Here is a 144,179-nt window from a genome sequence, read left to right as displayed (position 1 = left end):
AGATCCCTCTAAGCAAAAGTGTGGCACACCCTCTATACATACTTGTTGGGAAACATCAGCATAAAATACAATAGGCAGTAATGTGAGATACTTACAACACAATAGACCAAGCTTAAGAAAAACCACACAAAGCACAAATATATGGTATTTGCCTATGGTTTGTACCATTTGTATTACTGTATTATGTTGGTAAGAGTTATATAGCATGATGTCAAGAATTACAAATATCTTAAGTGAAAATAAGTTTGAAATTTTTTTCTATTTCAAATCTTTTTCCTTTTATAGAAGCATCATGAGTTTAGAGTCCTAAAATAATTATATTTTATTACAATTTGCAAGTTTTAAAAATAATAATAATAATAATAATAATAATAGTAGCTAATTATTAAATTGTCATTAGTATATCTGATTCATTAGTATACAACTCCCTCAGAGAAAAATAGCATATTCTATATCAAACCTCATAAGCAAATGCCACGGTCTCGCCTATAATATCCACTACATTGCATCTGCCAGGGACAGGGGAGATCCAATGTACCATCCCTTGCAACAGCACCATGGAGAAAGGTGTTGCCATCCTTCATCTTGGAGGCTCTGCAATCCTCTCTTATATTAGCTCTCATGATGGTAATATATGACTTTATGGGGAATATTATCTTAGAGTCTATGAATGTTATTTGAGAATAAACTGCAGTAAAAATAAACTTCATCTAGTACTGCACTCTATACATACATATATATATATATATATATACTGTATATTGACATACTGCTGTTAAATCGCTGCAGGCCTTGCCTGCCTTAAATATCCAATTAGAGCCAGGTAAACAGAGACCTAACATGATCTACACGAGAGTATATGTTGAATGGGAGAGCGACAGTTCATTTGCTCAAAATCAATTCCTCCGCTTTTCCCTCCCTCATCCCCAACAACAATGATTTTTCTCTAATTACATGAAATGGAGCAGTCCTGGCTAGTCGTTTTTACTGACAGATCTTCCTCCCTGCCAATCAGCTTGAGGAGCACAGTACATCAAAGTGACGTTCTATTCATACTGCGCCAATCTCTCTTCACATTACCCGTGAGCCTTGACCAGTTTGATTTCCCAATAGACTTAAACCAGCTTCTCAGCTCTTTATCAGCAATACTGTGGGTCTCAGCTTAACAAGACTGGTGTGTCTGGTACTGCTGGGTCTCCGGTTACATTTCAAGAAATATGAATAATCTCTCCCAAGCTTCCCATGGCACCATACATATAAGCGTCTGTACAGATATATATATATATATTTTAAAATGACCTGAAATCCTATTAAGGTGTTTTTATTAACGTGTCCTTAGTCCTTTATTAACGTGTCCTTAGTCCTTACTATTGCTCTATTTTAAAAAAGTTTTAGTAATAATTCTTACAGTGCACACTTTTGGTACTGCGCAATGCCATTTTCTCTATACTGTATTCCAAGTTTTCAATTTCAGTATAATTGTCTTAATTTAAGGAGACAAATTTATATTTATTATTTTTTATTTTTGTGGCGACATGTTTCCGCAACGAACAGTGGCCCTGATTCAGAGCCGGACGCTCTGACAGAGCGCTCGCTCTGAGTCGGGGCCGGGCTATTTTTTTTTTGAACGGCCTCCTGGCCACTCGCATAGCTGTGGGTGACCACCCACAGCTATAGCGAGCGGCCAGGAAGATGGTCGCGATGGTCAAGACCATCGCGACCATCGAGCTTGCGACGAGATCCTTGTGGTAGTGTCTCATTGCCGCAAGCCCCAGAGAGATTTCAGCTCTCACAGAGTTTACATGTTTTTGCATATGCCCTTCCTATTCTGAGTCAGACGGGACTTGGCCGGATCAAGCATTTCAGGGCAGGAACTGGGCGGTGACAATGGGATCACATGCAACCATCCTGAGTTGTGGGGGTGTCATCAGAGTGTTGTGGCTGTGTAACAAAATCTCTGTGCGCTTCTGATTTATGCGCACGGAGAAGGGTAGCCTGTTTCTGATGGATCTCTTGCACATGGCATGGGGCTGGTGCACGTGCAGATACTAATGATAGTTGCAACAGCTGGTGTAAATCAATGGGTGGCACGGCTTTTGACTTGCAGATACACAAACTTCTACATTAGCCCCACGGATTCCCGCATGAGCATAAGGTAGTATCAGGCTTCCGCGGCTGCCCGTAACTGCCGCTACTTTGCATGCGACTCTTACATAAGGCCCTATAGTCACTTTTTATTGGCTGATTGCTTTTTGACCTCCCGATCTGGTATACATACAACATTTCCATTTAAATTACTACATAGGGAAAAAAAAATCACATTTGATTACTTACTTGTGTTTTGAATATGTGTTTTCATTTATTTACATGTTATATTGTAAATGATAATTTTGCATTTAATAATAACACTGTTCAGGCACTATTCTCTCTCATGTATGTGAAATTTTATTAGAGATGTGCGCCGACCCTCATGTTTTGATCTTGGTTTTGGATCTAGATCCCCCCTGGTTTTGGATATGTATTGGTTTTGCCAAAACCTCACCTCCGTGTTTTGGTTTTGGATCTAGATTTTTTCTTAAAAAATCATAAAAACAGCTAAAATCATATAAAATGGGCCTGTTTTTGTTCCTACAGTATAATTAACCTCAATAACATTTATTTCCAGTAATTTCCAATCAATTTTGATCACCTCACAATATTATTTGCTTCATCTAGTTAAGGCCAAAAGGTTGCATCCAGCTAGTTGGCTGACTAAGCTAAGTGACACAGTGGGTGGCACTAACATGTGGCAGTTCAGTTTCTAATATCCAACATGGATACAGTGTGGGTTGGATACACCAATAGTGCACTTACTGTGACAGCAGTGTCGGCAGAGCGGGGTTGCTGACGGTGTCCTCAGTACATGGAATGGCAGTGCTGCGGTGCTGGCAGTGTTCTCAGTGAAGTGTACCGGCGGTGTCAGCAGAGTGGGGGTGCCAGCGGTGTGCTCAGTGCAGGTTTGCTGACTGTGTCGGCAGTGTGGGGGTTGCTGGCAGTGTCCTCAGTACATGGAATGGCAGTGCTGCGGTGCTGGCAGTGTTCTCAGTGAAGTGTACCGGCGGTGTCAGCAGAGTGGGGGTGCCAGCGGTGTGCTCAGTGCAGGTTTGCTGACTATGTCGACAGTGCAGGGGTGTTCTCAATGCAGGGTGCCGGTGGGGTCGGCAGTGCAGGGGTGCCAGTGGTGTCCTCAGTGTGGGAGTGTCGGCAGTGTGGGGGTCGCTGACAGTGTCCTCAGTACGTGGAGCAGCAGTGCAGGGGTGCCGGCAGTGTCGGCAGCAGTGGGGTCGGCAGCGGGGGATGCTGCCAGTGGGGGTGCCGGCGGTGTCAGGGTCGGGGGATGGCAGGCACCATCCTCTTTTTCTTCTGTGTGCATTTTCAATGGGCTTAACGCTGATTGGCTGAGAGCCATGACAGGCAATCAGCGTTAAGCCCACTCAATACAAAACCTCGCGACCCGACAGCAGGGTCGCGAGGTTTTGCCTCAGGTGAGGGATCCGGGGCAGGCAGGGAGATACGAGCTTAGCTCGTATCGCCCCAGATCCCCGAAATTTTGGTGGGTTTGGATCTCTGAGATCCGAACCTGCTCATCTCTAAATTTTATCATATAATTGTTTTGTGTACCAATAGGGTAATATGACTTTAGCATTTATTAACACTGTCAAGCCATATATCTACTGTATCTCTACACTATTGTTGTGTATAAGGGGTATATTTACTAGGTCCTGGTTTAAAGAAGTGGAGATGTTGCTTATAGCAACCAATCAGATTTTAGGTATTATCTTCTAGAAGGTGCTAGATTAGGGGTGGGCAATAAGTGGCCCCCCCAGCTGTTGTAGAACTACACATGCCAGCATGCCCTGCTACAGTTTAGCTATTTGGCCATGCTAAAACTGTTGCAAGGCATGCTGGGATGTGTAGTTCAACAACAGCTGGAGGGCCGCTTATTACCCACCCCTGTGCTAGATAAATGTTAAGTAGAATCTGATTGGTTGCTATGGGCAACATCTCCACTTCTAAACCCCCAACACTTTATTAAATATTCTCCTAAGTATACACACAGGGCCTGATTCAGACCCGGTCGCTAATCTGCGCTCGCTCGCTGCCAAAAGGGGCCTGATCTGCAAATCCCATGATCGCACTGTCTGGCTTAAGGACGCCCTCTATTTCTTTGAGGACGACGGCAGTGAGCGTACGCATGAGTATAAAGCCGCCGACCTTTCTCACGTCATCTCCAGGAAGTGTGTGATTAATCGGTAACATCGAGACCCATCGGAAATGCTCGCAGCACTTGAGGTAGCCCTTTCCCCACTGCAAGCACTGCGATCAGTTCAGGCTAAAATACAGCCAAGTGACGTGTACAATGACACTACTTTGCTAATTATGCACACCCATAAAAATCCATTTTGACACTCAGGCACACCTGCGTTCGCACCACCACTCCCCCGTTCACCTTCTCCTGTCACCACCCACAAATGGCGCTGTCACTCAAATTAGCGTCCAGTCTTTGTACTACGAGCGCACGATTCTCGGCCGCAGTGACTGGTTCGCACATGCGTACTTTGATGCATACGCATGCAGATGTGCGATAATCGCCCCTAGCAAGCGTTCGCAGGTTAGCGACTGAGTCTGAATCAGGCCCACTGTTCACAGAAGTATAGACACTTATGCTATTGTTTTTAAGCTGAATGTTACTGGAGATGCGTCCGACTCATCATATGCCTGTAAATACGCTTATTTCTCTATGTACATTGGGAGGGCATATGCATCCACCATGAAATGAGCCCCATAATGCACAATTAGACATTGCCATTTTATTTGTTATTTATGCTAAATGCTGTTTGCAGTATCTGCAACTGTTCTGTATTCTGTACTTAAAACTGTAATTAAACGGGAAATAAATGTATTACAATGATGTCCAATGGTCATGTCACTGGACATTGTATTCAAATGTGACACTGAAACTTTACACTATAGTATAATTAACTCAGCTAAGATAAGCTTGCCTCACTACCGTAGCCGCCCTGATGTCTTTAAAACACCATGAAGTATGGATTGTCTAATTACCAAACCCAGCTTAACTGTAATTATCTCTTAATTTATTCTCCTATCTTCGTAGTAACATATTTATTGGTAAGTAGTATATACTGGGATGCAATAGATAGAGAGCAACTGAAGAACATCTAAGCCATTTGAGTGGGAAGGAATGCTGCGTCATGGCGAGACACAGGGCAAGATTCAGAGGTGGGCGCTAATGCCAGCGCGACTGTGACTTTTAACGCATCGTTGTCGTGGCTTTATGCTAATGGCGCAGCCGATTAAATTCGTACAGAGATGCTCACTGACTGCCATGCTAATCCTTCACTTTGCTTAAACAGACACACCATCGCACCAGCACCATGGAGGCGCAGAATGTCCTTCTGAACTTGGCCGCCGATATCCGTGCAACTGCGGAAAAAGTCAGTCGCGGACCGTAACACAGCAGCATCTTCTTTGCCACCTCCCTGTTACCACCCACTGAAATTCCACCTCTACGTACAAAATCACTTTGTATCCCCCGGCGGTAACCATCGGGGCACAATTGCAGACAGAAAACACCATCCGTTGGTGTCCGATGCAACAACAGCTTCCACCTCTGAATCATGCCTCCATTGTGCAGGGTGGTTAGAATAATAAACAATTGTTATATTAAGAATTACATTAAATGAGTGGTAACAGGACTATTGACTTAAGGTGCGTACATGCTACACGATATGCTCCCTGAGCGATATCGAGTAGTGTGTCCCCGGCAGGCTGTGCTCAATGTTGTTCATGACATTGAGCACAGCCGCTGAACGATATCATTAACGATATCGTTCAGCGCCGGGCTCTCTTCCCCCATTCCCGAACATGCAGCAACCTGACGACATCGTCAGATTGTGCTGCATGTTCAAGCGATGGACAATGTCGGAAACGACCAGCGGGAGTGCGCATCGCTGGTCGTTTCCGACATAAGTGTGCACGATTTGTGCATGATTACTGAGCGATTGCACGATTACGATGTCGTAATCGTGCAGTTGCTCAGTAATATCGCCCAGTGTGTACCCACCATTAAGCTGCATACACACACAACGATTTTGTTACCAACGATTTTATGAACGATTTTATGAACGATTTTATGTCAGATTATCTGTAAGATTATTTAAAGTGTAATGAACGATTTTTTTGAACTACAAACGATTTTTGCATATTCCCTTAATGAAAATCGTTGAGTTGACAAGTCTGACTGAACTACAAACATGAATGCGCATGAACGAAAATCGTTTATCGTTTGACTCAGAAAGTGAACGATTTTTTTCAAACAATTATCGTTAAACGATATCGATTAACGATAATCGTTCAAAAAAATCGTTGTGTGTGTATGCAGCTTATGGGGTCTATTTACTAAGTGTTAGGAGACAGAGTGAAAAGTGATAAGGTGCCAGCCAATCAGCTCACAACTGTTATCTCACAGGCTGTGTTTGAAAAATGACAGTTGGGAGCTGATTGGCTGGCACCTTATCACTTTTCACTCTGTCTCCTAACACTGCTTAGTATCTAGACCAGGGGTTCCCAACCACGGTCCTCAAGGCACACTAACAGTCCAGGTTTTAGCGAAGCCATACTTGAGCACAAGTGACTTAATTAGTGACTCGGTTATTTTGATTTAACCATCTGTGCACAATCATGGATATCACTAAAACCAGGACTGTTAGTGTCCTTGAGGACCGAGGTTGGGAATCACTGATCTAGACCCCTTAGTCTTCATTCCAGCACCCTGCACCTGTCACAACCCATGCAGTTCCTCTTTCCTGCCTGTGTGTCGCTCTCTGCTCTGGTGCTTCTAGCACACTTGGCCTGATTCAGTATGGATTGCAACTACGAAAGCAATATCGATTACGCACGCAGTCTCACGAACATATGCTAATCCTCTGCGATCGCTATGCCACACAATCGCAACCTCACGCACACTTGCACAAGCTCTAACCTTACTCAGTAATTGCTAACCCCGTCGCACGCAGTGACTACATAAGCTACGTATGGTATCACAGGGCCCATGCAACAGCGTTAAAACGCACTGGCACACCTGTGCTTCGCCGACCACCCCTGTCACCACTCCAAAATGGTACTTCCTGTCAATCACTGTGCGATGGGTCTGCGTAGTGATCACAGTGGAGTGTTCGCGCACGCATACTGCGATGCATACGCAAGCACAGAACGCAACAATCGGCAGATTGCGTAATCACAGTTACGATCCTTGCTGAATCAGGCCCTCTGATCTGTATCTCAGCAGTTTGTTGCAGCAGCTGAGTGTGCTAGAAGCACCAGAGCAGAGAGCAACACCCCAGGCAGTAAAGAGGTTGGGTTGTGACAGGTGCAGAATGCTAGAATGAACACTAGATGTAGATGTAAACCATTATAACCAGTTGCCCCATCTAGCCTGATCATTGTAATGCCTAGATTGTATTATTTATTTTGTTGGGGTTTTTTTAGATTTTATTTTTTCTTCTTAATTTAGTTTTTTCCTCCTACCATTTATTATAGTACAGTATGTGTGCGTTGCCTCACAATAAATAGCATAGACATTTTAAGATTAATGCTGGGTACACACTTGCCAATATATTGTTTGTTCTATCAAAGAGCAATATATAGCGAGTGCATGGGCGGGGGTGTACACCCGATATGTCCGTGAACAACAGTATTGACTGAGCCAATAAGGACCTCATTGTTTTAGAATTACATTTATGTACTGTAGGAAGAATAATGGTTAAATGGTATAGGGTGACTAGAATAGTGCAAATAAAACAACAGCTTAGTTTAACAGAACACACCCAGGCAGTTTCAATATATCCACTGTCTATACTATCCATTACTCTCCTTTCTTCCCTCCTCTCGTTAATCACACAATTACCAGCACACACCATTACTGCAGACTTTGCCGGGCCCCACTGCATTGCAACCAATCCATAAATTGTGCCTAATATCATTAGGTCAAAATAAATTATTTCTTTACTCCAACAACGACAATCAGATTTTCCCTGGATCAATAATGTTACTAAAATGTATATTATATATTTGATATATCTCCCTAACTACCCTTTCCTTCTAAAATTATATATCATTTTAAAAGAAAAAAACAACCTATACATATATAGTATGTATCACATAGTTACCTACTCTCAAGGATTAGCCAGTAGACTCCCTAATTGCGCGGAGAATTCGCAGATACCTGTGAACGCAGACAATTCTTAGTGGGACTTAACTGCTGGAAGGTTGTCAAGGATTTGGTCCCGATAATTATAATTTCTTATTGCTGCAATAAGAAATTAAGTACAGTATCGTCAGGATTTAACATTAATCACATCCAGCTCCCCCACCTGATGTGACCCACAAAGCCCCGCCCTCTGACTGTGATTGGTCTGCTGCCCTTTGAGCCAGAGAGCAGGGATGACCATCAGTGGTTGAAACCATTGATGGTTTCCCATCAATGGTTTCATAACTCAAAGTTAGCCACCAATGGTACCATCGATGGTGACTATTGATGGTTAACCTACCGATGGCAATCCCTACCAGTGTGTCATCCCATCACCACCAATATATTGCATAATCCATATATAACAAATTATAAATCGAAAACATCAATGTTTTACTTTTTTTTTTTCCCCCTTCTAATAGCTTAGGGCCTGATTCACTACCATACACAACTGCGATTACGAATTAGCCATTGCGATCAGGACTGCAATCGCAATGACTACACAGACCCATAGCAGAGCGATTGACAGGAAGTGCCATTTGTGGGTGGTGACGGGGGGGGGGTGGACGGGCAAACGCAGGCATACCAGTGCGTTTGAACGCCGTTGCAGGGGCGTGCCTAAATTATTCACTGCAATGGCCTACGCAGCCTGAGGCCTAAGAGCGTACGTGGAAGTTAGCAATTTCTGAGTAAGGTCAGGGCTTGTGCAAGTGTTCGTGAGGCTGCATTGGTACTCGATTGTACCGATGGTTTTGCAGTCTTGCAAAACATTATGGATGTGTAAGGTAAGGTGGGCGTCTTTATGTAGTGCTGCATATGGCATTGCAATCACAATGAATTAGCATACTATTGCAGTTGAACTGCGTGCGTAATCACTATTGCATTCACAGTTGCGTTCCATAGTGAATCAGGCCCTTACTTATATTAATTTGTCTGCCCCTGCGATATAACGTTCACTGATCTGCACTCATATCAGAATAGCAGCCCCAGGACTTCCTGTAGACTATAACCGTGCAAGTGTCTTAGTAAATACTGATGTTTATAAAAAAAAGATATATGTATATACTATATATACAGTATATTGTTTTTTTCATGTATCATTTTCATTTTGTCCATTCCATCAATAATATCAATATGGAACTACAGATTAGGGATGGCCAAATGGCGGTCCCATATCGATATTTAGATATTCTTGACCTGTACGGAATCACCATAATCAAAATGATACATAAAATATAAAAATATTAATATTGATATTTATTAGAATCAATATTTATCACTACACTTGCACAGTTGTAGTGTACAGGAGTTCCAGGGGCCCCTGTTTCTCTGATATGAGTGCCGGTCAGTGAAATACATATCACAGGGGCAGAATTGTGATATATCTAACTAATGGATACTACTAAATATTGAAGTTACTATACAATGGAAATATTGATGTTCATCCTTATTGCTGATTGCCCATTCCTAGTCCCAATATCTGCCCCCACCCCCACAGATCATATGGTGCCCCTTCAAGTGTGCCCTGCTCATACCTACACACTATCTCCTCCTCTATCTCTTCCCAGCAACAGTGGTGGGCAATCCTATGAGGATTGTCCATCACCTGCTGCTGCTGCTGCTGGCTTATTTTCTCACAGGGCTGTGAGTCTCGGGACAGTGTAGCTGAGGAGAGACACAGCAGTGATTGAGATAAGTGATACAATTACTTATTACAGTGCCTGACACAATTATTATAAAAAGTTATAACACTTTCTAAACTATATCAGCATAGACTGTGATCATCGAATTAAAATACCAGAAGCCATATTTTGGTGAAAGCCATTATACATTTATTATCTATCCTGAGAGAGTTGTGATGTCGTCCATCAGCGATATGAATTCGGATTCTGGAAGTGACATGTATTCCAGTGATGAAGATGAAATGGTTTTGGATGCCACCCAGGAAGAGGAAGATTTTGAGGAGGTGCACCAATTTTGCTCACTAGGGCCTGATTCAGTATAGGACAGAATTGGAAAGCTGCACGCAAGCAGCTTTACAATTCCATCCTTGCAATTATGAAGCAGGAGGCATCAGGATGTGTATGGGATGTCGGCATTCGGGATTCCGACAGTCAGAATCCTGACACCGGTGCCTAACCCTAACCTCCCCCCCTAGTGCCTAACCCTAACCTCCCCCCTAGTGCCTAACCCTAACCTCCCCCCCTAGTGCCTAAACCTAACCTCCCCCTTCCTGCACCCTAAACCTAACCCTCCCCCCTTAGTGCCTAACCCTAACCTGTAACCCCCTTAGTGTCTAACCCGAACGCTAACCCTCTTCCTATCCTCGCTACTTACCTTCGGGATTTCAGGGGTCGGGATGCTGGCACCAGGATTCTGTCAGGTGTCGGGATTCTGGCGCCGGCATTCTGACCACCAGAATCACCTCCGTTCATATTTCAGAATTGGATAATCTGCAATAACTTCCGCCCGCTGAGTGACTCATGGAGCCAACGGAAACTGTGGGCTCTTCCCTCCCCCCCCCAATGGCAGCGACATGCATCCATTTTGGGAAACGGAGGCCGTCGTTGCCCCCTCCCCAGCCACAAACAGCAGCACGCAGGATCCACACTGCACATTCGCAGTACGGGTCTGGTGCCTGCACAGATTCTGACCATTGGGAATCTGCGTTCAGCAGTGCACTAACATGCTGAATAAGGCCTTAGATGCACAAAACTGTGGTATAACACCTCTGCGTTTTCCCTTTATGGGTGAACCACATGTGAAAGTGGAATTCTGGGCTACTTCAAGTTGTTCTTTGACCGCCAATTGGTACAATGAATTACTGCTAAGACAAATCGGAATGCTGAACAGAGCATCCACAATACAACTCCACGCCAGTTTTCAAGGAGCAATGATTGGGTCCCAATGACTGCTAAAATACTGGTATTCATCTCCCTGCTAGTACTGCAAGGCCTGGCACAAAAACCTCTGCTGTGGAGGTACTGGTCTAAGAGGAATGCCCTTATAATGCCATATTTTGCATCAGTTATGTCCCACAGATGGTTAATCTTGTTAAAAAAATTCCTACATTTATCAGATAACCAGGCTGAAGAGGATGCCCACCCCTATCCCAAAATCTAGAAAATATGGCATCTTTATTCATACTTGACCAAGCTTTTCCCCGAAATTCTGACCCCAGAATGAGATGTCTCCATTGACGAAAGTCTGCTGCTGTACAAAAACAGACTAGGGTGGAAGCAGTATATACTAACCAAAAGATCCAGGTTTGGAATAAAAATGTAAATGTTATGTGAAGCAAAATCTTGTTATATATGGTTCATCACTATATATGTACAGGCAAAGGGACTGTACTTGACGCAGAATACCAAGAATTACCATTATTTGCACAAATAGTCATGACGCTGATGAAGCCCTTACTCAATTAGGGATATTGCCTCACAACACACAATTTTTATGCATCCCCTCAACTGGCCGATATAGTGTTGAACCATCAGACTGACACCGATGGGACCCTGAGGATGACCCGGAACTATGTCCCTGAAGCACTAAAGAAAAAAACAGATTTATTTTACATAGACAAGTATACAAACCGCAGATTTACTAACCATCGGTTTGCATACCTCCCAACATGACCCTCTCCAGTTGGGACACAATGCTCTGGTCCTGGACTTCCCTGGTAAGAGGGGTGGGGCTGCAGCACAGTTCAAAATTCAAACAGGGGAGTCACACCAACTGCCAGTGAGTCCCAGCCAGTGATGTTCGGCAGTGTGTGAAATGACAGTTGGTGTGGTTCCCCTATTTGAATTTTGAACTGCGCTGCAGCCCCACCTCTTACTAAGGAAGTCCAGGACCAGAGCATTGTGTCCCTCGTGGAGAGGGTCATGTTGGGAGGTATGGGTTTGCAAACCGACCACAAAACAACGGCCAACCTGGCCAAATAATAGCATACCAACTGACATGTGTGTTTGAGTTTCCTTTGTGTTTTGTTATTGAGAAACTAAAAATACAGTAAGGATACCTCCTATAGGATAGGTGCATAATGGATGTTTACACTGGCAACAATTGTTTAATTGAAATATTTGTAAAAATAGGCTTTACGCTGCCTGCTAAAATATATTGTTTAAAACATTGGACAAAACCAGTATACCACATTTGGTGTACCTTTACAAAATATATTGTTTGTCGTGTTATTTTTTTTTCACAGAACCAATAAATAAATAAACATTTTAATTTTAAGTATGCTCAAATATAAACTTAATGTCATCAAATTGTAACCCTTTTTCTTACTGGGTCAATAAAATGTGCCTCCACCCAAGCTTTATTTTATAATGATTCTCAAAGGGATGGCTTGGGTCGTCCCCCACCAACACATTAAGTAATAAGACACTTTCTTATAATGTTAGGACAACTCACAAAAGAAATATTATGACTAAAAGAAATAATAGTTTATTTGTCTGGAACACTTCTTCTCTGCGATTTACCTAGGATTAATAATGGTATCATGCAATACAAGGTTATTGAATAGTACAACAACAATAATTCAGATACTTTAACTAAATTAATATAGTTATTCCCCTCTAGTTTTCATCCTACACGGCCACACCTATAAATCTACATTGGTGAACTTTATATTAATTAGGCTTTACAACTCCTGATAGGATCCTTTGATCCCCTTAGTGTCTTACTTAGTTATATGATACCCTTCATCTCTTAATAGAAACCTCCCCTTGTACCTGCTGAGTATACAATTTACTCCCGTATGCTAATTGACTCAAACTAATTAATCACGCCACACAGCCCTTCCTAATAACTATACATATAACTCTATTAATATTTCAATACCAAGGTATTGTGATATTGCTTTAAATATAATAGTAGAAGTCTAATATCAGTCTCCACTAGCTTTTGGAATTGGTTTATGGACCCCCTTCAGTAGAATTGACTTGAAAGGTGCACACCAGGTTTGGAAGGGATGGTCGTTAGAAAATGTCCTGTGTCCAAAGTGAAGTTCTCACTGCTCCTCGGATGTAGGTTGGAATGGATATACTGTAGTATATATAGGTGGATATTAAAGTGTTCACAAGAAGATATACTTATCAATAGGTGTGAAGTCTATGTCTTTCTCCTTTATAGCATAGGTGCCACAGCCGTAATAGCAGTTTAGTGATAATTTTTCCACGGTGCATTCCTTAGTATGTGAAGGTACAGTATAGGAGGTTCCCTTATTATAGCTATAATCAGGCAGAGCTCTGTATGGGCTCAGTATGTGAAGGTACAGTATAGGAGGTTCCCTTGTTATAGCTGTAATCAGGCAGAGCTCTGTATGGGCTCAGTATGTGAAGGCACAGTATAGGAGGTTCCCTTGTTATAGCTGTAATCAGGCAGAGCTCTGTATGGGCTCAGTATGTGAAGGCACAGTATAGGAGGTTCCCTTATTATAGCTGTAATCAGGCAGAGCTCTGTATGGGCTCAGTATGTGAAGGCACAGTATAGGAGGTTCCCTTATTATAGCTGTAATCAGGCAGAGCTCTGTATGGGCTCAGTATGTGAAGGCACAGTATAGGAGGTTCCCTTATTATAGCTGTAATCAGGCAGAGCTCTGTATGGGCTCAGTATGTGAAGGCACAGTATAGGAGGTTCCCTTATTATAGCTGTAATCAGGCAGAGCTCTGTATGGGCTCAGTATGTGAAGGCACAGTATAGGAGGTTCCCTTATTATAGCTGTAATCAGGCAGAGCTCTGTATGGGCTCAGTATGTGAAGGCACAGTATAGGAGGTTCCCTTATTATAGCTGTAATCAGGCAGAGCTCTGTATGGGCTCAGTATGTGAAGGCACAGTATAGGAGGTTCCCTTATTATAGCTGTAATCAGGCAGAGCTCTGTATGGGCTCAGTATGTGAAGGTACAGTATAGGAGGTTCCCTTATTATAGCTGTAATCAGGCAGAGCTCTGTATGGGCTCAGTATGTGAAGGCACAGTATAGGAGGTTATTTTATTATAGCTGTAATCAGGCAGAGCTCTGTATGGGCTCAGTATGTAAAGGTACAGTATAAGAGGTTCCCTTATTATAGCTGTAATCAGGCAGAGCTCTGTATGGGCTCAGTATGTGAAGGTACAGTATAGGAGGTTCCCTTATTATAGCTGTAATCAGGCAGAGCTCTGTATGGGCTCAGTATGTGAAGGTACAGTATAGGAGGTTCCCTTATTATAGCTGTAATCAGGCAGAGCTCTGTATGGGCTCAGTATGTGAAGGCACAGTATAGGAGGTTCCCTTATTATAGCTGTAATCAGGCAGAGCTCTGTATGGGCTCAGTATGTGAAGGCACAGTATAGGAGGTTCCCTTATTATAGCTGTAATCAGGCAGAGCTCTGTATGGGCTCAGTATGTGAAGGCACAGTATAGGAGGTTCCCTTATTATAGCTGTAATCAGGCAGAGCTCTGTATGGGCTCAGTATGTGAAGGTACAGTATAAGAGGTTCCCTTATTATAGCTGTAATCACGCAGAGCTCTGTATGGGCTCAGTATGTGAAGGTACAGTATAGGAGGTTCCCTTATTATAGCTGTAATCAGTGGCGTAAGTTCATCCCAGACGCCCGGAGGCAAGTTATAATTTGGTGCCCCCCCCCCCGGTCACAGCCGCTGACACTGTAATGTAGCAATATGCATGTAGACAGGCTATAGATAGACGAAAGCGGCAGCTGATGGTCTGACATGGAGCTCTCCACTAGTGTATGATGGCTTCTCAGGTGCTGTGAAGGGGTGCCATGTATTGGGCGGACGTGACGGTACACTCTGGGTACATAGTTACAGCCCCAAGTGGGATGAATATGTTGTGAACAATGGAGGAGGTGCCCCTTCAGAGCTGGAGCCCGGCAGCAGGCGCCTCCATTGTCTCCCATAGTTCTGCCCTTGGCTGTAATCAGGCAGAGCTCTGTATGGGCTCAGTATGTGAAGGTACAGTATAGGAGGTTCCCTTATTATAGCTGTAATCAGGCAGAGCTCTGTATGGGCTCAGTATGTGAAGGTACAGTATAGGAGGTTCCCTTATTATAGCTGTAATCAGGCAGAGCTCTGTATGGGCTCAGTATGTGAAGGTACAGTATAGGAGGTTCCCTTATTATAGCTGTAATCAGGCAGAGCTCTGTATGGGCTCAGTATGTGAAGGCACAGTATAGGAGGTTATTTTATTATAGCTGTAATCAGGCAGAGCTCTGTATGGGCTCAGTATGTGAAGGCACAGTATAGGAGGTTCCCTTATTATAGCTGTAATCAGGCAGAGCTCTGTATGGGCTCAGTATGTGAAGGTACAGTATAGGAGCTTCCCTTATTATAGCTGTAATCAGGCAGAGCTCTGTATGGGCTCAGTATGTGAAGGTACAGTATAGGAGGTTCCCTTATTATAGCTGTAATCAGGCAGAGCTCTGTATGGGCTCAGTATGTGAAGGTACAGTATAGGAGGTTCCCTTATTATAGCTGTAATCAGGCAGAGCTCTGTATGGGCTCAGTATGTGAAGGTACAGTATAAGAGGTTCCCTTATTATAGCTGTAATCAGGCAGAGCTCTGTATGGGCTCAGTATGTGAAGGTACAGTATAGGAGGTTCCCTTATTATAGCTGTAATCAGGCAGAGCTCTGTATGGGCTCAGTATGTGAAGGTACAGTATAGGAGGTTCCCTTATTATAGCTGTAATCAGGCAGAGCTCTGTATGGGCTCAGTATGTGAAGGCACAGTATAGGAGGTTCCCTTATTATAGCTGTAATCAGGCAGAGCTCTGTATGGGCTCAGTATGTGAAAGCACAGTATAGGAGGTTCCCTTATTATAGCTGTAATCAGGCAGAGCTCTGTATGGGCTCAGTATGTGAAGGCACAGTATAGGAGGTTCCCTTATTATAGCTGTAATCAGGCAGAGCTCTGTATGGGCTCAGGATGTGAAGGTACAGTATAAGAGGTTCCCTTATTATAGCTGTAATCACGCAGAGCTCTGTATGGGCTCAGTATGTGAAGGTACAGTATAGGAGGTTCCCTTATTATAGCTGTAATCAGTGGCGTAAGTTCATCCCAGACGCCCGGAGGCAAGTTATAATTTGGTGCCCCCCCCGGTCACAGCCGCTGACACTGTAATGTAGCAATATGCATGTAGACAGGCTATAGATAGACGAAAGCGGCAGCTGATGGTCTGACATGGAGCTCTCCACTAGTGTATGATGGCTTCTCAGGTGCTGGGAAGGGGTGCCATGTATTGGGCGGACGTGACGGTACACTCTGGGTACATAGTTACAGCCCCAAGTGGGATGAATATGTTGTGAACAATGGAGGAGGTGCCCCTTCAGAGCTGGAGCCCGGCAGCAGGCGCCTCCATTGTCTCCCATAGTTCTGCTCTTGGCTGTAATCAGGCAGAGCTCTGTATGGGCTCAGTATGTGAAGGTACAGTATAGGAGGTTCCCTTATTATAGCTGTAATCAGGCAGAGCTCTGTATGGGCTCAGTATGTGAAGGTACAGTATAGGAGGTTCCCTTATTATAGCTGTAATCAGGCAGAGCTCTGTATGGGCTCAGTATGTGAAGGTACAGTATAGGAGGTTCCCTTATTATAGCTGTAATCAGGCAGAGCTCTGTATGGGCTCAGTATGTGAAGGTACAGTATAGGAGGTTCCCTTATTATAGCTGTAATCAGGCAGAGCTCTGTATGGGCTCAGTATGTGAAGGCACAGTATAGGAGGTTCTTTTATTATAGCTGTAATCAGGCAGAGCTCTGTATGGGCTCAGTATGTGAAGGCACAGTATAGGAGGTTCCCTTATTATAGCTGTAATCAGGCAGAGCTCTGTATGGGCTCAGTATGTGAAGGTACAGTATAGGAGCTTCCCTTATTATAGCTGTAATCAGGCAGAGCTCTGTATGGGCTCAGTATGTGAAGGTACAGTATAGGAGGTTCCCTTATTATAGCTGTAATCAGGCAGAGCTCTGTATGGGCTCAGTATGTGAAGGTACAGTATAGGAGGTTCCCTTATTATAGCTGTAATCAGGCAGAGCTCTGTATGGGCTCAGTATGTGAAGGTACAGTATAAGAGGTTCCCTTGTTATAGCTGTAATCAGGCAGAGCTCTGTATGGGCTCAGTATGTGAAGGTACAGTATAGGAGGTTCCCTTGTTATAGCTGTAATCAGGCAGAGCTCTGTATGGGCTCAGTATGTGAAGGCACAGTATAGGAGCTTCCCTTATTATAGCTGTAATCAGGCAGAGCTCTGTATGGGCTCAGTATGTGAAGGCACAGTATAGGAGCTTCCCTTATTATAGCTGTAATCAGGCAGAGCTCTGTATGGGCTCAGTATGTGAAGGTACAGTATAGGAGGTTCCCTTATTATAGCTGTAATCAGGCAGAGCTCTGTATGGGCTCAGTATGTGAAGGTACAGTATAGGAGGTTCCCTTATTATAGCTGTAATCAGGCAGAGCTCTGTATGGGCTCAGTATGTGAAGGTACAGTATAAGAGGTTCCCTTATTATAGCTGTAATCAGGCAGAGCTCTGTATGGGCTCAGTATGTGAAGGTACAGTGTAGGAGGTTCCCTTATTATAGCTGTAATCAGTGGCGTAAGGTCATCCCAGACGCCCGGAGGCAAGTTATAATTTGGTGCCCCCCCCCGGTCACAGCCGCTGACACTGTAATGTAGCAATATGCATGTAGACAGGCTATAGATAGACGAAGGCGGCAGCTGATGGTCTGACATGGAGCTCTCCACTAGTGTATGATGGCTTCTCAGGTGCCGGGAAGGGGTGCCATGTATTGGGCGGCCGTGACGGTACACTCTGGGTACATAGTTACAGCCCCAAGTGGGATGAATATGTTGTGAACAATGGAGGAGGTGCCCCTTCAGAGCTGGAGCCCGGCAGCAGGCGCCTCCATTGAATCCCATAGTTCTGCCCTTGGCTGTAATCAGGCAGAGCTCTGTATGGGCTCAGTATGTGAAGGTACAGTACAGGAGGTTCCCTTATTATAGCTGTAATAAGGCAGAGCTCTGTATGGGCTCAGTATGTGAAGGTACAGTATAGGAGGTTCCCTTATTATAGCTGTAATCACGCAGAGCTCTGTATGGGCTCAGTATGTGAAGGTACAGTATAAGAGGTTCCCTTATTATAGCTGTAATCAGGCAGAGCTCTGTATGGGCTCAGTATGTGAAGGCACAGTATAGGAGGTTCCCTTATTATAGCTGTAATCAGGCAGAGCTCTGTATGGGCTCAGTATGTGAAGGTACAGTATAGGAGGTTCCCTTATTATAGCTGTAATCAGGCAGAGCTCTGTATGGGCTCAGTATGTGAAGGTACAGTATAGGAGGTTCCCTTATTATAGCTGTAATCAGGCAGAGCTCTGTATGGGCTCAGTATGTGAAGGTACAGTATAAGAGGTTCCCTTATTATAGCTGTAATCACGCAGAGCTCTGTATGGACTCAGCATGTGAAGGTACAGTATAGGAGGTTCCCTTATCATAGCTGTAATCAGTGGCGTAAGTTCATCCCAGATGCCCGGAGGCAAGTTATAATTTGGTGCCCCCCCCCCCCGGTCACAGCCGCTGACACTGTAATGTAGCAATATGCATGTAGACAGGCTATAGATAGACGAAGGCGGCAGATGATGGTCTGACATGGAGCTCTCCACTAGTGTATGATGGCTTCTCAGGTGCCGGGAAGGGGTGCCATGTATTGGGCGGCCGTGACGGTACACTCTGGGTACATAGTTACAGCCCCAAGTGGGATGAATATGTTGTGAACAATGGAGGAGGTGCCCCTTCAGAGCTGGAGCCCGGCAGCAGGCGCCTCCATTGAATCCCATAGTTCTGCCCTTGGCTGTAATCAGGCAGAGCTCTGTATGGGCTCAGTATGTGAAGGTACAGTATAGGTGGTTCCCTTATTATAGCTGTAATCAGGCAGAGCTCTGTATGGGCTCAGTATGTGAAGGTACAGTATAGGAGGTTCCCTTATTATAGCTGTAATCACGCAGAGCTCTGTATGGGCTCAGTATGTGAAGGTACAGTAGAAGAGGTTCCCTTATTATAGCTGTAATCAGGCAGAGCTCTGTATGGGCTCAGTATGTGAAGGCACAGTATAGGAGGTTCCCTTATTATAGCTGTAATCAGGCAGAGCTCTGTATGGGCTCAGTATGTGAAGGTACAGTATAGGAGGTTCCCTTATTATAGCTGTAATCAGGCAGAGCTCTGTATGGGCTCAGTATGTGAAGGTACAGTATAGGAGGTTCCCTTATTATAGCTGTAATCAGGCAGAGCTCTGTATGGGCTCAGTATGTGAAGGTACAGTATAAGAGGTTCCCTTATTATAGCTGTAATCACGCAGAGCTCTGTATGGACTCAGCATGTGAAGGTACAGTATAGGAGGTTCCCTTATCATAGCTGTAATCAGTGGCGTAAGTTCATCCCAGATGCCCGGAGGCAAGTTATAATTTGGTGCCCCCCCCCCCCCGGTCACAGCCGCTGACACTGTAATGTAGCAATATGCATGTAGACAGGCTATAGATAGACGAAGGCGGCAGATGATGGTCTGACATGGAGCTCTCCACTAGTGTATGATGGCTTCTCAGGTGCCGGGAAGGGGTGCCATGTATTGGGCGGCCGTGACGGTACACTCTGGGTACATAGTTACAGCCCCAAGTGGGATGAATATGTTGTGAACAATGGAGGAGGTGCCCCTTCAGAGCTGGAGCCCGGCAGCAGGCGCCTCCATTGAATCCCATAGTTCTGCCCTTGGCTGTAATCAGGCAGAGCTCTGTATGGGCTCAGTATGTGAAGGTACAGTATAGGTGGTTCCCTTATTATAGCTGTAATCAGGCAGAGCTCTGTATGGGCTCAGTATGTGAAGGTACAGTATAGGAGGTTCCCTTATTATAGCTGTAATCACGCAGAGCTCTGTATGGGCTCAGTATGTGAAGGTACAGTAGAAGAGGTTCCCTTATTATAGCTGTAATCAGGCAGAGCTCTGTATGGGCTCAGTATGTGAAGGCACAGTATAGGAGGTTCCCTTATTATAGCTGTAATCAGGCAGAGCTCTGTATGGGCTCAGTATGTGAAGGTACAGTATAGGAGGTTCCCTTATTATAGCTGTAATCAGGCAGAGCTCTGTATGGGCTCAGTATGTGAAGGTACAGTATAGGAGGTTCCCTTATTATAGCTGTAATCAGGCAGAGCTCTGTATGGGCTCAGTATGTGAAGGTACAGTATAAGAGGTTCCCTTATTATAGCTGTAATCACGCAGAGCTCTGTATGGGCTCAGTATGTGAAGGTACAGTATAGGAGGTTCCCTTATCATAGCTGTAATCAGTGGCGCAAGTTCATCCCAGACGCCCGGAGGCAAGTTATAATTTGGTGCCCTCCCCCGGTCACAGCCGCTGACCCTGTAATGTAGAAATATGCATGTAGACAGGCTATAGATAGACGAAGGCGGCAGATGATGGTCTGACATGGAGCTCTCCACTAGTGTATGATGGCTTCTCAGGTGCCGGGAAGGGGTGCCATGTATTGGGCGGCCGTGACGGTACACTCTGGGTACATAGTTACAGCCCCAAGTGGGATGAATATGTTGTGAACAATGGAGGAGGTGCCCCTTCAGAGCTGGAGCCCGGCAGCAGGCGCCTCCATTGTCTCCCATAGTTCTGCCCTTGGCTGTAATCAGGCAGAGCTCTGTATGGGCTCAGTATGTGAAGGTACAGTATAGGAGGTTCCCTTATTATAGCTGTAATCAGGCAGAGCTCTGTATGGGCTCAGTATCTGAAGGCACAGTATAGGAGGTTCCCTTATTATAGCTGTAATCAGGCAGAGCTCTGTATGGGCTCAGTATGTGAAGGTACAGTATAGGAGGTTCCCTTATTATAGCTGTAATCAGGCAGAGCTCTGTATGGGCTCAGTATGTGAAGGCACAGTATAGGAGGTTCCCTTATTATAGCTGTAATCAGGCAGAGCTCTGTATGGGCTCAGTATGTGAAGGCACAGTATAGGAGGTTCCCTTATTATAGCTGTAATCAGGCAGAGCTCTGTATGGGCTCAGTATGTGAAGGTACAGTATAGGAGGTTCCCTTATTATAGCTGTAATCAGGCAGGGCCCTGTATGGGCTCAGTATGTGAAGGTACAGTATAGGAGGTTCCCTTATTATAGCTGTAATCAGGCAGAGCTCTGTATGGGCTCAGTATGTGAAGGTACAGTATAAGAGGTTCCCTTATTATAGCTGTAATCACGCAGAGCTCTGTATGGGCTCAGTATGTGAAGGTACAGTATAGGAGGTTCCCTTATTATAGCTGTAATCAGTGGCGTAAGTTCATCCCAGACGCCCGGAGGCAAGTTATAATTTGGTGCCCCCCCCCGGTCACAGCCGCTGACACTGTAATGTAGCAATATGCATGTAGACAGGCTATAGAAAGACGAAGGCGGCAGCTGATGGTCTGACATGGAGCTCTCCACTAGTGTATGATGGCTTCTCAGGTGCCGGGAAGGGGTGCCATGTATTGGGCGGCCGTGACGGTACACTCTGGGTACATAGTTACAGCCCCAAGTGGGATGAATATGTTGTGAACAATGGAGGAGGTGCCCCTTCAGAGCTGGAGCCCGGCACCAGGCGCCTCCATTGTCTCCCATAGTTCTGCTCTTGGCTGTAATCAGGCAGAGCTCTGTATGGGCTCAGTATGTGAAGGTACAGTATAGGAGGTTCCCTTATTATAGCTGTAATCAGGCAGAGCTCTGTATGGGCTCAGTATGTGAAGGTACAGTATAGGAGGTTCCCTTATTATAGCTGTAATCAGGCAGAGCTCTGTATGGGCTCAGTATGTGAAGGTACAGTATAGGAGGTTCCCTTATTATAGCTGTAATCAGGCAGAGCTCTGTATGGGCTCAGTATGTGAAGGTACAGTATAGGAGGTTCCCTTATTATAGCTGTAATCAGGCAGAGCTCTGTATGGGCTCAGTATGTGAAGGTACAGTATAGGAGCTTCCCTTATTATAGCTGTAATCAGGCAGAGCTCTGTATGGGCTCAGTATGTGAAGGTACAGTATAGGAGGTTCCCTTATTATAGCTTTAATCAGGCAGAGCTCTGTATGGGCTCAGTATGTGAAGGTACAGTGTAGGAGGTTCCCTTATTATAGCTGTAATCACGCAGAGCTCTGTATGGGCTCAGTATGTGAAGGTACAGTATAGGAGGTTCCCTTATCATAGCTGTAATCAGTGGCGTAAATTCATCCCAGACGCCCGGAGGCAAGTTATAATTTGGTGCCCCCCCCCCCCCGGTCACAGCCGCTGACACTGTAATGTAGCAATATGCATGTAGACAGGCTATAGATAGACGAAGGCGGCAGATGATGGTCTGACATGGAGCTCTCCACTAGTGTATGATGGCTTCTCAGGTGCCGGGAAGGGGTGCCATGTATTGGGCGGCCGTGACGGTACACTCTGGGTACATAGTTACAGCCCCAAGTGGGATGAATATGTTGTGAACAATGGAGGAGGTGCCCCTTCAGAGCTGGAGCCCGGCAGCAGGCGCCTCCATTGAATCCCATAGTTCTGCCCTTGGCTGTAATCAGGCAGAGCTCTGTATGGGCTCAGTATGTGAAGGTACAGTATAGGAGGTTCCCTTATTATAGCTGTAATCAGGCAGAGCTCTGTATGGGCTCAGTATGTGAAGGTACAGTATAGGCGGTTCCCTTATTATAGCTGTAATCACGCAGAGCTCTGTATGGGCTCAGTATGTGAAGGTACAGTAGAAGAGGTTCCCTTATTATAGCTGTAATCAGGCAGAGCTCTGTATGGGCTCAGTATGTGAAGGCACAGTATAGGAGGTTCCCTTATTATAGCTGTAATCAGGCAGAGCTCTGTATGGGCTCAGTATGTGAAGGTACAGTATAGGAGGTTCCCTTATTATAGCTGTAATCAGGCAGAGCTCTGTATGGGCTCAGTATGTGAAGGTACAGTATAGGAGGTTCCCTTATTATAGCTGTAATCAGGCAGAGCTCTGTATGGGCTCAGTATGTGAAGGTACAGTATAAGAGGTTCCCTTATTATAGCTGTAATCACGCAGAGCTCTGTATGGGCTCAGTATGTGAAGGTACAGTATAGGAGGTTCCCTTATCATAGCTGTAATCAGTGGCGCAAGTTCATCCCAGACGCCCGGAGGCAAGTTATAATTTGGTGCCCTCCCCCGGTCACAGCCGCTGACCCTGTAATGTAGCAATATGCATGTAGACAGGCTATAGATAGACGAAGGCGGCAGATGATGGTCTGACATGGAGCTCTCCACTAGTGTATGATGGCTTCTCAGGTGCCGGGAAGGGGTGCCATGTATTGGGCGGCCGTGACGGTACACTCTGGGTACATAGTTACAGCCCCAAGTGGGATGAATATGTTGTGAACAATGGAGGAGGTGCCCCTTCAGAGCTGGAGCCCGGCAGCAGGCGCCTCCTTTGTCTCCCATAGTTCTGCCCTTGGCTGTAATCAGGCAGAGCTCTGTATGGGCTCAGTATGTGAAGGTACAGTATAGGAGGTTCCCTTATTATAGCTGTAATCAGGCAGAGCTCTGTATGGGCTCAGTATGTGAAGGCACAGTATAGGAGGTTCCCTTATTATAGCTGTAATCAGGCAGAGCTCTGTATGGGCTCAGTATGTGAAGGTACAGTATAGGAGGTTCCCTTATTATAGCTGTAATCAGGCAGAGCTCTGTATGGGCTCAGTATGTGAAGGCACAGTATAGGAGGTTCCCTTATTATAGCTGTAATCAGGCAGAGCTCTGTATGGGCTCAGTATGTGAAGGTACAGTATAGGAGGTTCCCTTATTATAGCTGTAATCAGGCAGAGCTCTGTATGGGCTCAGTATGTGAAGGTACAGTATAGGAGGTTCCCTTATTATAGCTGTAATCAGGCAGGGCCCTGTATGGGCTCAGTATGTGAAGGTACAGTATAGGAGGTTCCCTTATTATAGCTGTAATCAGGCAGAGGTCTGTATGGGCTCAGTGTGTGAAGGTACAGTATAAGAGGTTCCCTTATTATAGCTGTAATCACGCAGAGCTCTGTATGGGCTCAGTATGTGAAGGTACAGTATAGGAGGTTCCCTTATTATAGCTGTAATCAGTGGCGTAAGTTTATCCCAGACGCCCGGAGGCAAGTTATAATTTGGTGCCCCCCCCGGTCACAGCCGCTGACACTGTAATGTAGCAATATGCATGTAGACAGGCTATAGAAAGACGAAGGCGGCAGCTGATGGTCTGACATGGAGCTCTCCACTAGTGTATGATGGCTTCTCAGGTGCCGGGAAGGGGTGCCATGTATTGGGCGGCCGTGACGGTACACTCTGGGTACATAGTTACAGCCCCAAGTGGGATGAATATGTTGTGAACAATGGAGGAGGTGCCCCTTCAGAGCTGGAGCCCGGCAGCAGGCGCCTCCATTGTCTCCCATAGTTCTGCCCTTGGCTGTAATCAGGCAGAGCTCTGTATGGGCTCAGTATGTGAAGGTACAGTATAGGAGGTTCCCTTATTATAGCTGTAATCAGGCAGAGCTCTGTATGGGCTCAGTATGTGAAGGTACAGTATAGGAGGTTCCCTTATTATAGCTGTAATCAGGCAGAGCTCTGTATGGGCTCAGTATGTGAAGGTATAGTATAGGAGGTTCCCTTATTATAGCTGTAATCAGGCAGAGCTCTGTATGGGCTCAGTATGTGAAGGTACAGTATAGGAGGTTCCCTTATTATAGCTGTAATCAGGCAGAGCTCTGTATGGGCTCAGTATGTGAAGGTACAGTATAGGAGGTTCCCTTATTATAGCTGTAATCAGGCAGAGCTCTGTATGGGCTCAGTATGTGAAGGTACAGTATAGGAGGTTCCCTTATTATAGCTGTAATCAGGCAGGGCCCTGTATGGGCTCAGTATGTGAAGGTACAGTATAGGAGGTTCCCTTATTATAGCTGTAATCAGGCAGAGCTCTGTATGGGCTCAGTATGTGAAGGTACAGTATAGGAGGTTCCCTTATTATAGCTGTAATCAGTGGCGTAAGTTCATCCCAGACGCCCGGAGGCAAGTTATAATTTGGTGCCCCCCCCCGGTCACAGCCGCTGACACTGTAATGTAGCAATATGCATGTAGACAGGCTATAGAAAGATGAAGGCGGCAGCTGATGGTCTGACATGGAGCTCTCCACTAGTGTATGATGGCTTCTCAGGTGCCGGGAAGGGGTGCCATGTATTGGGCGGCCGTGACGGTACACTCTGGGTACATAGTTACAGCCCCAAGTGGGATGAATATGTTGTGAACAATGGAGGAGGTGCCCCTTCAGAGCTGGAGCCCGGCAGCAGGCGCCTCCATTATCTCCCATAGTTCTGCCCTTGGCTGTAATCAGGCAGAGCTCTGTATGGGCTCAGTATGTGAAGATACAGTATAGGAGGTTCCCTTATTATAGCTGTAATCAGGCAGAGCTCTGTATGGGCTCAGTATGTGAAGGTACAGTATAGGAGGTTCCCTTATTATAGCTGTAATCAGGCAGAGCTCTGTATGGGCTCAGTATGTGAAGGTACAGTATAGGAGGTTCCCTTATTATAGCTGTAATCAGGCAGAGCTCTGTATGGGCTCAGTATGTGAAGGTACAGTATAGGAGGTTCCCTTATTATAGCTGTAATCAGGCAGAGCTCTGTATGGGCTCAGTATGTGAAGGTACAGTATAGGAGGTTCCCTTATTATAGCTGTAATCAGGCAGAGCTCTGTATGGGCTCAGTATGTGAAGGTACAGTATAGGAGGTTCCCTTATTATAGCTGTAATCAGGCAGAGCTCTGTATGGGCTCAGTATGTGAAGGTACAGTATAGGAGGTTCCCTTATTATAGCTGTAATGAGGCAGAGCTCTGTATGGGCTCAGTATGTGGGAGTTGGTTTGGCTGGAGCTGTGCTTAGTACCACTTCCTCTCCTGAGGTAACTTCACTATAATGCGCTACCTGATCTCCCTACGAATATTAGTGAGGTAGTCTGACTTGATGTACTAAAAAATCCTGTCACAGAATTATATAAATGACAAAGGGCAGTAAGTCTGATAACACTAGTGACTCATATATCTATGAACTTGGTTTGCTGAGGGGATATATACATATATTTACTTTGTTTTTATGCTGTGTCCTAATTTACCAGCAGATAACAGGATGTGAGTGTCTGCATTCATTAGTGGGGCAGGTACTGACCTCTCCAGATTTCTTCCAGTCAGCACCTTTTCTCCAGCTGCTTCCACAAATATACCCACCAATAGCTTTTGGGGCTATAAACTGATCCTCTCCCCTCACACATTGAAGTCCACCTCCTGCAGATGCTCCCTCACATATCTCTGCTGCAGCTGCAGGTTTTAGCAGTGCTGGAGCCTGTCCCCTCATTTAGGCCATTACCTCAGGAACTGCTCCCCCTTTCCCCTCACCATATGTAGGGGAGCCAACAGGTCTCTGCCTGTCCAGTCAGTCACCTCACCACTGACTATCACTCCCCTTGCCTCAGTGCTATTTATAGCTCCTCATGGGTTGTCATGGAAATCTTCACATCACCCCACTGCTAACCGCATGATGGACACTCCTAGATTAACCCCCTCAATACTGCATAAATTAGGCACGGGGGCCTCTCAGACCCTCTAGGCCACAACTTTTATTAATAAATATTTAAATTCAATCCTGCTCTCCTTATAACTAAAAGACCACAGTACAGTTATGCACAAATGAATAATAATATTTTACAAGATCCTGTAAACATCATATTTTGCATATGATATAGGTAACCACCACTCTAAATGGAGGCTACAAAATTAATGGATGTTATGGTTTCCTTTTAGGAAGTGAGGCTGGGGATGGGTCCAGGGATGGATTCGAAGGGGCCCATGGCTGGGCTCCCCTGAAATACGTCCCTGTAGAAGTACCTGCTGGCTGCTCTGTTTGCTTTCAGCGCACCATCCGGGGGGGAAGAGGCACACACACAGGCAATCTGTAAGCAGCAGCACGGGGGAGGAGGAGGAGGAGTTGCAGGCCAGGCCAGCTCTATCATTAGGCAGGGTATGAGTACAGTAGAGCCTGGTGAGTCACGTGTTACTACAGTCTCACCCCTCTCCCTGCGCTATCAGGAGGCACTGTTCCATAATGCGATGTGATGCCATCATGTCACACCGCAATTTACACTGACTGGGAGGCAGAGGAAGAGCCACTCGAGGACCCATGGAGGTCAGCGACGCTAATACAAACGTCCCCGGCAGGTAAGTTTGGCGGGGAGGGGAGAAAGGTGCTGTGAATGGATGGGAAGAGGTCTGAGCTGTGAGGGGAGGGGGATCAGTGCTGAGAAAGGGGGGGGGTCTCTGCTAAAGTGGTCTATGCTGTGAGGGCAGAAAGGTCTGTGCTGTGAGGGCAGAGGAGTCTGTGTTGTCAGTGGAGGTGGGATCTGTGGTGAGGGAGGGTCTGTGCTGAGAGGTGAGGGGGGTCTATGCTGAGAGGGTAAGGGGTCTGTGCTGAGAGGTGAGGGGGGTCTGTGCTGGGAGGAGGGGTCTGTGAAGGGAGAGGTGGTCTGTTCTGTGAGGAGAGAGGGGTTCTGTGCTGTGGGAGAAAAGGGTCTGTGCTGAGAGGGGAGGGGGTCTGTGCTGAGAGGGGAGGGGGTCTGTGCTGAGAGGGGAAGGGGTCTGTGCTGTGAGGGAAAAGGGGGTCTGCTGTAAGGAGAGAGGTACTGTGCTGAGAATGGGTCTATGCTGTGAGGGGAGAAGGGTTCTGTGAGGGGAGCATGGTCTGTGTTGAGAGGGATCTGTGCTGAGTGGGGTCTGTGCTGAGAGGGGTCTGTGCTGTGAGGAGAGAGAGGTTCTGTGCTGTTAGAGGGAGAGGGTCTGTGCTGTTAGGGGGAGAGGGTCTGTGCTTAAAGGGGAAAGTTGTCTGTGCTGTGAGGGGAGAGTGGTGCTGAGAGGGGAGAGGGGTTCTGTGATGTGAGTTAGGCAGTGAAGGGGGCAGTAAGTGGTGCAGTGAGAGGGCAGTGAAGAGAGCAGTATATGGTGCTGCAGTAAGATGGGCAGTAACTGGGTCAGTGTGTGTGCTATGGGGGGCAATGAGTGAGCAGGGATGGATGTCAGTGATGAGTTAGTGATTACTGTGAGAGGGCAGTGGGTCAGTGTGATATGGAATGGACTGGCAGTGAGAGCTATAAGGCATTCATACATATATTGTGATAAAACATAATAACCTCTTATGCTAAGCTTACTTCTAAATGAAATAACCACACAGACAACGATAGCTTAGGTCAAATTAGAATTGGTTTTATTTACTAAATTGCAAATTTAATTAAAAAGGGTGGCAAAAGAAGGCGCTACCACTACCTAGCTCTAGCCCATATAAATCTTACTACAAAAAACTGGGGGACGACTAAAATGCCCCCACCTCTCAAAAATGCGTAACCTGCGCTGTGCAAGTCTCACCGCCCCTTACTTTGGCACAGTCCGGACACTTCCGCAAAGAATAGTGCCCGATTGTCCAACCCACATAGGTAGGACCCACTCGCCGTCCTTCAAAAGGGCAAGTGCTTCACAACGACCGCTTACGCCACATGTGGCCGCTGGTTAGTAGCGCCTTCCCGCCCACTAATCTAATACATTTTAGTAAGACAAACAACATAAAGACAAACACACGGTTTTGGGCAGGGAGGGTGGGGCTTCCAACTGAAAAAGAGGCAGAACCTTATTCAAATTCCTCCTTAAATAGTACAACCTAAATGTACACGCCCCTAACTACCTTAATTGGCTAACCCTAAATGATAACCAAATACCTCACAAACTAGAATCTGCCTAGCAACAGCTTCTTTAGGCTACCCATCACAAATAATGTAGAACTCTTAAACAGTCTCCGGCTTAGGCATCCCTCGTCTAGTCTAAGGCGTTCATACATATATTGTGATAAAACATAATAACCTCTTATGCGTTCATACATATGTTGTGATAAAACATAATAACCTCTTATGCTAAGCTTAACTTCTAAATGAAATAACCACACAGACAACGATAGCTTAGGTCAAATTAGAATTGGTTTTATTTACTAAATTGCAAATTTAATTAAAAAGGGTGGCAAAAGAAGGCGCTGCCACTACCTAGCTCTAGCCCATATAAATCTTACTACAAAAAACTGGGGGACGACTAAAACGCCCCCACCTCTCAAAAATGCGTAACCTGCGCTGTGCAAGTCTCACCGCCCCTTACTTTGGCACAGTCCGGACACTTCCGCAAAGAATAGTGCCCGATTGTCCAACCCACATAGGTAGGACCCACTCGCCGTCCTTCAAAAGAGCAAGTGCTTCACAATGACCGCTTACGCCACATGTGGCCGCTGGTTAGTAGCGCCTTCCTGCCACGCCAGGTTCCATGAACCGCAGCCTGCCACCCAACAACAAAAAAAAACTAATCAAAAACAGAAAAAATACCTTTAAGAAAAATTCCCATCCCCAAAGGTGATAAATGTACCCCATCTGACCTAAAATAGTGGGCATTCTCCAGAACCAAAAGAGGGTGCCTAATTACAACACCCCCGGCAGCCGACACCAACTTAGCCACTGCAATATTTATCTTCTTTCTGGCTTTGTTCAAAGCAACCACATCTACAGACCCTCTCCAATTAAAACGGGGTACAATTTCTGACCATGCTAAACGTACCCCCGGCCAATGGGACAACACCCTATCCAAATCCTCTCTGACTCTCAGTATCAACTCGATGCCTTTGATCTGACCTACATCATTACCTCCTAAATGTATAAACCAATCAGGACGGCCCCATTGCTTCTCATGGTCAAAAAGCAGACCCAAAAGGGAATCCCGATGCAATCCTCGAACTCCTAACCATCTCACTGTGCGGCCGCCCATTAGCATACCCGCTCTTTTAGCTAGGGAGTGTCTTTCAGCCCAAAACATATAGGAATGGCCCACTAGCCATACTTGCTCCGCAGAGCCCGTGGATGCTGAAAAAGAAAACACCTAACCATCAGATAATGTACTTGTGAACCCAAAACCAATGTAAATGAAAACATATGCGACATACAATGTTAGTACATAAACCCAGGCGAAGGAGAAAACTTAAAAAACCTCCCGTGGTCCACTTGTATAGCCAATTGTAATTAAGGCCCCCGCGGAGGAAAAAATAAAAAAATCCCTTCACACCCCCAGTTTTTGAAAGCTAATCTTTCAAAAACTGACAGGTAAGCAGCTTTTCTGGGTAGGCGCAACATCACAACTTATCACAACGAACATAACTTTTAAAAGCAGCTGATTTCCACCTCCCCATCTGCTAAATAGCAGCCGCTGGCATTCCTTCAGCCGCAGCGCACGTAGCAGCGCCGATGCGAAACGAGTGAGCACCATAGTCCTCACTCTTCAAGCCCAACGCAAGCAAACATTTCCTAAAAACCGCCGCAAACTGAACTTTCGTAAGAGGGGAAGAATCTACATGAACTAAAAATTGGCAACCCCCCACCGGCTTCGCTTGACTGTAAAGGCCCCCGAGGCGCAAAGGGCAGATGTCGGGTATGGCATGAGATTTAAGGGAAACCCACTTCCCCCGGCCAGTCTGATCCGTTTTAGAACGGGGAATTTTACACAAAACTGATTCTTTTTTAATCAGCACGTTTCTGGACAGCAATCTGGCGACCTCCGAACGTTTATTAACCGCCACCAGCTCGTTGACCCGAAAGGCCAATCCTCCTGTGACTTACCCGCATCCCCATACTTAACCCTGTAAGCCTCCCAGTCCTGCCACGCAGATGTGTATGCCCGTAATGTAGATGGTGCCAAGGACTTACGCGCCAGTCCAGCTATGCCTGCTCGATAATCTGCCAGACATAAGGAGGACATGTTAAGCCAATAGGGGCAGACCCAGGCACCAAAATGCAAAACCTAGAAAAATGGAAACGTGACAAAGCATCCGCTATGTCATTCTCCACCCCTGGTACGTGTTCTGCTGAAAAATTTATGTTAAACTGCAAACACCTCAGCATCAAATGCCTCAGAAGCCGCAAAGCCTCAGGGGAAGAGGAGCGCTGATTGTTAACAGCGTGTACTACCTCCAAATTGTCACATCGAAATACTACGCTCTGATTCGCCAATCTGGTGGCCCAAAGCTCCACAGCCACAATTATTGGAAATACCTCCAGCAACAACAGATTGGCCGTGAAACCCCATGCGACCCATGACAGTGGCCAATGCGCCACACACCATTCCCCTTGAAAAATGCTCCGAAATCCGTAGAACCAGCCGCATCAGTAAATAATTGCAAAGTGGAATTAAGAACCCTAGAAGAAGGCCATATGAGTTCCCGGTTAAAATTTGACAAAAAGAAAAACCACACTCGTAGATCATCCTTTATTTCCCTAGAGAGGCGAATGGTATGATGCGGCTTTAGCACACCTGCCGTTGATTTCTCAAGCTTACGGCAAAAAATCCGCCCCATAGGAATAATTCGGCAAGCAAAATTAAAAGAGCCTAAAAGGGATTGCACCTGCTTCAACCGGAGCCTTTCTTTCTGCAAACATTCCTCTATTTGCTCCAAAAGCTTCTGGACCTTATCTGCCGGGAGGCGGCAGCATCCCGCCCTGGTATCGACTTCAATACCTAAATAGGCCAAACAAGAAGTGGTGCCCTCTGTCTTTTCCTGAGCAACTGGAACCCCCAAAACATGAAACAACGAGCTGGCTGAAAACAAAATTTCTTGACAAATCTTGCTGTTTCCTGGACCTATAAAGAGAAAATCGTCTAGATAATGGGCAACACCATAATGACCTGTGCCCGCGACAATGCACCAGTGAAGGAAAGTGCTGAATTTCTCAAAATAGACACAAGAAACAGACATTTATCCACGTAGAACTTACCCTCCAACTTAAAACCCATATAACGCATGGAATCGGGGTGTAGTGGCAGTAGCCGAAAAGCCGACTCGATATCTAACTTTGTCATCAACGCCACAGGGCCAAAACTGCGAATCAAACAGAGTGCGTCGTCAAACAACTGATACAACACCCTGCAAAGCTCCTCGGGAATGGCGTCATTGACCGAGCCCCCGCGTGGGTGAGACAGATGCTGGATTAAACGGAATTTGCCGGGTACTTTCTTGGGCACCACCCCCAGGGGGGAAATGCACAAACCCGGCAGGGGTTCTGTATCAAAAGGACCGCACATATGTCCTAATTGAACCTCCGTATCCACTTTCTGCCGCACCACCAGCGGTAACTCCCTCGCCGACCTGAGATTTCTGCGAGCAACTACTTGAAAGGCAACGGAAATGGGTAAACGAAAACCTAAATTAAAACCTTCAAACAAAAACTCAGCATCATCCCGCAAAGGATAACGCGTCAACCACTTACTAAGTTCTTTCAAAATAATGGGTGTTGGCGCCCTATTTATTAGCCCCAGAGCTCCTCCGCTGCTCCGAATGGGAAGCACCACCCCCGCCCTTGCAATCCTTGGCTGGGTGTCCTCCCCCACAATTGCGACAGGAGTGGCGAAAACGACAATTCGCCCCTCTAGTACATTTCCCATCATTGAAGGCAAAACATTTACCTTTTGCTGTGTACCCTGAGCCGCCCTTCCCTACTCCACTCGGCTTCTTATACTGACTCTCTGATGGATTTTTATTATGCTGGGTTACCTCTAGCCACACTTCCACATCTTTTACCCCCAAAGGCATGACCAAATTTCCGTCCTGTTTACAACGGAATTTTTCGTCGTAATCTCTCCAAACATAACCCCGAGAAGCCAAGAACATATCGTGAACGAGATAAATGTATTTAAGCATGTTCATGTGCTCTCCAGGCCTAGTTTCAAGGTAACAAGCCGCAAACACTAAAACACCCCTCATCCAATGATGAATACTACGAAAAGCATTCTCCCCAATGCCACCTGTCTTCTTGGCCTTCTCACAATCCTGCCTCATGTCATCCGTGAGAGTAAAAATGTCAATATATTTCCCCTTTCTTATCTTTTCCCGTATTCTCTTCCTTAAACCCCTCGTAATAGCTGTATTGGCGCAATGCACCATATCAGAATATGGTGGCACTTCAGCAGGCGCAGCTATCTTCTCAGGACCCTTGCTCTTTGCTGCTTTCTTGACTATGCAGTGCGCAATCAATTTTGCTAATTTCCGCGGACGTTTAGGGAACCCCGACGACTCGCTGCTAGTAGATGAATCAGACGAATAACTGTCATTGGAAATCTGTGCAGATGTATGCTCACCTGTTCCTGAAGGGCCTGGAAGCTCTGAACCCTCCGATATCACTCCTGCCGTCCCCGTGGCATTGCTCCCTGATGCCGCAGCTTCGTCCCGAGACACGTTCCTCCTTCCACTGACTACCGCGTCTGATACCGCAGCGGCTGCTGAACCACTAGGGAGAACATCAGGTGTGGCAAAAGACGTGTTAACCTCCACAGAGGACAATGACTCGACAACTGGTGTTGGGGGAGGGGGAGGTGGGGTCGGAGGGATGGGAGGCGCTTGCGGTGCCGTAACCAGAAAATTCTGACTCAATGTGGAAATCGGGCTAAAATAAGGGACGGAAACCACTGGTGATTGCGGAAAACTCTGCTGCAGCGTGCTTGGCGGGGGAAAAGCTGGCAACCAGGATCCAGGTGAACCGTAAGCAGGGTGCCAGGAGCCATGTGGGCTAAGCGGCTGTTGCGATCCAAAAAGACTCGGCAGACCATAGGGGAGCTGGCTAAAATTAGGGGCCGAGGGGGTGTAAGAGGGGTAAGAAACTGTCATGGGGGGAAAAGCGGAATGCTGGGGAAAAACATGGTGCGCTCCTAGGGACCAAGTGGTTTGCACGGCGTGTGGAGAGGAGACCACCGAGGGTAAGTGCGAACTGACCGCATGTGACCCTGACAACTGAAAAAATGGCTGCCGAGCCGTACTGACAGCCGGCACAGCCTGAAAACAAGGGGCATTAACGGGCAAAGTGTTAACCACATAACCCGCAAAATTATTAAGCGAGTTTAAATTAGTGGGCTGTTGTTGCAAACTATAACCTGCTGACCATGAGCTTGCAGTGCCCATGGCCTGCACATACGCAGCTGAACCAGCAGGTGGCACCCTATTCAAAATTCTGACAGGCTCAGCCATCCCAAGAGCCGCAGGGCTCTCCTTCGCAGCCCCTAAGATGGCGCCCGCAGAGGTAGCGGCTGGCAAGGGCCCTGAAGCCTCCGCAGAGAGGCCAGGGGTCCCCCCGCCACTCGCCGCTTCATCATTTATTATTAGCACAGCTGGGGATTCCCTGTCCCCGGCATGCACCCTGTCACCTGACCCCCCACCTGCCCCAGCATCCACCGCGCAGCCAGGGAGAACACCAGAGCCGCGATGGACACCAGGTCCGCCGGGAGGTGAGCCCAGCAGCTGCGCTGCCGCTGTCGGGGATTCTAAATCCCCGACTCGAGGGGGGTCATCACCCCCCTCCACCGACGCGGGGGCACATGCTCGACTCGAGCGCGCGCCCGGGCCACCAAGCTCCACCGCCACACGGATAACCAAATACCTCACAAACTAGAATCTGCCTAGCAACAGCTTCTTTAGGCTACCCATCACAAATAATGTAGAACTCTTAAACAGTCTCCGGCTTAGGCATCCCTCGTCTAGTCATAAAGGGGGCAATCAACGGGGCGAAACTTGGAAAAGCTTAACAATAGCTAGCAAAGATCAAGTGTAAATACATAGGGGTACATTTACTAAAGTACAGTTTTTAGAAATGGAGATCATGCCCATAGCAACCAATCAGTTTCTAGCAATTATCTTCTAGAAGGTGCTAGTTAAATGTTAAGTAGAATCTGATTGGTTGCTATGGGCAATATCTCCACTTCTAAAAACTCTCACTTTAGTAAATATACCCCGTAGCCGACGTTTTACGGCCATGGTGGACCTTTTCTTCAGGGTGCTGTATAGTGGCATGAATTAGGAATGAAAATATAGTGCTATGGATTGTTTGAGGGAGGGAGGCCCCAAAACCGGTATCTTGCCTAGGGCCCCATGAGGTCTAAATCTGGCTCTGGATAGGTCCTCAGGGTTTATGTGTGTTGGTCCTCTCTGCTCCTTCTCCTGTACCCCTCCATCTAAACCAAAACCTACACTAAAGGTGCGTTCACACTAGATGTGCTCACAATGCAATATCGTGAGCGATTTCACTTAAACTCTCCCCGGCACTCCAGGACACGATATGTAGCAAAAACTGCACATGTGATAAGATTTATCGTGCACAATCTAACGATTTGCCGATCTATAGATTGTGCGTGATAGCAGAGATATAGATGCATGGACGGATCAGTGAGATCCGTGCTGCAAGCATCTGTGTTAAAAAAAAATCAAGTTAGACACAGATGCATGAACGGATCAGTGAGATAAAAAAAACAGTGTGCTTCCCTCCACCCAAAAAAAAAACACCTCCAGCCCCTGGCTTTTGAGAACAAGTGCTGGTTATGAAAATACAGCGGACAAACGACGTAGGGGTCTCCTGTAATATACATAACCAGCACCAAGCTCTCTCTAGCAGGGGGGTAATTCCACAGCCAGGGGAACCCTTTTACCGAGTCCCCCAGCCAAATCAATACCCCTGACCGCTAGTCAGCCCAGACCAGAGATCCCTTGGGAGTTGGGGACCCCCCCAATAAAGGGGACCCCCTCTCCAGGGCACCCCAGGCCTAGGCTGATAGCCAGGGTCTATCCCTGGCACCCCTAGCCGGTGGGTGCCGGGTTGATTATGTAGTGTGGTGCATTTGAAATAGTTAAAAATATTATCTTTTGCTGTGGAACTACAGTTCCCAGCAACCACAAGTACCAGCATGCGGGGTATTATGGGCCCGCTGGTACCTATATTTCCACAGCAAAAGCAATATTAAAAAAACACAGAACACACACACCGTAGAAAGTAAACCTTAATTAAAACATACATGCAAGCACACTATCTCACATACACACCTATGTATCCCTGAAGCCCATCATGTCCACTTGTCCAGTAGAATATCCAAAGAGTACCTGTAAAAAAAAATCCATACTTACTTGCTCCTATGCGTAGATCACGTCCTCTTCATTCCATGTAGGCAATTCTCGGTCTTGGCAAAACAAAAATATTGAAAGGGGTCTCAGCCAGGATCCGGGATGGACCCGTGTATCCCGGGTGCGACCCGGCTTTACTTTGTGAAAATGGTATGACTCACAAACACAACACAGGCACACACAAATAAACACTGACAAGACAGCAAATAAAAAGTACACCAGACAAAAACTAATGGGGCACATCCACTAGACGATCTACTCCGTCCAATCTGTAAACGATTTTCTCTTGATTTTTTCCCTTGAAATTTTATCTTTCAGTCTGAAGCATTTGCAAACGATTTACAAACGATTTGCAAACTATCTTTAATAGATGAAGTGAAATTGACCTGCATGTTCTGTCGACTGACGAGACGATCAAACGACCAGAGGAGCGCACATCGTTGATCGTTAACGACCAAACACTGCACGATTTATAAACGATTTTTAAACGATTGAACGATAACGACGTCGTTATCGTTCAATCGCCTGCTAAAATCGTGTAGTGGATGCCCCCCTTAAGACAAACTTTAATCTCAGACAAGACTACACAGAAAACTAGAAGACTACCTCCAACCACCAAAGTACACCCTCACCATGTGGCAATGCTTGTTCTGGTGGAGGCAGGTTTATAGGGTGTTTGTCATGTAGAAATTACATGGCTTATGTTTTACCCTACAGAAAACCACCTGGGAATATTGGTCTATTTCTGGCCTATTTTTGGTCGGTTTTGTCGCCTGCTTTCATTTGAACTGTCAAAACCGAAGACACATTGCCGTCCTTTTCAACTGACACAGCAAACCGACTGATAGTAATACACATTTTTTAGACACAATCATGCCATCTAGAGCCGTCTGTTTCGGGCAGTTTTAAAAACAGGCACTTAGTAAATTTTTATAGACTGTTCTAGCTAAACTGATTGCTTGCTATGGGCAACTTCTCCACTTTATCTCTCTCTAATGCCGCATACACACTAGACGATATGAACGCTAACAATATTGTTATCATTCATCAATTCAATATCGTCCAATGTGCATGCAAGACATTGTTAACGATGCGCGCTCCCTCGGACCGTTATCAATGTCTTTCATCACATACACACTTAATGATTAGCTCCATTAGCGATATCATTAAGTGTTTGCCGAGCTCAATGTTGTTAACGACATTGAGCCTATACACTGAACGATATCATTAACAATATCGTTCAGTGACTTCACCGGCAGCATCCCTGAACATGCACAACCTGATGATATCGTCAGGCTGGCCTGCATGTTCAGGCGATGAAAGATATCGTTAACGATCTGTGGGAGCGCGCATCGTTAACGATATCTTGCATACACACTTGCCTTTATTGTGAACGATTACGATATCGTTATCATTCAATTGTTCACAATATCGGCAAGTGTTTACGCGGTAGTACTTGCAGGACAACCTGACGATATCGTCAGATTCTGCAAGTACGGTGATGAGGGAGGGTGCCGTTACTGAATGATATTGTTCAGTGTGTATGCTCACTGTCGTTAACGACATTCAGCCCGGCAATGCAGGGAAACACGTAACGATATCGCTCATGGAGCATATCATTAAGTGTATATGAGCCTTAAGGTTTGATACATTTCCCGTAAAGGAGAAAAAAAAATACTCCGGCACTGCCAGCATATTAGCTAGTTATATATAAATATACACTCACTCTATGGATACTTGATAGCACACACAATACAGTATGTGCAGTTTCTAAACAGAGAGGTAATTAATTGGAGTATTGATGATCAGTGAGATTTATTGCAGGTAAAAGTTCTGGTCCTGACATGGTCTTGTCATGGACATTTATCAACACTTGATATGTTGGAACTAGCAATGACCTGCAATACATCTTACATACATTTTCAATGATCTTTAAGACCCGGTTACTTTCTTCCCTTTTTAATACCTATTATATGTGTTTATTTTTTTAATATATTTATTATATATTTCCTGCTTGAAGTGTTATTCTTCTCCGTCTGAATTTTATATAAATGAGTATATATGTCTGTGTGATGCACGGGACATTTACCTAAATTCATACAAGTACATGAGCTTTTTTCTTCTGGTATCCCTGGGCTCTATTTATGAACATTATTTTTACTAAAATAAAGTGAAAAAGGGTGTTTTCACACCCTTTTCACATTATTTTAGCATCACCTAATTTAATCACCGAATTTTTCTTAGGCAAAATTTTCTAAAAAAAAAACCAGGCGAAAAAGGCTTTTCGCCTCTAATTGAATATGGCCCATTGTGAGATCTATCTACGTTCCCTCTGACACTATGGTATGCTCCTTGTCTAGCAGTATTAAAGCCACAAGACAAGAAAACCTTTGTAATTCGATTACACAATTACGTTGTCATAGTCTTGACCCCGCACACTTTGTATTTGAAATGGTGTGAAACATTCATGCAGGGCTTTCCTTTTCCTGGCCATGTTGTCTTTGCAGCAATAGTAACTTTAGATTTAATCTGTTTATTTATTTTACTACAGTATACAAAATAAAGCTGTGTCTAGTAAGTTATAGTACTTTTTTTTTCTTTTACATACTTTCTTAAAAGTCTCCCGACATGTGTAAGAGATAGGAGTACCATCCTTCTATCCTTTTATTTAATGATAAAATTGATATTGTTTCAGGGTAATTCATGACATTGATTATTCTTATTATCTTAAAACTAACCTAATCAACCTACTCACAGCAATTTTAGCAGCGAGAATGTTGTGTTAGTGTATACAAAGCTCTGCTGTTAATCTCTCTGCAAAAATCTATTTTTGGAGACTCCCAGATAATGAGTAAGGGGGAGAGTGACAGCTGGCTTGGACTCATGGCCAGGACAAACATTGCAGCTTTCCCTGCGACCTCCAGATAATCCAGCAAACAGACAGATTGCCACAGGCTTCCCTGGGACCGTGATATATGTCTGTCCTGTCCGCCTTGCCCCCATCCTTCTCATTTAGAGGTGTCTAAGAATTATAGCCATGCTAATTTGGCTGCTGTTGCTGGAACTGCTGGCTTCCCTACAAATACTATGAGTGTGCTGTGGAGGGCTTGTGAATGTGGCCCTTATAGGAAAACCTGACATCCCTCATAAAAATTAACCCAAGAATGCACAGAAAGTAGGTCTCCAGGATGTAAATAAAAAAAAACACCATTCATGCCCATTAAATAATGTATGTGTGATGGTTATAATGCAACTTTATTTAACATCCATAACCACAAATATTATTGCCATATAAAAAAGGATCAACATTGTTCAAACATAACCTAATAACAATACAGTATATTCAACGTGCGCCTGGCATCAATATGTAGAAGTAATAATCCATAGTCTCGTCATTTCAAAATCTCATTGACAAGTTTGTTACAGCAAATAGAGGCCAGTGCTAGACTAATTTTACAGCATGGCTAAACTGACAGATTGGGGTGTGGCGTGTTCCCCAAAAGAGGTATAACTGCGATATTCTGAGAGGTGGTAGCCACTAAAAACTCTGAGATGTTTTACACTGTAGGCACAAATGCCGAAGGTACAGCTGAGTACACAATGTGTGGGATTGGCAGAACTCAATACCTGGTGTGCAGTCTAAGACCCCCTATTCCAGACTTCACCAGGAATCTCTGCAAGAGAAGATGGGTTATACTCAGTGAAAGCACAGGCCGTGACCGAGTGTAGTTGGTTCCCACCATGAAAGAAACAGAGTACTGTACTTTTAGTACTATTACTATTAGTGCTGGAGTTTAGTGATACCAGCTGAGAGAGTTGTGTCATCTCTAGTCTGAAGCTGAGCCTAGTTGGATTCTGTTAAGATTTCTAATTGGGAAGGCAAGCAATTAATGGCCTGCTGAGTATTGGATGAAGGCCAGTGGTGTCTATGACTGCTGGTACTAACATCAGGCTGATTCTTATTGACTTTCTGCGCCAAAGCCATGGCTTTCCTTGTAGGCTTTGATGTTGTAATGAGTGCCTGCTGTGACCTTTAGCTTACAGAAGCCATTTGCCAAGTACTTCACCTATAACAACCCCCTTTTCCAGAACTATCGTTCACTGGTACTAGGTAGCTGCCAGGACTTCAACTCTAACTTGTGTAAGCTCAAAATCAGAGACACATAAATTTAAAGGGAGCAGGACACCTCAGAGAATACTAAAACTATATAGAGAACAGCAAGCCCGATCAGTAAAGCACTGCCAATTTGCACTTAAGAGTATGCTCACCAGTTTACCCAAAAGCACTGATAAATGTTTTTCTGGACAATTCTTTCATATAGCACAGGTTTTCTCACAATAAAGAATTAATGACAAATAACAAGATTTCTGAATGCACATGTAAATGATTTGTAGAAAAATACTGAACAGTTCTTTTAAATAGCAAGTATTTTTCATGTAGAGAATTGCTAACAGATAATGTACTTCCAGAACAGCACAAATTATTTACACAACAGCAAGCTATTAAATAGATCTTCAGAGTACTCCAGATGTATTGCACTGTAATGAAATGCTAAACAGTTCTTTTTAATAGGCACAGATAATTTGCACTGTTCCAAGATACTTAGCAGATCTTTAGAAGAATCCAGGTTAGCTTCACAATAGAGACATATCAGCAGGTAACAGGCTTTCCAAATGACACAGGCAGAAAAATTTCACTGAGCAGCTCAGAGCAGGAATCCATGTATGCATCTGGACAAGGGCTTGATTCAGATCCACACGCAAATGTCATCGCAGCTGCTGTCTTTCACGGATAGTGAAAATATGCTAATGTCTCCAAAACCTCTCTGAGAATAGGGATGCCCACTGCTGCTTTCTCATATCCCTCCATCAATGAACAACAGCTTAAACATTGGTAACATTGAGGAAGATTGGGCCAAGTCTGACCTGCCTCATACACTACTTTTTTCCTGACACGCTGAGCGCACTCCTGCTGCAAAGAGGATTGCAATGGCTAATTTATGCAAAAATTTAGTATAAATGGTCCTGAAATGCCTGCGTTTGCCTAGCCAACCCCTAAAAGCTGATGACCTGTCACTTACTTTGCAATGGATTCTTCTGTGGGCTTGATCACTAATCAATCGCTGCAGATGCGCAATGCGACTCTGGTGCATGCACAATGGCTAACAATTACTCCACTTGCATAAAACTTTGACTTTGCATCCGGATCTGAATCAGGCCCTGATTACAACCCACAACAGAGTGTCCAGGAACATCCAATAAGCACCCCTGCTGCAGCAATCAGTAGTCAGAACGAAGACCTGCATGATGAGGCCTAAGGTGCAAGCTGCAGCCGCTGCAGGAATTCCTGTGAGTCTTCCCGCATTTTTAAAGCAGCAATCATTTTAAAGGCAAAACCAGCTTGGTTTTGCCTATAAAATAATTGCCGCTTTAAAAATACGGGAGAACTCTCAGGACTTCCTGCAGCAGCTCGCTACCTATTACATAACCCCCCCTAGTCTGTACAGAGGACTGGTTGCCAGGAGACTGTGAAGCTCACATAAGTAGCCTCGCCATAATCTACTAAGCTGTGCTTATTGAGGTTCTACCACACATGTGGGAGTATCAGGCTGATTGTTATTGGCTGAGGCTAACCTACATTTGTCCGTTGCAGTTTTAGCAGTTGTGATCATCAACACTACCACCGGTGGCTCCATGCTGCATTCGAGACACAGTCTGCCCACAGTGTGCATGCTGCAAGACAGCATCTCTGCATCTATAACAACAACCATGCTGAGACACAGCGCCTCTGAGCTACACAGGACGACTGTATTGTATATTGTATTTGTGATACATATTTTGTTATATTCTGATATTTGTTGTATGATGTCTCAATAAAAATTGTTAAAAAAAAAAAGGGCGGCAAACTGTGTGGACTAAGAGTGGGGTAAGGGAGCTATCAACTCGCTGTTCAATTCAATAATACCTGTGCGAGTAACACCTTGTTGCATGCAGCAATTACTAACAACCAGTTTACTGCCAGTTTCTATCTGCAGCATCTAGATTTCTTCACACTGTGACATTGGATTACTGATTACAGTACTAACCTGATGTTTGGTTCATATACATTTCATTGGCTCAGAGCCCTAAAAAGCATACCTCCAAACTTTGCCATTTTTGGCTGGACAGCCCTACACCCTTTTTTGGGCGTGCGCATAAGGCCATACTTGCCTACCCTCCCACATTTCGCGGGCGCTCCCACTGCCCCGGAAAGTATACAGAATCCCCCGGTTTCTCAATTGTTCCATTGAAAATGGAGGGCATGGTGTTTAAGGGGTTACACCTCAAAAGCTGTTGGATGTACCAAGCTGAAATTTGATATGAGCGGTAAGAACTGCTCGGTGCTGCATGCCAAATTTCAGGGGAAAAAAAATAAATGAGGATTTGGGTGTAATTAAAATTTCCAACTGTCAGCGCAGTTTTGAAATTCAAAGATGGCCGCCGAGAGCCAATCATGGCTTGCGACGTCATTGCCAGCGCAAGGCAGCAGCATGGCAGTCCACCTGCGGGGAGACAGCATTGAAGAGCTGCCGAAGAAAGAAGACGTCGTGGGTGGCAGCCATGAAAAAGAGCTTGCAGGCTACCATTCACTAGGTGAAGAGGACACCAGAAGCCCTGGATTGGTGGCTGCCATGGCGGGTTGGTGCCCGCCAGGCGAAGACGCCGGAAGCCCTTGGGCGGCAGCGGCCCCGTAAAAGAGCTACATGGCTGCCGCCCCCCAGATGAAGGTGCAGCAAAATAAATTGTTAAAACATTTTGTGTATTGTTTTTATTTTAATATTTCTTTTACAGGTGTACTATAGGTACCAGCGGGCCCTTAATGCCCCGCATGCTGGTACTTGTGGTTCTCGAAATACCAGTATGCGGAGGAGGCTCGCTGGGACCTGTAGGTAACCTGTAAAATACAATATTTTAAATTTCTATATTCGCACTACACTATACAACCTAGGCCTGGGTGCCCTGGAGAGGGGGACCTCTTTATTGGGGGGGGATTCCAGCTCCACAGGGATCCCCTGTGAAAGGGTTCCCCTGGCCGTGGGATTACTCCCCCACTAGAAAGGGTCCGGTGCTGGTATTTTGACAACCAGGACTGGCTTTGAAAAGCCCGATGCTGGACGTGCTTAATACAGGGGATCCCTATGCTTTTTGTCCCCTGTATTTTTTATTTGAATTATATTTTTATTGAAGCATCATATGAATTGTATGAAGATAACACAATATTGATGTAAAATCAATACAATTGAAACACAGAATATAAAATAGTTACCACATACAAAAAAAAAACATGGCTGAATATTATGTCTTGCAGTCATAATCATAGACATATATATAAAAAAAATATTCTTGGATCGATCACAGAGTAAATAAAATAAATTCACCCCAATACAATTTAATAAATAAAGAATTGAATAAATAACACAAAAAACAAAACTAAATAAAAACAAAGTCTTTCTCCCCCACGGGAGAACCCCACACCAACCGCCTCTTTATCAACATTTGAATCAAGATCAATATGCTGATCATTATCGATTATGTGTAATAAATATCAGGAGGTATTATGGAGACAATGATGAATTTGGCATCTCATCTCCATAGACAGTGTAGAAAAAGAGCTTTCCCAAATACTAAAAAACATTCCATTTATGCTCCTTATCGAGAGCCACTTCTACCCAATCCATGTGGAACAAATAGAAAAGCTTGGATCTGAACAGGGACAATGATGGGGGAGATATGGAAATCCACTCTTGCAAAATTGCCTTACGGCCAGCCGCACTAATAGCTAGGAGCATTCGCTGTCCCGCTAATCCTAGTGGTAACTGGCAAAAGACCCAGCAAATTGTCTTCAGCATAATGTTTGACCTAAAGCCAGAATCATGTAACCAGTGGGCAGAGCCAAAAACAATGAAACAGGTCTGCATTATCCTCTCCCCGATAACATGAGTGAGAGGAGGAGCGCCTCATAAGGAAACTCCCCCGCGGAGATAAATATGCTCGGTGAAAAACGTTTAGAAACATTTCGGTATACATAGCCGATGGTAATGTTTTACGGGAAACCGCAAGCGCAGCAATCAAGTCATCAACCAAAAGCGAGGGAGATTGCGGCAGCCACTGTGCCATCCCTGTAGTGGAGATGGAGTGATCCATGTCTTAACGAAAGGAGACATAATAATGGGAGATAGCTTTTTTAAGAACAGGAGGGCATGACAGTAGTGAATCTATAGGATTTTCCCAATCCTTGACTGAAAAATGCCTAACCCCTGTATGAATATAATGCTTGGCCTGAAGAAAAGCCAGGGGATGACCAATTAAGGTAGCGTACCTCTCCACAGCATCTGTGAATGATAGTATTGGCTTAGTGTCCCTATTAACTAAACAGCCGATACTAGTAATCCCCCCAACCCGCCACAATGTAAATGTATACCCAGCTAGACCATCTTGGAATTCGGGATTATCAAGGAATGGAAGAAAAATAAATTTGTGAGAATTCAAACCAGCATGGTGCCGGATTAGATGCCATAATTTCCTGGTATTCCACAATAAGGGTTTGTCTTTTAGATTTGGGGTACTTCCTGGTCGTGGAGATGTAAGAAAGCGAGCAAACTCCCATCAGCCAAAAAACCTCTTTCAATTGAGGTATTTGTGTAAATATCACTGTCATGAATCCAATCAGCTAGGTATCTAAACATGGCTGCCCAATTATATCTTCGTATGTGTGGGAAACGTATCCCTCCATTTGCCTTGGTCTGCTGCAGTTATACTAAGCTAATTTTTGGTCTCTTTCCATGCCAGCTGAACCTTCTAAACATTGCATTCAAACTTTGCAAGTCATTGACTGTAAGAAACAGTGGAAGAGCTTGAATGAGGTACATAAGTCTTGGATAGGATACCATCTTAACTACATTAGATGGTCCCAAATAAGAAAAGGGAATAATACTCCAGTTCATCCGAGATCACCTTCATAATATAAGTGTAATTTCAAGAATAAAGATTACCCAGGCAGCGAGGCACACGGACCCCATGATATGTGGAATGGTCTCTAGTCCATTTCAGTGGGGAGTCACCTACCATTAAGGACTGTGTAGGACGTGTTCCTAAACAAAATGCTATCGATTTCTCGATATTCACCAAGAACCCTGATACTGTCTCAAATTGCCTCAGTATCTGAAAAATAGGGGCTTAAGAAATATTCGGGTCATCCAAATATAGCAAAACATCATCAGCAAACGCTGTTAATTAAAATTCTCTAGAACCAACCTTAAAATTCTGTACACTTTTCTAATATACGAAATAATGGATCTATTGCTAAGTTAAAAAAAAGGGGGCAGCCCTGCCGGGTTCCTCTAAACATTTCTAAAGGAGCACCATGATAACCACTAATCAGTAAAGTAGTCAATGGAGACGTATATAGATATCATACAATATTGGTAAATACAGAACCAAACTGTCCCCTGTATTTTTACAACCAGGACCGGCAGTGAAAAGCCCTGGGCTGGTTGTGTTTTTAGGGGGGGGGGCATGTCATAATTTTTTTAAAATTTATTTTACATATATTCAATTTTTAACACAGATGCATGGATGGATCTCACTGATACATTGATTATTCATTTTATTTTCTCAGATGCATTCCCAGCGCCGGTGAGCCCCTCTGTCGACCGCTGATGCCCCTATGCTCTGCCCCGCTGCTGCCACTGCTCCGCACCCCCAAAGCTGCCACTGCTCCACATACCTGCGGCCCAGCCCTGTAGCCGTCTCTCCCTCTGCACCCCCAAAACACCTCCTGTGTGCTGTCCCCTCATCCAGCAGCTCTAGTGTACCAATTTGTTGCCCTTCTCCCCTGCAGATAGCCCGGTTTGCTTCTCCAAACCCTGATGGTTAATAAATTATAAAAAAGCAATTAAATTTCATAGACAAAAAACCTTACGGCCTCACATGTTTCATTAAGGCTTCTTAGACATGATCTGAAATTTCACAAAACCTACTGAATTTCTGCCACTCAAACTAAAAAAAGCAATGAAATTCCGCTCATGAAGGCTGATGCCTTAATGGACGTGTTCTTTGTGCAATACAGTTATGGTATGCCATCACACCCTGTGGTTAACTGCAGATTCAACACTCTCACAGAGTGAGATTGTTGTCACTCACAAAATGGTGGCGCTGCTAACTGACAGAATTGTGTAAAGGTTTGGTGGGGGGGTTTGAGAATTTCTAAGAATCGGGCTGAAGCCATTAACCAATTAGACATGATGTATGAAAGATTCATCCAGAGGGGTTATAACAAAATCGATTTAGATCAAGCAAAAGTAAAAGCGTTAGCCATCCCATCTGATAAGTTATTGACTTATAATTACAAAAGCGACAGTCATGTTGCTAACAGACACATTTGGGTTAATAAATATAACCATATGAGCAATTGTATCAATCAACAAACCAAAGCCTTATGACCAATTATCACAACTGACAAAGACTTGAAATCCCTACATAACTATGGATAATGTCTTGTTACCGCAGAGGTAAAAACCTAAGAGACTATTTGGTCCAAAATGATATATCATTATTGGGCAAAAGTCATAAAAGCACTTTCTTGGGTAATCCAAAACTGGGGTGTTTCAGTGGTATGTAGTCGGGATGCCGATGGATTAAATGCCGACCGTTGGCATCCCAACTGTCTAATCCCGGCAAGTGTCTAATGACAGGCACTGAAATCCCGACGCCTGTCATTAGTCCTACGCTGGGCGCCCGACACCCGACTTACCGATCAAAGGTAAGCCAGGCGCGGACAGACGCGCGGGGGGGGAGGTTAACGGCTCCCGGGGGGGACTTAGGGTTGGGCACCCCCCCGGGAGGTTAGGGTTAGGCTAGGGGAAGGGGGGTTAGGCACCTCCTGGGGGAGGTTAGGGTTATGCACCCCCCCGGGAGACTTAAGGTTAGGCTGCGGGGAAGGGGGGTTAGGTTCAGGCACTTACAGGGGGGTAGAGTTAGGCATTTGGGGGGGAGGTTAGGGTTAGGCACCCCTAAGGGAGGGTTAGGGTTAGGGGGGGAGGTTAGGTTAGTAAATTGAAAAAATACTCACCTGTCGGGATCTTCACTGCCGGGCTTCCGCTGTTGGCGGTAACTCATACTGATTCCGTTTCAGTTGACCTAATGTCGGTCTTTACAAACAGGTTTGGTGTTTTTCCAGTGAGCCAAGTTCAATATACGCCATTATGTAACCTGTACTACTACATTTATAGTATATGTCATTACTTGTCCCTGCTCTAAGGTACCTTACATCAGGAACCAGTGGTGCTCAATGGTGAAGCGTTCTCCAACTCCCCAGGGATCCCTGACCTGGGTTGACTAACGGTCTGGGCTGATGCTGCTACTGGGGGGCCCGGTGATAGGGCTTCCCTGGCTGTGGCATCAGCCCCCCGTTAGAAAGGGTCCAGGGCTGGTTCTGGATCTTACAGGGATACCCTATGCAAATTTTTCCATGTAAATCCAGAACCAGCCCTGCTTCCCATAGCCCTGTGCTGGTTGTACTACAGTAAGTACAGGGAGACCCTAGGTCATTTTTTCCTTGTACTTAGTCAACCAGACCAGGGTTGGCAAAGTCCTGGGCTGGTTGTGTTTTGGGGGGTGATCTCACGTAAATTTTTTTCTTAATTTAACTCTTTAGTTGCTTTTTACAGTGAGATACATGCAGGCATCTCACTGATGTCTGCATGTATCTGTGTGAATCCGACCTGCTCATGCTCAAATCGAAAGCCTGAAGCAGGTCTACTATATTGGGGATTTGAAGAGTGATTTGAAGTCCGATTTTGAGGACGATTTCAAATCAAATGACAGTAAATAAGGGTTTTGTGTATTATGCTATGTAAAAGTACCAATGTTTTTCCGATGGTTGATTTGAGGGCGATATGAATCCAAATTCGATTTAAAGTCCGATTTTACATGCGATTTGGCCTTTAGTAAATACTCAAAACCAAAATCGAATCCAAATCGAATGAAAATTGTACCTCAAATCACTCAAAATGCCAAATCGACCTTCAGTAAATTTACCCTAAATACTGGTTTAGGGCCATAAATAATTTGATTTGGACCTGGACTACCAACCCGTGGCACCCCTGCAAGTGCCCCATGACTCCACAGGGGCCACGGCACTGCTGTTTGAAAGATTTTGAGACTTTTTCCATTTTCACCCATTTACAGATCTGGATATTCTTATACACAGTAGATAAGGTGTTTGATGAAACTGAGGACACCAATATATTTAAATTTTTTAATTTTGTTCTATGAAAAATTCTTTAAGTTGGAACATTTTGCACAAGTTATAGTGAATTTGTGTTTTGTTAACTATAGCCAGCATTGCAGGGCCAGCAACAGAAATCTCGGGCCCGGTCCACTGATGCCTGGGGGCGCCACCTTCTCACTACCACCCCCCGATCCCACACATCTCTCCCCTGCATGTGTGATATATGAAGCATGAGAATGTTAACTGAAAGATATGCCATCCTTTAAATAAAGTAAAAATACACTATGACTTACCACACTGAGGACCTCATTCAGAGTTGGTCGCAAGCAACGATGCACTCGTAGCCGACTCGATGGTTATTCCTGCGCATGCGCAGCGGCTGCTCTGCGCATGCGCAAGCCCCGGAGCGACAGAGAAACTCTCTCGCTCCGGAACTCGTTACCAAAGGGGCGGCTGTCGATGTTGATCGACAGCTCGCCCCGTTTGGTAAGCGGGCCGGGGGGGTGGTTTCCAAAATGGAGGCGTTCTTTAAAGAACACCTACCGTTTTGTGGCGGCCGCACTGACATCATCAGTGATGTCAGTGGGGAGCTTCCTGCTCAACCAGAGCAGAAAGCTCCCTGGGGCTTACGAGTGCCCAGACCCAACCATAGGGTCTGGTCGTAGGTCGCGATGGTGATCACCATCGCGACCATCAACCTGGTCGGTCGTTAACCTGTGGGTGGTAACTCACAGCTTAACTAACGACCGGAGGCTGCAGTTCAAAATGAAGCGGCTGCTCTCATTCAGAGAGAGTGAACGCTTCTTGCGACCGCCTCTGAATTAGGGCCTGAATCTCTGTCACTGTTGTTGCAGGCTGTAGTTCTTGTCTGTCGTCTCTTGCAAGGTCTTCTTGATGACAGTGCTGTGGATGCCTCAGGGGTAGGAGGAATGGTGTCAGCAGCCAGCCATCCTCAGTACTCATCACCTTCCTCAAATTCATCCTCATCACCAGTGGCGGCTCCAGAGGTGGGGCTGCAGCAGAGTCCAAAATTCAAATAGGGGAGCCACACCAACTGCCACCGCAACTGCTGCCAAACATCTCCAGCCAGGACTTACTGGCAGTTGGTGTGGCTCCCCTATTTGAATTTTGGACTGTGCTGCAACCCCACCTCTGGAGCCGCCATTGCTCATCACCATCCTCAGCCCATAAGCCCCCATCACCTACCTCTGTCCCCAGCCCCCATCACCTTCTGTCCCAGCCCCCGTCACCTTCCTCTCTCCCCTTCATCTTCCTCCGTCCCTAGCCCCCATCACCTTCCTCTTTCCCCAGCCCCCATCACCTTCCTCTGCCCCAACCCCTATTAGCTTCCTATGCCCCCTTCACCTTCTTCCATCCCCAGCACCCATCATCTTCCCTTGCCCCAGCCCCTATTCCGATACCATCCCCTATCCCCTCAACACTGCAGCGGCACAGCTTGCCTGACGTGCGGCAACATGACCTATGTTGTCATGCCGCTGCATTGCTCAGGCCTAGCCCGAGTCGCAGCTGAGCCACCTGGAAGAGCCAGGCTACAAGGGTCTCGGGGCTGGGTGGCTGCTATGGGTCCCAGCGGCCTGTAACTGAGACCGCCGTCCGCGGCCCTGTTTTGTGCCCGTCCAGTCCTCGGGGCCCAGTACGGGTGTCCCCTTAGTCTCCCCCTGTTGCCGGGCCTGCAACAGTGCATAAATAAGTAGTATGAAATTCAGGTGAGCTGATATATGTTTGCTATTATGCAGAAGGGGGTTTGTCCAACGACTCCAATGCAGGACTTCGTCCCCAAACACCCTTTGGCAGTTTTTGTCCCTTATTTTATGCTCTAGTAGCCTGCCCCCTCAACATACCAGCCTATGGGGCCCATTTATCAACGAGTTTTATCATACTCATCGCGTATGATAATGGTGCTCCAGCCTATCAGCTCCTAACTGTCTTCTGTTTGAAAAATGACAGTTGGGAGCTGATTGGCTGGAGCACCATTTATCATATGCAATTAGTTTTAAAACTAACTGTGATAAAACTCGTTGATAAATGAGGCCCTTTGTTTGCTCAAAATACCTACTTCTAACCCCTTATATGCCTGTTCTATATGTCAGGTGTTGACCCTTCATACAGATGTGTTGTCATGCACTAATACACCATGTAGTGCGAGACACCTGGAGTGAGTGAGCCGCCAGATGCCATTCAACTCTGCCTTCGCCAAGCGTCTTTTTTGCACAAAAATGCGTCTTAGTCGCGATGCAACTAGGGCGTATTAGGAGACTGCACTGATTACTTTGATATGCAATACTTTTATATCTGTCTATGCGAGTCTGTATATGAAGCACAATTAAATTTGGTGTAGAAAGAATCTGCGGCCGCTGCATCGTAGCACTTCTTATACAGATGCACACAAATATACAAGTGTTGTATATCAGATTAATCAGAGCAGTTTCTTGGTGCATCCTAGTCACATTACATTGCAACTTAGAAGCATTTTAGGGTGAAGATGATGCAAAAAGATGCTTGGCACAGGACCTTGTGCACCCTGAGGGACTGTTTGGCGTGATTTCAGCAAGAATGTATGAGGACACATCTGTATACAGCCAGCACTGCCTCACATTATACACATCTATGCTTAAAATAACCAAGGTTTGCATAGAACAGAGGGCATATAAACCTCTAGACAGGGATGGATGGGGTTAATAAAGTGAAAGGAGTGGTAATTTAGGATTGGCAGTTGTTAAAGTCACAGGTATAGGTTGTTTGTTGTTAAGGGGGGTGGTTACTGGGCTTAGGGGTAATGTCTCAAGGATATTCTGACTCTTTGATTCTGATCTCCAAGCAGAATGGTCACACAGATTGTAGAGCTGTTAGGCCTAGATTTCTATATACTTTTTTCTTGCTAACTTTGGGCCTGATTCAGAGCCGCTCGCTCTGACAGAGCGCTCGCTCTGAATCAGGGCTGGGCTTTTTTTTTTTTTGGAGCGGCCTCTCGGCAGCTCGCATAGCTGTGGGTTACCACCCAAAGTTGAAGCGAGCGGCCATGATGATGGTCGCGATGGCCAAGACCATCGCGACCATCGGGCTTGCGACGAGACCCTTGTGGTAGGGTCTCGTTTATCGCAAACCCCAAACAGAGCCGGAAGCTTTCCACTGACATCACTTGTGATGTCAGTGGGGCCGCCCCCAAACGGCAGCCAACCCCCCGGCCCGCTCACCAAAGGGGGCGAGCTGTCACTCAACATCGACAGCTCGCCCCTTTTGGTGCGAGACCTGGAGCGATGAATTGCCCGTCGCTAGCCGGGTCTCGTGCATGCGCACGATGGAGCCGGCTCCGTCATGCGCATGCGCTGTGGGCCACCATCGACCCGGTTACAAGCGCTCAGCGCTAGCGACCGGGTCTGAATCAGGCCCTTTGTCCCTAACCTCCCTCTTTCTGTATTCTGGCTTCACTTCTTTCTCTAAAGAACTGTGTGATCTGTAGGCTGAATGGTCACACAGGTTGTGGAGCTGATTATGTCATTTATAAGGCCTAAAAATGTCTGTATACTTTTTTCTTTCTAACTCTGGGCCTGATTCAGACCCGCTCGTGAGCAGGTCGATGTCTGGCCACTGCGAATGCGCACGCCGGAGCAGGCTCCGACGTGCGCATGCGCAAGACCCGGCTAGCGAGTGATGTCAGTGGGTGAGCTTCCCGGCTCTAATAGAGCCGAAAGCACACTGGGGCTTGCGAGAACGAGACCCTACTACAAGGGTCTCGTCGCAAGCCCCAATGGTCGCGATGGTCGAGACGAAACTTAACGCATCTGTAGGCAGTGCTGCGTATGCGCTGGTTTTACAGATGTAACAGTGCATGCGCAGCACTGTTTCCAGATGCGATAAGGTAGTGTAGGCAGGGAAAAGTATCTATTTCCCAAAAAGCTGTCATCGCAAAAATGACAGCTTTTCGGAATAGATACTTATGGAGAGGTGGAATGATGAATTCCATATATAATTAGCTAGAACTCCATGAGAGTTCTAAAGCTAATTATCTCCAGAGAATTTTTATGTTTAATGAATAGGCCCCTGAGAATGATACACATAGTGGTAAAGGCCCTAATTAATTTGGTCCTTTCTGGTTTTTATTAGGTGTCTATTGTAATGTCTGTTGTAAGTTATGTATCTATAAGCCAGCAGTATCATATATTAAAATAACTGTAGGGAGGCAGTTGTATCAAATCAGGCTGTAGTCTAAAACTAGTTCTCCAGCGTTAATATCAGCCGCAGCTCCCGGGGTGGGTTTTTGGGGAAATGTACTGTGCAGCGCTGAGAGGCTTCCTCGCTGCTCTGTGAAAGGAGAAGACGGTCTTATGCTCGCTTGTTGTTTTGCTATTATGCGGGCTCACTCCGTTTTTAATCCAACACAAAGGGGCGTGGCGTAACTCATTTCACGGCTATGTGCAGTTTCCTCAGAAGCGAACGAGCTCGCCTCTCACACATACTTTATTGGACTATTCACAGTCGGCTAGTCATTGTCCACAAACCAGATTTATTAATAAAACAATACTATTGGTAGAGCACCTATTCCATAAATAAATGCATAGACTATGTCTACGCGTTAAATGCATTGTAGCACACATTATCTTAAACCAGCAGCTACTGTGCCTCTGTGCCTTATGTTCTTCGGTTCTTCTGGCACATTCTCTTATCAGATTATTGCGTATAAAATTTTGGCATATTACATTCGTAAATTATAAGTCAATAAAGTTATATTGATTCTAACATTGAAACAATCAATTAATTTAAATCTGAATAAAGACCATATTGTCCATCAAACTCCTTTATTACAGTGATACATTCATGTTTATAGTCATGCACATAGATCAAAAAATAAGTACATATAGGGTACTGTGGATAGGGAAAATATATATCACGGAGTATTCAGCAGATAGCATATCACAAATGACACTTTCATTAAAAGTTGTTAAATATTACTAATATCACGCTTCAAAATATACTCTCTACATCATAAATGTACTGAATCAATGTACATGGGTATTCCTAAATTAAATAGAGATGGGGAGTGTATTGGGACCTAATGAACATGTGGGGACCTAAAGCGAGTAAAGCTACCCCTCTCCCCATCCGCTCAAGTTGTTGTCATCTTATGAATGGTAACACAGGCTCATAGTCTACAATTTCCAATATACCTGAAATTATTTTCAACGTTGTTTAGCGCTTTACCGTCATTGAGACCATTGGGGCCCTGGGAATTTAATCTACTATCCAAAATTCTTCCAAGTATTGGGGACATATCACCTCCTCTTCTATCCAAAATGCTTTTAAGTTTTGGGGACCTATACACCTCCTCTTCTATTAACCTTAATTTGTGTACTCGCTTTCACAGTTAAATTTTTTATATATAACTAAGAGACTGCGCTATAAAGCCACCTAAAAAATAAAAAAATATAGTAACCCGTATGGTCCATACTTAGAGTTTGAAACAATGAATAGGAAAGATGCTGCTATCAGTAACACAGTGGTCACCTGGTAAATTATATCAAAAGAAAAGGAGTAATGATAGCGCAACTGGTATTGGATGTTATATGTTGAGAATCGTGAATGGTAATAAACTAGAGATACCATTGGATATAGTCTATAACATGGCAGATTCTTTTATGAAAAAACAGATTTATTACACATTCGGTACATAATTTATATCAAAAACAAACAGTAAAAACATTTGCAATTAATGAGTACAATAATGATATGTATAAAATATATGAATTTTTTACTTCAATTTGAGAAAATGAGGTGTGGTAAAATGGGATATAGATGAAAAATTGATACTAAAAATTAATGTAAAAATAAAAAGGTTGATAAAAATGAAAATGAGCAAAAAAATATACGTGGAAAATGTATGAAAGTCAGATTGAAGTTTTAATAAGTCCCTGATGGGAAACAGGTCTTTGTAGATTCAAAACACGTTGCTAGGGAATGGATAAAAATTGCCTAACCTGCAGGTTGGTTTGTTTTGGAGTCCATGTCTCACAAAAAGTAGGATGCTTAGTCCGATGGTATCTCCAATGAATGTGATGTACTCAGCGGTAGATGGCTGGATGCCGTAGTCCGATGGAAATCTGATAATCCTGTGAACTGGTGAAGTGAGAAGTCCGTGTGTCACGGAGGGTCAGGGTGCTTAAACAGGTATAATGCTTCCAATCGTACTGTCAGCGGTAAGCTGATCAGCTGAGGCAGTGGTAGAATTCTGGCCCCTTGTGGAGTGTGTGCCGGGATCCAGCCCAGGATAAAGAAGAGATGAAATCACAAAGACATCCAGTGAGAACAAACGGGGGTTCATCCAAAGCAGCGTGTGTGGTCTGGCTAACGCGTTTCTCTGTGTCAGCAGCTTCGTTTGTTCTCACTGTAGCTGAATTGTATTGATTCACATAAGTTAGGTTCTTGTTCCCTGTAGCCTGTGCTCGTGGATTGGTTTTCTTATTCATGAGAGGGCGTCTTAGTATACCACTGTCTATTTTGAGAGCTTTGTTTGAAACACTATGGGGATAGTCATGTTATACATAAGGTATGATGCAACTGTGGGGATGATTTCAAACAGCTCCTCACTGGACCAGTCCCTCCTCAGACGCAGGAACTGGCCTTTGCGAATATTGTTTTTAATTTTTACATTTTTGTGTTGACAGTTTTTATATTCTAAATAGGTGTTCATAGAATTTAGGTGAGATATACAATTTACATTGCAGTCTCATCCCCATTCCAAATAAGACATAATCATTATAACTATCTTACATAGGATAACAGGTTGACCCAAGTCCACCCCCACACATGCAACGCTCTTCAAAACATACCATATCTTATAGACAGCCCTCTGTAATACCGGAGCATGACCCTGGCTTGGGTTCCCCCAGGCCGTAGGCTGCCAGCTCCTACTGGCTTGGAGGAGCTGAGGCAGCCTTTTGTAGCAGTATCAGAGAATACTACATACCTGGATTAAGGAGCCATCGCTGCGCTGCTTGTGTCAGTGGGGGTGCTTCGATCCCCCAGCTGTCACAGCAGTTGGGGGGAGCTGTTGTAACTAGGGGTGTCATCGTCTAACGCGCTCGGGTTCACTCATTCAGCAGTTAGGTAGGATTTATGGGCTGTCTCTGTCTGTGTTGCCTGTTGCTCCCTTTGTCTCTTTTGATCTTTCCACTGCTGCGCCTATGCATCCGGTTCATTGCCTGCTGCAGGTGACCTTGGAGTTCGCAAGATACTGCCCCTGTTTTCTTTTTGTTTCAGACATTGATGTGGTCGGACACCCCACATTTGCTCCTACCGCCACCCTAGGGATCTATCTTGACACTTCTTTTGCCAGGCCTGGAGTCATCAGCACAGATGGTTCCCCTTCCAGTTCTCGAAGCCAGCATGGAGAGTCTTGCATGTCGGTCGTTGGCCCCTCAGACCTTCATTGCCTATCAGGCTTTGTGGCAGTAGTGAGTGACTTTCTTGCAGAGTCACAGCTCAGCAGGAGATACAGGCTCTGTGAAGATGGAAGTCCAATGCCTATCTGAAGATATATTCATGTGGAATCATAATTTGTAACATTGTTTATGGACTTGAGTGCTTCGGCCAACTTGCCACCTTTCCGGTGGGGGTCTCGAGGGATTTTGCCCTATATTTTGCCTTGCTTAGGACTATGATTGGCTAACACAAATAGTATAACTGAATGGAGACAAATAAACAGCAAAGAATAAGAGAATGGCATTACTAACAAAAATAAAAGATCCAGCAGGTTTTTTGTAGGTTTTTACCTCGTATCAAGTCCTCCTCCCCCCTTTCCCTCCCCTCGTCCCTCCTTCGTGATGGTTTCCATAGTTACATGTGCCTCATATATTTGTGTGTACTGCAGGTGATTTCCTGGATTCTAGGTCCATCTGACGGGTTGGTCACTCTTTTATATTGCGGACTGCACAGTCTCATTTCTCATTATTTTTCACATGGTGGGATATGAAAGCTCTGTTGCACGGTCTACAGACAGCAGCAGATTGCTTTGGGTTTCAGAGTCCAGGATGTGCTTTGGGTTTCAGAGTCCAGGATGCTTATTGTTTGTTCCTTGAGGAGCATTTTTCAGTGTTGGAGAGTTAGTGAGCTAGGTAGTATGGTGGCAGGCCTGGTTCCTTACTGGGAACCATGTGTGGCGGGAAAGACTGGCAGTCTGTAAAGCGTCCATATTACTGCAGTAGGAGTGGTGCACACCCCTTCAATGCATGGGTTAAGCTGATTTCACCCTACTGGGGTCAGCGGCGCCACTCATCCGGGTGGGCCAAAATGGTGCATCGGTATGGGTGTTGGATACCGTCTCACTTGCTATAGAGGGAGAGTGGCCCTTGCAAGAATTTTATGTTGACATGGGTGTTTTACTTGCTATAAAGGGAGAGTGGCCCTTGCAAGTATTTTATATCTCACTTACCATTAATTGGGATATCGGCCCTGGTAAGTGGGGGACATCTTTTGCCTAAGTCAAGTGGGTGCCGGTGATTGGCCGTTCTGTACTCTGCCACCATACTCATTATTGTAAATAAATAAAGCTGACCTATTAATTTTGAACCGCATTAACTTGGTCTGTGTCTTTATTTTGAGAAATATGGTTTTAAAGAGCTTATGGTTACAGCCATCATCTGACGATAGAGAGTTTATCCTCCCCTGCATTGGGTCTGCCCAAGTACTTGCACCATAACCTGGGCCTTGGGTCTGCAGGAGGTGGAATCATAGTCATTGCATTAGATCAGACATTTTATCATCCTCTGTCACACAAGAATACTTTGCATTGATGTATTTGCAACAATTCCTTGTCCTGCAAAATAGAGGATGTGAAAATAACTGAAATATATTCACTGTTCTTAGTCCAATAGCAATACGACTCATAGGCATTCTATATGAATAACTAATATCTGTGTGTGTGCTTGTAAGCACACAGAAATTCCTATACACTCATGCCATAACGTGCAATATATCACTACGTAATGTAGTAATTGCTTCTCTAATTCTCCATAAGAGGCTGAAAGTGGTTCCCTGTTGTTTCCTTTAAAAGACTAAAAGGATTTCCTATCAGAAGTAAAAATGTTGGGTAATCATAGAAAATAAATACTCATGATATAACCATGCAAGTTAAGACTGCCAGTAGCATTGTCCTAAAAATAATCTTACACTTTAGGGAAATACCCTGCTATATATGTTGGAATTTTACATCTAGACCATTTTATGGTCTAGATGTAAAATGTATTCACATCAATAGTAATCATCACAAAATTATAACTACATTAATGAAACAGCTATTAGCTGAAACTATGTTATTTAACCATACATAAGAATATGTGTAATACCAATTTATTAGTTAATTGTGCTATAACTGTAAGAAAAATCCCTATTGTATTGGGTCACAGGGGGTCAACGTTTTCTACCTAATCACATGGAAATAAGAAGTTTTCCCTATATTGTCTTTGTTGTGCCTTTAACCACTTAACGGACAAATTATTTTTCCAAAAACCGCTCCGAAATTGTCGGGTTTATTTATGATTGAATTAGGTCAAGAACAGCTTTTTAAGAATTATCCAAAACGATTTTGTAAAAAAAAAATTATTTTTTCTTAAACGCTGTACACCGTAAAAATGGCAATTTTTATGGTATACAGTAGTGATGGCCATCGATAGAAACATTGATTGTGACCACAGCTGCCGATGTTTCCTTAACATTGGTTGGGGCCTGCCATCTATATACGTGTATATATATATATATATATATATATATACGTGTGTGTATACAGGTTGGATCTCCCATATCCAAATATTCCAAGATACGGAATATATTCCGAAATACGGAATATTTTTAGCTTGGCTGAGATAGTAAAACATTTAAACTTTGTTTAAGGCAACTTAAACTTTGTTTAAGGCACAAAATTATTAAGAATAAAGTTTAAAAACATCTTCAGGCTGTATGTATAAGGTATATATGAAACATAAATTAACTTCTTGTATGTACACAAACTTTGTTTGAGCCAGAAAATTATTGAAAATATTGTATAACATTACCTGCAGGCTGTGTGTATAAGTTTTATACATAACATAAATGCATTCTGTGTTTAGATTTAGGTCCCATTCCCAATATATGCAATTATTACGGAATATTCCGATATCCAAAATACCCCTGGTCCCAAGCATTTTGGATATGGAAGACTCAACCTGTGTATATGTATATATATATATATATATATATATATATATATAGAAGCATACACACACATATGTACATACAGTATACATATATAGTCAGGTGCATAAATATTTGGACATTGACAGAATTTTCATATCTTGGCCTCTATTCACCACCACAATGGCTTTGAAATGAAACAAACAAGATGTGCTTTAACTGCAGACTTTCAGATTTAATTTGAGGGTAATTACATCAGGTGAACGGTGTAGGAGTTAGCAGGAATTAGTCAGAGCAGCCGCCGGGAAAATACATACCAGCACAGAGCTGTCGGTGCTTGCAGGACGGGGGGAGGATGATACAGCGCCTCCGGTATGTATTTTCCCAGCAGCTGCTCTGGCATCTGCAGCCGCCGGGTGTGAGTCCCGCCGTGCCCCCGCCTGCAGGGCAGGGGGAGGTAGCAGATGGCAGCGCTGTGCTGTTCTTTATTTTCCCGGCAGCTGCAGAGGTCAGAGCAGCCGCCGGGAAAATACATACCAGCACAGTGCTGTCGACGCTTGCAGGGCGGGGAGGAGGACGAAGATGACAGCGCCAAAGGCGCTGTACTGGTATGCTTTTTCCCGGTGGCTGCTCTGACATCTGCAGCCGCCGGGTGTGGGTCCCGTCCGGCTGCCGCTTGCAGGGGGGGGGGATGACATCGCCAACAGCACGCTGTTGATTGCTATATTCCCGGCGGCTACCTTTTCCACTCTGCAGCCGCCGGGTGAGGGAGCTGCGGGCGCCGGGCACACGGGAGGTCCCTCTGAGATTGGCAGCTGCTAGAAGATCATCTTCCAGCAGCCGCCCACTGAGCTTTTATGACTGGTCGTATCAGATACGACCATGTCAGGTAAAGCTCAGTCTGGTATGGTCATATCTGATACGACTGTGCCAGGCAAGTGGTTAAGCTGGGTACACACCTACATAGAACAAAGAAACATAGAATTTGACTTCAGATAAGAACCAATTGGCCCATCTAGTCTGACCTTTTTTTTTAACCTTTTGGTAACCTCATCCCTATTTGATCCTTAGTCCTTTGTAAGGATATTCTTGTGCCTATCCCAACCATGTTTATATTGCTCTACTAGCCTCTACCACCTCTGACCTCTCCAGATGATGGTTGTTCATACACACTGAATAACCATCACTACCATCTGGCCAGGGGTCCCGCTGGTCGGGGTCATGTCGCTCCCCCCTGACCCCGGAGGCCTGTGCAGCAAGTTTACTGACCGTTGTCTGACCGCCCGTACACACAGCGAGATGTGCAGATATATCTGCCATCAGCTGTGCTGCACAACCAACGCGATATGTCTGTGAGCGATGTCTTCTGTACACACTGGCAGATGCACACACATATGTATCAGCTGTGCAATTGAATGGCCGATATGTCAGCCTGTGTGTACCCAGCATAAGAGAAATATGACTTCACATTGCAGTCCCAGGTTCCACCATTCTTAGCAGTCTCTATTGGTATTCGGTCAGAATGTCAACATGGGACTTTGGATCAACCTACAATATATCGCTATTCAAAAATGGCAACATGGTTAAAATATCATCATGTTCATAATGTCGCTATTTAACATGTTGACACCAGATTGTGAACATACAGTTTTTTGCTTATTTTTTGGGTTGGGCTTAGGGATTGGTTTAGGCTAAAATAAGCAATCAACTATATTGACAGTCTGGTGATATGAACATGTTGACATTTTAATCATGTCAACATTTTTGAATGTCAAAGTAATGGTTGTTGACCTAAAGTCCATGTCAACATTTAGAACCTGTCGACCTTCTGAATGTCGACTTTACATACCACACCTGCCTGTGGGCCAGATTCACTACGGATAGCAACTGTGTATGCAATTGCGATTACGGACGCAGTTCAACTGCGATAGTATGCTAATCCATTGCCATCGCAATGCAGTCACAGCACTACATAAGGACGCCCACCTTGCCTTACACATCCGTAATGTTTAGCAAAACTGCGAAACCATCGGTACAATCGAGTACCATCGCAGCCTCACGCACACTTGCACAAGCTCTGACCTTACGCAGGAATTGCTAACTTCCACGCACACTATGAGATCTCATGCTACGTATGGCATTGCAGTGGCTAATTTTTGCACGCCCCTGTAACGGTGTCCGAAAGCACTGGGATGCCTGTGTATCGCAGACCACCCCCCTGTCACCTCCCACAAACGACACTTCCTGCTAATCACTTCCATGTGTCTGCGTAGTCACTGCGATCACAGTCCCAATTGCAGCGGCCTGTTAGCGTTCTGCGATGCATGTGCAGATCGCCACAATCGCCCGATTGCGTGTGTAATCGCAGTTGCAAGCGGTAGTGAATAAGGACCTGTGTTATGTAGTGATAGTATAGGTGTTTGTATCATGTTCTGATTTAAAAGCCTTAATCTGCCATTTTTTGTTCTGATAGACACATCGAAATAACATATAAGTTGATTTCCATTATTCATGCTTTGTGTATTTCCAGGTCGTGAAGTTGGCAATGAATTCTCTACTTTGCATGTAACATGGGGCCATTTGTGGACATTTACGGTTGCGGAGTTCATAGATCCCTAATTTCCTGAGCACTCACAATGCGTTTAAAGATCCATCCATGCAATTCTCCAGGAACACTCCAGCAATGACTGTGTATGCAAGGCTTTAGGCTTGCTGGTGCCTAAGCTCATAAAAATAGACTATAGAACATTTCAATACTAATAAGACGGTTCTTTCCCAAAAACGACTATTTTTGTTTCCTATTCCTACCAGCCTGGCGATGTGTAATAGAAGATTCATTCCTTCTCTATTTGCAATCTCGAGATTACATGAAAGAAGGTAGAAATCTTTGCAGCACATTCTTGTTCCTAATTTAAAACCTATGAGATTAAGTTCAGTCTAATCATAAATTCCTTCTAAGATTTTGAAACTTGGATTAAGTGCAAAACACTATGTTGATGCCATGAGTGACATCTAAACGGCAAATATCTTGGTTGACTTTTCTAACCCCACTGTAACATGTATTGATTCCTAAACATAGAATACATATTGCTAAATCCACTTGTGTCGTTTTATTCCTTGTTTTTCATCTTCTGTAAAATATAGCTGAGAAAAGATTCAGTATATCGTCTTTTTTTTCTTTAAATACAAAAGCTCTTTATGCAACATATTGTGTATACTAACTTTTTTTTGTGTCTCATTACGGTTTAAAACTTGACATCTCCTCTGTTACCTAGCGTTTCATATTTTTGTAATAAAATTGCACGTTCCCTCCACACATCTGCCTGCAGTGGAAATAATAAAATCAACATATACTCACAAATATGGTGCCTATGGTATTGTTATCTTGAATTCTCTTAAGTGTAGAGGATAACTCTATGATGACATACAGGAACAGTCTTTGCCAGTCACCTTTATCCTCCTGTACATTAACTTACTGATAGGACATTCTTAAGCTGGCCACACAATAGATCAACTTACATCCAACCAGCCAACTAGTTGATTGGTTGGAATGAAAATCTGGTAAGGTATGAAAGCAAATGACAATCAGCACTTTGCTCCCAAATGCTGGAAAATGGACAAAAAACTGTTGTTTGAACAAATTGTTTAGATCAAACATTTAACAAACTTGTCTGACGACCATTTTCATCTGTTTTCTGGCATTTAGGAGCAAATTGCTGATCATCATTTACTCCCATATGTTACCAGATTTTCATTCCAACCAATCAACTAGTTGGATGAAAGTTGGTCGTGTGTGGTGGCCAGCTTTAGACTGTACCATGCTACTTGTAGCAATACCCTCAATTGCTGTAGACAGCTCTGTAATGGCTATATAGCGCCCCATAGCTCCTGACGACATGACGTTGCACGGGGGGGGGGCATTGCATCGGTAACTCGCACAGACTGCAGAGTGCCTGCCAGGGGCATCTAAAGTACTCTCCAACCACGGCACAGCAGTGATCCTGGCTGCAGGGTGCCATTCCAGTCACTCTGCTAGCCAGAAGCACAGATCATGGGATGGTGATGGTGCCACACCGGTACACTCCACACCATCTCTGATTCATTTGTGGAATCTCCAGAGGAGGCCTTACCCAACAGATAATCCCATGAATTGTATTATTTCTCCACTATCCGATGGGTAAATTCGATAGGAATGAAAGTTTTCCTATCGATTCCCATCCCTAGGCATGAAGCTGATGAATGCACTGCCGGTGAAGAATAGTAAAGATGAGCTCCACCTCTGGCTCAATTTACTGTGGGGGAAGGGTGTGTAAAGATGCCAAATAAAAAGTGACTCAATATAGTATATTAGTGATAACTTTCCAGCACTAAGGTTGGGGAACAAGATTCGGATAAATGATAGGGGGAACTAGGGGTGTGAAAAAGAATGAAGGCAGAAAGAAAAAAATTAAAAATCAGAATCACTAGGTAAATGTTAAAATAGTGTTAATTTTTCTTAATATAATAAGTATATGGATAAAAAAAACAATATTAATTAATGTACTGTCTGACCAGAGCATACTGTAGCAACAGGCCCCAGAGATAAACTGACTGCTGGACTTGGACTATGAGATTCTGTCTTTTTGTGGGCTATCTGACCCTATAATGGAAGTGGGTCATATTAGTGTTGAAACAAAACATGTCCTGTTATTAGAACAATAATTTAGTAGCTTTGTTTCCCTTGCACATATACCACTGTTTGAACATCACTGAATCAGACATGGGTTATGTTTTAATGCAGTCACTGATGCTCTCTGTATTGTATATTGGTTATTGATGGTCTCTGTATTATATGGCGGTCACATATGCTGTCTGTATTATATGGCTGTCACTGTTGCTTTCTGCATTATATGGTCAACATTGTGATGTTCTCAACATCATAAGGTGGTCACTGAGATGTTTTCTGCATTATATGGCAGTCACTGCAAAGCTCTGTGGTGGTTGAGATAGTGTAATACAGGCAGTGGAGCGAGCATGCTGCATTTGAAAGTGAAGATACCACAGAATAAATGCAGCAGGCACTGGCACCATAATGTAATAGGACTCAAGCCAAGGGTGACTGCTGTCTACTGGGGGAGTAGGGTGCCATGCTGAGTCTTTCCCCCGGGTGACAGAAAGCCTAGCTTCACAACAGATTTTTACCCTTCTATATCTTATTTCCATGAATTGCTTATCTTACACATGGTAACGTATATAATATAGTACATGCAAGTTGGCTACCTCGCCTAGTGCTCTCGTGTGCAGGATAAACATTGCATGGTTTTGATGAATGTAAATGGAACTTGTATCTTGACTTGTATTTTGTTTCCTCTCTATTATATGCCATCTCTTATATTGCCTAGTTGGCCCAGTATAATCCTATGCAGTGCGCCTAAAATTGTTGCCTCATCTGGATCTCTCCTGGTAAGATGAACAATCCTTGGAACTAATGACCCACAATGGCTGCCTATGTGGATATAAACCTGTGTCTTGTGTTCCTGGTATCTGTAAAACTCCTGGAGTCCTGATGGAGAAAATTGATATATAATTCAAATTAATTATTACAGTAGTCTGTCTATATGTTAAGGTAATGCAAATGTTATGATTAAAGATTGGGTGTAGGACATATGAAGGCATATTTTTTAATACTTACTTTCTAGTTTAGTATGGTACAAATTAAAGTTTCTATTGGGCCAATGTCAATTCACATTCATGTTTTGCTATTATGCTTGTTGTATATCCTTGGAATCTAACAAAGGGAAAGAAACATGACTTCACATTCCAATCGCAGGTTCTGTCCTTCTTGGCAGTCTGTGTAATGTTGTGATACAGGTGTGTGTATCGTATAATTATGTAAAAGCCATAATCTGCCATTTTTGTGCTGATAAACACATTGACTTATAAATAATACATACGTTGATTCGCATTATTCAAATTTTATGTATTTCCTACATGTGCTGTGCACAATTTATTCCCTACTTTCCATGGAATGAGGTGACATTAACAGTTAGCGCCTTTTACATACAGGGGGTGATTCAAATATTGCATGGGCGGCGATAATTAATGAGCGCCCAGTTTTGAAATTCAATTGCTTTGGGCTTTCAATAATTATCACGACCTTCATACCTTAATAGACTGGGTTTAGCCGTGTAAAATACCTAAAACCATCTAAAGTTCCGGGTATGGAGCCCTAACTGCGATACGGGTGCCCTAACCACAGGTTTCTTGCACATTTTCGCTCGCATCGGTGGGTATTGCGCTCAGACGGAGCAACAATTGAATTGCTCCTTCGGCGCCTTAAAAAAAATATCCGCTGTTTGAACAATTGAATCACTCCAACAGAGTTCAGTTATCCCTACTTTTCTGAGCATTCACAGTACGTTTAGAGATCCCTCAGTGAGATTGCCCATGAACGCCCTAGCGGGGCCCGTGTAGACAACAGATTAGGTTATACTTGCACACCGCCTCTTAAAAATAGATCAAAGAACATTTCACTATTGACAGAACTGCCCTTTATCAAAACTTCTATTTTTGCTTCTGTTGCTGCCAGCCTGAAGTTGTATAATAGAAGATCCATCACTACTGTATTTGCAATCTCAGGATCATATAAATTGCAGTAGAAATCTTTGCAGCACATTCAACGTGTTCCTAATTTAAAACCTCTGAATATAAGATTATAAATTAATTCAAGGCTTTAGGAAACTTGGATTAAGCACAACACATCTTTCTTACTCCTTGGATGTACACCTGGCAGTATTCTGATTTTACTGGTGATGTCTAAACCTCAAATCTCTTTTTTTACCTTCTTACACAGAATACATATTGCTAAATAAAGCTGTGTTGTTTTATTCCCTGGTGATCATCTTCTCTGGAATATTTATATGATTATCTAGAAAATATGTAGCTTCTTTAATTGTTTTTCTTTTAAAACAGAAGCTATTTATGTAACGTGTCTCCTGCATCTTTATAACTGTAATGTTGATGATTGCCCACTGGAGTTGCATTAGCCATTTGGTGCTCATGTTCTACCCCAGTGATGGGCAACAGGTGGCCTTGGGGCTGCATGATACACTCCAGGGGGTGTATTTACAAAATGTAGAGTATTAAGAAGTGGAGATGTTGCCCAATGCTGGTCCCATCCATGCCTCTCAGAACAGCAATACAAATTAGTGATTGCTCATATCAACCTAATGGTTTTTCACAGATGTTTGTGCAGGGAGGGGATTTCTCTGGACTACAGAGTAAAAGAAATAAAAAAAGCAAAACTTTTTTTCCTTTTCTTTCTGTAGTAGGGGGTATAAGATGTAAGGCAGTGGCATCACTAGAGAGGTGCTGGCTACACTGGGTGACACCATCGGAGGGTGTGTCACCCAAATGACAGATCTGCTCTGCTATTTGGGTGTCATTGAGCAGATAGCAGCGGTGACAGATGCGCGCATCGTCCATTACAACCTTCCCCTGTGCCCAAAGAAGCAGCTCCCGGAGCACTGGGCAAGCCCCATCGTGAAGACAACAGGGGTGTGACACAGTCACGCCCCCTTTTACATGCGCCTGCGACGTGCTGGGGGTCATTATGTGCCACACCGCAGATCACCAACCGGTGTGACGCCTCTGATGTAAGGTTGTTTTCATGGTGTTGGCTGGTTAGTGCTGCAATATGGTGGCAGGTATCAGAACCGCTTCCCTACAAATTAGTTACCAAGACATGTCTGGAGGAAGTGGGATTACCAGGAGGAGGAGAGCGTTGGGGGTGCACAGATAATTGGGTGTTTCTGCTGATGCGTGAGGAAAAAATTGTGTTTTGTATGATGTCAGTGTGGTAAATTAAGAAAAAGAAAGTATAGAATTATATATACTGCATATTGCTCATTATTGCTCCTTTTTCTGCTTGCACCCCTTCACAGTCGAAAAAAAGGCCACTGGTATAGCAGAGGACAGAGAGTGATGACTATATAAGATAATAGACCCCATCAGGGCCGGCTTCAGAGCTAACAGCTCACTAGAAATTGGGGGTGTGGCCTACTTACCATAGGCCACGCCTCCTTATGTGACGTTATCTGAGGGGCATGCTCGCATGGCAAGCCTCCAAATAACGTCAGGCTGGGGGGAGTCTCACTAGCTAGGCTTCCCCCAGCTCTCTCACAGCACTGAATGGATGCCGCGCGCATGCACGCAGCATCCATTCAGACTCCGGGGTCCGGGCACCGCCGAAAAAGCTGCGGCGGTGGGGGTCCCCAACCCCCCGATTTGACCACCCGTGAGCCACTTCGACCCACGGGTGGAAAAGCGGGACAGTACTGTCCCCTGAAATCGGGATGCTGGGGAAGGGTGCGCCCTCTATGGGTGGTGCCCCTGTTTGACCGCTCAGGTTGAACACCCCTAGAGCCAGCCCTGGACCCCATTTATCAAAGTGTATTCGAGATAAAATCCCAGAAAACACCTGTTTTCGGGGGTTAACTGCAAATACTAAGTATCCTCCATATATATGAAGGAGGGACAGCAGCAGTGATCCCTCCATTGCCGCTGGGAGCCACCTCCCCCATATATTTCTATGGGGGATGCGATGCTGCCAGATTTACCAATATCCAGAATGCGATGCATTCCAGATGTTGGCCCCCGCAGCTAACGCCATCTGAAGATGACGTTAGCCGCTGTAACCTATGGGCCAGTGGCGTAACTAGGGTATTTGGAGCCCAGGGCAAATTTGAAAAGGGAGCCCCCACCACCACCACCCCGATATGTGCACGCACCGAAGGCGCGGGCGGGGAAAAAAAATGGGAGTGGTCACTTAAAAATGGGGCGTGTCAACATGACACACCCCTTTAATTTCACGCTGAACATTCCTATCCATATGCACCTTAACCCCAGTAGTACCCCTTATACAGTACCCCCAGTATGCAGTTGTGGTCCATCTAATGCAGGCCCATAGTAGTGCCCCTTATACAGTATCCCCAGTAGTGGGCCCCCTTATACAGCCCCCAATTAGTTCCCCTTACTCAGTGCCCCCAGTAGTGGTCCCCCCAAATGCAGTGCCCTATGTAGTGTTCCCCCTTATGCAGTGCCCCCAGTAGCAGTCCCCACAATGCAGTGCACCCAGTAGTGGTATCCCCTTATGCAGTGCCCTTTATATAGTGCCCCCAGTAGTAGTCCCCCCTATGCAGTGCCCTTTATATAGTGCCCCCAGCAGTAGTCCCCCCCCATGCAGGTTTCCCAGTAGTGGTCCCCCTTATGCAGGTACCCAGTAGTGACCCCCCCTATCTAGTGCCCCCTGTAGTGCCTCTAGCAGTAAGCCCCTTATATAGTGCCCCCAGCAGTAGTCCCCCCCCTCCCATGCAGTGCCCCCAGTAGTGGTCTCCCTGATGCAGGCTCCCAGTAGTGACCCCCCTATCCAGTGGTCCCTGTAGTGGTCCTTCCTGTTATTTCCCCCAGTTGTGGTCCCCCCAGTGCAGTGCCCCTAGTAGTAGGCCCCTTTTATAATGCCCCCAGTAGTAGTCGTCCCCCCCAAGTAGTGGTCCCCAGTTGAGGTTCCCCCTCCCGATTAAGTGCCCCCAGTAATAGCATCCCCCCAGTAGAGGTCCTCCCAATAATGGTGCCCCCAGTAATAGCCCCCCCAGTAGAGGTCCTCCTAATAATGGTGCCCCCAGTAATAGCCCCCCCCCAGTAGAGGTCCTCCCAATAATGGTGCCCCCAGTAATAGCCCCCCCCAGTAGAGGTCCTCCTAATAATGGTGCCCCCAGTAATAGCCACCCCCCGTTGTGCCCCCACCCCAGTAGAGGTCCCCCCAGTGGTAGCCACCCCCGTTGTGCCCCCAGTAGTGCTGACAGGTTTTTAAAAATATATATATAAAAACATACTTACCTGAATCCACGCTGCTGCTGCTCCTCCAGTCCGCGACGCCGCTCCCGCCGCAGCTGCTGCCCGCCAGTCCTCCCGGGCTGCTGCGCTCAGCATAATGGGACAGATGTCATGACGTCTGTCCCATTACCCACTGTAGGAGCCGGACGGAAGTCCGGCTCTTGCAGTGAGTGCTGCAGCAGTCAATGAGAGTCTATCTGACTCTCATTGGCTGCTGTTTAACACACGCATCACCGCCAGCGCTGGCGGCGATGCGTGTGTTATGCACAGCCTGAGCTCGCCTCCTGGCGCTATTGGGCAAGCACTCAGGGGGAGGGAACGGGCTCAGGTGTGCAGCACAGGACCGGCGCTGGAAGCCTAGCGCCGGTCCTGTGTAAATGTGTAGTGCTGACCGCACTCACTGCGGTCGGCGCTACACTGGTGGCTATCTAACTAGGGCAGGCCGGACCGTGGCCGGCGGCGCCCCCCCGCGCTGCCGGTCCCACGGCGCCCAGGGAACGCACCCTGCCCGACCCCCCCTAGTTACGCCACTGCTATGGGCTACACCGCGCACTATTAGCCCGGGCAGGGATCCGCCGGAGCCTTCCCTGGCTATGGCGGATGTGCATGTGCAGTCCACGGGACTGCGCATGCGCAGCACCCCACTGCACTGGCCGGCAGCTCTCCGAAGACATCACCTGTCCTTGCATGTCCCGGATGATACATCCAGCCAATAGGATCGCTTTTTGCAATGTAATCAGGGGTGTTACTGGCATGCCCTGATAGCATTGCAAAGGCAATCATTAATAAATGGGCCCCTAAGGTCTGTACACTATACACTCAGAGGCAGCAAGAGATAATTCCTCTCATTAACTGGTCTGATTTCATGTTAAATAAATAGGACACTAACGCTAGGCAGAAAAATCCCCTTCCCAGAAGCAACTAGAAGAATCCAATAAGAGTATATATACAGCACGAAGATAGGGAATACACCTCCTAGTTGTGAAGAGAAGAGAGCAATAGATTATTAAAAGGAATGTATCAGTAACTTTGGCCCCAATAATAAATATGTAAAGAAAGCTACAAAAAAATGTGTGATTGAGCTTGGCAGGTCAGTCATCCCCATCCTGATGCCATAACTTGTACAGTGCTTCTCACACTCTGTCCTCAAGACACAATGGGGGTCATTCAGACCCACTCGCGAGCGGCAGTCCGCTCGCAAGTGGGTCTATGGTCCCCACTGCGCATGCGCACGACGGAGGGAGCTCCGTCGTGCTCATGCGCGAGACCCGGCGAGCGAAGGACTTTCCATCGCTCGGGGTCTCGCACCAAAGGGGGCGTGCTGTCGATGTTGATTGACAGCACGCCCCCTTTGGTGGGCGTTCCGGGGGCGTGCCTGCCAGACGGAGGCGTTCCTATGGGAACGCCTACCGTCTGAAGCCGGCCCCACTGACATCACTACTGATGTCAGTGGGAGTGATTTTGGCTCTGATAGAGCCAAAATCACTCCTGGCCTTGCGGTTGAGAAACCCGACCACAGGGTTTCTCTCGCAAGTCCGATGGTCGCGATGGTCAAGACCATCGCGACCATCTTGTTGGACGCTCGTATATGGTGTGGATGGTGACCCACAGCTATTCGAGCATCCAGGAGGACGCTCCATTTTAATGGAGGTGGGCCCTGATTCAGAGCGAGCGCTCTGGTCAGAGCGTCCGGCTCTGAATCAGGGCCAATATCAGTACAGGTTTTAAGGATATGTGTGTTTTGATGGCCGAGTTTGAGAATCACAGACTTATACAATAACAAAGTAGGGGTGAGCGGGTTCGGATTTCTGAAATCCGAACCCCCCCGAGCCCCCCCGATCCGAGCCAGGCTCGACTTTTCCCGCCTGACTCGGATCTGAAATGGAGGCAAAACGTCATCATCCAGCCTTCCGAGTCTCGCGGGTTTTGGATCCTATATAAGGTACCTGCGTCGGCGCCATTTTCTCACTCGGCTGTGGACAGTGAAGAGGGAGGGTGGGAGTTAGGGCTGGCTGGGCTGTGTAGTGTAGTGTAGTGCAGAGTAGTGTTGTGCTGTGCTGTGCTGCGCTGTGCTGCTGTTGTCCACTACTTCAAAGTCCATAGGGGCTGGCTGTGTTGTGCTGTGCTGCTGTTGTTAATAGGGGCTGTGTCCACTACTTCAAAGTCCATAGGGGCTGGCTGGACTGTATTGTGCAGTCAGTTCTCCATAGGGGCTGTGTCCACTCCAAAGTCCTGTGCAGTGTCCCAGTCTTAAAAGGGTGCTGTAGTGTTGTCCAGGGGGTGCTCTGTCCATCAGGGGTGCTACCCCCAAGTGCTAAAAAAATAATATTTTTTGTGTGTTTGTGAATTGTGTGCGCAGTAGCCGCAAGTGCATCAACAAAGTAGTGCCAAGCGTGCGCCTGTGTCATAAGTAAAGGGCCGGCTGGCTTGACCGTTAAAGGGTGCTGTAACCCCCAAAGTACACTCCAGTCCAAACCAAAAAAAAAATTATTTTCTGTGTTTGTGAAGTGTGTGCGCAGTAGCTGCACGTGCATCAACAAAGTAGTGCCAAGCGTGCGCCTGTGTCATAAGTAAAGGGCCGGCTGGCTTGACCGTTAAAGGGTGCTGTAACCCCCAAAGTACACTCCAGTCCAAACCAAAAAAAATATTATTTTCTGTGTTTGTGAATTGTGTGCGCAGTAGCCGCACGTGCATCAACAAAGTAGTGCCAAGCGTGCGCCTGTGTCATAAGTAAAGGGCCGGCTGGCTTGACCGTTAAAGGGTGCTGTAACCCCTAAAGTACACTCCAGTCCAAACCAAAAAAAAAATTATTTTCTGTGTTTGTGAATTGTGTGCGCAGTAGCCGCACGTGCATCAACAAAGTAGTGCCAAGCGTGCGCCTGTGTCATAAGTAAAGGGCCGGCTGGCTTGACCGTTAAAGGGTGCTGTAACCCCCAAAGTACACTCCAGTCCAAACCAAAAAAAATATTATTTTCTGTGTTTGTGAATTGTGTGCGCAGTAGCCGCACGGGCATCAACAAAGTAGTGCCAAGCGTGCGCCTGTGTCATAAGTAAAGGGCCAGCTGGCTTGACCGTTAAAAGGTGCTGTAACCCCCAAAGTACACTCCAGTCCAAACCAAAAAAATATATATTTTCTGTGTTTGTGAATTGTGTGCGCAGTGGCCGCACGTGCATCAACAAAGTAGTGCCAAGCGTGCGCCTGTGTCATAAGTAAAGGGCCGGCTGGCTTGACCGTTAAAGGGTGCTGTAACCCCCAAAGTACACTCCAGTCCAAACCAAAAAAAAATTATTTTCTGTGTTTGTGAAGTGTGTGCGCAGTAGCTGCACGTGCATCAACAAAGTAGTGCCAAGCGTGCGCCTGTGTCATAAGTAAAGGGCCGGCTGGCTTGACCGTTAAAGGGTGCTGTAACCCCTAAAGTACACTCCAGTCCAAACCAAAAAAAAAATTATTTTCTGTGTTTGTGAATTGTGTGCGCAGTAGCCGCACGTGCATCAACAAAGTAGTGCCAAGCGTGCGCCTGTGTCATAAGTAAAGGGCCGGCTGGCTTGACCGTTAAAGGGTGCTGTAACCCCCAAAGTACACTCCAGTCCAAACCAAAAAAAATATTATTTTCTGTGTTTGTGAATTGTGTGCGCAGTAGCCGCACGTGCATCAACAAAGTAGTGCCAAGCGTGCGCCTGTGTCATAAGTAAAGGGCCAGCTGGCTTGACCGTTAAAGGGTGCTGTAACCCCCAAAGTACACTCCAGTCCAAACCAAAAAAATATATATTTTCTGTGTTTGTGAATTGTGTGCGCAGTAGCCGCACGTGCATCAACAAAGTAGTGCCAAGCGTGCGCCTGTGTCATAAGTAAAGGGCTGGCTGGCTTGACCGTTAAAGGGTGCTGTAACCCCCAAAGTACACTCCAGTCCAAACCAAAAAAATATATATTTTCTGTGTTTGTGAATTGTGTGCACTGTGGCTGCACGTGCATCAACAAAGGAGCAGCGCCAAGCGTGCGCCTGTGTCCCATAAGTAAAGAGCTGGCTGGCTCATTTCTTAAAGGGTGGTGTAACCCACAAAGTGTACTACTCTCCAGCAAAAATAAAAAAATATTTTCTGTGTTTGTGTGCGCTTTAGCCGCACGTATATATCAATATAACATAAATGGAGGACCAAACTTTCTCCGATAAAAATAAAATAGGGAAAGATCAAGAACCACTTCCTCCTAGTGCTGTTGCTGCTGCTGGGAGTTGTTCATCATCCCAGAGAGGAAGTAGGAACATCACTACTTTTACTAAACAATTGACCCTCCAACAGTCCCTAGCGATGAGGATGAAGTACGACAGCAGTCATCCTGAAGCAAAACGTATAACTGAGGCCTTGACTGCTATGTTGGTGTTAGACGTGCGTCTGGTATCCGCCATTAATGCAGTGGGATTTAGACAATTGATGGAGGTAGTGTGTCCCCGGTTCCAAATCCCGTCTAGATTCCACCTGCATCCTCAAAGCAGAAGCGACAAGCGTGCATCTGTCTGTTAAAGGGTGGTGACACCCTCAAAGTGTGCTACACAAACAATAAAAATATTGTTCTTTTTTTTTCGGTCTTTGTGAAATATGTGGGCTGTAGCCGCACCTGCATCCTTAAAGCAGCAGCGACAAGCGTGCGTCTGTCTGTTAAAGGGTGGTGACACCCTCAAAGTGTGCTACACAAACAATAAAAATATTGTTCTTTTTTTTCTGTCTTTGTGAAATGTGTGGGCTGTAGCCGCACCTGCATCCTTAAAGCAGCAGCGACAAGCGTGCGTCTGTCTGTTAAAGGGTGGTGACACCCTCAAAGTGTGCTACACAAACAATAAAAATATTGTTCATTTTTTTTCTGTCTTTGTGAAATGTGTGGGCTGTAGCCGCACCTGCATCCTTAAAGCAGCAGCGACAAGCGTGCGTCTGTCTGTTAAAGGGTGGTGACACCCTCAAAGTGTGCTACACAAACAATAAAAATATTCTTCTTCTTTTTTCTGTCTTTGTGAATTGTGTGGGCTGTAGCCGCACTTGCATCCTCAAAGCAGCAGCGACAAGCGTGCGTCTGTCTGTTAAAGGGTGGTGACACCCTCAAAGTGTGCTACACAAACAATAAAAATATTGTTCTTTTTTTTCTGTCTTTGTGAATTGTGTGGGCTGTAGCCGCACTTGCATCCTCAAAGCAGCAGCGATAAGCGTGCGTCTGTCTGTTAAAAGGTGGTGTAACTCTCAAAGTGCTCCAAAAAATAAAAAAATATTTTTTTTATGTGTTTGTGACTTGTGTGCGATGTAGCCGCACTTGCATCTTCAAAGCAGCAGCGACAACGTGCGTCTGTCTGTTAAAGGGTGGTGACACCCTCAAAGTGTGCTACACAAACAATAAAAATATTGTTCTTTTTTTTTCGGTCTTTGTGAAATATGTGGGCTGTAGCCGCACCTGCATCCTTAAAGCAGCAGCGACAAGCGTGCGTCTGTCTGTTAAAGGGTGGTGACACCCTCAAAGTGTGCTACACAAACAATAAAAATATTGTTCTTTTTTTTCTGTCTTTGTGAAATGTGTGGGCTGTAGCCGCACCTGCATCCTTAAAGCAGCAGCGACAAGCGTGCGTCTGTCTGTTAAAGGGTGGTGACACCCTCAAAGTGTGCTACACAAACAATAAAAATATTGTTCATTTTTTTTCTGTCTTTGTGAAATGTGTGGGCTGTAGCCGCACCTGCATCCTCAAAGCAGCAGCGACAAGCGTGCGTCTGTCTGTTAAAGGGTGGTGACACCCTCAAAGTGTGCTACACAAACAATAAAAATATTCTTCTTTTTTCTGTCTTTGTGAATTGTGTGGGCTGTAGCCGCACTTGCATCCTCAAAGCAGCAGCGACAAGCGTGCGTCTGTCTGTTAAAGGGTGGTGACACCCTCAAAGTGTGCTACACAAACAATAAAAATATTGTTCTTTTTTTTCTGTCTTTGTGAATTGTGTGGGCTGTAGCCGCACTTGCATCCTCAAAGCAGCAGCGATAAGCGTGCGTCTGTCTGTTAAAAGGTGGTGTAACTCTCAAAGTGCTCCAAAAAATAAAAAAATATTTTTTTTATGTGTTTGTGACTTGTGTGCGATGTAGCCGCACTTGCATCTTCAAAGCAGCAGCGACAACGTGCGTCTGTCTGTTAAAGGGTGGTGACACCCTCAAAGTGTGCTACACAAGCAATAAAAATATTCTTCTTCTTTTTTCTGTCTTTGTGAATTGTGTGGGCTGTAGCCGCACTTGCATCCTCAAAGCAGCAGCGACAAGCGTGTGTCTGTCTGTTAAAGGGTGGTGTAACCCTCAAAGTGCGCTCCACAAACAATAAAAATATTCTTCTTTTTTTTTCTGTCTTTGTGAATTGTGTGGGCTGTAGCCGCACTTGCATCCTCAAAGCAGCAGCGACAAGCGTGCGTCTGTCTGTTAAAGGATTACATCGGTGACAGCATCCAAGTAGGCATGTCAGACAGTCCGTACCTGTACTGGCAGGAAAAAGAAGCAATTTGGAGGTCCCTGTACAAACTGGCTCTATTTTACCTGAGTTTCCCCCCCTCCAGTGTGTACTCCGAAAGAGTGTTTAGTGCAGCCGGGAACCTTGTCAACGAAAGGCGTAGGAGGTTGCTTCCACAAAATGTGGAGAAGATGATGTTCATAAAATGAATTATCAACTCTTCCAGGGAGACCAGCCTCCAGAACGTACAGAGGGACCTGTGGTTCCAGCGGGGACGAATTAATACTCTGTGAGGATGAGGATGTACACACTGAAGAGGGTGAGGAATCGGTGGATGAGGAGGATGAGAATGACATCTTGCCTCCGTAGAGCCAGTTTGTGCAGGGACAGATTAATTGCCAGCTTGTTTTGTGGGGGCCCAAACGAACCAATCATTTCAGCCACAGTCATGTGGCAGACCCTGGCGCTGAAATGATTGGTTTGCTAAAGTGTGCATGTCCTGTTTATACAACATAAGGGTGGGTGGGAGGGCCCAAGGACAATTCCATCTTGCACCTCTTTTTTTTCTTTGCATTATGTACAGTTTGGGGCCTAGTTTTTCAAACTGCCATCCTGTCTGCCACTGCAGTTTCACGCCTAGATGGGTCACGTGTTTGTGCCGCCCACTCGTGTCGCTTAGCATAGTCATCCAGCTACCTCGGTGCAACCTTTTGGACATAAAAACACTATTGTGAGGTGTGAGGTGTTCAGAATAGACTGGAAATGAGTGGAAATTAAGGTTATTGAGGTTAATAATAGCATAGGAGCAGAAAAACCTACAAATTCTGTGATTTTAGCTGTTTTTATGCTTTTTTAAAAAAAAATACAGATCCAAAACACAAAACCCAGAACCCAAAACACGGAAGGGTGGTTTTGGCAAAACCAATCCAGATCCAAAACACGAAGAAAGATCCAGATCCAAAACCAAAACACAAAACACGAAAAGTGGCCGGTGCACACCCCTATAACAAAGGGCCATATTGTGGATGTTCTATTGTGTGATTTTTTTTTGTTACATTAATCCTGAGGCCACACAGCACTGACACCAAAATTAGGCTGTGACATATGCTACATGGGTTGGGTATGAAATCCCGGCTATCGGGAGCCCGCTAGTCAGAATACCGACAGCGGCATCCGGAGAGCCAGAATCCTGACACCCATAGGATCGCACGGTGAGTGATTTCCTAACCCCTACCCTAAGCCTAACCCTCCTAACCCTAACCTCTACCACCCTAGTGCCTAAGCCTAACCTCCCCGTACCCTAAACCTAACACCCCATTCACGGTGCCTAAACCTAACCTCCCCTCCTAGTGACTAAACTTATCCTCCCCCTCCTCGCACCATAATCCTAACACGCCCTACCCGATGCCTAACCCTAACCCTAACCCTCCCCCTAATACCTAACCATAACCCCCCCTAACATATACTACACTGCCAGCCCACACATTACTGACACAGAAATTATACTGTGACATATACTACACTGCCAGCCCGCACAATACTGACACTGAAACTATGCTATGACATATACTACACTGCCAGCCTACACAATACTGACACTGAAATTATGCTATGACATATACTACACTGCCAGCCTACACAATACTGACACTGAAACTATGCTATGACATATACTACACTGCCAACCTACACAATACTGACACTGAAACTATGCTATGACATATACTACACTGCCAGCCTACACAATACTGACACCGAAACTATGCTATGACATATACTACACTGCCAGCCTACACAATACTGACACCGAAACTATGCTATGACCAGTGGCGTAACTAGGGGGTGTCGGGCAGGGTGCGTGCCCTGGGCGCCGTGGGACCGGCAGCACGGGGGGGAGCCGCAGGCCACGGTCCGGCCCGCCCTAGTTAGCCACCAGTGTAGCGCCGACCGCAGTGAGTGCGGTCAGCGCTACACATTTACACAGGACCGGCGCTAGGCTTCCAGCGCCGGTCCTGTGCTGCACACCTGTGCCCGTTCCCTCCCCCTGAACGCTTGCCCAATAGCGCCAGGAGGCGGGCTCAGGCTGTGCATAACACACGCATCGCCGCCAGCGCTGGCGGCGATGCGTGTTAAACAGCAGGCAATGAGAGTCAGATAGACTCTCATTGACTGCTGCAGCACCCACTGCAAGAGCCGGACTTCCATCCGGCTCCTGCAGTGGGTAATGGGACAGACGTCATGACGTCTGTCCCATTATGCTGAGCGCGGCAGCACGGGAGGACTGGCGGCTGCGGTGGGAGCGGCGTTGCGGACTGGAGGAGCAGCAGCAGCGTAGATTCAGGTAAGTATGTTTTTATATATATATTTTTAAAAACCTGTCAGCACTACTGGGGGCACAACGGTGGTGGCTACCACTGGGGGGACCTCTACTGGGGTGGGGGCACAACGGGGGGGTGGGGGCACAAACACTACTGGGGGCACCATTATTAGGAGGACCTCTACTGGGGGGAGCTATTACTGGGGGCACCATTATTAGGAGGACATCTACTGGGGGGGCTATTACTGGGGGCACCATTATTAGGAGGACATCTGCTGGGGGGGCAATTACTGGGGGCACCATTATTAGGAGGACCTCTACTGGGGGGGGGGCTATTACTGGGGGCACCATTATTGGGAGGACCTCTACTGGGGGGGGCTATTACTGGGGGCACCATTATTAGTAGGACATCTTCTGGGGGGAGGGCTATTACTAGGGGCACCATTATTAGGAGGACCTCTACTGGGGGGGCTATTACTGGGGGCACCATTATTGGGAGGACCTCTACTGGGGGGGGCTATTACAGGGGGCACTTAATCGGGAGGGGGAACCTCAACTGGGGACCACTACTTGGGGGGGGAACTACTACTGGGGGCATTATAAAAGGGGCCTTCTACTAGGGGCACTGCACAGGGGGGACCACAACTGGGGGCAATAACAGGAAGGACCACTACAGGGACCACTGGATAGGGGGGGTCACTACTGGGAGCCTGCATCAGGGAGACCACTACTGGGGGCACTGAATGGGAGGGGGGGACTACTGCTGGGGGCACTATATAAGGGGCTTACTGCTAGGGGCACTGCGAGGACCACTACAGGGGGTTCTAGATAGGGGGGATCACTACTGGGTGCCTGCATAAGGGGGACCACTACTGGGAAACCTGCATGGGGGGACTACTGCTGGGGGCACTATATAAAGGGCACTGCATAGGGGGGGACTACTACTGGGGGCACTATATAAAGGGCACTGCATAAGGGGATACCACTACTGGGTGCACTACATTGTGGGGACTGCTACTGGGGGCACTGAGTAAGGGGAACTAATTGGGGACTGTATAAGGGGGACCACTACTGGGGATACTGTATAAGGGGCACTACTATGGGCCTGCATAAGAGGGACCACAACTGCATACTGGGGGTACTGTATAAGGGGTACTACTGGGGTTAAGGTGCATATGGATAGGAATGTTCAGCGTGAAAATAAAGGGGTGTGTCATGTTGACACGCCCCATTTTTAAGTGACCACGCCCATTTTTTTTCCCGCCCGCGCATTCGGTGCACGCACATATCGGAGTGTTGAGGGGGGGTCTCCCTTTTCAAATTTGCCTTGGGCTCCAAATACACTAGTTACGCCACTGGCTATGACATATACTACACTGCAAGCCTACACAGTACTGACACTGAAACTATTCTGTGACATATACTACACTGCCAGCCCACACATTACTGACACAGAAATTATACTGTGACATATACTACACTGCCATCGACACACATTGCTGACACAGAAATTATACTGTGACATATACTACACAGCCAGCCCACACATTACTGACACAGAAATTATGCTATGACATATACTACACTGCCAGCCCACACAGTACTGACACAGAAATTATGCTATGACATATACTACACTGCCAGCCCACACAGTACTGACACAGAAATTATACTGTGACATATACTACACTGCCAGCCCACACATTACTGACACAGAAATTATGCTATGACATATACTACACTGCCAGCCCACACATTACTGACACAGAAATTATGCTGTGACATATAGTACACTGCCAGCCCACACATTACTGACACAGAAATTATACTGTGACATATATATATACTACACTGCCAGCCCACACATTACTGACACCGAAATTATGCTATGACATATACTACACTGCCAGCCTACACAGTACTGACACAGAAATTATGCTATGACATATACTACACTGCCAGCCCACACATTACTGACACAGAAATTATGCTGTGACATATAGTACACTGCCAGCCCACACATTACTGACACAGAAATTATACTGTTACATATACTACACTTCCAGCCCATACAGTACTGACACAGAAATTATGCTATGACATATACTACACTGCCAGCCTACAGAGTACTGACACAGAAATTATGCTATGACATATACTACACTGCCAGCCCACACAGTACTGACATAGAAATTATACTGTGACATATACTACACTGCCAGCCCACACATTACTGACACAGATATTATGCTGACATATAGTACACTGCCAGCCCACACATTACTGACACAGAAATTATACTGTTACATATACTACACTGCCAGCCCATACAGTACTGACACAGAAACTATACTGTGACACTGCTGGGGGGGTACTACTACTGGGGGAACTTCAGGGGTTACTACAAGGGGCACTGCTAGGGGGGTACTACTACTAGAGGCACTGCAGGGGGTACTACAAGGGGCACTGCTGGGGGGGTACTACTACAAGGGACACTGCTGGGGGGTACTACTACAAGGGGCACTGCAGGGGTTACTACAAGGGGCACTGCTGGGGGACTACTACTAGGGGCACTGCAGGGGGTAATAAAAGGGGCAATGTTGGGGGGTACTACTACTACTAGGGGCACTGCAGGGGGTACTGCAAGGGCCACAGCTGGGGGGGATTACTGAGGGGTCTACTAGGGGCACTGCTGGGGTACTGCTGGGGGGACTACTGGGGGGACTACTACTGCAGGCACTGCACACTGGTGGGACCACTACTAGGGAACACAGCATAGAGGGGGATTACAACTAGGGGTACTCCTGGGGGGACTACTGTTGAGGGGGGACTGCTTTTGGGGGCACTGCTGGGGCAGACTGCTAATGGGGGCACGGCTGGGCTGGGCTCGACTCTGTGTGGCTTGAACTTAGTTGCCCTGGAGCCCCCACAAGCCTTAATCCGGCCCTGATTGTGACATATACTACATTGCCAGCCTACACAGTACTAACACAGAAATTATACTGTGACATATACTACACTGCCACCGACACACATTACCGACAGAGAAATTATACTGTGACATATACTACACTGCCAGCCCACACAGTACTGACACAGAACCTATGCTATGACATATACTACACTGCCAGCCCACACATTACTGACACAGAAATTATACTGTGACATATACTACACTGCCAGCCCACACAGAACTGACACCAAAATAATACTGTGACATATACTACACTGCCAGCCCACACATTACTGACACAGAAATTATGCTGTGACATATACTACACTGCCAGCCCACACATTACTGACACCGAAATTATGCTGTGATATATACTACACTGCCAGCCCACACAGTACTGACACAGAATCTATGCTATGACATATACTACACTGCCAGCCCACACAGTACTGACACAGAAATTATGCTGTGACATATACTACACTGCCAGCCCACAATTACTGACACAGAATCTATGCTATGACATATACTACAATGCCAGCCCACACATTACTGACACAGAAATTATGCTGTGATATATACTACACTGCCAGCCCGCATAGTACTGACACAGAAATTATACTGTGACATATACTACACTGCCAACGACACACATTACTGACACCAAAATTATGCTATGACATATACTACTCTGCCAGCCCACACATTACTGACACAGAATCTATGCTATGACATATACTACAGTGCCAGCCCACACAGTACTGACACAGAAATTATACTGTGACATATACTACACTGCCAGCCCACACATTACTGACACAGAAATTATACTGTGACATATACTACATTGCCAGCAAACACATTACTGACACAGAAATTATACTGTGACATATACTACATTGCCAGCCTACACATTATTGACACAGAAATTATACTGACATATACTACACTGCCAGCCTACACAGTACTGACACAGAAACTATGCTATGACATATACTACACTGCCAGCCCACACATTACTGACACAGAAATTATACTGTGACATATACTACACTGCCAACCCACACATTACTGACACAGAAATTATACTGACACATACTACACTGCCATCCTACACAGTACTGACACAGAAACTATGCTATGAAATATACTTCACTGCCAGCCCACACAGTACTGACACAGATATTATACTGTGACATATACTACACTGCCAGCCTACACATTACCGACAGAGAAATTATACTGTGACATATACTACATTGCCAGCCCACACATTACTGACACAGAAATTATACTGTGACATATACTACACTGCCAGCCCACACATTACTGACACAGAAATTATACTGTGATATATACTACACTGCCAGCCTACACAGTACTGACACCGAAATTATGCTGTGACATATACTACACTGCCAGTCCACACATTACTGACACAGGAAATATGCTATGACATATACTACACTGCCTGCCTACACATTACTGACACAGAAATTATGCTGTGACATATACTACACTGCCAGCCCACACATTACTGACACCGAAATTATGCTGTGACATATACTACACTGCCAGCCTACACATTACTGACACAGGAAATATGCTATGACATATACTACACTGCCAGCCTACACATTACTGACACCGAAATTATACTGTGAAATATACTACACTGCCAGCGCATACATTAGTGACACAGAAATTATACTGTGACATATACTACACTGCCACCGACACACATTACTGACACAGAAATTATACTGTGACATATACTACACTGCCAGCCCACACATTACTGACACAGAAATTATACTGTGACATATACTACACTGCCAGCCCACACAGTACTGACACAGAAATTATACTGTGACATATACTACACTGCCAGCCCACACAGTACTGACACAGAAATTATACTGTGACATATACTACACTGCCAGCCCACACATTACTGACACAGAAATTATACTGTGACATACAGTCAGGTGTATAAATATTGGGACATTGACAGAATTTTCATATTTTGGCCTCTATTCACCACCACAATGGCTTTTAAATGAAACAAACAAGATGTACTTTAACTGCAGACTTTCAGATTTAATTTGAGGGTAATTACATCCAAATCAGGTGAACAGTGTAGGAATTAGAACGGTTTCTATATGTGCCTCCCACTTTTTAAGGGGCCAAAATGTATGGGACTATCAACTCAAAAGCTATTTAATGGACAGGTGTGGGCTATACCCTCATTATTTCATTATCAATTAAGCAGGTAAAAGGTCTGGAGTTGATTCTAGGTGTGACATTTGCATTTGGAATCAGTTGCTGTCGACTCTCAATATGAGATTCAAAGAGCTGTCACTATCAGTGCAGCAAGCCATCATTACCCTCAAAAATCAAAACAAACCCGTCAGACAGATAGCAAAAACATTAGGTGTGGCCAAATCAACTGTTTGGAACATTCTTAAAAAGAAAGAATGCACCAGAGAGCTCAGCAACACCAAAAGACCCGGAAGACCACGGAAAACAACTGTCGTGGATGACAGAAGAATTATTTCCCTGGTGACGAAAAACCCCTTCACAACAGTTGGCCAAATCAAGAACACTCTCCAGGAAGTAGGTGTATATGTGTCAAAGTCAACAATCAAGACTTCACAAGAGTGATTATAGAGGGTTCACCGCAAGATGTAAACCATTGGTGAGCCACAAAAACAGGAAGACCAGATTAGAGTTTGCCAAATAACATCTAAAAAAGCCATTACAGTTCTGGAATAACATCCTATGGACAGATGAGACAAAGATCAACTTGTACCAGAGTGATGGGAAGAGAAGAGTATGAAGCAGGAAAGGAACTGCTCATGATCCAAAACATACCACCTCATCAGTGAAGCATGGTGGTGCTAGTGTCAGGGTGTGGGCATGTATGGCTGCCAATGAAACTGGTTTCCTTGTATTTACTGATGATGTGACTGCTGACCAAAGCAGCAGAATGAAGTCTGAAGTGTTTCGGGCAATATTATATGTTCATATTCAGTCAAATGCTTCAGAACTCATTGGACGGTGCTTCACAGTGCAGATGGACAATGACCCGAAGCATACTGCAAAACCAACCAAAGATTTTTTTAAGGCTAAAAAGTGGAATGTTATGCAATGGCCAAGTCAATCCCCTGACCTGAATCCGATTGAGCATGCATTTCACTTTATGAAGACAAAACTGAAAGGAAAATTCCCCAAGAACAAGCAGGAACTGAAGACATTTGCAGTAGAGGCCTGGCAGAGCATCACCAGGGATGAAACCCAGCATCTGGTGATGTCTATGCGTTCCAGACTTTAGGCTGTAACTGCCTGCAAAGGATTTGCAACAAAGTATTAAAAAGTGAGTTAGATTTAGGATTGTTTAGTTTGTCCCATTACTTTTGGCCCCTTAAAAAGTGGGAGGCACATATAGAAACTGTTGTAATTCCTACACCGTTCACCTGATTTGGATGTAATTACCCTCAAATTAAATCTGAAAGTCTGCAGTTAAAGCACATCTTGTTTGTTTCATTTCAAAGCCATTGTGGTGGTGAATAGAGGCCAAAATATGAAAATTCTGTCAATGTCCCAATATTTATGCACCTGACTGTATACTACACTGCCAGCCCACACAGTACTGACACAGAAATTATACTGTGACATATACTACAATGCCAGCCCACACAGTACTGACACAGAAAATATGCTATGACATATACTACACTGCCAGCCCACACAGTACTGACACTGAAATTATACTGTGAAATATACTACACTGCCAGCCCACACATTACTGACACAGAAATTATGCTATGACATATACTACACTGCCAGCCCACACAGTACTGACACAGAAATTATACTGTGACATATACTGCACTGCCAGCCCACACATTACCGACACAGAAATTATACTGTGACATATACTACACTGCCAGCCCACACAGTACTGACACAGAAAATATGCTGTGACATATACTACACTGCCAGCCCACACATTACCGACACAGAAATTATACTGTGATATATACTACACTGCCAGCCCACACAATACTGACACAGAAAATATGCTGTGACATATACTACACTGCCAGCCCATACAGTACTGACAGAAATTATACTGTGATATATACTACACTGCCAGCCCACACAATACTGACACAGAAAATATGCTGTGACATATACTACACTGCCAGCCCATACAGTACTGACAGAAATTATACTGTGACATATACTACACTGCCAGCCCACACAGTACTGACACAGAAAATATGCTGTGACATATACTACACTGCCAGCCCACACATTACTGACACATAAATTATACTGTGACATATACTACACTGCCAGTCTATACATTACCGACAGAGAAATTATATTGTGACATATACTACACTGCCAGCCCACACATTACTGACACAGAAATTATACTGTGACATATATATACTACACTGCCAGCCCACACATTACTGACACAGAAATTATACTGTGACATATATATACTACACTGCCAGCCCACACATTACTGACACCGAAATTATACTGTGACATATACTACACTGCCAGCCCGCACAATACTGACACTGAAATTATGCTATGACATATACTACACTGCCAGCCTATACATTACTGACACAGAAATTATACTGTGATATATACTACACTGCCAGCCCACACAGTACTGACACAGAAATTATACTGTGACATATATATATATACTACACTGCCAGCCCACACATTACTGACACCGAAATTATGCTGTGACATATACTACACTGCCAGTCCACACATTACTGACACAGAAATTATACTGTGACATATACTACACTGCCAGCCTATACATTACTGACACAGAAATTATACTGTGATATATACTACACTGCCAGCCCACACAGTACTGACACAGAAATTATACTGTGACATATATATATACTACACTGCCAGCCCACACATTACTGACACCGAAATTATGCTATGACATATACTACACTGCCAGCCTACACAGTACTGACACAGAAATTATACTGTGAAATATACTACACTGCCAGCGCATACATTAGTGACACAGAAATTATACTGTGACATATACTACACTGCCACCGACACACATTACCGACACAGAAATTATACTGTGACATATACTACACTGCCAGCCCACACATTACTGACAGAGAAATTATACTGTGACATATACTACACTGCCAGCCCACACATTACTGACACAGAAATTATACTGTGACATATACTACACTGCCAGCCCACACATTACTGACAGAGAAATTATACTGTGACATATACTACACTGCCAGCCCACACAGTACTGACACTGAAATTATACTGTGACATATACTACACTGCCACCGACACACATTACCGACAGAGAAATTATACTGTGACATATACTACACTGCCAGCCCGCACAATAAAAACTCCCACACTGTGCTGTCACAAAAATAACCCACACAGTAAACACTTTCTGCTGCTGTCAAAACACAATATGAACAACCTTAATACAGTACTGTACAAACAATCCTACCATCCCACACACACTAGGTATGTGGTAATAATGCAGAAAAGAACATTGTCTGCAAACGTACCAAACCCTCTACACTATACTGTCAATGTAACAAATTATTACAGTGTACGCCACCACCCACATAATGGTGACATGCACTCTACACATTACAACATAACAAGAATGTTGCATCCACAGTAAAATAACACAATTCTACACAAATAGTCACAATGTTACTCACACTACAACTACACTGCAAAATGCATCCTGCCGTCTCCTTACCTGTAATGCTATCCTAAAACATCATTATTTGTTTTACATTAATCTTAACTGTTTGTCTTTGCTCACTATGGGGGTATTCAATTTAACGCGATGATGAATAGCCGCGGGAAGGAGCTACAGCAGTTATTCAGTTCACCGCGCTGTTTGGGCGCGCTAAGGATTTCTTCTTGCACCCCCCTGGGGATGCGAGGATAAATACAACCAAAGTGCCGGGAGCACAGCTGTGTTTCTTCACGTTGAATTGAATCGCCCACTATGGGGCCAATGCAGAGTTTAAGGCAAGCTTGCATAATTGCTCCTGCATTGCGTGGACAGAACTAAGGGGGCGATTCAGACCTGGACGCAATGCAGCGCACTTTCACAGCCGTCAGGGGTAGGGTGGGGTAGGGTATGCAAATTCTGCGATCACACGGCAAGGCTTAAGGACACCCTCTATGTCTTAGAGAGCGACGGCAGAGCTAACACATGCCAGTCTAAAGACGCTCCCTTTTCTTTCGCAGCACACGTCCTCTCCAGGAAGTGTATGCATTATCAGTAACATCGAGAGCCATCGGAGCTGCTCGTAGCCCTTGAGGTAGAGCCTACCCTTATATGCAGCAGTAGCTGCTCTTATCTATCTTACACTTTTTTACACTTCACCTTCTCTCATTAGAGTGACGCCCTGGGGTGGCTCAGCTGGGCCTGTTTGGGGGTGTCCTGCACTCTGGATTTCAACCCCAGTATGTTAGGGACCTACCCTCAGAGGTTACCTGGGCGCGGTGGGTAGGCCCATAACCATGGCCATGATTATGCTAAAACCTCTATTTATTGCAAACTTCTATTGCATTTATATATAATTAGTAATGTTGGAGTTGTGCACTTGTACTTTTTCTTCTTGTGTTTGCAACAATAGTCTCCACAGGTAGCACCTCCCATTATATATATATTCAGGGTGTGCAGTCTAGAGCCCCCTTCTTCATAATTATGTGCCCTCGGTTCTAGAACCGAGGGTACATAAACTTCTAGTCAGGGATGGAGGGGTTAATAAAGTTTAAGATGTCTGTTGTTGTTTGACAGTGGGTCGGCAGATGTGATAGGTGAGAGGTTAGGGGGCGTGTTATGTGAGAGGGTGTGGGGAATCTGCTGTTGTAAAATCTGCCTCTTTGAATTTGATCTGTGACCAGGGAAGTGCAGTTTTTCTTGGCAGATCTGTTATGGATTGTATTCTGATTGTTTCTTTATATCTTATCTTTATTCTCTCCCTATCATCAGTCTTTACTCTTTCTGTATACATACCCTCTTTCCCTACTCTATCTCTTTTTCCTACTATGGCGTGTCTTCAATTTGGAGCGATGACGTCATTTCGCCTGGCGGAAAAGTATCGCCGTATTCAATTTGAAAGAATTTCCGCCTAGGCGGAAAGTCAATGCAATGTAATAGGCGGAAAAGTTTTGCCTATGAATAGTAGGCGGAAAAAAGTGCAGAATTGGGGTGCAACGTAGCGGGAACCCCCGTGCAGCCTTCAAACAGTCTCCCAAAGGTAAACGGTGTTAAAAAATAAAATAAAAAAGCACTTAAGGACACCCAAAAAAATCACTTTGAATTTGGGAGCAAAAAAAAAGTTGGGGGACAAACTTAAAAACTAGCGAACTTGACTCTGGGGGGGTCCCCAAGTATGCCTCATGTGTTTTTTTCATTGCAGGTACTTGCGGCAAGTGGATTTTTCACGTTTTTTTAAACTTAACTTTAGCAACTTTAAAATATGCTGGCACCCATTTTCAAGTACCCCAAATTTGCTGGGATAAGTTATTTTCTGCAAAAAAAACCTCCTGAATACTATTTTTCAACACTTATACAAAAACGCTATTTAGCAGCTATTGAGCCCGTTTAAAAACACCAAATACCTTCAGCAAGCCAAATCGGGGGGTACCATAGCTAACCCCCATGTCAGAGCATCTTTTGGGGGGTGTCAGGCTGATTTCCCCAAATATGACAGGACTTTCCGCTTCTTTAAGTTTCGCCGGGTCCTGTTTTCGCCTACTTTCAAATTGAATACGGGGATAAGCGGCCCCACGTGCGATACTTTTCTGCACTGCAAAACACGCGATGTAGGCGAAAAGTCCGGGAGGCAAAAAAGTATCGCGGCTCAGCTCAAATTGAATACGGGCCTATATCTCTTTCCGTACTCTAGCTAGCATGCAGCCGCCAACGTGCACGCTCGGTACCCGCCCGACTTTCCAACTGTACCGGGTCCGGCGTACTATCTTTAGGGCCCCCTACGCAGCCGAGCCTGCCCTCCCGGTGGTCTGGAGGGTCAGGCATGGCCTCTTCACTACATGTGGTGCACGCTGCAGTCGCAGGCGCGCAGCCGCGGAGGAGCCGCGAGCGCTCGCATCACGTGCTGCCGCACACCTCTTGTCCCCCGGTGGTCGGCGGTCTTAATGCGGCTGGGGCCAGGGGAAGTCAGGCACGGCCCTGTTACCATCACGGCGCCTGCGGTGGTCGCTGGTGCGGGTTCCGGGCATCACCACGGGAATCCGCATCGAGTCACGCCACCCGCCCCTTGTCCCCCGGTCGTCGCCCAGCTCGGTTTGGCTGATTTCCGGGGGCAGGACGGCGTAAAAGGCCTCATAAGCGTGCTGGCCGGACGCCTGTAATGGCGCCGGCTTGAACGCAGGCCATAATGTTCCAGCCAAGGGGCGGAGCCAGTGCCTGCACAGTGACAGGCAGATTAATCTTCCCCCTCTCGTGCTGCCCTCTGTTGATAATGATAGCAGTGATTCAGACATGGGGTCCCCCATCTCTGTGGTTGCCAGCTCCCCCAGGGGGGTGGCAACTGTGCAGGCGACTACTGTGCTTACAGGGTCTGTGGCACCTGGAAGTGCTCCCTTGTTGGACACTGGGCCCATTGCTGGACTGCTGTTGTCTGTAGTAGGTGCACTGACACCGCTTTTGATGCAGCAGTCCCGAAACGCTGCTGATACTGGAGTGTCTTCTGCGTCTGTGGCGTCCGCTGTGCAAACGCAGCTTGGCCCTCTGGTGCAGCAGTTAGGCAGAATTTGTGGCCTGTCCCTCTCCCTTATGCCCGCAGCTCCCTCAGTCTCTTTCGCTTCCCCTGCTGTCTCCCTTCCCCCAATCAGGCTGCGGACATGGTCAATGCACACGATTCCGCCTCAGTCTCTTCTTTTACAGACGACAATTTGGAGGGTGTACCAGTGGTCGGGGCCCTTACCAGAGGCAGAGCGGCTGACGTCGCGGCCAGCGCAGGAGCTGGAGTCATCAATGCCATTGTCGGTCCTTCCTGTGAGTATGTCAGTTCATCTGACTGCGGGTCTAGTTCCATTTTCTCCTCGAGTGATAGTTCGCGGTGCGCACCCCTTCAAAGCACTGGGCAGGCTGATTTCACCCTATTGGGGTCAGCGGCACCTCTCGACTGAGCAGAATGAATGGTGCATTGGTATGGGTGTTGGGGCCGCATCACTTGCTTTGAAAGGGATAGTTGGCCCTTGCAAGTTTTAAGATCACACTTGCCCTTGTCTGGGATAGTTGGCCCAAGTGAGTTGTGATCCTTTTGGCCTAAGACACTGGTTGTTTGCCGTTCTTTCTTCTGCCACCATACCTACCATTGTAACTAAATAAAGCTGACCACTTATTTTTATACGGCATAACTTGGTCTCGTGTGTTTATTTAGTTAAATTTAGTTTAAGTTTATGGGTCACATCTGTCATCTGATGATAGAAAGTTTAATAGGTGTTACCATGCTGAGACCTGTAGTTCTACAACAGACGAGAAGGGGGGAGAAGCAAGTGCACACTATAAGCACTAAGAATTCTAATGACCAGCACAAGAGAAGAGGTCTCACCTTCAAGTGTATCTTAAATATACACATAGGAAAAAAGAAGGGGCTGGGCTGCACATCCTAATCTTAAACATTTAATATCAGGATGTGCAGTCCAGTCCCTCCTTTTTTTCTATGTGTATGTGTGTATTTAAGATACATTTGAAGGTGAGACCCCTTCTGTTGGGCTAGCATTCCTCCTACCTGCCCCATGTGATTTTAATTGGTATGGGTCCTTTCCCGACAGGGGTTGGGTAATTATACTTACCCTCCCCCTTCTCCCCCTAACTCTCCCTTCTTGTAGCCTAACCCTAACCCTCCCCACCTTGCAGCCTAACCCTCCCCGTGCCTAACCCTAACTCCTCCCCCAAAACCTAACGCTAACCACGCTATGCTGCCTAAACCTAACCCTCCCCCCGCCGGGGACTAAAACGCCCCGGACTTACCTGTTTTGGGCTGGCTTCTGTCTGTGTTGCGGCTTCAAGATTAAGATAGGCGTCGGCATTTCGATGCCTATCTTAAGTCTGGTGACGGACTTCCAGCGTCGGGATTCAGACCAGCGGCATCCCGTCCGCCGGTTTGCTAACTACATCCCACTTATAGTGTTCACCTGCTTCTTTCCCCAATCTAGATTTCTTGCAGGTGCTTATAGACTAAAAATCACGGTTTAATTGAAACCCGACATCAATGTTAATCTGATTTTGCAGCTCTAAATATTTAATTCAAAACCGTCATCACTATGATCTGTGTAGGCTTCATTACAGTAAACTGTAAATAAAGTAACAAATCAGTAACCAACCCTGGACCTCTCAGCCTGGGCTGGTATTGGAAACTAGGGGGATAAACTATAACCAGCAGTAGGCTGAACCAGCTGGGGGGGGGGGCTAATGCCATAGGGGAACACACAGCATGAGGTCCCCCTGCCATCACATTACCCAGCCCCAAACTGGTCAGCACAGTCAGGCCTGCCGAGAGCAGCGGCGGGCTCAGGAAAACGGGGTGTGACCTAATTGTGGGAGGTGTGGCCACGCCCCCTTCGAGGGAAAAAAAAGGTTTATAGTCATCTACAGGTGTTTTCAGCCACCATTACCTACATAGTGTTCTGATGTCATCATTCTAGGGCTGAGACTTTGTTCACCCCTTTTTATTCAGACATTTTTGAAAACATATGGTACCTAGGGTTATGTAGGTACACTACGGCCTGTCCGCTCCCTAAAAGAGCTGACTCACTTCCCAGGTCACCAGGGGTGTAGTCGTTGAGGCACACCCATCAGTTTCAGCAGTTTTTTCAATTATATTTTTTCGGTGTTTTTTGTGTTTTTGAGTACATTTTTGGTCATCTCTACATTTATTTCTATTTTTATTTTTAATATCTCTATATGATTTTCTATTTTTAGTAATTAGGAGTATTGTGCTTTTTGTCTAGCATAATAAATATACATTTAGGGCCAAATGTAATAGGGTGAGAGATTAGAAAATGTGAGAGTTTAGCAGTAAAACTCTCATACTAATATATTGATCGAGTTGTATTTTCAAAACAGGAAACACTTGGATGAGAGTTTAAATCTTGAGAGTTTTTTGAGTCTGAAAAACATGCGAGTTTGCATGTTCTGTGACTTTATTACATTGGTTGAGTTTAAAAATGTGACAGTTTTCTCTCACATTTTCTAAACTCTCACCCTATTACATTTGGCCCTTAGTGTTACAATTTTTTGTCTTTTTTCCTCATTTAATTTTACATACAGAGCTTCTTCAGTTCATTACAGCATCATACGCATGAGACTGACTCTATAGAGCACTCATAGGTGAGCGCTTTGCGCAATCTGTTCATATCCATTCATCCACAATAGAGAACTTGGGCCTCTCTAGCGCTCAGCTGCTCCCGACACAGGACTCTGTGGGTATACTGCGCGCATATCACACACTGTCTTTTTTACTCAGGTCTACTGTTTGGACGGGTTTTTGTCAATTTTAAAAGCAACCATTAGTAAATCTCTGGGTTCTATAGTCTATGTAAAAAGTAAAAACATAGGGTCTCATTCAGACCCGGTCGCAAGCGCTGAGCGCTTGCAACCGGGTCAATGTTAAGGCCCTGCGCACACGCAGCGGCCGCACTGCGCGTGCACAAGCCCCGGAGTGAGAGAGAATTTCTCTTGCTCCGGAGCTCACTACAAAAGGGGCAGCTGTCAATGTTGATCAACAGCTCGCTCCGTTTTGTAGGCGGGGCGGGGGGGTGGCTACACAAATGAGGCGTTCCTTAAGGAACGCCTGCCATTTTGTGGGCGGCTGCACTGACATCAGCTTGGGGCTTGCGGTTGCCAAGACCCAACCTTAGGGTCTCATCGCAAGCCCCGATGGTTGCGATGGTCTTGACCATCACGACCATCATTCTGGTCGGTCGTTGAAGCTGTGGGTGGTAACCCACAGCTTAGCTAGCGACCAGGAGCCCACATTAAAAAAAAGAAGCGGCCGCCCTCATTCAGGACCTCTGAATGAGGGCCAAAGATTTTTAGTCAGTTTTTCATTGGTTTTGACTTTAGTTAATGGCCAGTTATGGTTGGTTTCCAAATCCCACCAAAAAAAAATGACCAAAATCCAAAAAACGACCTTTAGTAAATGTACCCCTAGGTTTCATTTGTTTTGCCAGAAGCCAGCTAACCTACCAGTATGTTTTGGAGTTTCGGAGGAAACCCACACTTTCACTTGGAGAATAATTGCTATCTCCTCCTACGTAAAGCTCAACATGTCCAAAACTTATGTTCCCTCCTCCCAGTGTTAGTACCCACCCACGCTGGTCTTCTTCATCACTGTCATTACGCTGTCCCCATCCCCCCAATGTCCTCTCCTTGGTGGTCACCCTTGGCTCAGCTGTACTTCAGTCATTTGTTCAATTATATCACCTATGAAACATTGCCAGAAGACATCCCTTTCTCACTCGGGACATTACCAAAACTCTCGTCCATTCTCTCATGGGTGCCTATTCATCAACACAAAAAAATCGATGGAGGTAATTAGGTTAAGAACTCGCATGGATTTCTACCTAATTACAGGAGGAATTCACCATTCCTCCTCTCCATAAGTATCTATTCCAAAAAGCTGTCATATTTGCGATGACAGCTTTTCAGCAAATAGATACATTTCCCTGCCTAGTCCTACCTTACCACAGCTGTAATCAGTGCTGCGCATGCAACGTTACTTTTGCAAAAGTGGCGCATGCGCAGCACTGATTACAGCTGCAGTAATTCTGTGTCCCCCCCAACTGTCCCCCCTCCGCTCCCCTCTCCCACCTACCAGGTTGCCTGTGTAGTCGTGGACCCCGATCTCCCGTCTGAAGATTTATTTTTTATTTTTTTAAACTTACTTTTTTAAAAAACTTTACTGTGTTCTGCCAGGAGAACCCAGTCAGAGCAGCAGCCGAAGCCGGAGGAGGGACCAGGGAGTGACGGAAGTGACGGAGGGAGCCGAGGAGAACCTGCTCACGCTGAAAGCAGATAAGTGTAAACCACTGTACGCCACCTGAGAGTGGCGAATAGTAACACCATCAAATTCCGAATATACATAATTTTCGGAACTTGATGAATAGCCTAATTTCTACATCCCATACTAATGTATGGGGTGTATGGAAATTAACGCAGACAGACTTAACCAGGAGATATCAGTGATATCTCCTGTGTTAAGTGTGTTAATGAATATTAAAAAATTGGTAATAATGGAAAAGTCCTTAAAACCGTTATTTTAGTGTTGATAAATAGGCCCCATGGTCTCCTGCCTTGACTACTGCAACCTCCTCCTATCTGGCCTCCTTCAATTCCTCCTAAATGCTCTGGTGAAAATTATATTTTCCTTTGTCATCGCTCCACATCCCCTACACCTCTCTGCAAATCCCTTCACTGGCTCCCCAAAGCCTTTAAGTTATTCCCCTTCAAAACCCTACCAAAACCTCCCCCTCATACTTCTCAGATCTTGTCATGAGTCATTCTCCCTCTCGTCCTTTTATACCTGATTCCAATCTGCATCTTGTTTCCACTAATTACTTCTATTACACCTGCCTCCAAGACTTCTCCTGTGCCTATCTCCTCTTTAATGAGCAGATTCTTGTTTAACTTTTAATCTTTCAAGTTCACTCTGAAAACCCACATGTTCACCATATCCTTTCCTTTTCCCATCCGATACTCTGGGCACTGCCAGTCACCACCCCATTGTCATGACCGGGCATTAGGGCTACCTCTGATGAGGTTGGAAACCGGGGGGGGGGTTTGGATATCCGTAGGGGAAAATGGTGAAAGTGGCAAACTAAGGGGTACATTTACTAAGCTGAGAGTTTGGGAGAGTTTGCACACTTTGGACAGTTTGGCCATTTTTTCCCACTCTCAAATTTACTAATGTCAAACTTGGGAGAGAGATCTCCTTTGCTATGGGAAAATACTGGAGAGTTAGCAAACTCTCTTCAATTCACCATTGGCAAAACTTGAGAACCTTTTCACTGCTGAAGATAGGATTCTGGAATTTACCAAGCAGAGAGTTTCGAAACTCTCATGAGATGGGCAAACTCTCCTATAAAAACTTGTGAAAAAAATACACCTGCCTGTGATCTGAGAGTTTGGCAGAAACATACACAGATTGCTGTGATCCATGTATGTTTCTGCCTGTAAATATAGAAAATAAATTTAAATATCCTCAAAAAAATGACATAGGGTCCCCCCCCTTCAGCTTAACAGATCCTGGCTTGCCAGCCTGTCCTGGTTTCTAAGATTATGGGGAACAAAATGTGTAAGGTTCCCCTGTAATTTAGAAACCAGTGTCAGTAGCCGGAGCCAATCAGCGGCCACTCTACAGTCAGCACGGCCGCTGATTGGCTGGCGGGACTTGCAAAGCCCGTGCAGTCCCATCAGCTGGCAATAGGGAGGTATCAGAATGTGTTGCAACACACATACTGATACCCGGTGCGTGGTGCTGTAAGTTTGTTTTTTTGTTTTACAAAGGCCATGGAAGACTGCGGAGACCAGCACCAGGATATAGGTGAGTATGAAATCATTTTTGCAGGACCAGTCAACATGGATTCTACTGGAGAAGGGGACAGAAACATCTGATATAGGTAAGTATGCGTGAATGGGTAGGTATGTGTAATAAAGTTTTAATAATCACGGTGTGTGTTTTGTCATTATTTAACTATTTATTTTACACTGGGGGTACAGGTGCCGCCTGTCTGCTGGCACTTGTAGTTCCATAAGTGCAAAAGGGCAGCATGCTGGCACCTGTAGTTCCACTGTAAAATACAATAGTTTAATTATATTTCCCCACTTTATTACCCCCGTACCCAATGCTCCAGGGGTGTGGGGAAGAGCCCCAAGCTTCAGACCAAGCCTGGGGTTAAGGGAGAGGGGGGACCCCTTTTTTGGGGGGTCCCCACCTCCCCTGAGATCCCCGGCTTGGCCTGGCCTGGCTTGGGCTGCTAATGCTTTGGACCCGGAGCCCCGGTGAAAGAGTCTCCGGGCTGTGGCATTACAGCCCGACCATTTTGGGTCTGGTGCTTGTTTTAAATATAGGGGAACCCTACGCAATTTTTCCCCCCTATATTTAAAATCAGGACTGTCCCTGCAGCCTGGTGTTGGTTTCTAAATTACGGGGGAACCCTACACATTTTGTTCCCTGTAATTTTAGAAACCAGGACAGGCTGGCAAGCCTGGGGCTGGCTAAGCTTTAGGGAGGAGGGCCTATGTCATTTTTTTTAACCACTTTTAACCCGTTTTTTTACAGGTACAACACAAGCAGCTTACACATATCTCACTGATATGTGCAGGCTGCTTGCTCGAGAGAGTTTTGCAGAGAGAAGACACTGCAATCTCGAGTGAGTCATCTCCTGCAAAACCTGCTGCTCGGGGGAGAAATCTCCTGCAAACCCTGCTACTCAGCAAAGAAATCTCATTCTGCTTCACCATCGGCCATCTCACTCTCAGTTAAACTCCCTTCTTTGTAAATGTGAGAGTCTCAGGGGCTTCAAATCATCCGAGTTTAGGTGACACTAATCGAGTTGAAAAAAAAGCAAACTCTCCCAGACTCAATTCTTAGTAAATTTACCCGTAAGTCTCCCAAATGCGGTCAAACCCAGGTTTGGCGAGACCTGCCCAGAGGCGCAGAGTCTAAAATACTTGGTGGTTTTCTCCAATCGGGATATGGTTTTCGCTGCAAACTTGCACGGAATACAGGAACATCGGGACAGACAGGAGGAACTATAACTGGAACTGAAGACAGGAACTGAGTAAGGAGTGGTGCAGCTTAGCGACACACAGGATAATCTTGCAGCTTATAAACACAGGTTCGGATTGCACAGTGGTGCAGCTGTGAGACATGCAGGATGAACTTGTAGCTTGCAATCACAGGGATAAAATGCACCGTGAGACAGCTTAGAGACACACAGCATAAACTTCTAACTTGTAAACACAGGTACAGATTGCACAGTGGTGCAGCTGTAAGAAATTCAGGATGAACTTGTAGCTTGTAATCACAGGGATAGAATGCACAGTGAAACATGTAGGATGAACTTGTAATTTGTAATCACTGGGAGAGCTTGCACTGAGGTGCAGCTGTGAGACACACAGGATAGTATACACGGAGGTCACAGGAAACCAGGAACACCAGGAAAAAATAATATAGCCTCTGAAACACGAGACGGTCGTCACAAGGAATGACTACGTGCAGTCATATAGTGATGTTGAACAGCAACTTCCTGTTGCAGGAGTCGGTCTTAAATACCCACAGGCAGCTGGTCATTGGATCCTGAGATAAAACTGGGGCACTAGCAGGACTGCCATTGGAGGAAACTGGTCAAGTGATATGAACCAACATGGCTGCGCCCATGCCTGCCAACACAGGAGTCAGGATGCACGCATGAATGTCCTACCGGACCCCGGGGAGAATCCTCAGCCATAACCCACCATTGCCACTGATGTCTGAACGCCTAAAGACACCAGTCCAGCGGTGAGTAAAGGCCGATCCCAGGCCGGATCCTGACACCCATTCTTCTAGCTCCTATTGTCTCAGCATTGCCCTTTCCTTCTAGATTGCAGGCTCACATGCACAAGGCCCTCTCTGCACCTTTTCCGTCATGCCTGCATGTCCTTGTTCTGTGTCTGTGCGTGGTTTCCTTTTTTTGTTATACCAGCAGTATTACTTAGAGAATATTCATTTACATAGTATATCAATATTTATTTCACCCTGGGGAACACAGTGTTTTGGAGAAAGCAGAAATGTGAAGATTCCTACCCACAGTACTGCCCACTTGCATGCTGCTAGTACACCAATAGCTTTTTAAAATGTATACAGTCTCAGCAATAGTGATGCTTCCATTTGGTAATTTTATTATTTTTATAAAAAAAATTTATTTGTTTACTGTGCTAAGAACCATCTAAAATAATAACCTAAATACAAGTAAACCTGGCTTACATATCTTCAAAATGTGTTATACCAACAAATATTTTTATTATCAGGACTTTGAGTCATGATGGAGAAAAGCACTATATAAATATAATTATTATTATATTATGTGAGATAGTAGCTTTAAATATGTTACGGATCCCAAGGCAGCTCTGTGTAAACCTCCTAGAACCCAGGCTAATGAGGTCTTCTGCCACTAACAGCCACCCGCTGTTCCCTTAGAACCAGAAGCGTTCACCCGTACTTAAGTGGCCGCCTGTAGTAGTGGTTTACATGGATTACCTCTGGAACCAGAGAATTGCGTGAGACACGGGATAAGAGTACAAAAAGTCAATGGAGCGGCTTGGGAAGCTGATGGTGTGGCTTTGAATGCCGATATTGTGGCTTAGAGCTGATGGTGCGGCTCAGAGCCGGTAGTGCAATTTGGAGAGTTGATGGAGTGGCTTGAGAGCCGGTGGTGCAACTTTGAGAGCCGATGGTGCGGCTTTGAGCGCAGATGGTGCGGCTTTGAATGCCGATGTTGTGGCTTTGAGCCGATGGTGCGGCTCAGAGCCGGTAGTACAATTTGGAGAGTTGATGGAGTGCCTTGAGAGCCGGTGGTGCGACTTTGAGAGCCAGTAGCAGCTTGGAGGCTGATAGAGCGGCTAGAGAGCCGGTGGAGTGGCTAGGGAGTTGTTAGCAGCTTGGAGGCTGATGAGCGGCTAGGGAGCCGTTAGCAGCTTGGAGGCTGACGGAGCGGCTAGAGAGTTGGTGGAGGGGCTAGGGAGCCGGTAGCAGCTTGGAGGCTGACAGAGCGGCTAGAGAGAGCCAAGGAAACAGGATTCACCACAACCAGGAGTAACAATAACGCTGACCATGAAGCAGGCCAATCATGCCATGTTGTGGATAATAGATGCCATCCTGCGGCGTCTGGATCGCCTGGCAACCAATGGAACGGCACCAGGAACAATACCGCTAGAAGGAGGAACATTGCTGGATAGGAACAAGTCGTGAGCGCGACTTGTAACAATATACAATTTTAAATTGCATGCAGTTGTACACTTTAAGGATCATAAATTAATTTTCACTGATACAATTATTTATTTAATTATATGGTGCCACAAGTGTTCCGCAGCACCTTACAAAGTACGTAAACAAAAAGTTGACCAGTGACTTACAGTACAATACAATACAGGACAAGGACATGGATAATATACATTGCTACATTAGCGACCATAACACCCACATAAGCAGCAGAACATAAGGTGCCCTAGTGGTAAGTAAGAAGTTGATGAAAGTAATGTAAGGAGAAACACAAGAGGGTAGAGGGCCCTGCTCGTAAGAGCTTACATTGTAAAAGGGAGGGGCAGACAAACAGGTGTGACACAGATGGGGTAGACAGGGGGAAGTAACATGTAGCAGCAAGTTTGGATGAGAGCTGGAAGGCTTTAATGAAGTAGAGCCCGTTTGAATGATTGTTGAGAGGTGGAGAGTCTGATGGGGAGAGGGAGAGAGTTCCAAAGGTCGGGAGCAGCACGGACAAAATCTTGGAGGCGGGAGTGGGAGGAAGTAATCAGTTGGCATGAAAGGCGGCATGCATTAATTGAACGAAGAGGGCGGACAGGAGAGTGAAGGGAGATGAGATCAGAGATGTAAATGGGAGAGATATGGGCGAGGGATTTGTAAGTGAGCGTGAGAACCTTGAATTGGGTTCTGAAAGGAAAAGGGAACTAAAGTACAAAACAGAACTTATATGTATTAGTGGTACACACAATCTTTCTTATTTAGTGGCCCATTTATTGATCATAATTTTTTAACCTGATAATTATAATTTCTTATCGCTGCTATTCGCGTAAATAAGAAATTATCTACCGACAACATGCGTTAAAGGACACCTGCAGGGACAGGGCTCCAAAAGATACCTGTCCCTGTGATGTATAGAAGTAATTTGATTGCATAAGAGATTACTTTCTTTTGCCACTAGCTGCCGCTCTACTGTACATGTGTGGTCTTCTGACTGGTCATGTGCGACATGTGAGTCCCGGGGAAGAATCTCAGGCTTCTATGGGGGCTGATTTTGTGGTCGAAAATAGGGGATCACAACCGATAGCTACTATTGGTACGGCAGTCCCTTGTCGATACATCCATGGGTATTTTTAGGGGATATCCCACAAATATTAATATTAATAGTGAGCCAATATTCATGTAATTACATTCTGCAACCACTCTCACACTTAAACATTGTTTCATCTTTTTATATCTGACATTTTTAATCAGTTGATATTTCCATTCACTGTCAATAAAAATCTATATCTGAATTTTAACATTTTTGCAGTAACGTTATATTGGATTATGTCGATGTTTTCAGAGTGTTTTTCCTTTGTTCAAACAAACAAGAAAGAGGTAAAAAACAACAGTTATACAATACAAGAGAATTATGATGTGAAAAGAAAAACACATGGTAGTTCTAAGTGACGAGGGAACAAAGCAGAGGGCTCCCGCTAGGAAGAAACAATGGGAAATAATCTGGTTGCCCTGTATGTCAGCTCAGCCAGTATGTACTGAATAAGACTGGTCCAATGAATCCTGCAAAGGGGTTGTCAAAGTTTCTGAGACCATAATCACTTCTATTTTCTCTCTGACCATTAAAAGAAAAGATGATTGTTACTGTTTAGCTATTAAATTCTACATTTAGCTACAGAAAAAAAGTGACAGCTTATTAACAGGTTTGTATGGACTAATTACTGGCAAACGCAGAAGAATCGTTTCTAGATGAGGAAATTACAGATTTTCATAGCAACAGAATTCACTGATTCTGCTTGTTTCAAAATGTTTCCACGATTGAACTAAACCACCACTTCCAGACTATTGTGCGATGGATGGATGAATTCATTTGAATGATAAGTACCTTAATTCACCCAAGAAAGCATCTGGTGAAAAGTAGGCTCTCCACAACCAGTCCCCAATTTCCTCACCGCCACGTTCCTTGTGAGTGCTGCCAGCATGTTTCATTAGTCTACACTGCTAAGTGCACTGATGTACAGCAAGGGGAAGTTGAAGTTTGGAAGCAGAATACTGTCCAGCTTAATTACTAAGGGATTAGAATGCCAGCCCTTCTGGACTGTGAGGATTTTCGATAGACTTCTATTAAATTACCATCAGTGGTCCTGATTCAGAGATTTACACTAATGTATTTGCAACTGTGATCTTTTATGGACTTTTAGGTGCCCTGGGCCATAAAGAGCAGTGGCGCGCCCCCCCACCAATTATCAAATAGGGACATAAGACGCATGCCCAAAAAGGGGTGTGGCCTCATGGGGAAGGGTCATTACAAATCTGAATTGTCCTGTCACGACCATGGTTTCCTGGCATAGGGGACGACAGGTATTACCTGTGAGGGCGCTGTGGCGTGGTCCTTCCGGCGGAGGTGCTGGTGTCTGGGGGCAGGCGTTGGCTGTGCGAGGTGTTCCGCAGGCACTGTGTCATTCTGGCTGGGGTAAGCCTGGTGGTGTTTCCGTTCTGGTATGGGTGCCGCCATCTTGCTTCTGATCATGTGACTTAGTTGCTCCAATCTATAGTTACCGACATTCAGCTCCCTCCTTCTGGGGGTGGGGCCAGGGGTGTGACCACACGATCGCATCATCGTGGTCCCACCCCCTCTTCACAATGCCAAAAATAAAAGCATTGTGAAGCAGGGGGCGGAGCCACGATGACATGAGTCATCGGGCCCCCCGCTGCGGAGGTTTCTAGTACTAGTACAGGGGGCAGGCGGCAGCCGGGAGGCTTGCCTGCCTTTCCGGGGGGTCGGGAGCAGCACCCGATGTTTGGGAGGCTCCCGACCAAATCGGGAGGGTAGGCAAGGCTGCTCCAATCCTGGCATGTCACATGCTCTCTCCGACCATTCACGATCCTGCACTGAGTACTTAAGGAAGTTCAGAGCTCCCCATAGTTGCCAGTGCAACGTGTTTCACAGTATATGCTGTGAGAGAGTTCCTGTGCTCCTGAGACCTGTCTGTTCCGTGCTCGCCTGTGCTCTTGCTGGATCCCAGCTTCCAAGCAGCCTGCATCGCTCTGCCTGCTCCCAGTCTCCTGCTGGAACCACCCTGCACCTTCTATTAACCCTCTCCCTGCCAAAAGACCTGAGTGTGCAGTTAACCCTGTACATACACTGCCTCCACTTACCTAGCTCTCTGCAGCTAATCTAGTTTCTACACTGAGCCATCTCAGTACTACTCATCAGTTAACCAACTGCTCCTACTATTCAGTAATAAAATAAAAAAGAGATACAAGCACATCAACTCAAAAGTGCTACTTCCAGTACGCTGAGGTGGTCACCACACCTCCAAATGTCATTTATGAATAAAGTACTTGCATTCTGTGCACACCCTCCGGGGTATGGAAATCAGTCAATCAGAAAAAAGTTCCAAAAAAGGAAATGTTTCTTCTCCCTTTAATACTTCTAATCCAAGGATTTTCCAGATGAGAAAGGGCTTTCTATCCTAAAGTAACTTCTCCTTCATAAGGGTATATAGAAAAAAACATTTATACATAGATCGTATATAGTGAAGTAATGTTTATTAATTACACATAAAAATAATTCTAAAACCACCACACAAATACATATAGCAGCGTACAAAGGCCATAGTAAAGCCGAAATGCATTGGTGGAGAAAGGAAAGCAGCTATCCAGGAGAAGGGTAGACATATTTGGAGTGATCCAGGCACCTATACCCAGGAGGTATCTGGGGTGAATCTTCTTATATGCAATTGTGGGTGTGAGAGATCTACACCCCCCTCTATCTGGTATGCTGCTATATGTATTTGTGTGGTGGTTTTAAGAATGACACAAGTATTGGTTTTCACAAAGTTTACAGCTTCAGTGTTTTTAGACCTTTTTGTCAGATGTTACTATGGTATACTGAAGTAAAATTACAAGCATTTCATAAGTGTCAAAGGCTTTTATTGACAATTACTTTAAATTTATGCAAAGAGTCAATATTTGCAGTGTTGACCAATCTATTTCAAGACCTTTGCAATTCGCCCTGGCATGCTGTCCCTCAATGGGATTAAGGTCTGGGCAGTTTCCTGACCCAAAATTTCAATGGTTTGTACCCCGAGCCATTTAGTTATCACTTTTGCCTTATGGCATTGTGCTCCATCATGCTGGAAAAGGCATTGTTCGTCACCAAACTGTTCTTGGATGGTTGGGAGAAGTTGCTCTTGGAGGATGTTTTATTACCTTTCTTTATTCATGGCTGTGTTCTTAGGCACAATTGTGAGTGAGCCCACTCCCTTGGCTGAGAAGCAACCCCACACATGAATGGTCTCAGGATGCTTTACTGTTGGCATGACACAGGATGAAGACTGTTGGAGGATGGCCTGGTACCAAGAAGGGCTTGCTCTATATTACTCTATTCCCAAATCTGAATCGAGCCCTTAGACGTCGCTGGCCTGCCTTAGACACTCAGCAGGTTACAAATTGCAGGTGAACTAGAGGTACCAGCAGGCTCTTAATACCCCGCATGCTGGTACTTGTGGTTCTCCAAGTACCAGCATGTGGGGTAGGCTTGCTGGAACCTGTAGTTCTCCAGCAAAAGACAATATTATTACATCTATTTTTTACATACACTTTACACAATCAACTTGGCACCCACCGGCCAGGGGTGCCGGGAATAGCCCTGGGCTATCAGCCCAGGCCTGGGGTGCCCTGTAGAGGGGACACCTTTATTGGAGGGTCCCCACCTCTCTAGGGATCACCAGCCTGGGCAGACTAGTGGTCAGGTGTAATGCTTTGGCCGGTGGACCAAGTGAAAGGGTTCCCCTGGCTGTGGCATTACACTCCCACTAGAAACAGTCTGGTGCTTGTTATGGAAAATACATGGGACCCCTACTCATTTTGTCTCCTGTATTTCCAAAACCAGGACTAGCTCAATGAGCCCAGTGCTGGTTGTGCTAAATACAGGGGACACCTACGTCTTTTGTCCCCTGTATTTACACAACCAGGACTGGCTCTGAAAATCTGGTGCTGGTTGTGCTTTTAGGGGGGGACCCCACTTAATTTTTTTTATTTGAACACTTTAAGCTTTTTACACACAGATGCATGCACGGATCTCACTGAGCCTAACAATTAGGGGGCTTTCTTTTGTAATTTAGGACATGGTGGCTGGTGTTCTAGGTGGACTGGGAGAAATGAGGATATATAGACTATATGATTGAAAGCAACCACAACACCATCCTTGAGTCACACTGTTTAACACAACAACTGCGTTTGTTTTGTTTTATTGTTTTTTGTGTGTGCAAAAGCTGGGCCAGATATCACTGACCAGACAGCAAAATGAGCCTAAAATGAAACTGACACAGGGCCTGGTTCTGAGTCGCCCACAGACGTGGCCGGTTTTCTTTATAATTCAGACACCTACTTGCAGAGTCTCTCCTGTGGTAATCCGTCTTGGTGCGTCTTTAGAGGCGCCACTGAAACTTGCACTAATCCTATGGTGAGGGTTGGGCACTCGGGATCCTGGCGTTTAAAATCCTGACGCCGGCAACCCAACAGGGTTCAGAATGTCAACACCTGTTGGTAGGTATCCTCCCCCTCTCCCTACCCCTAAACCTAACCCTCCCCTATGCCTAAACCTAACCTTCCCCCAGTACCTAAACCTAACCTCTACATCCCTTCCCCGCACCCTAAACCTAACAATCCCCCCTTAGTGCCCAACCCTCCCCCTAGTGCTTAACCCCTATCCCTCCCCCTCAACCCCGCTACTTACCTTCGGGATGCAGGCGATCGGGATGCCGGCACCAAGCTTCTGACAGGTGTTGGTATTCCGGCGCCGGTATTCTAAGCACCGGCATCCCCACTGTCAACATATTGACCGTATCCCATGGCAGGTGCAGCTTCTCTGTCTGAGTGTGGTGTCCTGTGTGAGCGGTTGTGCATCTTTAGACACAACCGTTGACAACGACACACCCGCGTCTGCCTAGCCACCCTCTGTTACCTTCGAGGTACACCCACTAAAAAACACACTCCTTGCGTCCTAATTAGTTCTGCATCTCGGTACGGTAACAATTGAGAGGAATGCGCAGTGCAACACAGGTGCTTCCACAGTACTAAAAACTTTGGCCAACTGCACTCATGTCAGCATAACGTGTAACTCAGAATGAGGCCCTTCACACAGAGCATACTGAGGCACGTAGCAAAAATTCCACCCATAATTATTTTGGCTTTTAATTTATATCACAGCCCTGCAGTTCCAATGAATGTTATCTCGCATGATCACAGCCCCTCACAATTTATGACATGATATGTATTCTGGTAGCTCGGTGCCATCCTTCCTCTAATTGGTGCTGTCACATGAATCTGAGAGAAGTGCTGATTCTCTCATAGTGGGACATCTCTGTATCTAGAGTCAGTATCTGACACCATACGAGGTGTTTAGCCAGCAAAAAAAAGACTGGGATCTGTGTAAATGCTGAATAGGGATCTTTCTTGCAGCATTCCCAAGCTGATTTTAAGGCTCATAGGAGTAGGTAAATGCAAATTTTAATAAAACATAAGACTGAAAGGGCGAGCGATCCAGCGAGGGATGTTTCACGTTAACTTTGTTGGTGTTTTTACAAATCATCCAACGTTTTTAGTGAGCACTTTTTGTTTGGTATTACTACATTAATTTGGACTGTATAAGCCTTATACAGGTCAAATTAATGTACGAATAGAAATACCAAACAAAAAGTGTTTAAGGGGGATTGTTTTTAAGACAAATATACTTAAATACATGCAAAGTAATTTAAAAAATAGACGTGGAAGCTGTGGAAACAGGTTTTGATTTGTTTGGTGGGGGGGTTGGTGCTTGTGCTATTGTTGTTTATGAGCTAGCTCTTTAAGATATGAGACTCACTATTGCACTTACATATACTGTAGAGTAGACATGTACTGTACATTATGGGGCTGGTTCTTATTCTGCGTGTTTTGCCTGTCACACATCAGCGACTTTATGCAAAGGCCGCTACAGAGTCCTTCCTTGATGTACATCGTTCATATGAATGTGCAAGGTCCGTAGACACTGGATAACTTGGTGCGTCTTTAGGCGCATGTCAGTCGCAGCCCTATGGCAGGTGCAGATTCACAGTCCTGGAATGGGCTCCTGTGTGAGCTGTTAAGCGTCTCTATATGTAACAGCTTCCAACAACACATCCACGCCATAGCGTCCCATAGCATGCCCATAAGACGGACCATCTCCATGCGTGCACTAAGCCACCTCCCTGCCACTGTCCAGGAACGCCGACTACATTGTAAAAACATTTCTGGGATTGTGCGCTTGCTATCTGGACGAATGCGCACTGATAGTCATAATCAGTCCCTATATGTGTCTTTGGGGTACTCAAGTGCAGTTCACTAACTGGAGCTTTTGTGATTGGCTTTGCACATTGTAATGATTGGTCGATAATATGACAAGGGGACCCTTAATCTTATCTTATGTCTCAGCATATGGGGGTAGATGCACTATTTTTATGTGAAACTTTTTAAAAGTCTAAATCCTGTCCAACGTGTGATTCAAAGGTGGACGGTATTGCTCTCCCGGCTGCGATCCTGTATACAGCGGCTGTTCGAAAATATGCAAATGTTGCAGCTGCTGCTATTTGTATTGAGACGCCCAATAGAGGCTTCATAAGCAGAGCCGGAACTAGACTTTTTGGTGCCCTGTGCCAGAGAGAGCATTGGCGCCCCCCCCCCCTCCCAGTTTTTAACTAGAGACATAAGATAATACACCTGAAAAAGGGCCATGGTCTCATGGGGAAGGGCCAGGAAAGAGATAGGGGATACCAGGAGCTGCTGGGGATAAAAGAAGAGGAAGCTACAAGTGAGAATGATAATAAACAGGAAAAATTACAGGCCCCTGCCCTGCGGTGCCCTGTGTTGCACTACCCTAGTTACGGCCTTGTTCATAAGTCTGGCCATTTGCATTCACAAGACGTACCATCGGTTGCAGCATCAGTGTTCTGAGCAACTCTATGGTAGCTCAGAATGTTCTTCGGAAGCAAGCCGTCCGAGCCTTAACCACCGCTCAAAGGCACAGACATGCCCCCGAAACGTTCTCAACATTTCCCGTTGTTACCTGCCACAAATGCTCCCTGCCTGTCAATCACGCTGCGTCCAAGACCACACTGCGACTGACGTCTGTGATGAAACTTGGAGTATGCGCAGTGCGTGCGACTCATACGTGGTATATACAAAAAATCGTTCAACTGCACAAATATCGGCTTTGCGTTCACCTCTGTATCAGATCCTGAGACTCTTTATATGCTCATATACCACTTGGTACGTCTTTGGATGCCACCATCGGTCACACCATAGAACTGGCATCTGCCTAATGCTAGGTGCAGATTCTCCATCTGAGTATGACCTCCAGTGTGAGAGATTAAGTGTCTGTGTACATAACCATTTTCAGTTGCACACTCGCAACACTCCCATAACACTCCCATAGGACGCAACATAGAGGTATTGCCCATAGCAACCAATCATAATCTAGCTATTATGTTGTAGAAGGTGCTAGATAGATGTTAACTAGAATCTGATTGTTTGCTATGGGCAACATCTCCACCTCTAAAAACCCACACTTTAGTAAATATACCCCTTTGCATCTGAATCAGTACTAGGACTCTGGGCCTGATTCAGACCCGCTCGCTAGCAAGCGGCCGCTCGTTGCAGACGATGTTGGCTAATGTGCTCATGCGTGCAGTTCGCAGTGCGCGTGCGCAAACTTGTACGAGCAATCGAAATGTGCTCGCTCGCCCAGCAAAGACAGCCCAGTGCAATGAGTGACAGGAGAGGCCGTTTGTGGGTGGTAACAGGGGCAGGGCAGTGGTAACGGGGGAGTGGAGTTGCGGACGCAGGCGTGCCAAAGTGTTTCAACGCCGTTTCTGAGGCATGCATAATTAACAGGCAGCATCATAGTACAAGTCACCTGGTTGAATAATACACTGAAGTGATCGCAGTGCAGTAGGGTACAGCCAACCGCAAACGCTGCGGTCAGATCCGATGGAACCCGATGTACTGATGGTTGTATATACTTCATGGAGATGACGTACGCTAGTGGGCGGCTAAAGACGGGCTGGTGGGCATCTGTAAGCACAAAGTGATCGCTCGCCAAGACATAGTGGGCGTGCTTATGTGTTGCCATGCGAGCGGCTGCCTTGACGTCACTTAGCTGATATTTCCACACGCTGGGAGCGAGCGGCTGCATCTAGCGAGCGGATCTGAATCAGGCCCTCTGTGCACTAACAATAGGGACGCATGAACACTGCGACTTAGATGCATGCACAGTAGAAAAACATGGCTCCAATGCGTCCGACATGGGCAGTGCGTGCGATTCACAATCAGGCCCAAAGACTCAGGTTTTTATTGCATTGTCTGTACCCATTGAACATTTTGCAAGGGTACTTAATGAAAGTACAACTGGGTTTAGTGTTATCCTTTTATTTAGAACATGATGCCTTTTTTCTCCCCTTGTATCTAGCACCAGAATGTATTAATATGGGAACACTCCCAAATCAGGGGGTTTATTTACTAAACATCGGTTCTAAAATCTGGCGCTTCCGATCGTGTGTGTGATTGATATTTAAAAGGGCAATGCTATTACTACCAAAACACGGCTAGTAACAGCATTGTGCTTTTACATTTTTGAATTCTAGAATTTTAGAATTCATCCCTTAGTAAATAAATTCCAAGTGTATAAAAGACATAAATAACACATAACATCTACCCCAGCTGGGGGAGACCCATCCTATAACCTGTATATTTTCTGATATACTTTGTGTGTGATTTTATTACAGAGATTAGATTTGGGTGTTTTTTCATTATACTGCATTGCAGACCGATCTGAAGATGCGTCAAACGACGCGTGAGAGCGCACAACAGTGCTGACAAGGTGAAAGCAAAGATCACATAATTCTGAAAGCCTATTAAAGAGTACTTTTGCCAAAATCTTTCTGTCTGTATTAAGAATGGCTATGGGGCGCCAATTCTCAATACGAGATGGGTCTTTCCCTTTGAATAGCAAAATAAGTGCAGATAACCTCATGGAAGGAGGGAGAATTCCCTCATCCAGGCTCACATTAAATACTTCCACTAGGCGGGGAATTAGGAGGTCTGAAAAGATCTTATAAAACTCAGATGTTAAACAATCTGGTCCTGGTGATTGTTTTGGGTTCAACCCCATTATCGCTTTCCTAACTTCCTCTGCGGTTATATCACAAGCCAAAGAGGCAAGAGAAGTACCTTGAGAATTCAGACCAGGGGTCTCCCTCAGAAATGTCTCCATCCTCTCTCTAATAAGTGGCTGCTCAGACAACAGATCCGAATAGTAGGACACCACTACGTCCAAAATGCCCTTCCTATCACTATGAAGGGCACCCTGTCCATCAACCAGTCCTCTAACATGTTTAGCATCGACTGATGCCCTACAGTTCTGGTAAGGATCTGGCGAGTGGTACGAACCATAATCCCTCTCCAAAACCAAAGACATCAATCAGTTATATTGAAATTCTCTCATCTGAGCCTTCACTCAGGAGATTTCCCCACAATCCCCCTCATCAGAGATCAAGAAATCCAATTTTCTTCTTAGACTATGGTAGACATTTTTCTTTATTAAGTTTCTCTTGGCTATAAGGCCACGGAAAAACTTACAGATTCACTTTTTTATTACCTCCCACCACTCAGACCTACTCCAACCAGCCTCCAGAAGCGTCTCCTGAGATTGAAAGAAGACCCAAAATCACTGCCTAATACCCTCTTCTTCTAGAAGCTCCGAGTTCAAATGCCAAAGACCCCGCCCTTTCTGAGGGGTTTCTGAGGTATTCAAAGTTACTGAGAGAAATCCGTGATTGGAGAACTCCACCAACCTCACCCCTAGGGATGAAGTTACTGAAGTCTCCTTAACAAAAAAACCTATCTATCCTAGACCTATGGCTGCCACTAAAGAAACCTGTGAGGTCTGGGGAGTGACGAATATGCACATCCACCAGACCCGCCTGTCTAGCCATACTAACTAAAAAATTAGAGTCATAGCCCAGAGGTCTCCTTGAGCCCCCTCTGTCCTTTGGCCTAGTTATGGTATCAAAATCACCACCAAAGATAACCTGCTAGGCCGTAAAAAGATATTTATCTCCATGAAGAGACATTTCCTCTCCCATTGTGACTGAGGACCATAAATATTAATTAATCTAAGATCCTGTCCCTTCACGTTGACATCCAAAATCATACATCTGCCCGCTTGTAACTCTATAACCTTGTGCACAGTTACCATACCAGTAAAAAGAACTGCCAACCCACCGTATGGCTCGGCCGCAAGAGACCAATAAGAAGGACCTCCCTCCACTCCTGCTTCGCCCTATGGAGGAGATCCAATTTACTAATCCAGGTCTTCTGCAAAAATAAAAAATCAACCTCAACCATGCTGAAAAAAATCAAAGGACATTTTATGAGCACATTCGGAAATCACGGAAGCCACATTAATCGTGGCACATCGTATAGGATGGGATCCATGTTTTTTTAGGTTATAAAAAACAAGACCTTGCATATTTTTCCTTTGTACCAAAAAACCCAACTCAAACACAGAAATATACTTAAACCCTACAAACCGACCTCCTGCAGACCACAAGCCCCCCCACCATCCCTCCCTGGACGGAACATCTGCCACTAAAGGTTTAGGATCTGGAGGTTTAGCTGTACCCGAACTAACTTGCCAACTAGACCCAATAACCCCCTCATCACCTATCTCACAGGAATTTATTACTAAATCTTGAGTAGAAGCTCCGTACCCCTCCTCCAAATCCTCCATCTGAGTCTCTTCTATAATATCAATTCCTTCTTCTTCACTCCCCTGCATCACCTTACTATCCAGTGGCTTTGTTCCCAATGGGTCCAAAAGAGAGCTTATAGGAACCTCTACAGCCAACTCCTCTATCACGTGCATTGCTTCCTTCCCTTGACCACTATTTTGCGCAATTCTAAATTTAGCCCTTCTTTTGCATCCCTTCCACTTTTCCCTGAAACCAGCCTAAACTCATTTCCATCCCTAACTATCTCTCCTTCCTCAGCTGATGTGAAAACATCAAACCTGTTTGACAAAACCATTTGCTCTTCATTTTTCCTTTTTCTTTTTCCCTATTACTATTTCAAAAGGCACTTCCTCTGCGTTCATATTACTCGTTCCACCACCCTCTTGTTTTTCATTTACCACCACCTTATCTATCTCTATAGGACTTTCAACAATACTTATTACCATGTTCTCTTGCCTAGGCTGCCGAGATTCTGCATTATGACTAGCCTTAGGACACCTGCTATACGGGTGACCCTCCTCACCACACAAGTTACATCTCACCATGTTACACGACCTTGACACATGTCCAATTTTCCCACACAAGGAACATTTAGTCACATCACAATCCCCACTGAGGTGCCTAAAATCACCACGTTTGAAACATGTCCTCCTCTGCCCAGGATAGAAGCACTGCACGAGGGAACATGTACATTACCAGTATTTGACAGACGCAGTTTAACCATAGCTTCCCAGGCTCCACCCCATACCCCCAACGTATGCCCAGATTTTATCTAATTTGACTGTAACTCACAGTACCTTGATAACCAGAAGGAAATATCATCTGGCAGCAATGATTCATTTCTGACAGTGATTTTTACTTTATCTTGACGGGTAATTAAGCTTGCAACATAATTCTTGTAAGGACTTCTGTTTCTATATGGCTGCTACACCTCCCAGAAGGCTGGTAAACCCTGATACGATAAAAAGCTTAGATCATAATCAGGGGTCCTTACAGGGTGGATACAGGCATAAAGATCACTAGCAGCAAATCCCATATCAAAAACCATTTTCAAAAACCCTTCAGTATTCGGGCCCTCTCCTTCCCCCACCCACTTAAACTGGATGAGATTCCGTCTTTTCCCCACATTCCAAGACCCCACATTCACAACTGGTTGCACATTAATATTCTGCTTAGATACCATATTTGCATAAGATATCCCACTCGGCACTGCTTTATTTCCTGCATTACCCCCACCAGCTGATCTCAAAGTCCTGGATGCAATGTCTTTTACAATTACTTCCGCTGCCTTCTTTGCTCTTATTGGAACGGACATCTGGTCACCATATATAGTCTCTATTACAGCTTTCTCCGCACTAGAAACCTTATCCATGTCCAATACTGGCATACCTTGCGCCCTTTCCACCGTACCTAATGCCCTCCGATCTATATCGTTAACACCCTGCACTTCACAGGGACCGGCCCCAGATTGTCTCCCCAGCTGCCTGCAAACTACAAACAACGGCCGACTTGTCTTTGGGGCCCCCCTCCATGCTACTCTCTGCTAGTAAAACTGCTTGTACTAGCTCCATATCTGTGGCTTCCTCACGCCCTTTAGAACTGGCACCCGCCTGTTCCCCTATGCCACCTGCCTTTTCTGATTTGGGGACTGATTCACATGTGGCCTCTAGGACAACAGATGAAGCACCTATACCCTCCACCTTCCAAGCACCCCATGCATCATCACTCACCAAACAGCAGGCATCACGAACGCCCTTTCCACCGCGCCCTGTTTCCTGTACCACCATCTGAGACTCCATCACCATGTTTACTGGGACTTCTAGCTCCAACGATACTTCCGATTCTTCTCCAGATACTGTATTCAATTTTCCTTTTACCAGTGGCACCCTCTTTCTTTCTGTATTCTTTTCACCAACCGGGAGCAAATCTTTCACCATAGCTTCCTTTTTAATTTCTCTCAGACGAACCAATTTTCTCCTGGCAATTTCCAGCGTTTTCTCTAAAGCATCAATTTCCTCTGTCAACCCCTGCCACTCCCATTTAAAGCCAGAATTCCTTTTCTTACTTTTCTAGTTGTTGATTTTTGCATTTATCCTCCTTGTTTCCTTCTGCATTTCTTCAATACCGAAAGATGCATAGATATCAATCTCCTCTTCTCCAGAGGATTGCTCCCCACTCTCCTCTGTTTCAAGTTGCAAACTTCCCTCTGTTATACTACTGGTGGGTTCCAGCATCTCCACCTGGACTGCACTATTCAGGGAATCTCCCACCAGTAAATTAGAGTGCCCTGCCTTTTCAGGGATCCCCTGGCATGACTCTCCAGCTTAACGTCCACAGGGGCACCCGGCTTCTGACTTGCCAAGACCCCTGCTGCCAATAACGGGACCCGTCCACCATCTTCCACCAAGACTTCCATGTCTTGATTTTAATCCACCTGAGCAGGAGACTCTGCAACATGAGTCCCCTGCCCAGCATCTTCCTGACCTTCCTTCAGTGAGGAAGCCGCCTGGAACCCCCTGCCGGCACTACTCAGAGCCACTGAAGTCGGGGTCACCTGACCGGTGCCTTCTGGATCACGTGCTTCCGCACTCACTGCTTCCAGGTCGCGCATCACTGGAGACTCCTCCGGCGGACACCTCACGTCGGATGCCGACTTCTCCATACACACAGCGGGGACTTCCAGGTAAGGTTCTCCTCCCGCTTCCTCCATAGCCAGCACCGCCAGTTCCGTCAATGTCTCCGCCAGTTCACGCAGTATAGGCTCAGCCAATCCTGATCTCCTGGCTCTGTCTGGACCTCTGGGCTGTCCTGCAGCTACATGCACTCAGGATTTTGATTTCTTGGGGGTCTACGGCATTTTCCTTATGCCTCCCCAGCAAAGTACAGTCACTGGGCCCCAAAAGGGGGAAATTCTTATTTTTTAGAAAATAAACGGCAGTTTATAAGCAGAGAAAAAAAAAAGGCCAAATAAGCTGCTCCAGAGCAGCGGCCACACTTCCCCCAGGCAGAGGCAGACTGCCTGGGGAAGCCTGCAGGGGAACCTCCCTCTCACACAGCCACGGAAGTAGAGCAGGAGCAACAGCACACACACCCTCTCCTGATGGATGCACGCAGGCAGCGTTGCAATTGCGATCCTTGCAGATATGGTAATGCACAGGAGGCATCATGCCTCCTGCTGCATTATTTATCCGAGCAACATTGTCCAATGCAGCATTGAATACCCTGCGGGAACATCGGCCGGCTAAAGTAACGATACTGGATCAGAACCTCTATACACTCCTTCCTATACCTTCTGATAACCTGCCTATACCTTCTGAGGATGACGCTAATTTGCGTACGCAGTCATACAGTAAATAAAGACTTAGACCTGGAATCTGTGGTTCCAAAGCACGTGTTATTCAAGTAAAAGTTCAGACAGTTACACGCAATTGATCCAGACACAATTTAGGCGCAAAAGGAATTATACAGACCCAAGTACAGTATACATACGCAGCGCTTCCGGACCCGAAGATAGGCATCAGCAAGAGACCCGTCATCATTCAGCATTCAGCATGAAGACTAAGAACCCAGCGTTTGAGCACACATATTTATACCCCAGCAGAATAGACAGGACAATAGAGAAGTTTGTTGCTGATGTCATTGGTTCCCAGGGGAGTAGCACCTGTTACAGAGCATTTAACAGGCTGGTTCAAATAGACTCTCCCTGCATCTAACAGCTGGGGGTCTTTCCCTTCCCGCCCCTTGTAACATCCTAACAGTTAATACATTTTGTTGCTTGAAGTCTCTGCGATCCATAACTCGAGAATGCATGATGCGATCTCCCCACCGATAACACCGGAATACTGTGGAAAGAGTACGCATCAGTACGAAACCAAACACAGCTTGTTTAGCATGTATAAAACCTTAGTTATCAAATATCTTTTTTTCCCAGCATTTAAACTAACTGAACCAACTTAAATCATATACTTTAAAGCTTATTAAACCTTATGTGTGACTATGTAATGTGTGAGTATTCGGGGTTTGATATAAGGACGCTAGTTAACTTGGGGCAGATGCGTGCGCATAAAGCTAATAAAACAGCGGTTTCATACAAAGTCCTATGTATTCGCTAATATGCGACTAATTAACAACGCAATTGTGCGTATTAATGTGTGTATGAGAACTGGTGAAAGATGCAATCGCATGGTGCTAATAGTATTATCGCCACATGTACTAAAATGTGAGTTTATCTAAAATGGCGCTTAGGCGGCCATTCGCAAAATGGCGTCTTGCAATCTCATTTTCAAGATGGCATCTTGCGGCCAGTCGGAAGATGGCGTCGCCGCGATTAAATTTTAAACTGAACTTGTCTCAGCCAATTATTCAGCTTCGACAGTCCACCCTTTGATAGCAAACAACATGCTATCACAATCTGCTATTAGAATTTAATTTAGGCTTACATTTACATATTATTTAGTGTTATTGTGGGATGGCACAAGGTGGTTCTTAATCCATCAATAATGTGTCTCTGGGTGGGGACATAAAACTACTATTATACGCACACCGCGGATCTTGGAAGATCATGTGAAAGGTGTGGGAATGCACCAGTCTTATAAAAGCAGTCTTGAAGGGGAATTGAGACTTTACATTATCTGAAGTGTTCTATAAATAACATTTCAATAATACATTCTATGCATGTCTAAATATAATACATCAAACGATAGTATTTCCTAGTTCAGGGTTGTAATGCAGTTCTATATTTACCTCGGTATACATATTGTCATTACTGACCACCATTATAGTTTCATTCTTACGTTTTACTCTGTTTTTACATTTTCCACACTTCAACACAATAGGAACACACCGGACGCATATGCCAATTATTATGATGACAATTAGTATAAGGATCAAGAATTTGCCTATGCTGGCGATAACTTCCTGGACCCATTCCCCTAGACCTGAGAACCATTTCACTGGGTTCAGCCATTAAACCCATCCTTCTATCTTCTCCCCTACTTCAGCCACTGAAGCGTTATGGTTCTTACGAAACTCCCATTTTAGCTGCAGAATTTCATCCATCTTTCGGTCTATCACCTCCTTGGAGTCGCTGGTATCATTGGTGACATAGGTGCAACATTTTACTCCAAATTGGGTGGCCAATGTTACGCAATACCCTCCAGTAACAGCAGTTAAATAATTCAGCACTAGCCTGTGTTGCACTAGTTCTTTCTTGTACGCTTGCAATTCTCTCCCTGTATACATGAATGTGTCATCGTACATCTCAGTGATATTATCTATTAATTTAGCAAGTTCCTGGATATATCTAAAATTTAATGTACCCCGAGTGATCCTGGTGGGATCCAATGCGACTAAAACTTGAAAGCCAGTTGTCTCACTGATTAACTGAGTGGCTTTATGGACATCACCAGGTATCATATTTCTTTTGCCTCTGTGTTCATATTGTGTGTGAAGATATGGTGACGGTGTGTTTTTATGTATACCCAGCATTTCAACATGTGTGAGGGCCATAACTACTGGGATTACTCTTCCCAGGTAACACAAACCTTCGGAACTCAGGGAGAGCCATTTATATGCTTTTCTTCCACATATGAAATATACATTATCAGGGAGAACATAAGGAATGGTATGCATCATTATCATTAAGCACATTTCCCTTGCAAACAATCCTATTTCTGGGTCTTCCATCTGGTACATGCAAGTTTCTGGCTGTATTATTTTAGCACAATAATCATCTGGCACCTTACCAATAATTTATTTGGTGGAACTCAATGTATACCGATACCTAAAATGTTTCCCTCCAGACTTAATGGAGCATAACAGATCATGGTTTATGGACTCATTATCAGCTCTTTGTGAGAAGGTCATCGTCTGATTATTCCCCGTCACTTCCCAACTCCCGGGCCTATTGGGGTTGGTTATGTTTAAGCACAAAAGTGATCTATCTACTTGGAATTGATGGAGTTTGAAATGAGGTGGTATGGATGAGAGGAATTTTCCATCCAAGGTTTTCCCTTTCTGCAATTCTTAAATTTCCATGATATTTAGCGGCAATGGCACCAACCCTACGTTATGCTGTCCCTGTGGCACATGTGAACACACCCAGCAATCAGTTTGATTGAACACTTTGCCTACCATGCTATGATAATCCTCTAGAGGATACCCACCCTAGTACGGATTATATTTAGGTTGGCAACATTGGATACAGTTCTCATCAACTAGGGACCCACAAAGCTAACAAATACAGGAATCTTCAGACGATAAACCTCCACACCTTCCCCGAGTATCCAGAATGTCAGCTCTCTTAACAATAACAGTACTAAGATTGGTCAGACACTCCCCTGATTGGCATTGCACTCCTCCTGACTCCACTCCATCAGCACTGCCATCAGCTCCCGTTTCCTCAAACGGTCCCCCATCACAGACACTGGATATCCCCGAACTGACCAGGATGGTGAACACTCTAAAAGAGAATATGAGAATGAACACAGCAGGCCTGTCCATTGTCACAACAAGATCTGCAAATTTCTCTCAGTTCAGGTATCTCACTACAACCTGTTCAATCCTCCCGGAACAAGCTCGCGATTGACAGGTCCACGCTATCAGCTTTGTCTCCGACTTGTTTCTCCACCGGTTGATTGACCTTTTTGCAGTGAGTGGAATGGACCCAGGTATCTCTCTCGGCCACCTTCAAAGATGTAGTACTCGTCAGCAGCACCTGGTATGGACCCTCCCACCGATCATTCAAACAACCTGAACGCAAGAAATTTCTGATCATTACATAGTCTCCTGGTTCAACATCATGACAGTTAGTTTCAGGTATATCATTAGACAACAATTTCGGTTTCTGCTGCTGTTGCTTTAACTGCTTACTCATTGATATAAGATACTTTACAGTTACCTCGTTGTTACCCTTCAGGTGTTCCTGTGGACTTATAATCAAATGAGGTTGTCTACCGAACAATATTTCAAATGGGGACAGATTCAGAGGAGGTCTAGGAGTGGTCCTTATGCTATGTAGGACCAAAGGTAACGCTTCTGGCCATCCATGTCCAGTCTCTGCCATGATTTTACTTAACTTATTTTTAATAGTCCCGTTCATCCTCTCTACCTTGGCACTGGCTTGCGGTCGGTAGGGGGTATGAAGTCGGCTATTAATACCCATCAGCTTACATATATTTTGAAAAACATCACCTGTGAAATGGGTACCCTTATCACTCTCGATGATTTTAGGGATACCGTACCTACATACAAATTCCTGAACAATTTTTTTTGCAGTAAACGCAGTATTAGTGGCTGCTGGGTAGGCCTCAACCCAGTTAGAAAATACGTCTGTGCACACTAATACATACTTAAGGTTCCTGCAGGGTGGTAATCGGATGAAATCAATTTGTATCAACTGGATAGGTCCATCAGTCGGTGGAATGTGGGACGGTTCGGTAGGGATCGCTTTCCCTATGTTCTTTCTCAAGCAGGTCAGAGAGGACATTGCTATCTTTTCTGCTTGTGAAGAAAAACCTGGTGCGCACCAGTATGCCCTCACCAACTTGCACATACCCTGTTTACCCAGATGAGTCAGGCCGTGTGCTGCCTCAGCCAGGCTGGGGCAATATGCCTTGGGGCCACTGGCTTACCATGTCCGTCCGTCCAGAGCCCAGAGGACTCTTGCCCACATCCCTTGGACTTCCAAATGGATTTTTCCTGAATTGAACACAAATTTTGCATCTCAATTAATTTCAGCATATCAGTTGTTTGAAATGACATAATTGTTTCAGTTGGAGAAAACATTTTTAACCCTGCTGACCATTTTGCAGCTTCATCAGCTCTGTTGTTGCCCAGTGACACCGGGTCATCCTCACATGTATGGGCTTTGCATTTAATTACTGCCACCACTTTGGGCAGTTGGATTGCTTCTAAAAGATGTTTTATGTGTCTGGAATATGCAACTGGTGTGCCTGCTGCTGTCATAAAATTTCTCAGACGCCATAGAGCCCCAAAATCGTGCACCACCCCGAACGCGTACCTCGAGTCAGTGTAAATGTTAGCAGATTTGCCTGCTGCCAGTTCACATGCTCTAGTCAGTGCTACTAACTCTGCCACCTGGGCTGAGTGAGGAGGACCAAGAGGTTTAGCTTCTATGATGTCTGTGTCATTTACAACAGCATAACCTGTACATAATTCACCTGTGTCTGTTTGTCTATGACAACTCCCATCCGTATAAAAAGTTACATCCACATTCTCTAAAGGTGTGTCATGTATGTCAGGTCTAGCAGTAAAGGTCTGATTCAGATATGTCATACAATCGTGCGTATGATTATGTCTGCCGAACTCACCTCCCGCCAGCAACTCCTCTCCTTCCACCCTTTGTACATCATGTTGTACATATGGTAGGTATGTTGCTGGATTCAGCGTACTGCAACGTTTAACAGTAATATTTACAGGAGCGATTAGAGCTAGTTCCCATTTGGTGAACCTAGCCGAGGAGACGTATCTGGTTTGAGCTGAGTTCAACAGAGCAGATACAGCATGGGGAGTGTAGACAATCATATCATGGCCCAATACTACATCCTCACTTTTACTCACCAATAGGGCGGTAGCTGCTACACTTCTCAAACAGGTGGGGAGTGATCTTGCCACAGTGTCCAATTGGGCACTGTAGTATGCTACGGGCCTACTGGCATCACCATGTTTTTGTGTAAGGACACCTGCAGCACAACCATCGGCTTCCGTACAATACAAATCAAAAGGCTTTTATAATCGGGTATTCCCAATGCAGGAGCTTTTGTCAGACTATCCTTAAGATTAAGGAAAGCCTGCTCTGATTCCTCTGTGTGTATGACACGATCGGGCTTTGAGGAAGAGACTAATTCCTGTAAAGGTAAGGCCAAAATAGAAAAACATGGGATCCACATTCTACAGTATCCACACATTCCCAAGAAGGTACGAATTTGCTGTTGATTCTGCGGCAGTGTCATGTTTTGTATGGCCTGGATTCTATCTGTTGTAAGATGTCGTAACCCCTGGGTTAGGCAGTGTCCCAAATATTTTACTCTGGATTGGCACGGCTGTAGTTTGTCCTTAGCCACCTTGTGTCCTGTTTGTGAGAGATGAAGTAACAAAAGTTTAGTATCATTCAAACATGACATAAATGAGTCAGAACATTGCAATAAATCGTCCACATATTGAATTAGAACAGATCCATTGGCAGGTTGAAAAGATTGTAAACAGTCGTGCAATGCCTGGGAGAAGATACTGGGGCTGTCTATGAAACCTTGGGGTAACCGTGTCCATGTGTATTGTAAACCTCTGTATGTAAATGCGAATAGATGCTGACAGTCAGGATGGAGAGGCACAGAGAAGAAAGCAGAACAGAGGTCAATAACAGTGAAATGGGTTGCATTTGGTGGGATCTGCATCAGAATGACAGCTGGATTTGGCACTACAGGGAATTGGCTCTCTACTACCTTATTAACACCTCTAAGGTCTTGTACCAGCCTATAACCCCTCCCACCACTCTTCTTCACCGGGAAGATGGGACTGTTGGCTACACTAGCTGTACGAACTAAAATTCCCTCTTGCAATAATCGCTCAATTATTGGAAAAAACCCTAATTCTACTTCCTGTTTTAGTGGGTACTAGGGAATTTTTGGAGCTTGCCTACCGCTTTTTAAATTTACCATTACGGGGCTTACATCTGCCATTAATCCAGTGTCCTGTCCATCTTTAGTCCAAAGGGAATCTGGAATTAGGGACAACATTTCATCTACCTGTGATGGAGTTTCATTTAAAACTGTAGAGTGATACATGATCCTTTGAGGAGTGTCTAACATATCCTGCACCTCATATACCACTCTCTCTGGGATGTCTAAAAATACACCATCAGGGGTGCAATATATAACACATCCCATCTTACATAACAAGTCTCTGCCCAGTAGGTTAGTAGGAGCCGCAGCAGCCAGGAGAAAAGAATGCCTGGTATGCAACGGCCCAATAGTAATCTCTGTGGACTTTGTTAAAGGATAATGTTCCACTTTACCTGTTACACCCATTGTTGGTATTGTCTCGTTGGTCACCTGCAAATTAACGGGAGATTTTATCACCGACCTGGTCGCCCCTGTGTCTACAAGAAAAGGATATTCAGTACTAGCTACATCAACCATCATGACTGGTTTTTCCCTAGTACTTCGCGTTAACCTGACCATCTGTAAACTACAGGTATGACCTGACCCCTAGCGTTGGCTAGCATTCTCCAATAAAGCATTTACGGCCACAATTGGAGCTGGTGCATGCTGGACACTTGCTGGCTTCTGTGCATATCCCTTATGGGGATATCCAGGTCTTTCCTGATGTGGGGTCCCTTCTCTTTTTACTGTACAGTTTCTACTTAAGTGTCCTGGTTGTTTACAGTTAAAACATGTTCGTGTATCGGGTGAAGACATGTAGTGTTGTGAGGTTTGCGCAGAGGGTAAAGGTGGTGGATATGGGTAAGGATAGGGAGGGTAAGGGTATTGTGGGGGATAAGAAGTTGGTGGGTAGCATGGGACCTGTGGTTGCATCGGGTTAGTGGGATAGAGTTGTGTTTGTTGTTGCGTGGGGTTAGTGAGAGCACATACTTGTTCAGAAGTGAGTGTGTGTGCAAGTGCAAGTGTGTCTGTTGGCTGTGATGATGTTACCGTCATTCCCTCCAGATCTTGTATACTGACAGGCATTAGTTTTTCGCTCTGGGCTTCTCTCTTCTTGGAGATGTTTTTATCATGTTCGATGGCGGTTTCTATGAGGGTATCTATTGTGAGTCCCCGCCAGCCAGGCTGTGAGGTATGAACCCGAGTTTTTAAACTCTCTTTCAGACCGTCCACAAGTACCGTGATCTTTAATATCCTCTATCCCAGTGTACTGGGTGATAGCCTGCAGAGCCCGATCGCAATAATCTTCTGCAGTTTCACTCTCCTTCTGCTTAATGGTGAAAATTTTGTTCCAGTTAACTACTACTGGAAAATATATACCCAATTGAGTTACAATGCGGGAAATGTTACCTTGGTTTACTTGGTCTGTTAAGGGAACGTCACCATCCAATACATAATCCGTGATAAATTTTGTCACGACGGTATTTTGCGTGTTAGACAGGCCCTTAGCACCACACGCCAATCTTTATTAGTGGGTTCATGTGAACTACCCAAATTTCTCCAAAATCTTTGACATTTGGCTAATTCCTTTTTGGGATTGGGGAAATCATTTATTATGGAATTTTGTTCTGCTCTTGTCCAAGGACAATGCATTACTACTTCCCTCGTGGGCACTATACCGTTTGCATCTGCATTTCCATTTGGAACAGTTATTGTCCGAATGGGATGCAGACCAGTAGCGCTGCTACCTTTGACCTGGTTACCTGGCTGGGGGTTTAGTCTGCTGCTGCGTATGGTATGAACAACTTCCTCTATGGGTGCAGAGGGCATTAACACTTCCCTTGCTGTTACCGATGGAGTTTGTGGCACCACTCGTGATTGTGGTGATGCCGCATCTATCATTTGCACAGCATGGGAAATGGCAGACATTACAATAGGCTCATCATCCACATCATGAACATTTTCTTTATAGTTGCTTAAGAGAGGGTACAAGTTGCTTGTTACATTTTTCTGGGTATTTTTGGTAACTGTACTTGCACCTCCATCCACATAAGGTGGGGGAGGTGAGCGTGAACTGCTGGCAATACTCTCCACAACGCTACCTTGCCGCACGGGTGCGCCATTTTGCGGCTCGCCCGTATTGCAATTTAGCACCGCGTTTGTATTTTCTGGCAATGTGCTCATGACGCTAGTTTGCGTCGTTTGCACATTTTTAAGCCACCATCCCATTCATGCTGCCACAGTTTTAAACATTCAAAATACTTAACCTTTTTCTCTCAGGAGCGCATCAGACCGATGTGATCCCGGACATTATCTAACACACTTTTATCAAAACTACCAATTCTGGGAAACGGTCTAACACTCTTCCTCGTCATATTAAACCATAAATCACAATACCTTATTGCAGAAGTACCGTACTGTCAAAACTAGATTATTGGCTGAGACAAGGTCAGTTTAAAATTGAATCGCAGCGACACCATCTTGCGACTGGCCGCAAGACGCCATTTTATGAAATGGCCGCCTAAGCGCCATTTTAGATAAACTCACACTTTAGTACATGTGGCGATAATACTATTAGAATCATGCGAATGCATCTGTGACCATCGCCATAAGTTACGGCGATTCACCAGAAGCCTATTTCATGACTTTACGTATTATAGCTGAATAGAGCAAGTGGCCAAGTGACAACTAGCTTGTGTAGATAAGCTTCCTGGACAGTGTCTGCCCTCACTACAGGTGGTCTGGCTCGAATACACAACTACATTAGCAGGCTTCCTGCAATGACATGATTTCAAAGACTAGAGTGTCATCTTAGGTCTGTCTCTTGTAGCCGGGCTATTTGCATTTAACACAAGAGACTGGGAGAATAAAGAGTTTTTCTTTTGAAGCCTGGGACAGGTGGGGGGGACTGCTGACAGAGTGTGCATGTGGAACTATCTGGCTCAGCATGTCACACTGCTAAGATGTTCACTAAGTGAGAGTTCAGTGCACCCTTCCTCAAACACACATTAATACATCTTTATATCAAACCCCGAATACTCACACATTACATATTCACACATAAGGTTTAATAAGCTTTAAAGTATATGATTTAAGTTGGTTCAGTTAGTTTAAATGCTGAGAAATAAAGATATTTGATAACTAAGGTTCTATACATGTTAAGACAGCCGTGTTTGGTTTCGAACTGATGCGTACTCTTTCAACAGAATTCCGGTACTATCGGTGTGGAGATCGCATCATGCATTCCCAACTTATGGACCGCAGAGACTGCAAGCAAGAAAATGTATATTTTAGGAACAACTGTTAGGATGCAGCATGGGGAGGTGGGAGGGAAAAGACCCTCAGTTGTTAGAGGCTGGGCGAGTCTTTTTGAACCAGCCTGTTAAATGCACTGTATCATATGCTTCTCCCCTGGGAACCAATGGCATAAGCAAGAAACTTCTCTATTGTCCTGTCTATTCTGGGGGGGTATAAACATGTGTGCTCAAACACTGGGTCTTTAGTCTTCTTGCTGAATGCTGATTGACGGAGGTTTTCTTTCTGAAGGCCAGGATCTGGTCCAGAGGCGCTGCGTATGTATACTGTACTTGGGTCTGTATAATTCCTTTGCGCTAAATTGTACACAGATCATAGCGTGTAACTGACTGTACTTTTACTTGAATAATACTTTGTGCTTCGGAACCACATGTTCTGAGTCTGGAGTCTCTATTTATTGTATGACTGCGTACGCAAATTAGCGTCATCCTTAGATGTTTATAGGAAGGATTTTAGAAGGTACAGGCAGGGGTATATAGAGGTTCATTTTAATATCGTCAGATGGGAGCTCGTCGAGTGAAGTCACTTACCTACTCACACGGCACATACGGCTATCGATATCTCAGCAAAGGGTGGAGTGGCCACATTGCAGGGTTTTCCTGCAACCGCTTTGTGCTGAAAAATCGCTAGCCGTTTTTGTGTAAGCAAAGGAAGCTGACTAGAATCCAGGAACAAGAAAGGAAAAAGTTTGTTTTCCTTTGTTGATAGAACCTAACGTTTAAAAGGGGTGCTGCAGCATTGAGTACGCGGCTGAGTCGCAGTTTTTTGCACAGTAAAAGATGTACTTTTGCATACGCAGTTAAAAAGTCATTATACAGTTGTGTGGTAGTCGCATTATTGTGTATGCGGCTGGTCGCACAATAGTGTATACGTACTTCCGGTGCTACTGCCACGTGTTTAAACAAAGCCGTCGAAGTTTACCTTTTTCAATTGTTATCAATATCTGGGTTAACGTGTATTTTTCTGCGCAGGAAAAAGTGTGTAACAGTGAATATTTGTTGGAGAAAGTTAAGGGTATCGTATGATCCTTAAGGGCTAGGTGCAACGGTTAGTCTAGCCGCTCGGTAAGTAGCTTTACCGTTCTATACACAGTAGCAGGTGTACATGTTGACTTTGTTGTAGAGTGGTGCGTGGGAGCGGCTGACATATAAACTCCCATAGGTGTGGAAGTTGCCTTACTAAATCTTATCCGGGTGTGGAAGTTGACTTTTTCAAATCTGTTCCAGGTGTGTGGGCGCCGCCGACTTAAATCGTCCACAGGTAAGCGAAAGTATCTTGATTGTCTTTCACCAGTTTAAATCTTTATTGAAAAGCGTAGGATTTTGTCTCAGAATGGAAGCCGCGCAAACAGTAGAGATGTTAGACAATGATGTGCTGCTAATGGAGGCGCTGATCGGATCAGCCTGTCGTATTATGCATACGAAGTACGGTACTTATGCAATAAGGTATTGTGATGTATGGTTTAAAATGACGATGAAGAGTGTTAGACCGTTTCCCAGAATTGGTAATTTTGATAAGGATGTATTAAATAATGTCCGGGATCACATCAGTCTGATGCGCTCTCGAGAGAAAAAGGTCAAATGTTTTGAATGTTTAAAATTGTGGCAGCATGAAGGGGATGCGTGGCTTAAAAATGTGCAAGCGACGCAAACTACCGTCGCGAGCGCATTGCCAGAAAATACATCTGCGACGCTAAATTGCAATACGGGCGAGCCACAAAATGGCGCGCATGTGCGGCAAGATAGCGTTGTGGATAGTATTGCCAGCAGTTCACGCTCACCTCCCCCACCTTATGTGGATGGAGGTGTAAGTACAGTTACCAAAAATACCCATAAAAATGTAACAAGCAATTTGTACCCTCTCTTAAGCAACCATAAAGTAAATGTTTATGATGTGGATGATGAGCCTATTGTAATGTCTACCATTTCCCATGCTGTGCAAATGATAGATGCTGCATCACCACAATCACGGGTGGTGCCGCCATCTCCATCGGTAACGGCAAGGGAAGTGTTAACACACTCTGCACCCATAGAGGAAGTTGTTAATACCATACGTAGCAGCAGCAGATTTAACCCCCAGCTAGGTAACCAGGTCAGAGGTAGCAACGCTACCGGTCTGCATACCATTCGGACGATAACTGTTCCGAATGGAAATGCAGATGCGAACGGTTTAGTGCCCACGAGGGAAGTAGTAATGCATTGTCCCTGGACAAGAGCAGAACTAAATTCCATCATAAATGATTTCCCCGATCCCAAAAAGGAATTAGCCAAATGTCAAAGATTTTTGAGAAATTTGGGTAGTTCTCATGAGCCAACTAATAAAGATTGGCGTGTGGTGTTAAGGGCTTGTCTGCCACGTAATACCGACATGACAAAATTTATCACGGATTGTGTATTGGATGGTGACGTTCCCTTAACAGACCAAGGAAACCAAGGTAACATTTCCCGCATTGTAACTCAATTGGGTGTATATTTTCCAGTAGTAGTTAACAGGAACAAAATTTTCACAATTAAGCAAAAGGAGAGTGAAACTGCAGAATATTATTGTGACTGGGCTCTGCAGGCTATCACCCAGTACACTAGGTTAGAAGATATTAAAGATAGCACTCACCACAGGGGAATGATAGTCACGGAACTCATGTGTAATAAGTCACTAGTGGTGGGGTGTTGGTAGGTGAGTCGTACCTGTTTCCCTGCAGAAGTCGTCAATCCCGGCCTTCCAAATAGTCTTTGACCTGCTGCTGCTCTTGGATTCTGTAGTGGTTAGGCAGAGAGATGGGAACCCCCCAAAAACTCCTGACAAGTCACTACACGTGTGGACAGTGACAAAATGTTTTATTTTGCCTGAATGGTAGATCACTGTAATGTTAATTCAATATAAATACACAGTTTAGCAATATGATTTTGTTAACAGTAAACTCAGTTTCACACACAGTATAGTTTAACCTTTCATAATAAGTTATAGCAATTTTACAAAGAACAATACAATGATGATAAACGCTCTAATATCTCACAAATAATCTAACAATCTGGCATTACCATTAGGAAATAACAGGAAGTTCTGCAACAGATAGTTTTCCCTTAATGTAGTCTCCCTCAATAACACATATTGCACCAAAGTCTTAATGGCTACAGGCAGAAAGAAAAAGAGTTCTCTCCACACTTTGCACTGGGAATGTCAATGTATTACTATTATCCACAAGGTGGTGGCACTGAGATGAGATCTTAAATATATCCAGACTAATGGTCATGTTGCTTTCAATGACTTCCAGATGGTAGAATATATATATATATATATATATATATATATATCTGTTCTGTCCTTGATAACTGTATGCAAAGGGAGTAACACCCTGTTCTCTTGGTTGTCTGCTAACAGGATATATATCACACAGTTCTGTTCTTGGATTGAGTTCAAAGAGGTAAAGTATTTCAGTTAGGTTAACTGTGTACTATGCAGGCTGTTATTCTGACCAGTTCATTAAACAGCATGAATCCCAAGTCACATACAATGCACACCACTGGTTACTATAGACTGGTAGCTGGTTGCTTTGCTTTCTTAAGGTAAATATCCCTTGGTAGTAAAGGGAGGGAAAATAAATCTTGGATAAAGTTCAGTTTACAGTGCTGTAAGGGTTGTTACTCACTGTTCCTTACTGAGTCTTTAATAATAGATAATGGGAGCCACAGTACACTTTAGGATATCACTGTGCCTGCGATCACTGCACCTGCTCCTTCTTTCTCTGTCTCACTGGGAGTCTCTTACTTCATATTGCCGGCTACTTGCTGCCCACTGTGTCCTCTGACCTGGCAGTACAGCTTCCTCACTCCACGGCTTGGCATCTGGTCACAGCCCTGTAAACAATCCCAGGTGCTGCACTCCTCACAGCCTACTTCTCAGTCCCTTCACACACCAGACATGTGCTTTCTCAGCCAGTTTCAGGGTCCTTCTCACTCCTCCCCTTTTTGTTCCAGTTTTTAGTCTGAGCTCACTAGTGAAGCACACTCTGCCAGATTTCCTGGGTCCTAGTGCACCTCCTCACTTCAGTTCCAGAACATTCTCCAGCTCAGGGCAACATACAAAGTCCACAAATATGGGGGTCTTTACAGGGTATCACACACTCCCCCGCTAGAACTATGCGTGACCTCACGCAACTTTGTATCTACTCAAAAGTCCTGAACAATCTTTCACATTTATAACCAGAAACAATCTGATACTGTACTTTTTCATAAGGCAATTATACATACAGGTTACAATAGTTCACATTCGGTATCTTACAGGCATCATACCTTTGATGCTTCGTTCTGACCTTCTGACTTCTAGGTCAGGTACATGACTCTCTAACTGATCAAGGGCAGGAAGGGGGTCAGCTTCGCCTTCCATAGACCTTACTGTTAAAGGTTCTGGGGCTGTACCCCCTACTGTACTTAATGGAACCGGGCCGCACATGAATGTGAGCAACTCTACGGGGTCATTAAGAGGGATGTCCCCAGAAGATCCCCATCTCTCTTCCATAGGGGAGTCCTCTTGCTGTATCAGGGAAGCTTCAGCAGTGCATAACTTTAACTGGTCACGTGGTACCGTGCTGAGTTGTCCATCTTTCTTCCTCTGGATTAGGTAGGCATACTGGCCATCAACGGGGACACCAACAACGGTATAAGGGACATCCTCCCACATGGCATCCAACTTGCTTGATCTGTGGTTTTTCTTCTTCCAGACTTTGTCTGTTTGTCTGTGTGGTAACAGGATCAACCAGCTCAGGAGCCAACTCCAGATTCTTGGGCAGCTTGCCATGCTGTCCGAACATGAGGTAGAAGGGCGTGAATCCTGTGGAACAGTGTTCTGTGTTATTATACAGATACACAAGGTCAGGCAGGATGGTAGGCCACTGAGAGCGCTTCTCAGCTGAAAGACTTCTTAGCATTCCAATCATAGTCTGGTTTGCTCTCTCACACAAGCCATTGCATTGAGGATGATAGGCAGTCGTCCTCATCTTCTTGCATCCATACAAAGAGCAAAGTTCATGAAACAGCTGTGACTAGAATGCGGGTCCTTGATCTGTCAAGATCCGATCAGGGTCCCCATAGGGGCGGACAAAGTTCCTTAGAAAGGCCTCCGCTGTAGTCCTGGCTGTCAGATCACGTACTGGGACAACTACTAGGAATTTGCTGAAGTGGTCAGTGATGGTCAGTGCGTATTGGAATCCACTTGGGCTGGGCTCAAGTTTGACATGATCCAAGGCAACAATCTCCAATGGACAATGACTCGTTATTGGATGTAGTGGGTCTCTTTGGCTGGTTTCAGGATTCCTTTTAAGGCTGCAGGCTATACAGTCTCAACACCATTCCTCAATGTCAGTCCTCATCCCTATCCAGAAGAATCTTTTCCGTAATACGGCTTCTGTCTTTTGGGTTCCGAAGTGTCCAGATTTGTTGTGATAAGCATTAAGAAGGAGGCTGGCCTGTTGTCTCGATACAACTATTTGGGTTACATTTTGGTGAGTTGCTGGATCAAGGCTTATTCGGACCATGAGTCCCTGTTTGAGTTTAATACGGTCTCTGTGTCTTAACAGTTTGACAAACTCTGGATCGGCATCCACCCTCTGCAGCTTGGTCAGCCGGCGTTCATGTTGGATGAAATCCATCAACTCCTGCAGCACCGGGCTCTCCCTCTGCACTTGTTCCCGATCAGATTCAGATGTGTCAGGCTGAGGACTATTAGATTTTGGGTTGGCAGTGGCAGACACAGGGTCAGAGGTGATGACACATTGTTTGCTCCTCGGCGTCTTGAACAAGGGAGTCTCAATGTCTTCGGCCCAATCTCTATCTTCTTCCGAGACGTCCACAGTGGGTAGGCGGGATAACGCATCAGCATTTCCATTCAACTTCCCACTTCTGTAGGTAATAGTATAATTGAAATTGGCCAGGCGAGACATCCACCTCTGTTCAAGTGCTCCCAGGCGAGCAGTGGAGAGATGTGCCAGGGGATTGTTGTCAGTGACAATTACAAATGGTGTGACAGCCAGATAATTCTTAAATTTCTCTGTGATGGCCCAGACAAGAGTAAGGAGTTCAAGTTTAAAGGTGCTGTAATTCTCATTATTTCTCTCGGTCTTTCGCAGGCCCCGGCTGGCATAAGCTATCACTCTCTCGTGTCCATCTTGTACTTGTGACAATACAGCTCCCAAACCATGGTGGCTGGCATCTGTGTAGACTTGGAAAGGCTTCTCATAATCTGGGTAAGCCAGAAGGGGAGCCTCTATCAGCGATGACTTCAGTTGCTTGAAGGAGTTTTGTTGTTCCTCAGCCCATGCAACCAAGGAAGTGCTCCGTCTCTCTTGTCCTGACTTGCCTCGCAGGAGCTCATGCAGTGGTGTGGCCACTCTTGCAAAGTTCTCAATGAATCGTCTGTAGTAGCCAACGAAACCTAGGAAGCTTCAGACCTCTTTTACTGTTCTAGGTACGGGCCAGTCTCGCACTACCTGAATTTTTTCTGGATCCGGCTTTACCCCTTCATTACTGATGATGTGTCCTAGGTACTGTACCCTGGGCTTTAACAGATGACATTTTGATGGTTTTAACTTCAAGCCGCACTTGGTCAGTTGTACAAATAACTCATCTAGGTATTTCAAGTGCTCTTCATAGCTTCTGGAATAAATGATGACATCGTCCAAGTACAGGAGAACCATTTCAAAGTTGTGTTGGCCAAGGCAGTGCTCCATGACCCTTTGGAAGGTGGCTGGTGCATTGCAGAGTCCAAACGGCATCCGGTCAAATTCAAAGAGGCCCATCAGGGTAGTGAAGGCCGTCTTCTCCCGATCCTCCAGGATCATCGGGATTTGCCAGTACCTGCTCGTTAGATCCAGAGTGGAAAAGTAGGTAGCTGTCTTCAGTGCCGTTAATGACTCCTCAATCCTAGGTAGCGGGTAGGCATCTTTATGTGTCACTGCAAAACCGGAGGCTGCAATGCTTTTTCCTGACAATCACCAGCGGTGCCGCCCATGGGCTGTGGCTCTCACGAATTACACCAGCTTCCTTCATCTAACTGATCATATTCCTCACAGGTTGGTACATGGCCGGTGGTAGAGGTCTGTGTCTTTCCTTAATTGGGGGGTTACTCCCAGTGGGGATGTGGTGATGGACGCCTTCAGCTTTCCCGAAGTTGGATGGATGTTGACTGAATGCCTCAGCATTCTTCCACACTACCTGGAGCGCTCCTTGGCGTTTCTCCTCAGGGGTGTCTGAGTCTCCAATCTCTATCTCATTCCACCACAGAGCCTCGCCATTCATAACCGTCAGCTGTCCAGTTACTGTTCTTTGTTGAGCTGCCGGCACACTCTCTCCAAACACATCTTGGAAGTCAATTTGAATAATCTTCGCAAACGGACAATGTCTGAAAAGTCTGATTGGGTAGTTATGTGGATTCAATACGCGGACTGGTACCTTCCCCTGCTCCACTCTCGCCAGGGTTCTACCCACCGCGAATGGATGTGGTCCATCAGAGTCACAAGATTCAATTATAGCCTCGTAGTCCCGCCCACCGGGGCCAATTCTGGCTTTGCACCAAACTACGTGTTCCGAATTGGGTTGCAAGAGTATAGGCTGGCGATCAGCAATCCTGGCTTTACCCACTTCTCCCCTTGCATTTGTAAATTTCTTTTGCCCCTCAAGCAGCCGCACCATTTGCTGTAGAGTTCTTCGTTCCTTAGGGGCTGCTATCCGCATTTCCATCCTAAGAGCCTCTACCAATTCGTCAGGACAATTCTTTAAGACATTCATCCCGAGGATCACCGGAGGTAGATGATCATTCTGCACTGTGGTAACCAGGCACCCTTGTCTTGTGAGATCCGCTTTGCCAATCTTCAAATCAGCCTCCCAATAGCCGCTATACATAATCTGCTGCCCATTACTGGCCAATAGTTGTAACCAGGTCGTTGGTGGGGTCACGATCTCTTGTTTATCCCAGTGTTTTAAAAACTCAGTCAGCTGTATTGTGGTCACCTGTGAGCCGGTATCCAAGACAGCCGACACCTCAACACCGTTGACCCGGATCCTCAGATGGGGGCACTCGCCAACATATCGAGGCCACCACTCCTGCGACGATGGACCTATTGGCGTAGCTCTTCCCGAGGGTCGGTCCCTCGCCTCGGGATTTCATAGTTTAAACCTTCATTTGAACAATTTCGTTCCACATGCCCACCTTGTTTGCAGCGCCGACATATAGGCCTTCCTTGAGAGTCGAACTGGTCTGTCGGGCATTGACCTGACTCCCGTGTGATGTCCCAGCGTGGCCGGTTCCTCCTACTATGATCCTGACGCCATTCCTTGCATTTGGTCTCCGTCTGTTCCTGTCGAAGTTCCCTTAACTCCCTTCCCATCTCGGATAGGTTCTGTGCCAATTCTGTTATTTTGTTATTAATGGCCCCGATTGGATCATGAGCAGACTGGCCCTGCGTCTGCTGTGTGACTGTTCCCTTAGGTACCAGAGGTTCCAGGCTCATGTGCTGATTGACACCTCCAAAGTTTCTATCATCTAACTGCTCCGCAGATGTACTGTACTCTGTGTCAATGATTCGATTAAGTCCAAGAATCTTTAGCATTGTTTCTTTGAACTCAGAATGAACACCTTGGGTGATCATATTTCCACATCCTTAGTTGCGTGCATATTGCCTCTCCTCATGCCCCCTCGATAAACAATTTAATAAGGGTTTCGTCTTCTTGTTGTACTTCTTGCGGATCTAGGGTTTGGATTGCCTGCAGCGCCTCTTGCAAACCTAGAGCAAACTCCCTCAGTGACTCATGGGGTTGCTGTTTCCTGGCATAAAGAGGGCCTTTCAGTTCTGAAATAGTCCGCGAATCAAAGATGTCTACTAATCTCTTGAAAATGTTTTCGACCGTCTTCCGCTGGTCATCCTTCCACGCCTTAACTTCTCGTAATGCCGGACCTTTTAGCTGTCCATTCTACCTTCTGCGCATCACTAAGTGGGTATAGCCGAAACATCGACTGTAGCTTGTCTTTGAATTCTCTAAAGGTACTCGTGCCCGGTGTGCGTGTATCTCCGGAATATGTTGGTAGCCATGGGGCCCCGAAATAGTATGGCATCGTGATTGGGGAAGCGTTCGCTATGTGCGAAATTCCTTGGTTGGGATCTCCTCCTTGATTTGGAGCTGCTACAGAAGGTGGGGTTCTGACATCCTGCAAAATCTGCTTCGATCCTGTTCGTAGACGCCAAGTTGTAATAAGTCACTAGTGGTGGGGTGTTGGTAGGTGAGTCGTACCTGTTTCCCTGCAGAAGTCGTCAATCCCGGCCTTCCAAATAGTCTTTGACCTGCTGCTGCTCTTGGATTCTGTAGTGGTTAGGCAGAGAGATGGGAACCCCCCAAAAACTCCTGACAAGTCACTACACGTGTGGACAGTGACAAAATGTTTTATTTTGCCTGAATGGTAGATCACTGTAATGTTAATTCAATATAAATACACAGTTTAGCAATATGACTTTGTTAACAGTAAACTCAGTTTCACACACAGTATAGTTTAACCTTTCAAAATATGTTATAGCAATTTTACAAAGAACAATACAATGATGATAAATGCTCTAATATCTCACAATAATCTAACAATCTGGCATTACCATTAGGAAATATCAGGAAGTTCTGCAACAGATAGTTTTCCCTTAATGTAGTCTCCCTCAATAACACATATTGCACCAAAGTCTTAATGGCTACAGGCAGAAAGCAAAAGAGTTCTCTCCATACTTTGCACTGGGAATGTCAACGTATTACTATTATCCACAAGGTGGTGGCACTGAGATGATATCTTAAATATATCCAGACTAATGGTCACGTTGCTTTCAATGACTTCCAGATGGTAGAATATATATATATATATGTATAACTGTTCTGTCCTTGATAACTGTATGCAAAGGGAGTAACACCCTGTTCTCTTGGTTGTCTGCTAACAGGATATATATCACACAGTTCTGTTCTTGTATTGAGTTCAAAGAGGTAAAGTATTTCAGTTAGGTTAACTGTGTACTATGCAGGTTGTTATTCTGATAAATTCATTAAACAGCATGAATCCCAAGTCACATACAATGCACACCACTGGTTACTATAGACTGGTAGTTGGTTGCTTTACTTTCTTAAGGTAAATATCCCTTGGTAGTAAAGGAAGGGAAATTAAATATTGGATAAAGTTCAGTTTACAGTGCTGTAAGGGTTGTTACTCACTGTGCCGTACTGAGTCTTTAATAATAGATAATGGGAGCCACAGTACACTTTAGGATATCACTGTGCCTGCGATCACTGCACCTGCTCCTTCTTTCTCTGTCTCACTGGGAGTCTCTTACTTCATATTGCTGGCTACTTGCTGCCCACTGCGTCCTCTGACCTGGCAGTACAGCTTCTTCACTCCATGGCTTGGCTTCAGGTCACAGCCCTGCAAACAATCCCAGGTGCTGCACTCCTCACAGCCTACTTCTTAGTCCCCTCACACACCAGACATGTGCTTTCTCAGCCAGTTTCACGGTCCTTCTCACTCCTCCCCTTTTTGTTCCAGTTTTTAGTCAGATCTCACTAGTGAAGCACACTCTGCCAGATTTCCTGGGTCCTCCTAATGCACCTCAGTTCAGTTCCAGAACATTCTCCAGCTCAGGGCAACATACAAATGTCCACAAATATGGGGGTCTTTACAGGGTATCACACATGGACGGTCTGAAAGACAACTTAAAGACTCGGGTTCAGACCTCACAACCTGGCTGGAGGGGAGTCACAATAGATAACCTCATAGAGTCTGCCATAGAACATAATAAAAATATCACAAAGAAGAGAGAGACCCAGAGTGGAAAACTAATGGCTGTCAGTATCCAAGCTCTGGAAGGAATGACAATAACATCACACCCAACCGACACACCTGCACCCACACACACACCTGCACCTGAACAATTACACGTCCTCACCAATCCCACACCACAGCAAAAACATCCTTACCCCACATATCATACACAACCACAGGTCCCATACTCATATCCCCCACAATATCCTTACCCTCCCTATCCTTACCCATACCCACCATCTTTTCCTCTTGCTCCAACTCCCACAACAATCTTTTCATCCACCCCGTTCAAAATTATGTTTTAACTGTCACCAAGTGGGACATGTAAGTAAAAGTGAAGAACACCACACAGGAACACGAGTTTCCCATGGGTTCATAGGTAACCCCAGTATCTTCTCCCAGGCCTTATATGACTGTTTACAATCTTTTCAACCTGCCAATGTATCTGTTCTAATTTAAAATGTGGACGATTTATTGTTGTATTTTAGGTCATGTTTAAATGATATTAAACTGTTGTGCTTTATCTCCCACTCATAGGACACAAGGTTGCTAAGGCTAAACGGCAGTCATGCCAGGCTGAGGTCGACTACTCGGAATAATAGACATTATTTAGAGCAGTAGCTATTAATAACAACATTTAATTGCAGGAACCTGTATGCAGATACTATATCCCTAGAATTATTAAAAAAAATTATAGGGGGACTTATTTTACAGGTGACGTTTCCAAGAACATGTGTAAGGTGATGGGTAACAACACTAAGATTATCCCAGACTGTCTTTTCCTTTATTTGCCCCCCTTTGAGATACTGTTCAAACAGGTAGCCTCATGTGAAAATATGATAATGAGGTTACTATGCAGGGTCTCACGAAGATGAATGCGAATAACAGAAATTGAAAGTGTTATTAACCAACATATTTAATGCAAGCTGTCATGATGTCAAATCTGGAGAATTTGTTATGATCCAAATTTTTTTTTTAGCTCAGATTGTTTGACTGATCGGTGAAAAGGTCCGTATCTGACGATACAACATCCTCAAAGGGTGGCCGAGGAAGATACGTGGGTCCATTCCACTCACTATAGGGAGGTTAACCAACAGGTGGAGAAACAAGGTGGAGACAAGGTCGATAACGTGGACCTGTCGATTGCGAGCTTGTGCCGGGAGGATTAAAAAGGTGACGGTGAGATATCTGAGCTAAAGAAATGTGTAGATCAGTGCTTCCAGCAATGGAGTGGTCTGCTGTGGTCATCCTAGTTCTTTCTTCCAGTAGTTTCTGTCGTGATGATCTGTTTGGAGATACCCAGTTTCTGTGATGAGGGACCGATAAAGGAAATGTGAGCTGATGGCAGAGATGATGGAGTGGAGTCAGGAGGAGGAGTGCAATGCCAATCAGGGGAGTGACTGACCAATTTTAGTATTGTAATTGTTATGTTATTTGGGAAGAATACTTCCAGAAGTTATGACCCTCACACATGTTGAAATGCTTGGTATACATAAAAACACACCATCACCATATCTTCACACGCAATAAGAACACAGAGGCAAGAGAAATATGATACCTGGTGACGTGCATAAAGCCACTCAGTTAATTAGTGAGACAACTGGCTTTCAAGTTTTAGTCGCATTGGATCCCACCAGAATTGCTCGGGGTACATTAAAATTTAGATATATTCAGGAACTTGCTAAATTGATAGATAATATCACCGAGATGTACGATGACACATTCAGGTTTACAGGGAGAGAATTGCAAGCGTACAAGAAAGAACTGGTGCAACACAGGCTAGTGTTGAATTATTTAACTGCTGTTACTGGAGGGTATTGCGTAATGTTAGCCACCCAATTTGGAGTAAAATGTTGCATCTATGTCACCAATGATACCAGCGACCCTAAGGAGGTGATAGACCGGAAGATGGATGAAATTCTGCAGCTAAAGTGGGAATTTCGCAAGAACCATAACGCTTTAGTGGCTGAAGTAGGGGAGAAGATAGAAGGATGGGTTTCATGGCTGAACCCAGTGAAATGGTTCCCAAGTCTAGGGGAATGGGTCCAGGAATTGATCGCCAGCATAGGCAAATTCTTAATCCTTATACTGATTGTCATCATAATAATTGGCATATGCGTCCGGTGTGTTCCTATTGTGTTGAAAAGTGGAAAATGTAAAAATAGAGTAAAACGAAAGAATTAAATTATGATAGTGGCCAGTATGAATACCGAGGTAAATTTCGAACTGCATTACAACCCTGAGCTAGGAAATACCATCATTGAATGTATTATATTTAGCCATGCATAAAAATGTATTATTGAAATGTTATTTTTAAAACATCTCAGATAATGTAAAGTCTGAATTCCCTTTCAAGACTGCTTTTATAAGACTGGTGCATCCCCACACCTTTCACATGATCTTCCAAGATCCGCGGTGTGCGTTTAATAGTAGTTTTATGTCCCCAACCAGAGACACATTATTGATGGATTAAGAACCACCTTGTGCCATGCCATAATAACACTAAATAATATATAAATGTAAGCCTAAATTAAATTTTAAGATCAGATTGGGATAGCATGTTGTTCGCTATCAAAGGGTGTACTGTCGAAACTAGATTATTGGCTGAGACAAGATCAGTTTAAAATTGAATCACAGCGACACCATCTTGCGACTGGCCGCAAGACGCCATTTTGCGAAATGGCTGCCTAAGCGCCATTTTAGATAAACTCACACTTTAGTACATGTGGCGATAATACTATTAGAATCATGCGAATGCATCTGTGACCAGCGCCATAAGTTACGGCGATTCACCAGAAGCCTATTTCATGACTTTACGTATTAGAAAGGATATATTTCAGAAATGGCTTTACAGTATGCCAAAATTGCATTAGCTGAATAGAGCAAGTGGCCAAGTGACAACTAGCTTGTGTAGATAAGCTTCCTGGACAGTGTCTGCCCTCACTACAGGTGGTCTGGCTCGAATACACACCTACATTAGCAGGCTTCCTGCAATTACATGATTTCAAAGACTAGAGTGTCATCTTAGGTCTGTCTCTTGTAGCCGGGCTATTTGCATTTCACACAAGAGACTGGGAGAATAAAGAGTTTTTCTTTTGAAGCCTGGGACAGGTGGGGGGGACTGCTGACAGAGTGTGCATGTGGAACTATCTGGCTCAGCATGTCACACTGCTAAGATGTTCACTTAGTGAGAGTTAAGTGCACCCTTCCTCATACACACATTAATACGTCTTTATATCAAACCCCGAATACTCACACATTACATATTCACACATAAGGTTTAATAAGCTTTAAAGTATATGATTTAAGTTGGTTCAGTTAGTTTAAATGCTGAGAAATAAAGATATTTGATAACTAAGGTTCTATACATGTTAAGACAGCCGTGTTTGGTTTCGAACTGATCTTTCAACAGAATTCCGGTACTATCGGTGTGGAGATCGCATCATGCATTCCCAACTTATGGACCGCAGAGACTACAAGCAACAAAATGTATATTTTAGGAACAACTGTTAGGATGCAGCATGGGGAGGCGGGGGGAAAAGACCCTCAGTTGTTAGAGGCTGGGCGAGTCTATTTGAACCAGCCTGTTAAATGCACTGTATCATATGCTTCTCCCCTGGGAACCAATGGCATAAGCAAGAAACTTCTCTATTGTCCTGTCTATTCTGGGGGGGTATAAACATGTGTGCTCAAACACTGGGTCTTTAGTCTTCTTGCTGAATGCTGATTGATGGAGGTTTTCTTTCTGAAGGCCGGGATCTGGTTCAGAAGCACAGCGTATGTATGCTGTACTTGGGTCTGTATAATTCCTTTGCGCTAAATTGTACACAGATCATAGCGTGTAACTGACTGTACTTTTACTTGAATAATACTTTGTGCTTCGGAACCACATGTTCTGAGTCTGGAGTCTCTATTTATTGTATGACTGCGTACGCAAATTAGCGTCATCCTTAGATGTTTATAGGAAGGATTTTAGAAGGTACAGGCAGGGGTATATAGAGGTTCATTTTAATATCGTCAGTACTTAGTATGCATAATACGACAGGCCGATTCGTCTAACAACTCTACTGTTTGCGCGGCTCCCATTCTGAGACAAATTCCTATGCTTTCCAATAAAGATTTAAACTGGTGAAAGACAATCAAGATACTTTCACTTACCTGTGGACGATTTAAGTCGGCGGCGCCCACACACCTGGATAAGATTTGAAAAAGGCAACTTCCACACCCGGATAAGATTTAGTAAGGCAACTTCCACACCTATGGGAGTTTATATGTCGGCTACTCCCGCGCACCTCTCTACAACAAAGACAACATGTACACCTGCTACTGTGTATAGAACGGTAAAGCTACTTACCGAGCGGCTAGACTAACCCTTGCACCTAGCACTTAAGGATCATACGATACCCTTAACTTTGTTCAACAAATATTCACTGTTACACACTTTTTTTCCTGCGCAGAAAAATAAACGTTAACCCAGATATTGGTAATAATTAAATTAAAAAAATGTAAACCTCAACGGCTTTGTTCAAACACGTGGCAGCAGAACCGGTAGTGCGTATACACTATTGTGCGACCAGCCGCATACACAATAATGCGACTATCACACAATCGTATAATGACTTTTTAGCTGCGTACACAAAAGTGCATCTTTGCTATGCGCAAACCTGCGACTTAGCCGCATACTCAGTACTGCGGCACCCCTTTAAACGCAAGGTTCTATCAACAGAGGAAAACAAACTTTTCCTATCTTGTCCCTGGATTCTAGTCAGCTTCCTTGATTCACACGGAGATGGATAGTGATCTTTCAGCACAAAACGGTTGCAGGCAAACCCTGCATGTGGCCACTCCACCCTTTGCTGAAATATCGATAGCCGTATGTACCGTGTGAGCAGGTAAGTGACTTCACTACGAGCCCCCAACTAACGATACTGGATCAGACCCTCTATACACTTCTTCCTATACCTTCTGATAACCTGCCTATACCTTCTGAGGATGACACTAATTTGCATACGCAGTCATACAGTAAATAAAGACTTAGACCTGGAATCTGTGGTTCCAAAGCACAAGTGTTATTCAAGTAAAAGTCAGACAGTTACACGCAATTGATCCAGACACAATTTAGGTGCAAAAGGAATTATACAGACCCAAGTACAGTATACATACGCATCACTTCCGGACCCGAAGATAGGCATCAGCAAGAGACCCTTCGTCATTCAGCATTCAGCACGAAGACTAAGAACCCAGCGTTTGAGCACACATATTTATACCCCCCCAGAATAGACAGGACAATAGAGAAGTTTGTTGCTGATGTCATTGGTTCCCAGGGGAGAAGCATCTGTTACAGAGCATTTAACAGGCTGGTTCAAATAGACTCTCCCTGCCTCTAACAGCTGGGGGTCTTTCCCTTCCCGCCCCCTGTAACATCCTAATAGTTAATACATTTTGTTGCTTGAAGTCTCTGCGATCCATAACTCGAGAATGCATGATGCGATCTCCCCACCGATAACACTGGAATACTGTGGAAAGAGTACGCATCAGTACGAAACCAAACACGGCTTGTTTAGCATGTATAAAACCTTAGTTAGCAAATATCTTTATTTCCCAGCATTTAAACTAACTGAAAAGAAATATGCCCGCGCTCGGTTTTACCCATATCATACATGGTACCAGCAGCATGGCAATATTAATGCCATATATGTATACAAAACAGAAAAACTTTTGCTATCGGCGCTAACAATAATATACTGCAAATTTATGTGTGTGCCGTTCCCTTGATGCTGGGCTGCAGGCTTAAATGCATTGATCAAATCATGACAAAATCCCCTTTGTTTTATTTGCTGCACACACATAAATGTGCAGTATATTATTGTTAGCGCCGATAGCAAAAGTTTTTCTATTTAAACTAACTGAACCAACTTAAATCATATACTTTAAAGCTTATTAAACCTTATGTGTGAATATGTAATGTGTGAGTATTCGGGGTTTGATATAAGGACGCTAGTTAACTTGGTGCAGATGCGTGCGCATAAAGCTAATAAAACAGCGGTTTCATACAAAGTCCTATGCATTCGCTAATATGCGACTAGTTAACAGCGCAATTGTGCATATTAATGTGTGTATGAGAACTGGTGAAAGATGCAATTGCATGGTGCTAATAGTATTATCGCCACATGTACTAAATGGCGCTTAGGCGGCCATTCGCAAAATGGCGTCTTGCGATCTAATTTTCAAGATGGCGTCTTGCGGCCAGTCGGAAGATGGCGTCGCCGCGATTAAATTTTAAACTGAACTTGTCTCAGCCAATTATTCAGCTTCGACAAAGGTGACCCTTGGGGTCACGCAAGCCAGCCGCCGCAGATGAGAGAAAGAGGCCAGGAAATCTCCAACAGCCGATGGAGATCTAGGTCTCTTCCCTCCCCCCAATGGTGGCAACACGCCCACAAATAGCAGCAGACTGTCTATCAATGACAGTCTGCTGCCAGTCTGCATGCGGGATCGCAGACCCGTTCTGCACATGCATAGAACGGGTCAGGCGCCTATGCAGATTCCCGATCTTCGGGAATCTGCGTTCAGCAGTGCACTAGTGTGCAGTGCTGAATAAGGCCCACTGTGGAATCTGACCAACGCCCTAATGATATAGGGTGTTATAGATATAGGGTCGTTAACGAGATTGCCAGATCTTCCTGCATGCAGGGAAGATCTGAGGATGTGGCCAATGACCAGCGGGAACGCGCATCATTATCGTTCGTACACACTGCACGATTTGACTATCCGTTGGGTCGAAATGGCCAAAATCGTGCAAATAAACGTCTAGAGTATATGCACCTTTACTGTTTTAAAACAAAACAGAACAAAACAACTTTATAAAAACTGTGTGCAGGAAGTAGGGACAAAACATTAGTTATATTTTCAAATAAGTATGGACTGTCACACAGAGATTATTAGGCATAACCAACGTGAATCACTGAGAATAAATAAATTACAGTTTTGGCTGAGAACTGGATTTGCAATCACTGATCTACATGGGAAATATCAAGGATTAAAAAAAAAATAATACATCTATAACATAGGTGTTGATGAGCAGACAATACACTCTTTAAATGGTATAATCAGGAAAGCTTTTGTGTGTCTCCCTGACAGTTACACCCTACACGTGTATGAAAGAAACAAACCAATGCAAAGTAATATACAGTTATTACACCGCAAGGAAGTATATAATTATACATCATATGATGGTTTGCAATCACAAAATAATACATAATTACATACAGATACACACTCAAACATACACAAGTTGTATAATTGTACTACATTATCCAGAATCATGGGAATCTGGAATCTAGCACAATTACATGCTCACTTTTATACAGGCACAAAATAAGAAATGTGAATATAAGGTGGGTTTTACTGTACAGAATAGGTAGACATCTACATTGTGTGGATCTGCAAATCCCAGCATGCCCTGCTGGGACTTGTAGTTCTACAGCTGTTGACAACACAAAAGCAGCGAAGTACAGTATATCCTGTCAGAGTTTAGGGAGCACTAAAAATCTAAAAATATCCATTGTTCTTGCTGTAAAGTCAAAACGAATGGTTACTAACGGGATGTGACAATCATAAGGTCGACACCAAAATATTGTCTGACATAATGTCGATATTGGCAAAATATCGACAACCTTAAGGTCGACATAAGGTCAGACCAAGTGGAGTGGTCTTCTCCAGGTGTTGGGGACCGGGTACTTGAAGGGTGTAGACTCCTGGCACCCAGCTCTGGTACCTGGGCCGCACTATCTCTAGTGGATTCCAATCAGGCTAGTGGGGGGCCCCGCACCGCACATCCTGTACCCACAGTATTACTTACCTCTCCGGAGACCCACATCAGCACGGGGGTCCGGCGCTGTAAAAACGACTGGAAAATGGCTGCCGCGACCATTTTCCCATCTTTTGCGCATGCGCAATACAGGGAAAATGGCCGCCGTGGCCATTTTCCCGGTGACCTGCGCATACTCTATAGACTCTTGGCGCACTCTAGTGCCCAGAGTCTATAACTCCGGCGTTGGCTGCGCACAGCTCAGTGCACTGTCAGCCTCCGGACAGAGAGGAGGGGGCCCGTGTTGGAGGCTGCACACGGGCCCCCTCCTCTCTAGAAACGCCCCTGCTAGTGGTTATCTGTAGGTTACAGGTTGCACCTTTGAATTAGTATAGACCTTGGTTAGGAACTTCCGAGTGTATTTTTTTACCATAAACTGCAAAATCATATACAAGCCTAGACCTGGGCCTAATTCTGAGTCAGACGCAGTGGCGATGTCGGACGCAGTGGAGAGATGTTTTCCGTCAGAGATGCACCGCACATGCGTAACGATTTTTGAACAGGCTCTCAGTACAGTGTTGGAAGCATGGTAGCAGAAATGTAAGCAGCAGTCCCGGACGGTGACTAGGATGTAACGGGGGGCTGGCTAAAAAGCTGCAAGGAAATATTGCGTATTATGAGAGCTGATCGAAGAGGATTAGCATATCTTCGCAGTGAGACTGCGTGCGTAATCGATATTGCGATCACATACTGAATCAGGCCCAAAATTCAAACATGAAATTTGTTGTTTTTAAATAGAATGAGTTTTTGCACAATCATGTATGATTATAAACAGCAGAGTTTTTGTACTATGCAGACAAATACAGAGTGTGTCACTCACTACACAGTAATATCTGTGTACCACGCAGTGCAGACCAACTCAGTTATATTCACAGTTGAAGAAAATGTACTATTCTGTCTACGTAAGGGGGAGTGATCTATGCAGGGGATCTCTTATACGCCAGTGCAAAGCTATAGTTAGCTTACGATGTCAGACACTCTGCTAGGATTCTTAGCAGGGAGACAATTCGATTGAAGTTGCAAACTAAGTGAGGTTGTAAATATGTAACCTGAAAAATGGGTTCATTTTTCTTTCTGTTAAAATCTGCAGAAATAGACAGCAAGACAGGGTTGTGCACTAGTTCCTAATACCGAAGTGAAGGAAGGGCTGGATTCTGAGTCGCACACAATGTTTATGTAGTTGAGTGATTATTTGAAACTGCGCATGCGTGAAAAATTCTGGAAATCCCCACGTTGCTTCCGTTACACAGAGTGGACGCATCAAGGCGCTGTTGCGATCAGGACAGTCGGGATCAGACATGTTGTGAAGAAGTGATGGGCGTTCCTGGGCGACAGCTAGAAATTAACACAAAAATGGTCTGTTCAGCGGGTGTGTTTTTGGTGTGTTGTGGGTGTGTCAGTACAAGTGGTTGCATTCAAGGGTTGAAACAGCTGCAGTCATAGGAGGCCATGCTGGGGACCTGATGACGCCATTGCATCATGGTGGCCATGCCCCCCGCTATACTATGCCGTGATTACCGGCATTGTGAAGTGGGTGCGGAGCTACAATGACACAAATCTCGTCTTCGGCTGCCTGTACCGCCCACTTCACTCAGGAAGTGGGCGGTCGGGCGGCTCTGGAGACTTGCCCACTCTTCCAGGCTGCCAGGAGCGACACATAATTTTTGGGGAGCCTCCTGGGCAATCCGGGTGAGTAAGCAAGCATCTACCTCAATAAGTATTGTCAGAGGTATAGGGATCTCCCTGCCTCCTTGCAGTTAAGAATCCTGACCACCTGGCCTGCTTCACTCTGAGTGCAGCCCCAGCTGGACTGTCTGTGTCCACCAGCAGCCTCACCTGGGCTCTGGTCATATGGCAGCCTTAGGCATCTTCCCACAATCCTTTTCTTCTCTGTGTGGGCGGATCTCTCCTTTCTCACACAGAATCTGCTGCTCACCAGCGCCATCTCTGGTGATACTGCCACAGTATATACAGTACATAAAGTTGCGTCAGAGATACGCTTTATCTTTGCTGTGATAGTTGCGAATCTTTGAACTTTTTTATATACTCTTTATACTCAACTTCTTTATTTAAATATTTTGCTAATCCTCAGAGTTTATGGTTACATACTGTATATTTTATGATATCATTAAAATGTATGTTTTATTATAACTCCATAAATCACCCAAATGCACTTTCATGATTGTCCTTTTTGTTGTATCGCTAGGATTCTGCTCCCTCCTGAGAACTAGTCTTTTCTTCACATGTACAATATGT

At 45.1% G+C, this 144,179-nt stretch overlaps 1 protein-coding gene across 1 annotated transcript; it reads right to left on the bottom strand.

Moving 5' to 3' along the window:
• Positions 1-29,639: 29,639 nt before the first annotated feature.
• LOC148520499 (uncharacterized) lies at positions 29,640-110,419 on the bottom strand. The gene is given in 6 exon segments (XM_088475661.1): positions 29,640-29,704; positions 31,033-31,149; positions 31,532-32,161; positions 32,164-32,819; positions 32,821-33,849; positions 110,265-110,419. Coding segments are annotated over 6 exon segments (2,652 nt in total).
• Between the last annotated feature and the right edge of the window lie 33,760 nt (positions 110,420-144,179).

This window comes from Taudactylus pleione, unplaced genomic scaffold, assembly GCF_031769625.1.
Source record: "Taudactylus pleione unplaced genomic scaffold, aTauple2 ptg000176l, whole genome shotgun sequence".
In the NCBI taxonomy this organism is placed as follows: domain Eukaryota; kingdom Metazoa; phylum Chordata; class Amphibia; order Anura; family Myobatrachidae; genus Taudactylus; species Taudactylus pleione.
The sequence above is the reverse complement of the archived record's forward strand: the minus strand, read 5'-3'. Positions and strand labels throughout refer to the sequence as shown.